The sequence below is a fragment of the Biomphalaria glabrata genome, chromosome 10 (genome assembly GCF_947242115.1).
Source record: "Biomphalaria glabrata chromosome 10, xgBioGlab47.1, whole genome shotgun sequence".
Classification (NCBI taxonomy): Eukaryota; Metazoa; Mollusca; class Gastropoda; family Planorbidae; genus Biomphalaria; species Biomphalaria glabrata.
Window position 1 is genome coordinate 2,833,525 of NC_074720.1, and position 144,179 is coordinate 2,977,703.

Below are 144,179 nucleotides of genomic sequence, written 5' to 3' on the forward strand. Positions count from 1 at the left end.
GGATTAGGCAGGGGCATTCAAAGAGGATAGGGTTTTCGGTTTCACAAGGGTGGGCGCAGTGTCTGCAAAGGGGGAGTTGTGTGGAGTTTATTTTGTTCAGATGGTAGTTTAATAGTGGTGTATGTCCTGCTCTTAGCTGGAAAATTGTAGATTGTTCTTTGTGAGGAAGGAAGTTAATACCTGACAGCGCTTAAATTGCTCATTATGGCGTCATCGTGACCACCCTATCAACACTTCTTAGTTGTCAGCGTAATGGGACGATTTCTTTTTTCTTTATCCGAAGGTAGGTTAGGCTCTACGGGGCTCGCAAAGACCTTCCTTCAGGGAACAGTGCCAGGAAAGAAGAAGGGGCAGACAGAAAAAGCGATGGGAGGACAACATTAAAGAATGGACGGGCCTGCCATTGAGAGAGGTTCTAAACAAGGCAAAAAAAAAAGGGAGGAATGGAGATAGACGGTCGACAAATCTTGCCTGGTGCCCCAACGGTCCAACAGAATAAGGGATAGGTAAAGGTAAAGGTAAAGGTAAGGTTAGGCGCAATAGCCTTGCTCTACAGTCAGTCAAAAAAGTAAAAAAAAAAGTTTCCCTTTTCAGACCTTGTGGTCTATAGGGCAGATGATGTAAAGGTCATCTGATTCTGTGGCCTACGGTTAACGAGGGTGTCATGTGGCCAGCACAACGACCAACCGCCTTTACGTTTACCCAACAAATGTCAGGTACAAATTAGAGCTGGGTGGACTCAGAGGCGCCCAAGGATCCCGAAATAAAAATCCCAGTCTTCACCAGGATTCGAACGCGGGACCCTCGGTTCAGAAGCCAAGTGCCTCCACAGTCAGTCAAGGAGATATATAAAACCCGCACCCACCATCAGTTCTGATTATAGAGACGCTGTGGTCAACTTTTAGTCTAAAGAGTTGTTTTGGACTGCAGAATTCAAATATCCACCTTAAAGATAAAACCCAGAGGCGTAGCTTGTGTGGGACGTAGTGGCTCATTGGGTCCGGGCCCAAGACAATCAGGGGGTATTGAAACGAGACCATTCTTAATAGAGAGCCTTAACACTGACCTGCAACGTCACAACCTGTGGACAGTGGAGACCAACAGCCCGTTGCCACGTCACAGGTCTGTGGCAGGTTTGCAGCAGGACTGCCTTTAAATATTCTTTTTTTTTTTTACGGATTATAATTTTATATAATCTTTTTTTTTTTAATCTATTTCCTTTTTCATAGATTTATTTTGTGTCAGTTACACGTTTTCACCCCCAACGACCAAGGTCATGGTCACGTCAGCTATTTCACTTTGTCACAAGCGTTTAATTGTATTGTTTGTTATTTTACCGCAAAGGTGGAACATGAGATAAAAAAGTACAACCTGTGAAGTACATTAATATACACAGGTCAGTGGCACAAGGGCTCTATAGTCCAGTGATTCCCTAAGTGTTTGTCACAAGCGTTTAACTGTATTGTTTGTTATTTTACCGCAAAGGTGGAACATGAGATAAAAAATGCAACAACCTGTAAAGTACATTAATATACACAGGTCAGTGGCACAAGGGCTCTATAGTCCAGTGATTACCTTAGTGTTCTATATAGACCCCCAGGGGTCTACGACGACTTCCGAGAGGTCTACGAGACAAAAAAAAGTTTGGGAACCGTTCCTTTTTACATGCTATGTGCTGACCTTCAAAACGACAGGATCACAAAAGCAACAAGTGTGAAGCGCGCGCAACGTAAACATGTCAGGTCACGCTGGTAACATTCCCGCCATACCACACCTGCGCGCGCACGCACGTCCGCCGCAATGACGTAACTGACCACAGTTGTGGTCGTGTAGAAAAAAATGGTGTTAACTCTTTCTCTCCTAACCGACGATACCAGCGTTGATTCCACAAGAATGTGGTAAATAATTACGGAGAGAAAGAGTTAATGTGCTGTTTCGCCCCTAATGACGATGCAGGTAAATATCCATCAGCCCGCTATGTAATAATATCAACACCTTTTTTTTTCCTCCTTGCTTCGTGCCGTGCTGCACATAATCCACCTACGAGCCACGCTCATGTGGTCGGGGGTGGGCAACGGAGAGGGGGGTATGAAGGGCTTTGTGATAACCAGACGACACATTGAAGTCCAAGAGTTAAGACCACACACACACACGCGCGCACACACACACACACAATATAGACCCGGTAAGAGTGTGACCTAGTTTTTTGTTTGCAGAAGCAATACCTGTGACACTTTCTCTTTCAAACACAATTTGGGGTGAGTTTCTTGTGTCTCATTTACACGTATACTAATTGTCATTTTTATTAGACTTAATGTTTAAAATTATCCCATTTTTTAGACTTAATATCGTCCTATTTACTAGACTCTATGATACAAATTATTATCCTAATTACTGGAATTATGTAAAAATTAGAATATTTTTTATTACTATAAAATACCACTTGTCCTATTTTTTATACTATAAAATATTTTTTTTTTTATGTATTACACTTAATGAAAAAAAAATGTCCTAATTATTATAATATATAGTACGGGTTGTCCTGTTTAGTATACCTAATGTAACAAATTGTTCCATTCGTTATACTTGATAATATTAAGTGTCCTATTTATTTTGTAATCGAAGACGTTGCCATTTATATGTCCCAAATAAATTCTCTGAAATTTGATCCGTCAGTCCTATTTCCCGGATAAAACCCAATACTTTCCCAGGATCTATACTGTCTTACAGTGTCTTAATGTTCGAATTAAAATGTTTGTTTTTCTAATGTCCTGGTATCTTAAGGCAGAATGTGTTCCTCAGTTATAAACATGACACAGTGGTGGGGTGGGGGGGGGCTCCTCTCTTCTCAGTATATAGGAGCGTGTGAGGTAGGTGCGGCTAATCCTTAGTCTGGACATGGTCACACTTCCATGCCGTATCAGACGCTCATAGGTGGACCGCCGCCTGACGTCTAACACAAATTGTTTTAGTTTTATTGTGAGCCTTAGCCTTTCCATCGATCCAGTCACACTTGGTAGGTGGCCGAGGTTATATACTCTCTCGGGTCCGAGCAGGGAGTTTAGGTTCCTGACACCACTTCATGGAGGTCTCTCTTTGCTCCTCTGTCTGCCATTTCCCTTCCCTCTATACTCACATGGGAAGGACCCAGATGAAGGTGACATCCTTCGAGTTCCCTCGGTTCGGTAACCACACGCTTTGCCACTCATCTGCCGTTGCTTCCAAATTTAAAATATAAAATGTTTATTACGCAAAACAAAATATATAAAAAATACTTCTTGTCTTCGAGTCCGAAGATTAATGAGGAATGCAGTATTTCCCGTGGCTTTGCAGGCAAGCGATCAAATGGTTGATACTGACATTTATTAGGCAAAACGAAATATATAAAAATAAAGGCTTGTATTCGTGTCCGAAGATTAATGAGGAATGCAGTATTTTCTATGGTTATGCAGCCCCAGATGTGACATACATAATTCGCTACATCTTTCACAGGCATATTCATTGTTCAATGCCTATTTACCGGAGAGGTTGTTTTTTTTTTATATAGCAAATTCCTGTTTCCTTGCTTAATTTTAATAAAATCGGAAAGCATATTAGCAGGCTTTAGTCGAGTTAATCAAGGCCAACTGGACACTGCCCGTCGGTGAAGGCCGGGACAGTGAAGTGACTAAGAGACACCTGTCCACTCACAATTGGTATGTCGTCTCAGCCAGAAAGAATGTGACAGTATCAGTGACATTACCATCATAGCACCATCACAGATAGTGTCTGACTCAATAATACCTTTATCTTCAATGTGGCGAGATTTATTGAGGTCAACACCACCAAAACTAGGTCACATTCATTAGCACTGGTTTGCAAAAAAAAAAGTTCCACAAATATGTAGCCTCTGACCCGACCCGTCACTATTTGCACGCTGTAAGATCATCCCTGGCCCTCCGCACTGAAAAACTGCAGTCAGACTAATGACCTAATTATCTATGTTGCATTACGTCTGTCGCTGACCGGCGGAAAAAAAAATCAAGGCAGGCGATCAAATGGTTGACACTGACCAACTGTGCGACAAGGCGGGCAGGACGCGGTCAGACTGCATCGCACGAGAACTTTGAACTTTTTTCCCCCCATCTCTTTAAGTGCGAAAGTGTTTCAAGTGAAGACGCAAGTAGGTTTATTATTATTTCGCCCTTTTATTTTCTAAGTGTTTTAGTAATTCTTCGAATGCGATGTTAACAGCACTACGCTACGTCCGTCACGTGCGTGGTTTTATGAGCGTAAATTTAAAGTCAGAAGGAGCTCGAGAAATTCGCATTATAAGTCTAAAATAATATAAATGTGGGGAAGGGGAGGGCAGCGTGAAGCGATGCTCGCGACGGAGGATGGTAGGGCGTCTCCAACTATATAACCCAGCAGCGCGCGCGCTTGAAGCAGACGAGAAATGGTAAGAATTATATTGATTATTAAAAACAAACAACGAATTAAAAAGTTTGAATTTACTGAGAAAGAAACGAAATAAATTTAGAAGTAAATTTTTTTTGTGTGTTTTTGTTTTTGGATTTTAAAAAAAAGTGAATTGATAGTATTTTAGAGTTGTCTTTGAATTTTTAGAAATATAATACGCTTCACGTAAGATTAATTTTAAAACAATTTAACTAGATCTAGAAAATATAATATGAAATTTTTGAAAAATTCGTTTGTCCTTGACCCGGAAATGGTTTAACGTAAAACTTCCTCGTTTGAAAAGGTAAGAATTGTTTTTTCCTTAATGATGTGTTTTTCATCCTTGATGTTTTCAATCATTAGCTAGATTTTCTTGAATGCGCAAAAAAATTTTTTTTTTCAAGTTTCTTTGTTGTGTTTTTTTTTTGTCCTTAGTTCTATTTCTTCTTTTGATGAAGTTTTTTTTTTTTTTCATTAAATGTGTTTCCCTCTCTCTCTCTTTCTCTCTCTCTCTCTGTTTGTGTCTCTGTCTCTTTCTCTCTGTTTCTCTCTCTCTCTCTGTCTCTCTCTCTCTCTCTTTCTTTCTCTCACTGTTTGTCTCTGTTTCTCTCTGTCTCTCACTGTCTCTAATTGCTTCTCTCTCTGTCTCTCTCTCACACTGTTTGTCTCTGTCTCTCTCTGTCTCTCTCTCACACTGTTTGTCTCTGTTTCTCTCTGTCTCTCACTGTCTCTAATTGCCTCTCTCTCTGTGTCTCTCTTTCACTCTGTTTCTCTCTGTCTCTCACTGTCTCTAATTGCCTCTCTCTCTCTGTCTCTCTCTCACACTGTTTGTCTCTGTCTCTCTCTGTCTCTCTCTCACACTGTTTCTCTCTGTCTCTCACTGTCTCACTTTGTCTCTCTCTCGCTCTCACTCTCGCTCTCTCTCTCTCGCTCTCTCTCTCTCTTTCTTTCTAATTTTCTCTCTCTTTCCTGTCTTCTGCCTATCCTCCCACTTTCTCTCTGTCTCTCTCACAAAAACAGACATAAACAGACTATCTAACATGGATTCAGTTTTTTCCCAGTTAGTTATTGTGTCACGCTTTATGTATGTGATATCAGACAGTAATATTAGATCCGAGACTCAGTGTTACCGTGACCTTCAGAACACGACTTCGAGGCTAGGTCAACTATTCTGTCACCATGATCCCAGGACCAATTCTTCCAGACGATTTATAAGGACATGCAGGTTCAGCTGAGCCGCATTTTATTTTTATTTTTTTTTTAGTTTTTTTTAGTCTTGTAAAGAAAGGTAGTAACATATTGTGCTCAGAATACTGTCACACATACTTCTGTGATATTCTAGTTTTCCATGTTACAACCTTATGGTTTTAAATAATCAGTAGCTACATAAAAGACTTCCATTTTCAGATATTATCTGGAACAGAAATATGACATTTGAATCCAAGTTTGATCTTTGCACTTTTTATACATCATTTTATTAGCAATGACAATCTTTTTAAAACATAATTAGATATAGAAGCATCCAATACAAAACCGAGCATAAATTTGAAGCTATAAAAATGTATACATATTTCTTTATTTAGGTTTATATATATATATATATATATATATATATATATATATATATATATATATATATATATATATAGCTCCTCCTTCGTAGACGAAGATGAGCACATTTATAATTTCCTATGGACTCGAAGATGACTGTAAAGTCCAATCCTCGCTTTAAAAAGCCGGCCGCATACTTGGCATGGGTGGGTTGGGTCAGTTGCAGATAGGCCTTCTTCTTCTCTCAGCTTTTTGTTGGTTAGCTATGGCTGCCAGTCAAATATAAATCAAATATAAATATGTCAAATATAAAATAATATGAAAACGGTTTTCGTCCTTTAAAGGAGATAAATGTAGGTACATATTTATTTTAGTTTTTTGGAACTGTCAGTTGATTGAGGGACATTCAACTTACACTACGGTGTAAGCCATGATCTAAGGAACATTTATGCAATGTTTTATCAACATTGGTCAAACGGGTTTGATTTCTAGGCGGGACATACATACATACATACATACATACATACATACATACATACTCCTTACATTCGACTTTATTATATTAGATTAGATTAAATTACTTCATAGGGGCGTGATGGCTGAGTTAGGGTTCCAAACCAAGGGGTTTCAGGCTCCTATGTCGGTGACGACTTGAATTTTGGTATTTTTAGGACGCCCCTGATTCCACCCAACTCTGATGAGTATATTTTTCAGTTTTTTAGCTCTAATGTGTACCTGACATTAGTTGGGGAAAGTAAAAGTGGTTATGCCAGCCACCTGACACTGACAGCCCCAAAGACTGATAACCTTGTCATCATCTGTCATAGAAATCTCAATGTCTGAAAAATGTAGTTTATATCACTTCATAGTTTATGGTGCTACATTACCCTACATCAGCGGTTCTCAACCTTTTAGGCTCGGCGACCCCTTTTTACACCCCCCCCCACTCAGCCGCGACCCCCCCCTTCCGCATACACACACACACACAGCAATAGAAGAATGGACAAAAGCGATTCATTTTTTTCTATGGTCTTAGGCGACCCCTGGCTAATCGTCAATCGACCCCCAAAGTGGTCGCGATCCACAGGTTGAGAATTCCTGCACTACATACTTGTCGTTGGTAATCATTTCAGTTGAAAATAGAGTCATTTTAACTTTATACTCATTTTATGATTGTCGTATTTATCAAATTGCGCTGTAGTAAATACCCTTCATTATGTTTTTTTTAATTATTTGTTTAAATAAGATCTTCACACACTGGTCTGTGATACAATGGAAATGAAGTTATGTTAAATGTATTCTGTCTCAATTGACTGCTTCGTAATTGCTGTTTGAAAAAAAGTTAAAGTGACATTAGATATAAACTAAGTTTGAAAACGAGGCTGGGAACTACGTTTTTCTTATTGTCCTGGACTGGAATGAAATTATCCCTCGCCAGTGTTTTATATTACTACTGTCTAGATCTATATATAGATCTATATCGAACTCAGATCGTCTACATCTGATTTGATCAAAATGAAGGTTTGACTCCTGTCTGTCTGGCAGAAAGGACGAAGAGATCGATGAACTCTTCTGTTCCAAGATTGATTAATATTATAGTTCGACAATTGTTTGTCTTCTAGCGGGGGGGGGGGGGGGGGGCAGAGCGACTGAGAGGGTAACGCGCTTGGCTTCCGAACCTGCTGTCCTGGGTTCGAATCCTGGTGAAGAATGGGATTATGAATTCAGGGATTTATAGGACGCCTCTAACTCTGACTTTAGTTGGAGAAAGTAAAGGCAGCTGGTCATTGGGCTGGCTACATGACACCCTGCTCGTTAACCGAGAGACACAGAGACAGATGACCATCTAGGGAAATTTTAATTTATTTTACTTTTTAGCAGTATGCCATCATAGTTCGTCAATCGTGGTTCGATGATGACCACTTTTGTTATCCAGGGGGCTGAGGGCTTTGTATTAGGGTTTTATGCCTCCTCATTTGGTTGGTTAGACCTATGTGAGCCTGGAAAGTTCTACTGCATACTTGGCAGGTTATTCCGGCTTGAGCTAGTGCCATCGGCCTTGCTTTTCTTCTCTGGCGCTTTTCTTTTGCCAAAGCCGTTCTCTTTAAGGACACCCTCAAAGCTTCTCTGAAAGCGTTCAGCATAAACCCAGCCACTGAGAGACAGAGCATCATGGCGTTGCGCTGTGAAAACTGGCGCACAAATCGATCAGGAAAAGAGAGATAATATGTAGAACTTCCAAAACTGCAATATTTGTATACGCCACTGATTTTAACTGTTTAATATTATAGTGTCTGCCTTAGTAACTAGCCCTTGTTTATCAATGTTTCGAAAGAATCTGGTCAGTACGTACTGATACCATCTCATTCGTGTACATTAGGGCGAAGGGGGAAATGGGGTGTATATCTCTGGCTGCTCAACAAGAGTACATTGCCCCTAATATTACAGTTCTACATCAGGTTTTGGAGGTGCGATGGTAAAGAGCTTGGTCTACGAACCGGAGGTCACGGGTTCGAATCCTCCTGAAGACTATGATTTTTTTTTTTCTCTTTCGGTTTCCTTAGGGTGCCTCTGAATTCACCCAGCTCTGATGGGTTTCTCACATTAGTAAGAGAATAGTAAAGGCGGTCGGTCGTTGTGCTGGAGTCCGTCATTGTGGATTGTCTCTACCATGTGGCCGCAAGGATACACAAATTATTACATTCTTATCATTGCATTTCCACGGGCTTGCCGTGTGTTTTTGAGAGTATACCAGACAGTCCATAACAGCGGTTCTCAACCTTTTAGTCTCGGCGACCCCTTTTTACAATCCCCCACTCTGCCGCGACCCCCCACCCACCCCGCACACACACACAGCAATAGAAGAGTAGATTATAACTATCCAATTTTTTGGAGGGTCTTAGGCGACCCCTGGCAAATCGCCAATCGACCCCCAAAGGGGTCGCGATCCACAGGTTGAGAACCCCTGGTCTATAACGATCATGCAGTGTAAATCAAATCCAACCATTTATTATAATAAATCGGAACTTTAAACTCTTGTACCTTTAAACTCAACTGTATCTGCATCTTAATGCCATCTCTTTTATTATTTTCGTCAACTAAAAAAATTTTTATATAAAAACATGTGTATAATTTGTTTTTATTTTTGTCCTAACACATTGAATTATTTGTAAATAATTCAAGGAAATGATAAGCGATTACGAAATTGTGATAAAATCAATTAATCCCCCTTGCGCTTATTTTCGTTTTTTCATAGGTCCATCCCCCACATGTTGCCCTTCATTAAAAATGCCAGGGAGTTATATACATTCTTTCCGTATGGGAACATATTCCATTCATTTGCAGACATTGCTGTAAATTGTATTAGACAATTAGATGATCTGCTTACGGAGAGTCTATAATGAAATATTTATAACGAAATATAAACAAATTATTATATAAGCCTAATTTGTTTTTCTCCCGGCATGCATTTAAATTGCATTATGGATCCAGGAACATTAATAAAGATCTCTTATTATATGACGTCTTTAGGAGGAGCAGAAAAAAGAAAAGAGAGATCGTCTGAAGAGTCACGTCTTATAATCAACTTTCTAAGAATGTTTTTTTGTTGCTGTTGTTTTTTATGTTGATGTTACGGCAGATAAAAAAATGAATTTATGAAAACACCGAAACAAAGAAAATGAAAGAAGTATGAGAATGTAATCATCTCATATAGACTGACTTAATCCTGTGCACTCACAGGGGAGCATAGGGCCGCAACCACACCTCTCTCCACCGAACTCGGTTCTGAGCAGCTTTCTTCATCTGCTCCCATGTCATTCCAGTACCCTCAGCTTCACTGATGACTGACCTCTTCCAGACTTGCTTGGGTCTGCCTACTTTTCTCTTTCCTTGCAGATTCCACTAAAGTGCCTGCCTTGCAACATTGGTAGCTGGTTTTCGCAAGGTGTGTCCTACACAGCTTTACTTTCGCTTTGTGATGTCTTGAGCACTGGGCTTTTCTCTAGTTCTCTCCCACAAATTGACAGTAGTTATTTTTTCTGGCCACCCAATTTCTATTATCCGGCATAGGTTAACAAAGGTCTGGAGCTTTTCCATATTTGTTTTAGGTTTCTCCTACATATCTTATGCTTTTAGCTTCGGGTCTGTCTTTGTGTTCCCTTCCCAGCTTCCCGTAGCTGGTGAGTCTCTATTATACCCGAAACGTAGAACTCCTTATTGGATAATGTTTTTGTAGCTGTAACCTGTGTGCCGCGGCTTTCTGTTTTGGCGTTTTTTCTTCGGTCAAGGTTTCAGCGATTTTAGCGCCAGTTCCTACAGAGCAACGCCGAGATGTTTTTCAATTTCTTTAGTTTTGGAATAGGCGGAGTCAACAATCCTCAAGGATGTATTTGGAATGTGTCCTTAAATTGTTTCGCCTCTCCACCTTGAGTTCCCCTTCCCCTTTGCTAGTTGGTCCTAAACAAGGTCATAGATCAACAGGTCAACCTTTTGTGACCCATAGGCATACCAGTGTTGAGGGAAGCCAAAACAATAATCAACCGGTTTTTTTTTGTTTTTTTTTTTTGCTTTCTCCAAAAGATCACAGCTAGACTGACAGAGTGTTTAAAATGACTATTAAATATTCAATTTAAGTCCGACCAAAACGTCACGAGAAATACAAAATGAAATCAATGAACTTAGATGGCTGATTTCTTGACATTGGCTGCGCCACATATTTTTTTAATTGCAGTCCGTTGAACTGCTTATAGTGTAAATACTTTAAGAGTTCAGTTGGTGGAGCTAAGTTGAGCTTGGAAGAGCTTAACAGAGCTTGGTGGAGCTGATGGAGCTCTTCGAAGATTTTTGGAGCAATATTGCCCCAGAATAAACTGCTAATCTCTGTCACAAGGTCCTCAAGGCACGCAAAGACCTTCCTTCAGGGAACAGTACCAGGAGTTAAGAAGAAGAGGCAGAAAAAGCGATGGGAAGACAACATAAAAGAATGGATGAGTCTGCCATTGAAAGATATTCTATCCAAGGCAAATGACAGAGAGGAATGGAGAAAAGACGGTCGATAGATAATGTGTGGTGCCCCAACGGTTCAACAGACTAAGGGATAGTGAAAGATATATACATATATATATCAAGGACGAAAAATATCATTAACTTCTTTATCTGGGTTCTATGTTTTTTCCTTGGTTTTCTTGTTTTGTTTTGCTTGGTATTTCTTCCTCTTTTTTTTGAACATAACGTATCTTCTTAAGGCCACGTGATCTGTCTTGGTTTGAATCAGCCTCACGCGCTCGTAGCTCGTGCTGTGATCTGCTAGTAATCTTGCGTCCCACAAATGAACTGAGCGTGTTCCCTGCAGGTCACTCGGCCGCTGGACACTGGGGCCAGTTAATGGCGATGTTTCTTGGCATGAATGGCAGTAGATTGAAGGAAAATAAGATACCAGGGCAGCCATTGATTAAATTTTCATCTGGATTTCAAAAACGCTGGACCACTTTGAGAGAAACTAGGGAAAACTTTTAATGATGATCGCTACTTGATTTCTTGGGTCTTATTGTTGCACTCCCGGAGAGCGGCTATTGATATGTATGTTTCAATATAAACAACAGGGAAGCGTTGTGATTATACTGGACTTACAAGTCCTTGAGAACTACCAAGCGAACAGACGGGAGATAGATATATATATATATATATAGCTGTGGCTGAGCTGTGATCTATCTAAGCCCATATAGTTAATCCATTTAGAGTCATTGAGTTAAGCTTTCACAACTAAGCCCATGCAGTTAATCTCATCCAGTTAAGCCCATACCTTTAAGCACTTATTAATGATAATATGTATTTACTCTATAAACATGCTATACTTTTGAAGATAGTATTAAAGTGCCTGTAAATTGAATACCATTATTCTACTTTTAATATATTTAATATGCATATTTAGAAAATGAATATTTTTAAGGTTTTGACCCCCCCCCCCTCTCTCTCTCCTTTTTGCTCTTAAGGCAGAGGCCTTGGACATAAGCACACTCTACACTGCCTTAAATCCAGTTCCAATACGCTTTATTCAATACAGAGCTAATCATAATGTGCATGCATAAAATGCTTTTCCACTAAAGCTTGTCATTATATGAACTTTAATTCTATTGAAGGGTGCGTGCTGGCTGAGGGGTACAGCGCTTGGATTCCGAACCGAGAGGTCCCGAGTTCAAATCTCGGTGAAGACTGGGGCGTTTTCATGTCATGATTTTTAAGGACGCCCCTGAGTCCATTCAACTCTAAAGGGTGCCTGGCACCAGTTGGGGGAAAGTAAAGGCGGTTGGTCGTTGTGCAAGCCACATGACACCCTGCCCGTTAACCATTGGCCTTAGAAGCTGATGACCTTTACATCATCTGCCCCATTGATCGCAAGGTCTGAAAGGGGAACTTTTACTTTTTTACTTTAAATCTATTGAAGGTTGAACATGAATATTGTTACTTGACATAGTAAGTAAAAATGTAATATTCCCCTTTCAGGCGTTATTATCCATAGGGCAAATGATGTAAAGGTCATCTGTTTCTGTGGCCACTACTTGACATAGGGCTTTCCAATTTAATTTTTTTTTTTATAGATTTAAACTTTGAATCTAATAAATTAATTGCGAAATAGAGCTAGACGCTTTCATCTGCGGTTAACCAAATCTCAATCTGCTGCGGAAATCCGACTAAGTGACTGTCAGAATTCGTTAACAAAAGGTGTCGAACTTTTAGCAGCTGTCGTCTGCAAGCTGTCCACACAAGGCCCAAACAAGAGGAACCCTTCATCGAGCATTCACAACAAATTGGTAAACCTTTTCCCCCCCATCTCCGATGCAGTTACGTGGGCAGCTCCGCATTATGTCATCGCCCTCTTCACAGGGAGACAGGGGTTACATTTTATATCACCCTTCGGTATGAGCAGACAACTCCAATTAGAGTTAACGTCTGCGGACTGAAATTAAATATCTGTCCAGGATTATTCCCCTTGAATACGAATGACAAATTTAAACTTTTGGAGCTCGGAGGCTATTGGTTGAATCCTGCACGTGACATCTTTTGATAGATTTTATTGATACATTATGTAAGGCAGGATCGAGTTTGCTGAATAGTAAAAGCATTCATTTTTGGTGACAGTTTTAAGTTTGAAATTACCATTACACGAATAAATATGTCCAGACTAGAGTAGTAGCTATTTAAAGTGATCAACGGCTAACAAGGATGTAGTGTTGCCAGATCATTGACGAGCTGTAGTTTCCGCATAAAGTATTACGTGCCAAGGAGACCTTTGTGAAAATTATGCCATAGAAGTCTCATCTTAAACCAGGATTCGAACCTACAGCCTGGGCCGGTCCTAACAATTGCGGGGCCCTATGCGAAACTGATTGCGCGGGGCCTGGATTGGGTGGGAATAAGGATAATACGTCAAGATTTAGATTTTGTATTAGAGAACAAAAATTGTCTTTTCTAAGTAAAAAATTGCAATCAAATTAACTTTACGAACCTTGCAACCTATAGCATGTTTATATGCCAGTAACTATAAAAGTAAATTAAGTATTGTAGCTTCCGATTAAGGTGAAAATTCGCCCGATTATTACATTTTATGACATGAAACCTGACAATGCCTTTTTTCTTTTATCGCGCGTTATGATTAACGTTTTCCGCAATGAATGATGCCCACAAATGACAATTTTGTCTATTTTTCAGGAGATTTCAATAAATTCATGAGATTTCCAGGAATTTTTCGTATATATTTTGCAATTTAATAATTACACCTAGAATAAGCGCGGGGCCCACTGCGACAGCATAGGTTGCAGTGGCCTAAGATCGGCCCTGCTTATAGCACTCAGGTCTGCACAATATAAAGAGTTTTAAAGATACTAAAATTTGGTGGGGGGGGGGGGCAATGCCCCTACCACCCCCTTCCTGGATCCGCCAGTGCATGGACCATTGTACAGTCCAGAACTGTCATAAATCAGGCCCTAGATTACGTCATTACAGTTCTCAAAATAAAATGATACCAATAATTTGAATTAAAATGTTTTTTTCTCTGTTTACGTAATTGAGCAGACGACACAAGAAACGAATGGATCTATCAATCTTGTTAGTGCGGGAAGTCTAGTTGTTTATTCCCCTTCTCCCCGCCAGATTTCCTCGCTACAAATACAAAAAAAAAACAAAAGTACGTCATGCAATTAATAATCGGCTGCTTCCGCACGTTCGCTCATGCGCATTACTTGACATGCGCATCACTTTGTGTGATTCTTCTTGTGAGCGCGTGATGATAGGCTCGTAGTTTTAAAACGTAAATGTCAGGGTGGGAAATAAGACTTGGTCTCTTTCTCACCGGAAATTACTGTACTTAAACAAATAATTCAATGCACATATACATATATATTTATGAGGTGTGGTGGCTGAGTGGTAAAGCGCTTGGCTTCCGAACTGGAGGTCCCGGGCTCTAATCCTGGTGAAGACTAGGATCTTTAACTTCGGGATCTTTATGCGCCTCGGAGTCCACCCAGGTCAAGTAGGTACCTGACATGAGTTGGGGAAAAGTAAAGGCGGTTGGTCGTCATGCTGGCCACATGGCCCCTCATAACTCTTTCTCTCCGTAATTATTTTACACATTCTGGTGGAATCAACGTTGGTATCGTCAGTTAGGAGAGAAAGAGTTAACCGTGGGCTACAGAAACATATTACCTTTAAATCATATGCCCTTTAAATCGCAAGGTCTGGAAGGGGATTTTTCTTTACTTTGTCAAATTTGTGACGAACTGTAGTTTCCACAGTAAAGAGATATGTATGTACAGAGAAGGAGAGGCTTGTCTTGTAATGGACTAGGGATGCTTGCATTATTTCACGTGTCTACGCAGTCCTAGGTGTGTTTTCTTATTCCATAAGCTAAGACAAATTCATAAAAGTGTTCCTTCCCCTAGCGCTGTTGTGGCATGGTACGGGTTGCCTGAATCAGCCAGGAAAACCGAAGACTTAGCAGAGTTTAAGACTCTGATTACCGACTAGATAACACATTGATACGTGTAGGAATCAATTATCGTTTCTTTAAAGGGAGCCTCTATAATAAATAACAAAGTATCTACCTAACTTGATACGTACAGAGATTGGCGGAGCTGTGGTCGATTCCCATGTTCTCTTTGCGTATTAGAAGTATGTCTTTGGCAATAAATATATAGTTCGGTGAGCAGGGTAATATTCAATACAGAGCTTGAATAGATCTTGATGTTACTGGCGTCATTGTTAGATTGATCTGGTCACCGATACAAATCAATTAATTAGGAATGAATTATTCAATTAACGACCCAGACGTATCCATTATATGTGACACTCACTTTATGTAAGCATATTTAATGGTCGCTATTGCTTCCATCCTTACTCATACTATGTATGATTTTTAAAACCCCAGCAATTCAGTATTTACGATGGTTTTTGTTGAAGTATAACAGGTATAAAAGAACAGCTTTTGAACTTTAATATAAGTGTTTCAGAAATACATAGAAGGGAGAGGTTAGTTCTAGGAAAATGTGATAACAACATGCCATTTTTTATATATAAATATTTGAGATTTTCATACATAAAGATAATTCTAAGAATAGATTAGCGTATCTGATAAATGAAAAATAGGGAAGTATAGATAAGAGGTGCCTTTAAGAAACAAAATATATTTGTGCGCACTTTTCAGTAGTCAAATACAATTTTTAGCCTTTTTTTGTTTGTTTTTGTTTTTGTAGTAGAAAATTTTGTTTTTTAGTTGGCAGCAGTGATCTTTGACTGCAGCGTCCTTGACATTGTTTATGTCCGCAATTTGTTTTAAATATGTCCCTACCTTTCTCTTGACATTGTCACATATTTTTTTCTGTATATTTCATTTATTACACACCGCATTTCTTCATATTTTGTTCTCTTCTTTTCCTTTCTTACTGTAGTTTAATGCTTTAGAGAGCGTGAACGGGATTTTAAGTTCAATTTGTAAACAAAGGGCAGACTACTCTGACTTTGAGTGGGATAATCTCCTAGCTGCCTGGTCGTGAGGTTATCGCGCTGCACTATCGTTCTGTCTTCTCAATAGTCTCTGCCTGCTGCCATCCCCTGTCGCAGTGGCGTAGCAAGGGTGGCAGGAAAGAGGGCGGAGAATTTGAAACTCCGCCTGGCTGCCACTTGAGGGGGGCCCCCAAATGAGTGTTTTTTTACATAATAATTAAATGTTACGCTAAATGCAGAGGCCCCCAAAGAGGTTAAGCACCCCCACCCCCTGTGCTCTCAAACGGCGGAAAATTCCTAGATACGCCCCTGCCCTTTTCGCCCTGCGGGAGGTTTGGATTAGGAAATGGATTATCTACAACTCTGAAGGAACATCCGAAACATGTAGAAGAAAACATGTTACAAACATTAAACTGCCAAAATTTAATGACCATAATACAACCGTTTGTGTAAAATGGGCCGAGAATGGTACCATAAGCAAATTGGGTAACGTGATTTTAGTCATATGACGGCCTTTCGTATACATTATTATGGTTTATTTATTTGTTTATTAGACCGCCCACAGAGTTCGTTGACGCCTACACCAAATAGCTACGCAGTTCTTAGTATTTCTAAGGAGTGGCTTCACTTTCAAGCCTCGGACGTTCGTTCAGGCATGAAGAGTTAACTTTCGAGTTCAAAACTTCTTCCGAACGGGAGGGGTTCAAATCCGGGACCACTGGAGAAGACAGTACCGAGTGATAATAGCACGAAGTGACTGAATAAATTACGTCTATTTAATATTATTTCACTTGGGGGGGGGGGGCAAAGTCATCAATATTTCTAGTTCTCAAAGCAGAGGTTCTCAGGGTCAACAGGAGGGGGGGGCAGCGACGTCGAATAATTTCTCCTTATTCGTATAGTCTTTTTCATATTATTTTACTTGGGGGGGGGAGCAAAGTTATCAATATTTCTAGTTCGCAACGCAGAGGTTCTCAGGGTCAACTAGAGGGGGGGGGGCAGCGACTTTGAACCACTAGATGTGTCTCCTGGACAGATGCGGTTAAAGTGGGTGTGACATACTTGTACCGTACCGAGAACACGTTGACCTTAAACGTCGCACGAAAGAAGGGGAGCGAGAGTACTAATGCAAGTGTGTCTAATTGCGTCATCAAAAGCTGTGGTTTAGTACCAAAGTAGGCCAAATAATGTTGTAGACTCTCCTTAGTTTGTGACTAGAGTAAATAAGTTGTTTGTGGCTATTTATAAACCATAACAAGGATAGCACAAGAGAGAGAAAGAGAGACAGAGAGACTATACGAATAAGGAGAAGGGAGATTTAGTGAGAGAGAGAGAGACTATACGAAAAAGGAGAAGAGTGATTTAGAGAGAGACAGAAGGTACAAATAATGATTGAGATTGTGAAATAAACATGAAATAAACATGAAATAATAACTATAGAAATGGGAAGTGAAGAGCAGTGAGGGGGGAGACAGGGTCAAGGACAAAGCAAAATAAATGTGAACTCACGTCATTCTGTTTGTTTATCTGTTTCTTTGGCCAACGGTTAGCGAGCAGGGTGTTATGTGGCCAGCACAATGACCAACCGCCTTTACTTTCCCCAACTAAAGTCAAGTACCCATTAGGTTGGGTGGACTGAGGGGCGCGCTAAAAATCCCGAAATTCAAAATCACAGTCTTCACACCGAGATTCGAACCCAGGACCCCACATTCGGAAGCCAAGCGCTTCTCAGCCACCGCGCCTCCCACCCCCAATGCTCGGCAACAAAGAGAAAGTAACAATAGAGAGAAAGTAACAATAGAGAGAGAAAAAAAAAGATAGAAAAATACGTAGAAAGAAAAACAGATTGTGTGTTAGAAGAGATTGAAAAGGAGAAATAACAAGATAAATAAGAGTGAAAAAGATAAGAGAGAGAGAGAGAGGGAGGGAGGGGTGAGAACACGAACAAATAAGAGAAAAATACTGATAGATAAGAGATACAGATAGATAAGAGAAAGATACTGATAGATAAGAGAAATATACAGATAGATAAGAGAAAGATACAGATAGATAAGAGAAAGATACAGATAGATAAGAGAAAGATACAGATAGATAAGAGAAAGATACAGATAGATAAGAGAAAGATACAGATAGATAAGAGAAAGATACAGATACACTAACGAATGAGATGAAAAAAAAACGGAATGAATATAGAAAGAGGCTAGAATGAAGTGAGACTACAAGAGAATACGAGCATTAGAAAGAGAGAAACATTTGGAAACAAAAGGAAAACATAAAGAGAACAGAGAGAGACAAAACACACACACACATACACACACACACTTATATACTTAAAATATGAAAGGGAGATAAATGAAGGTCTAGATATTCAGTAACCATAACTCCAGTTATTACGTAATAGAGGCCGCGCCTTGTCCAACATGAGTTATGGACAGCCGAGCAAATTAAATCACATAGACTGTGGCAGAGTGTACAGTTTTCAGAGGTTCCCATGTCGTAAAAGATTGGACCCCTTTTGATAAGGCTGGTTCACAGTAGTTGTTCTTATTATTTCTTACTAATCTACTATTCTATTGTTATCAGGTTCTTATTTCGAGTCTTTAATCACTCATCTCATCTGTACCTTGACTTTCATCGTAGGGGTGCTGTGACAGTTCACGTCACCGAATCCCTCTACTTTTCGCGGTCAACAGCTGTTCTTAGCAGGAGAGAGGCCGGTCCACTCTTTTACGTTGTCCAGCCAGCTTTTCTTTGGACGGCCCTTTCTTCGTGTTCCATCCACTGTACCTTAAAAAATAACTTTAGATAGTGAGTCATGTCTTACAATATGACCGAGCCAGCTCAGATTTCATCTCTTCACAGTTCTTCCTTCTTGACTTGTAAAAATACAAACTCATCTTCTTTTTCCTGGTATCTGATTCTCAGCATTTTTTTGAAGCATTTATTCTGAAAGGCCTGGAGTCTTCTTTCAGCCTCAGGGTTCTGTGTCCAACTTTCACAGCCGAATAGAAGTACAGTGACCACTAGCGAAGAATGCAGCTTTAATTTTACTTGGGAAATAAATAATCAGCTTTATCAAATTTGATAGGAAATGGAGGCTTTCCATTTAAACAGCGGTTTGTAGTTCTTCGAAAGTTATCAATTAATTTTGATGTTTCGATACAAATTTGATTTGATTTGATACAAATAAGATCAAGGGTTCAGAACTGTCCCTACGATTCAGACTCACACACACAGACACCGGTACATTCAAGACGGAAATTTGAGACCAAGGAATACATTCTATCTTGATTTATACTTTTTTTGTTTATATTTTAAAAGATTTTTCTTTGTTCAAATTCTGCTCGATTCTTCGTTAAGATTATCACATTATGACTTATTATATTTCCCGAGTTGACGCATAAAAAGATCTACGATTGGCATACTAAGACTTGGGTTTCAGTTCTTGCAATCAGGTTACACTAAACATACAAGCAAAAAGAAATATATAATAGATAAGTATATGAAACAAGACACTGTGATACTGTTCTTTAATATTTCGCACTATCATAAACACCCGGCGTTGGCCGAGTTTGATTTAAAATATACAACAACGCTAGTAAAAATTGTGGCAGGAGATGGGTGATCTAGCATATCCTATAGCCTCTGCAACGATTCCAATAACATTATTGCCGAGTTTCAATCAATTTTGTTCAGTTTTATTCAAACGACGTTATATAATGTAAATAGCAGACAGACAGACAGACAGACTGATAGATCACTTACAATGCATGTAAATGAAATGTAAAGCTTCAAACAGAGGCGGCTTTAAACAAGTGACAAAGTAGGGCAGGCCTAAATCTCTGTAAATATCTGGATTGACATGGGATATATTTCAAGGATAATGTAGTTGTTTCTAGAATGTGTGTAGCGTTGTTAATTAGATGCTTGATAGAACTACAGTGATTGGAACTAGTGACAGGAACTACAGTATGACTTGAACTACAGTGATTGGAACTACAGTGCGACTGGAACTACAGTGTGATTGGAACTAATGTGACTGAACTACAATGACTGGAACTACAATGAATGGAATTATAGTGACTGAGCTGCAGAGACTGGAATTACAATGTGATTGAACTAACGTGTGTCTGGAACTATAGTGACTGAAAAAAATAGTTACTGGAACTACAGTGTGACGAGAAATATAGTGACTGGAACAGTGCCTTAAATGCTTAACAACATGTAGACCTGGGTGTATAGTCTGTCAAACCTGGAGAAATCTTTAAAAAATTAAAGCCAATTTTAAAAGCCTTGTTGAAAACAATTGTGCGCTTTATTTTAGCGAAGACAACGTCATGCAAGAACTAAAAGTGTAAAAAAATCTCTATGGCTGGAACCGACTGGAACTAGAGTGTGACAGGAACTAGTGTGACAGGAACTAGTGTGACAGTAAATACAGTGTGACAGGACCTATAGCGGACAGGAACTAGAGTGTGCCAGGAACTAGTGTGACAGGAACTAGAGTGTGCCAGGAACTAGTGTGACAGGAACTAGAGTGTGAAAGTAACTGTGGCATCAGTTTTGACTACGTTGTCACCTAGGGATGAAAACCTTACTGAACATTGCCAAGAAATATAAATAAATTCTGTACAAATGTAATGAACGCATAGTGGTTTGTTTTTAAACACATGACCGAGTGTTTCTTAACCTTGGTTTGTTTTTAAACACATGACCGAGTGTTTCTTAACCTTGGTTTGTTTTTAAAGACATGACCGGGTGTTTCTTAACCTTGGTTTGTTTTTAAACACATGACCGAGTGTTTCTTAACCTTGGTTTGTTTTTAAAGACATGACCGGGTGTTTCTTAACCTTGGTTTGTTTTTAAACACATGACCGAGTGTTTCTTAACCTTGGTTTGTTTTTAAAGATATGACCGGGTGTTTCTTAACCTTGGTTTGTTTTTAAACACATGACCGAGTGTTTCTTAACCTTGGTTTGTTTTTAAACACATGACCGAGTGTTTCTTAACCTTTGAGGGTAAATACGTTGAAAAAAAAAACAAAAAAAAAAAACCCACTCTTTGCTTGATTTTGCACAGCTGATATTCATGAGCAATTAATTTTTATTTGTCTATTTTTTTTTTTTTTAATTTTTCAATTTCAAAGATCATTTAGTGAACTCCTCACCTCTCTCTCTCTCTCTCTCTCTCTTTCTCTCTCTCTCTCTCTCTCTCTCTCTCTTTCTAACATACGTACACTTAAACACACACACACTGACGCACGCACATAATCAACCCCAAACAATTTCGTATTTGTGTTTACCTCTTTAGACATGCTGGTAAATGAAGTTGATAATTAAACACAATTTGTTGCATGCTGGGAAAAAAATAAAATAAAATAAACACACAAAAAAATAAACACACAAAAAATCAACAAAGCGATGACATTGTTAATTGCTCTTGAAAGCATTTGTTTACACTGGTCAACACTGTGATTATTTATTTTTTTATCAATTAGACATGTCACACATTGACCTCTTAACAACTCTAGCCTGACCGGATACAAGAAAAAAAACACAATGCTGTGGCCGAGTGGTAGAGCTTGGGTTTGTAACGAGGGCTCTCGAAGTCGAATTCCATTAAGTGAAAACTAGGATTTTTTTTAATATGGTGATTTTATCGACGCCCCTGACTCCATGCATCTCTAATGGATACCTGACATTCATTGGGGAGCTTACTGGCCACATGACACTCTCGTAATTGTTGACCCTATAAACAGGTGGGGCTTAAATCGTCGGACCCCATAGAGTACTACAACGATTCGACAAAAACTCGTGCGGTTTTTACAAAGCTTATATCAACTCACTCCGTCTGTCCGTCTGTCCGTCTGTCTGTGATTTTTTAAACGTTTTTTCTCCACCTACCCATTCTAGGATCAAGTTGAAACTCTGCGCAATCATTCAGTGTCTACAGCAACAAATGAATCCATGTCCGTCTGTCCGTCTGTCTGTTTGGCACGATTTTTAAACGTTTTTTTATCCACCTACCCATTCTAGGATCAAGTTGAAACTTTGCACAATCATTCAGTGTCTACAGCAACAAATGAATGCATGTCCGTCTGTCCGTCTGTCCCTTTGGCACGATTTTTAAACGTTTTTTCTCCACCTACCCATTCTAGGATCAAGCTGAAACTCTGCGCTATAACTCAGTGTCTACAGCAACAAATGAATCCATCAAAAATTAACCAATTAATTAGTTAATTAATTAGTTTAATTAATTAGCAGCACTTAGAGAGTTGCTATAAATGTACAGTCTTTCCCCTTACATAAGCTTTGTTCTTTAAAAAAGTTTTTTTTTTTATTTTGCTTTTTATGATATCTGGCGAAAACCGTGTAGTGTGTAAGCAACATAAATTTCATAAAGTTTGTTGAAAGGAAGTCATGTTATATTTGAAGAATGCTATCTTCATATTCAAATGAAATCCCGATTGTCTCATGAAGTCGATGAGACAGTGTCTTTATAATTTCTTTTCTAAATGAGCTCGTGGCCAAGAAACACAAAGGCAACGATGATGTCTAAATAATGTAGGACTTAAAACCAAGAACATCCTAAGTCAACTTGTATGGCTGCCTGGTCGTGCGGTTTGCACGCTGGACTGTCGTTCAGATTCATCGATGGTCCCGGGTTCAAACCCAGCCCGCTCTCATCCCCCGTCGTCCTGCTGGAGGTTTGGACTAGGAAGTAATTATCTTCAACTCTGAAGGAACATTCGAAACATGTAAAACATTTTACATTTTATTGTTGACTGTTTCTATTACAATGAGTGCTCGCAGATACGCCCTTGATACTCACGCACGGTTGATCCTTTCTTAAAATCAATGTCTCTGGTTTCAATAATTGACACTCCAGCAAAGCCCTATCGTTCATTTGTGTCACTCCAGAACTGTCCAGTGTTGACACGGATGTGTGTGTGTGTGTGTATGCGTACTAGCAGCAGTGGTCCAACCAGTACTTTTCAGGTAGCTTCAGACCCGCCTGTCTAATTAAACGCAGTGAGCTACAAATCTTTGACTGCTTTCCTATCTTGTATCTTCCCCCTTGTTCTGTAACCCAGCAACTAAAATGTACAGCTCTGTCATTTTTTAATATTTGCTGTGATTTTGAATATTTTTTTTGTGTGCTAACTTAGTCTACAGTGAAGCAACAATATTTTGAGTACATATATTATGGATACTGATATAAATACCGATATATTTTATTTGAGAACTAATCAATTTATCAACAAAAAAAAAGTTAATTTGCAGGACTGGTCTCTGAAGGGCAGAGTCTTTGAAAATGTCCGAATATGCAGTATGTCAAAAAATCATGTCCAGTATATTTGGATAACGACCGTGGCTATTTTTTTAAATAGTATTTTTTGTATTAAAGATTAACCATCTTTCCAAGACTTTATCTGTCAGATAATAGAGATTAAATGAAAGTTAGGCAAAACTAAGACTATCAACTTAACCATTGATACTTCAACAGCATGGCCATTGATACTATTGATACACTAGCCACAGACTATTGATACTCTAGCAACAGACCATTGATACACTAGCAACAGGCTAATGATACTCTAGCAACAGACTATTGATACTCTAGCTACAGACTATTGATACTCTAGCTACAGACTATTGATACTCTAGCTACAGACTATTGATACTCTAGCTACAGACTATTGATACTCTAGCTACAGACTATTGATACTCTAGCTACAGACTATTGATACTCTAGCTACAGACTATTGATACTCTAGCTACAGACTATTGATACTCTAGCTACAGACTATTGATACTCTAGCTACAGACTATTGATACTCTAGCTACAGACTATTGATACTCTAGCTACAGACTATTGATACTCTAGCTACAGACTATTGATACTCTAGCTACAGACTATTGATACACTAGCAACAGACTATTGATACTCTAGCAACAGACTATTGATACTCTGGCAACAGACTATTGATACTCTGGCCACAGACTATTGATATTCTAGCAATAGACTATTGATTTTCCAGTACTTACTACACTTATAAAAACAAAAAATGCAGGAGCTTAAACACTGACCACGTGACCGACCCCTAGCATAGTCCCAGGCACTACGTTATTTGTCCTATGCCTATTTTTTTCATTGACCCAAAGATACCAGATCTAATAGACTTTTATTTCTTTGCTTGACGACATTTCCCGACTTCCCACCCACCAACTTTTTACACAATGCTTCTTCAATCGTCTCAGCTGTCGCCGAGGGCTAGCACATTGCACCAACAAGTGTTGTACAGAGACAATGTATTAAAGTTAATATTGTTTCAAGGTATCGGCCACATTACCGTCCGTAACACAATTATTTCCCTTGCCTGGGGGTGAGGATATTAGCAAGCATTAATCACTCCAGGGAGATAATTGAGTAGAGAAACAATGGAGTGGGACACTGACATATATAAATGAATTGGACGAGAACAAGTTTAAAAGTGTTACAATTAAAAAACAGTGGGGCGTAAGTAGGGTGGAGGGGGGGGGGCTTACTCGTGATTAGGGAAGGGCAATAGCGCCTTTGGCCCTTAAACTGTAATCCATTGAACTAATCTAGTTTTTAATGTCGGTATTTATGGGGTGTTTTAAATACATTAGTTAAGGATAGCCGAAAAACTTACGCAATTTACTAGTTGTCGTGATTGAGACTTGACTTTGGGATTTATACCAGCGGTTCTCAACCTTTTATGCTCGGCGACCCCTCTTTACAATCCCCCACTTAGCCGCGACCCCCCGCCCCGCACACACACACAGCAATAGAAGAACAGACAATAACAATCCATTTTTTCAATGGTCTTTGGCGACCTCTGGCAAATCGCCAATCGACCCTCAAGGGGGTCGCGACCAACAGGTTGAGAACCCCTGATTTATACCCTTTTGGGGACCTTCTTTTGGCCCATGTGTTCTATGTCAGTGCTAAGTATTTCTTGGGGGCTCTAAACTATAGTTGGTGTTGCCTAGAGGTAATTCCGGCCCTGACTCTCCAATGTCTCTCAAGACAGGATTTTGAGATTTATATATTAGATCTTTATATGTTTTTTTTTCCCCTTGAAGTCATCTTTTCTCAAAATTGCTTTATCTTCGTTCTCTATGTTGCTGTATTTTTATTGCTTTAACACTGTAAAGGGGAACTTAAGACCTTGAAACCATAACCAAGAGCAGATTACTCTGTTTAAAATGTATCGTGAGTTATCGTCCATTAAGAATTGGCAGCCATGATGGACTTTAACTTTCACAATTATATCCAGCAGCAAAACATGAAACCTCTTAAAATTGAAACCTCTTAAAAATGAAGCTTCTTCAAAATGAAACCTCTTCAAAATGAAACCTCTTCAAAATGAAACCTCTTCAAAATAAAACCTCTTCGAAATTAAACATCTTCAAAATAAAACCTTTTCAAAATGAAACCTCTTGAAATTGAAATCTGTTCAAAATGAAACCTTTTGAAAATGAAACCTTTCAAAATGAAACCTCTTGAAATTGAAACCTCTTCAAATAAAACCTCTTCAAAATAAAACCTCTTCAAAATGAAACCTCTTCAAAATGAAACCTTTCAAAATGAAACCTTTCAAAATGAAACCTCTTGAAATTGAAACCTCTTCAAAATAAAACCTCTTTAAAATAAAACCTCTTCAAAATGAAACCTCTTACGTTTATTATGTGTAATCTGGGGCATGTTGACCCACACACTTTTGGCATTAACTGAGTCATTTAGACACCACAGCAAGTGAACATCGTTTGAAAATTGCAATTTTTTTGAAATCTAAAACCAAGAATTAAACAAACTCCTTTGAGGCTTTCTCTCAAAGACTTTACGCCCCTGCAACACCTCGTGCTCACCTAAATGTCGTTTCGACCTTGTGAATAGATCATAATTAAGTTTATTTTGTGCGAATCGTTAAATGGAAGAAGTCCTGCTTTGACTAATTAAATGATTACAAGACGTGTTTTCAATTAAGAAAGCTTTGAACTTTCATGCAGCAGCTTTCATCGCTTTTGAAATTGAAACTTTACAAATCAAATAGCAAACATCCATTTTTAATAGATTTTCAAGTGTTTTTAAAGTGATGGTTGGGCTGAGGGAGCCTGAGGGGTGTGGTATTGACTCTTCTTTGGGCTGAAGGAGTTGTGGTATTGACTCTTCATTGGGCTGAAGCGGTTGTGGTATTGACTCTTCATTGGGCTGAAGGGGATGTGGTATTGACTCTTGATTTGGGCTGAAGCGGTTGTGGTATTGACTCTTCTTTGGGCTGAAGGAGTTGTGGTATTGACTCTTCTTTGGGCTGAAGGAGTTGTGGTATTGACTCTTCTTTGGGCTGAAGGAGTTGTGGTATTGACTCTTCATTGGGCTGAAGGAGTTGTGGTATTGACTCTTCTTTGGGCTGAAGCGGTTGTGGTATTGACCCTTCTTTGGGCTGAAGGAGTTGTGGTATTGACTCTTCTTTGGGCTGAAGCGGTTGTGGTATTGACTCTTCTTTGGGCTGAAGGAGTTGTGGTATTGACTCTTCTTTGGGCTGAAGCGGTTGTGGTATTGACCCTTCTTTGGGCTGAAGGAGTTGTGGTATTGACTCTTCTTTGGGCTGAAGCGGTTGTGGTATTGACTCTTCTTTGGGCTGAAGCGATTGTGGTATTGACCCTTCTTTGGGCTGAAGCGGTTGTGGTATGACTCTTCTTTGGGCTGAAGCGGTTGTGGTATTGACCCTTCTTTGGGCTGAAGGAGTTGTGGTATTGACTCTTCTTTGGGCTGAAGCGGTTGTGGTATTGACCCTTCTTTGGGCTGAAGGAGTTGTGGTATTGACTCTTCTTTGGGCTGAAGCGGTTGTGGTATTGACCCTTCTTTGGGCTGAAGGAGTTGTGGTATTGACTCTTCTTTGGGCTGAAGCGGTTGTGGTATTGACCCTTCATTCGGCTGAAGGGGTTGTGGTATTGACTCTTCATTGGGCTGAAGCGGTTGTGGTATTGACCCTTCATTCGGCTGAAGGGGTTGTGGTATTGACTCTTCTTTGTGCTGAATGGGAATTCGGTATTGATTTTGATTGAGCTGGGGGACGGGAAAGGTGGCTGAGTGGTCAAGTGTTTGGCTTCCAAACTGGGAGTCCTGGGTTTGAAACTCAGTGAAGACTGGGACTTTGACTTTTCGGAATTTGAGGGCACCCATGAATCCACCCAGCTCTAATGGGTACCTGACTTAAGTTGGGGAAAGTAAAGGCGGTTTGTCGTTAAACTGGCCATATGACACCATGCTCGTTAACCGTTGGACAAAGAAGATGACCTTACCATCATCTGGCCTATAGATCGCAAGGTTTGAAAAGGGAACTTTACTTTTTTTTTTTTCTTTGATTGGGCTGAGGAGGGATGGTATTTGCCTTGATTGCGTTGTGGGGTGTATGGCACTGACTCATGTTAGTGAGCTTATGTTTAACCTCAAAACACTTCTTTGTGGTTTTCTCTAAGTTTTGACTGCCACTGGCTGTTTCTGTCCAATCGTGCAGAGTATTGTCCAACTCATCTCGGATTAAGTGCCACATAAATTTCCATCATGCGTGCCACGAACATCCTGGAATCCAAAGACAGCGAATTTATTATGTGTTGTGGGCATGAGTCTTGAGAGGCCAAACAGCACCAAGTCACGTGCCGGATATGGCTAGCGGGTCAAGGTATGGGCATCCCTACTGTAGTGAACATAAGATTTAATATGCCTTGATTTCTATTCAAGTTTATATACCGTTGCGTACAATGCATCAACTGCTATTGAGTCAATAGCTATAACAAGAAAGATTCGAAGCTATTTTTGCACTATAACTTACAAATATGCTTACATGTCGCTGTTGTTTCTTCACAATTGAAGATTATTACACCCAAGGACCGAACGGGGAGGGAGATGACAGTCAGGAGCGCATACCGCCAAAGCCATTCTTAACAGGAGGCATCAACACTTGATCTACGACGTCGCACCCTACTGGCAGTGGAGACCATGCGGCCGTACAGAACTGAGACGTGGCAACGAGCTACTGATCTAGGCTGCCCACAGTTAGCGACGTTGCAGTACTGTGTTCAGGCCTTCTATAACAATTTATTTACTGACCGATGTGAATAAGTTTGTTGCCAAGTACGGCTTTGAAAACAAAATATTTTTAGTTTTATTTTCGGTGACGGGAATATTGACTATTAATCAGCTGGTGAAACTCTCCCCTCTTGTCTTTCGTTGAGCTTCCGCTTGCGATACGATTTGCGAACATCCTTCCGCCTAGGAAGGGCAAAGAACTAATCACTTAACGATAAGTAGCGCGGCGCAATAAGCTGAGAAACCAGAGCAACTATGCGTCGTTACATCCTTAATCCTACCAATTAGTAAACAAGGACAAAGGTCATGGCATGCGTGCTAGACCAGTACTTTTTACAAAGCTTATATTAGCTCGCTCTGTCTGTCTGTCCGTCTGTCTGTCAAAAAGTGTGCACACGTAATTTCTCTCTCGACCAAGTTGAAACTTCACACAATTTTTTCATTGGCATAGACAAGACTTGAATCAATAAAAGAAAGTAATCAATTAGTCAATAAGTACTCCTTATTAGCGTGGTGACAATACCAACAAGGGGAACTAATACTTCAGTATTCAGATATACGGCTAAATTTGTTGGGTTTAGTCCCCTTAAATAATTATTAACACTATTTCTCCTTCACGCAGTCTCCAATCAAGTTGATACTTTAAACAATATTTTTTTTTTGTATCTAATAAAACATGATTCAATTAAAAAAACAATTAATTAATTAATTATTGGTAATTAATTATTCTGTTTGATATAAAAAAAAGGGGAAATAACTTGTAAAAGTAAAAAAAAAAGTAAAGACTAGGTGATCTATAGGGCAGATAATGTAAACAGAAATAACTTGTACATTAATGAAACAGTTTTAAGAGCGGAGATCTTCTCCTTCAGATAAGCTTTGTTGTTTTCTTGTTTGTTTTTTTTAAAGGATTTTTTATATTTTGCTTTTAACGTTGGTATGGGTAGGACTGTTGCTACTTGAATTGATGCCAAGTCGTACTCGTGTGGACGTCTTTATTCATGTTCTATAATTGTAAGGATCGATGTCTCTACCTCTCCGTTTCACCCCTCCCGTTCAGGCCTCTTTCAGCTTTGAAGGGTATGGTCAGCATTCTCTGGTGAAGCTCCACAAGTGCAGGTTTCACTCGTCCCGACTTAAAGATTCGAACCGAGAAGTCTCGGGTTCAAATCGTTAATAAGGCTGTGATTTTGAATTTTAGGACACCCCCCTGAGTCCACAACACCTCTAATGATTACCTGACATAAGTCTGGAAAAATAAAGGCGATTGGTCAATGTGCTAGCCACATGATACCCTTGTTAACCGTTGGCCATAAACATCATCTGCTCTATAGATCGCTAGTTTTCAAAAGGGAGATTTACTTACTTGATCTTAAATAGTCAAATATCTACATCCCCATTAAGTTCTAACCGTTATTTCGCCCATTAGAGATTTGAGCGTTTTTATCTGGTATTTGCATTAGAACAGTGGTTCCCAAACTTTTTCCTTAACGGAACACGTCGCACATTCTGAATATTTAGCGGAACACTTTGCTTATCTTTTAAAGAGAGATCAATTCACATGGTGCCCTACTAGTTAATTTTTCCAGTAGTTAAGGGAACACCTATTCAGGCCTCACGGAACACTAAGGTTCCGCGGAACACAGTTCGGGAAACACTGCATTTGAACATAAGGTTAATCAGTCAAACAGAAAAAAAATAGTTTATTTTGGAAAAATCATTTTCCAAAGCAAAATGACGTCTGGACTATAGCGCCATTTTTTGATTATCCATTCATATATTGTTTGCCTCGAATTGCCTGGCGCTCCCACACATTGAACTGGTTTTTTAAAAAAATAACAACTTTAGGCTTAAGGCGATACAAATTCTGTTTAAATAGGACTCGACAGAAACTTGCCAATTATTAAAATTTGAATTACCGACGACCTCGATGATGTTTCTCAAAATATGTGCTCCGCGCACTACTGAATTTGCGCGTCATTTTGGATAAAATTCGTCAAGAAGAATTGTTTCAATCATGACGCATGAATAAAAAGCGTTTGCTAATATATATATATTTCGTCACTGGAGCCAGTGTTTGTATGTTTCCATGTGGCCTTGACTCTTCAAAGACTTGAGAACCATTGTTCCATGACATTCATTGAAATACCCTATCGTCTGCTTAAGACGTCTGCTATTGTTACACATTAAGGGCGTATAACGTCTGCTTAGAATGAAAATATATTTGTTGCTAATGTATATAGTTTTAGTTACTTTAACTCTTTCTCTCCTAACTGACGATACCATCAGAATGTGGTAAATAATTACGGAGAGAAAGAGTTACATTTATAAAGAACATTTCAGTAATGACAAATAGTAAATAATAACAAGATTAGAAAGAGAGTTTGTGTGGAAACACAAACTGAAAATCGCCCCCCGAAGTGGTCCACCCAGACAGGTAAAAAGGCTTCAATATTATCAGAATGAAATTCTATCAAAGACAAATGAAAGAAAATAATGAAGAAAAAAGGTTAACATAATCTTGTGTGGTGCCCCCAGCGGTCCAGCAGACCAAAGGATAGGTGAAAGTGAATGTGAAGTTAGATGTGAACCTGGCCTAACTGATGTCTTATAATGAGTATCTAATTGATCTAATTGTTTTGTAAAGGGGTACTTTTTTATTCCTCAAGAATAAAACATTTCCTTATAAAAAAAATATTTTTCTTTGTTTAGGAATAAGGGGAAAGCACTCCCGTTCTCTGATCAAGTCTAAGATTTGTCGTACTTACTAAAACACGAGCCAGTAAAAAAGATTGAATTTCTTAATTAATCATTGGTAACAGGGCCGGTCCTAGCCATTGCGGGGCCCTATGCGAAATGGATTGCGCGGGGCCTAGTCTGGGTAGGGACAACCATAATGTCAACATTAAGATTTTGTATCAGAATGTATCATTCGTCTAAAATTTCATTCAGTGAAAGCTGACAATGCCGGGTTTTTTTATTTCAGAATATCTCCAGAACTTTTTGGTATATTTTGCAATTACATTAGATTTCCACTAGCCCCTAGAAAATCAGGAAGATGCGGGAAAAAAACTGTTACTATATATAAGTTATAATGTTTTAATTCGATAATTTACACCTAGAATTAGCGCGGGGCCTATGAAAGTGCGGGGCGCATAGGTTGCAGTGGCCTAAGTCCGGCCCTGATTGGTAATCAATAAATTGTTTGGTATCGAAAACGGGAAAAAAGTGCTACTGATATTTTTGCAGTGGTCAGAAAATCGTCATGGGGTCCCATCCCCCACTACGATCCTGTTTCATATTTCCACGTTTTTAATCCGGTTTGTGAATAAACGAAATGAATCCCACGAATCGTGGAAAACATGCGTATGGAAATACTCAATACTAAATAGTCTATAGATCTCGCTCTTTGAGAAAGGAAATTATTTTTAAAAAAAATAGAACACCTGTTGGTTATCACGTGCTGCTCAGCCAATCAAAACACTGAATTTATTGAATGAATTAGATCAAAGTCTATATTTACACTCTGACGTCTTCTCAGTGTGTGCTGACAAAGTCAAGACATTGGGAACGAGGCAACAGGTACGGACGCAAAGCGCGCGCAGATAGGAAGGCACATTTGGCGTTGATCACGTAGTTTGCACCGGAAATAAATAAAAAAAAACATCTAAAGGTGAGGGAGAGAGACGCGAGACCTGTTCTACACACACAGACACCCTCACCCGTTCCCCCCCCCCTTTCCCCGCAAGCTTACCTGGATGATGCAACTTTATAAATTTCCACGCTTCGTAGCCTCGACCAGTTCTAATAAATGAAAGCGTAGATATAAGATAATTTGGCAAGAGCTTCCAACGAGATTATCAATTATATATTTCTGTGATATTATCAAGTCTCGATTTCGTGTAACTTCATTAATAAGGTAAAAGACAATACATTCTATGTGTAATTAATATTTTCTTTATATCGTGTTTTTTTTTATAATACAAATATCAAACTAGGTGATTATTATAAATGAACGCAAATGAAGATGTAGCTTCAAAGTTGGAATTTTTTTTTAATAAAGTGAAAATTATTGTAAATTTTATTTTTTGCTTGCAACATGAGACTTACAAGTAAATAATGAAAAATGACATTTAACAATTATATATATATATATATAATATATATATATATATATATATATATATATGGATTTAGTATATAGTATTTGCAATACATGTGCCATAAGTAAAAATAGTGACAATTTTTATTAAGCTAATGGTTTGGGATCTTGTTATAGTTTGCGGAATCATGCATACATTTGAGATTTTTTGTAAGTTAATGGATTTACGCTTAGTTTAAGGAATTAATGATACTTTGGATAAAATGGATATTTCCCTATCAAAGGGATTCGTATTTGAGGTGGGGGCTTGGGCTTCGACTGGTTATCTAATAATAGTTTGTTGATTCAGGTTTAAACTATGGGAACATGCTTTCTTTCTGACCTAATTTGAATTACCTGACCTAGTTGAAGTCTTTGACCTAGACTATAGTAGTTATCGACACAAAGCTTTTTGACTGACAGATTGTTTAAAACTCAAGATCAATTCTTATCTGAACAAATGTTGGTAGGAAATTGTTAGGACATTGGAATGTTTAATATCTCGTTGGCCGTCTTTCTCCATTCCTCTCTGTCTTTTGCCTTGGATAGAATCTCGATGTCAGGTCCGTCCATTCTTAAATGTTGTCTTCCCATCGCTTTCTCTGTCTCTTCTTTTTCTGGTACTGTTCCCTAAAGGAAGGTCTTTGCAAGCCCTGAGGACCTTGTAAATTGGCCATAGTTTGCGGTTTTTTTTGGCGGTAGTTAGCAGGTCATCGTGGGGTCCAATCCCTGTACTAATCCTGTCTCTTGTTCCTTTGTCATGCGGTCTTTGTATGTGATACGTAGGACCTCGAATGCTACTAACCAGTGACCAACGCTCTACGATAGAATGGAATCTTAGAGAATTATTTTAGAGACAATGGCTGCATAGTTTCAAACTGCATTAGTCGGAATAACCGCTTAAAACACATTCTATTTAAACGTACCGACTCTATCTCCTAAATAATAGTGCTAATACTCATAGCTGGTCACACACATGTATAGTGTAAATCTGCGAGTGTGTGTGTGTGTGTGTGACGTCATTGATCAGGTGATGTATGGATTAGGCCCTACTGACTTCCTGACATTTGATATAATCGTTTGTTTAATTGGTTTAATTGTTTCGCTCGACCCAGGCTAGTAAGAGTAGCCTCACACAATGAAATTTGTCACGAGGAACTTGTATTGTTTGCTGACTTCTGCACATCCATTATAGTGTATAAAGCAGTGATTCTTAAAATGTGAGCCACCGCGCCTTTAGATGGGTGTATATCTTTGTTTCCGATTTGCCGAAACGCAATGTGTACCTTCAGTTTCTTAAATAATGTATTGGTTCTTTGATGATGATTATTTTTTAACTTTTATTTCTCAAAGGGCAATGAGAGTAGATTTACGCTTTGATCTTGGTGTTATAGAGACATAATAATTTGTATATTTCTGTATAGCACTTGGAGGCCGTTTGCACACGTGCATTTAAATGTGAATCTGACTCTTGCGGGCTGCCATAGGTTTCCGAGATCTTTGGAAATGTTTGAGAATAGGAGAAAGAGTGATCAAACCAATCGCTCCGTTGACACGGGCACTAAAATATATACAAAATGACTTGAACAGTTCACCATTAGAGTTAGTAGTTTGATACACAAGCAAAAATCTTTTACCTAGACCATAGGACTGGATTTTAACTTACTAAGGTCCTAAGCTATGTGAGATACGGGGCCCCTTTTAAAGCAAGTTGGGGGCCCTGAGCTATGTGAGATAGGGGGCCCCTTTTAAAGCAAGTTGGGGGCCCTAAGCTATGTGAGATACGGGGTCCCTTTTAAAGCAAGTTGGGTGCCCTAAGCTATGTGAGATACGGGGTCCCTTTTAAAGCAAGTTGGGGGACCTAAGGTATGTGAGATATGGGGTCCCTTTTAAAGCAAGTTGGGGGCCCTAAGCTATGTGAGATACGGGGCCCCTTTTAAAGCAAGTTGGGGGCCCTAAGCTATGTGAGATACGAGGCCCCTTTTAAAGCAAGTTGGGGGCCCTAAGTTATGTAAGATACGGGACCCCTTTAAAGCAATTTGTGGGCCTTAAGGTATAACTTACGTTGCATATAGGTAAATCCAGCACTGCTAGCCCATCTTAAATGCAGTAAGTTAATATTTCAGAGAATCCATTTGTCTTCAACTGCGCACTGTACCTTGTCGTGCAACGTAAGGATATTCCTTTATGATGAAATCTGTATAAGATAAGATAAGATAAAATGAAATAAAATAAAATGAAATAAACTATAGGTTGTGGACGGTCGCTGACTAGTGGAATGGAACAGCTGGTAGACAACTAAACCGCTGTAGGCGTATCTTATCTTAACTTGCGAAACTTGAAACAGCTTGAATAACATCTTTTGTGAACAAAAACTAACTTTTATTACACTATAAACAAATTCAACTTGAGATAAAAACACAATGAATGTAGTAGACTTAGGTAATAATGTAAAATTGTTTTTCTGACCAAAGTGAAACTCCATAATAAAGTCTTTTTTTTTTTTTTTTTTTTTTCACTCCAGCCAACTAGAGTCGTCTGTCCTACCTTAGACCGCTGACGACAATTCAGTGCATCTTGCATCATTCACACCACATAGCTAACCTCTTGCCACCGTCACACACACACACACACACATCATAACAGTTACAAATTTAAAAAAAAAAATTCATTAGTATTCCTTTTTTTTTAATGTCTACAATAATTTAGGCATAAGGATAATCGTTCGAATCACAGAGATGGGCCAGTGTTTTTCGTTTAGAAGCAAGTAGATCTAGATCTAGGTTACACAGACGAATAGACTTGAATTTGGTAGCCTGTCTTCTAATAGAATTGAAATGAACAGATTCTCTCGCTGCATTAAGCCACGAGACAAGTATCGATCTCTAGATTCAAACGTCTTTCTTGGAATACCTTTAAAAAAAAGTTCCATGATCTAGATTTAGTTACCGGGGCGTGTCCAGAAGGTAACAGCTAATTGAAGAATGCAAATATTCGGGTGCTATCTGCATTCTATTTGTTGTATTCTGATGTTCTTTTCTTTGTTTCGTTCGAAGTCAACTTACAGTTATATTTTTTTACAAAGCTTAGAGCATCTCACTCTGTCTGGTTCAAATCTTGTACACGTCATTTCTACTACTTCCCATTTTAGGATCAAGTGGAAACTTTGCACAATTATTCATTGTCGAAGACAGTACACGAATCAATAAAAAAAATTATCAATTAGATAATTTATTTGTCGTCATTAATTCATTTTGTTTTACATAAAAGAGGGAGATAAATTGTTCAGTTTTAATTTTTTTATATATAGCAGTAATTGTGCGGTTCTTACTTATATATAACTTTTTTTTTCTTTTATTTAATGAAAACAAAATTAATTTATTAAATTGCAACACTGTTTTATGAGATAAAATAGAGAGATTTTCTGATTTTTAAAAACTTCGCTCCTGAAATTTAAAAAAAAAAAAAATTAGTATACAGCTATTTAAATTAACGAAACAAATTAAATCTGACTGAAGCTGTATTCCCTGCTGACCCGTAGATCCGTTGCACTGTCTAAATTATCTTTGTCATCTTTCAAATAAAAACAAAAATATAATTATCTCGGAGATCAAATGTGGCTTCGGATATGGCCAGCTTCCTGACATGCGATGTTTGTCGATTTCAAAAATAAAAGCGATTTGAGTACTTCCGCTTTGGTGTACTTTCGTTTTGGTTTACAAAATTAGAACAGCGATTCACACGAAATTGTGCGCTTTAAATTGTATGACCGAAGAGCTGTCTTATTCGTAGAACTTTAACTTTTAATTCACAGATTAACGTATAAACCCAGAATTGATTTTGAAATCGTTCAAGATCTATGAAATACGAAAACAAATGAACGCCAGCAGTTACTGAAAGTTTGTATGACTGAAATCTCTTTAAAAATAAAATTGAACGACATCTGCGCTCGGAATTTTTTTTTTAATGACGTCAAATCTTTCGATCTGTCATTCATTATCTCCCTTGAACTACTAAAAACATTCGTAAAGGGTTGAAAATATTAGAGGGAGAAATTTATATAGATCTACATCTTGTTATGTAATAGGCTGTAGGCCTACATCACAATACACATTAGCGACGGGCAACATTTTCCGGCCTGCTGACTATGTACATTTTTTAACGACTATAGGACTCGTGGTCAAACAGAGCCGATACCTTACGGATTCAATATGCTCTGTGGGCAAAGGTTTTGAGGGCCGGATGTGACCCACGGGCTGTAGTTTGGACATCACCGACTTAAACCAACCAGGTTACATTTGTAGCAGGTTTGCGCTTCGGCCACTCGTTCGACTCTACCACGTGTTATTAATTTGTAGATGTAATTATAGTTGTCATTTGAATATAAGGTTGTTTTTTTTTTTGGAGTTGGCAATCATGTCAGAATTCTGTTTTAATTGTTTGTAATGTGTATAACTCATTAGGCTTACTATTTGAGATGAGGAGTTTCTTGGTCTTATAAAAGTTTGTTTCGCTTGCGCATTACGAACTACCAATAATTACATTTTTTATATATATTTATATTCTCCCGTTCATTCGGTGCGTTTTAAAATTGATTTGAGCGGGCAGGGTTTGAACCCTCGACCATCGATAAATGTGAACGACAGTTCAGCGCGCAAACCGCACGACCAGGCAGCCATCCTGAAATATAGCACATGCTTTTATATAAAGTAACTATTTTGGTGACAATTTTGCTTCCAAATCCTTTGATTGTTCATTTGTGAAAAAGAAAAAGCGTTGAACTTTCTTGAAATTAGGCAACGTGAACTGGAATGTGTATTCGACTTATACACCAGCCCGTCTAACTTAACCGTCTATTGAGTACTAATGAGGTCAAATGTGTACCCGAGTCGGTTGGTCGTAGGATGGCTGCCTGGTCGTGCGGTTTGCACGCTGGACTGTCGTTCAGATTTATCGATGGTCCCGGGTTCAAACCCTGCCCGCTCCCATCCCCCGTCGTCCTGCGGGAGGTTTGGACTAGGAAGTAATTGTCTTCAACTCTGAAGGAACATCCGAAACATGTCAAACATTTTACAAAACATTTTTGTGCAGACCACACGTCATCTGCTCCATAGATCACAAGGTCTAATCTTTTATAGATTAAATGCAACAGCATTAGCGTCCATAGCAACATTTGAAAACTTGTTGGGTATAAAATAATAATACCTGATTTTAACGCGTTGATGTTTGATACCTTTACTTGTAATTGTTGGCCAGAATCGTAAGTGCAAGCGTACACATGGAAGGGCGGGTCGTCCCAGGGCGGCAGGTAATGCGGTCAGAGATTCATTCAGACACCCTTCGTCCATACAGGTCGACGTGTGAATGTACCTTGAGGTCACGCCGAATCGGAACAAACGCAGGCGAGCGAGCCACATCGCTGAACAGGTGCTCTGAGGTCAAGTAAACCTAGTGGTAATTAATGTTCGCAATGTAAAAACTGCAACGGCGTGATTTCTTTCTGACATCAGATCTTACTGCCTTGAGTGGTAAGCTGTCTAAGCAGGATTATCGGTGATCTCAGCAGGCCGGCCATAGGTAATCATTTAAAAAGCGATCACCCGGATACCCCATTCTTTCTCCCCCCCACCACTTTCCAGCTGATCCAGACAAGTGATAGGATCATAGCGTATTGAGAAAGATAAAACACGAATATGTGCTAAACAAAAACAACTGTTAAAAAAATATTTATAATCGCACAGATTTATTATTGTTAGTCTAGATCTATTACAAATTTAATTATATGACTGATCCAGACTAAATGCTTAAAACTTCGCCACGGTCGTATTGATGAACATTTTATTACAAACTGGACTTTAAAAAAAAATAAAAAATCTTTTTAAAAACTTCAACAAAAATAATTCGTACAAATCTTAGTATAAAACATGTCTTACAAATATTTTAACAAACGTACTAAAATAAATTTAATAGCAAACTTATAAACTTAATTAAAAACTCTTGCAGTCATAAGTTTCGATATAGGGCGTTAAACAGTCAATAATTATTCAAATTTTTGAAAGCTAATTTAATAACACAATTAACATTGAGTTTCCTTTTAATTGCTGCTTGCTTCAATGTTTGAACAAAATATACCAGTCATTGTTTCTGTTACTTTGTCGATAATTAGATCAACCTATCAACTGGTCAACGCTTCATGTTCTGAGCATGTCACTGCATTTTGATGGCAAATAAAAAAACAAACTCTCTCTCCTTTCTACGAGGGACTAATGAAAGTTAATTAAATTGTATTGATCATCCATCTTGTTTCTCCTATTGCTGATACTAACTGTTGTTACTGATAAAAGTGTTTAACGTCACGGACATTGTAAACCCTTCCCCCCCCCCCAACCGCAAATTTTAATGAAACGTCGTGTTAGTGAAACATTATAATTATCTAGGCTAGTGTGAGAGCATGTTCTCTTCATAGTAGTGAGAGAAATTTGAACCTATTTCACTTTATTCAGGTTAATGGTGTGGTTGATAAAAGCTTTATGATGGTAAACAGTTTAATTGAAGTTTGGAATTCTATTTGATTTAAGGAATATGCACACAAAATAACATGTACTCACACAATCAACGCTCGTACAAAATAACACCACATACCTCACCGAACCTGCACAAAATCACCACATGCCACACCACACGCATACGAAAGGTCCACTTACCACACGCATACGAAAGATCCACTTACTACAAGCATACGAAAGGTCCACTTACCACACGCATACGAAAGATCCACTTACTACAAGCATACGAAAGGTCCACTTACCACACGCATACGAAAGGTCCACTTACTACAAGCATACGAAAGGTCCACTTACCACACGCATACGAAAGGTCCACTTACCACACGCATACGAAAGGTCCACTTACCACACGCATACGAAAGGTCCACTTACCACACGCATACGAAAGGTCCACTTACCACACGCATACGAAAGGTCCACTTACCACACGCTTACGAAAGATCCACTTACCACACGCATACGAAAGGTCCACTTACCACACGCATACGAAAGGTCCACTTACCACACGCATACGAAAGGTCCACTTACCACACGCATACGAAAGGTCCACTTACCACACGCATACGAAAGGTCCACTTACCACACGCATACGAAAGGTCCACTTACCACACGCATACGAAAGGTCCACTTACCACACGCTTACGAAAGGTCCACTTACCACACGCATACGAAAGGTCCACTTACCACACGCATACGAAAGGTCCACTTACCACACGCATACGAAAGGTCCACTTACCACACGCATACGAAAGATCCACTTACCACACGCATAAGAAAGGTCCACTTACCACACGCATACGAAAGGTCCACTTACCACACCATACGTGCTCATATAACCCACGTAGGACACTACAAGCTTACAAAATGTTCTAATACTCAGGCACGCACATCAATACGTTACACGTCAAATGTCATACAACACATCAATACGATACACATCAAATGTCATATAACACATCAATGTGATACACATCAAATGTTACACAAAACATCAATACGCCACACATCAGATGTCACACAACGTAAGTTTATCGAGTATCACGTAAAATTGAAATACTTCAGAAAGTTAGCGACTGGGTCTAAACGTTGATTGTGTCTCTCTAGAACCGTTTGAGAATGATCGCAAACTCAGGTGATACGATCAGGACATAAGAAGATCTTCCTGCAAGGGACAGAATCAGGAAAAGAGGCAGAGGAATTGAAGGAGAAAAGGCATACTATTAATTAATGAACTAGGCTTACACTGAGTGAGGCAACAAGGATGAGACAGGATGACACACTTAGGATGACTCAATAAGGATGAGACACTAAGGATGACACACAAATGATGACGCTGTAATGACACACTTAGGATGAGACACTAAAGATGCGACACTAAGGATAACGGACTAAGACGTGACACTAAGGATGACACACTAAGGTTGACACACTAAGGTTGACATACTAAGGTTGACATACTAAGGATGACACACTAAGGTTGACATACTAAGGATGACACACTAAGGATTATTATTATTATTATTATAGCTTTTATATGGCGCTACTTTCATGCTTATAGCATGCTCAGAGCGCTTTGGCCCTATCTCATTTGTGGACCAGTGGGGGGGAGGGGGTATCTAGGAGTTGGTTTTCCGTGCCGCCTTCAGGCGCTCAGTAAACACAGCTCTGCCCGAGTCGGGTGTCGAACCTCGAGCCCCCTTCTAGGTAGCCAAGACAAGCCTCTCGACCACAAAGGATGACACATTATATGCTAAGGTTAGCATTGTATAAGTTATGTCCTAGACCAGACTTCCTGTAGGGTGGCATGAAATGGTAGCAGGAAGGGATCGAACCCTGGACCACCAGGACTACAACTTGTAGCATATAACACATGACCAGACAGGACAAAAAGCTATGAGCTACAGAAAACGAAGATTAAACATTTGGTGGTCCCGGAGGGATGTCGGCAATGTCAAGGTTAAAACTTCAAAGATAACAAAATTCTCCAATGCAGTTTGAAGATGTCTAGATGTATTATTGAAACCAATTTTCTTCTGATATTGAGAAGAATAAAAAAAAAAACTTAAAACAAAGTAATGATCGTAAGGAGAGATAACCGTCTAGATATTTCTTCCCCTTTTATGATTATCACGAGACACATCTAGACAATCGAAACAATTCTAAATTATAGAACAAGCGAGGTAACTCGAAAGCAAGGGAAGGTAACTCGAAAGCAGGGGAAGGTAACTCGAGGACGAGATAAAAGTTCAAGATAGAGAACTGAAAGTCAGCAAAAGGACATTTTTTTTTGTGTTGATGTCCTGAATGAGTCACTTTTTTTTTATTTGACGTAATCTGTCAAGTTGTGACACTATGACTTGTTATACTTTGTGACTTCTGATTGGTCATTCAGGCGTAGCGTGTGCTTCTCAGACAGGAGAAGAGAGAGAGAGAGAAAGGAGCAGGGAATGTGAGAAAGGTAAGAAAGAGGTGAGATCGAGAGTGTTGAAGAGAGGGTTGGAGTGAGAGGGGGAATAGTTTTTGAAGGAAAAAAGACAAAGATATCAAAGAAATGTTTCGTGCGTGGGTGGAAGTCGGATGAGAAGAGAGAAAAAAAAATGGCTTAAAAAAAATCAACATGCAACAAAACAGTTGCTCAAGCAACCTTTTCTTTTGTTATTCTCTTTTAGGTTTTAAACATTGGACGATCAGACTTCTCCTATATAACGATTTGTCCAACGTGAACTGTGTGGGTGTGTATGTATGTGTGTATGTATGCGTGTGCGAGTGTGTGTACGTGTGTGAAACTTGCTATTTCACAACGTTCTTACTGTATTATTTGTGTTTACTTTTTTTTTTAAGCAAACCTTATATCCACTCACACTGTCTGTCGATCTGTCTGTCTGCGCCAAATTTGGTACATGCTATTTTTCCCAGATCCATTCTCGTATCAAGTTGAAACATTACACAATTATTAGTTGTATCCAACAAAACACGAATCGCTTTAAAAATTAATTAATCAGTCAATTAATTCTTGGTTATTAATTAGTTTAGTTGGACTAGAAGAAGTAAATCTTACTGTATCAATATATATTCTCTCTAAATGTACAGTTGTTTTCCTTTATATAAGATTTGTTGTCGTTTTAATAATTTGTAAATATTTTGCTTGTTGATTGGCAGCTTCAATAAGATTGATAATTGGAATTGGATAAACATAAGAAGAAAGAAAAAAAAAAAGGGGGGGGGGGGTATTAGAACGTAGAAATGTAACCATGATTTAGGTCAGTGATTATAATTAAATTCAGAAATAAGGCTGAGGGTCATACAAAATGGGGGAGGGTGGAGGGAAGAGAATGTCCCCCCCCCCCTAAAAAAATATTATCGATTCAAAAATAGTTACTTCTTAGAACTCTACTGATATCAGACACTGAAGGGCATGTCATTAGAATCCCTGCATTGTTTCGCGCCTCTATCCGCTGACACCATTTTGCAGCGTGCTGTGGTAGTCACGTGACGCGTGACAGGCTGTTTCCCACGGGGCCAATGTCATGACACTTGACCTGAATGATATTTAAATTATTTTCAGGCGTACGTGTATTAATCTGCACTTTTTTTTTCTCGTAACAACACGAACGGAATGTATTCCCATATTCAGATTGGCTGCTGGCAGTGTAGTAAAGTAGTCCTTAGAATCACATGATGTAAAGGTCAACTGTTGCTCTGGCCCACCGCTAACTAGGTTGTCATGTGGCCATTTCAACGACCCTTCTGATTGCAGGTACCTATTAAAGTTAGTCGGACACAAGGACGTCCTAAAATTTCCGAAATTCAAAATTCCAGTCTTCACCGAGATTCGAACTCTCTACCCTTGGTTCGTAAGACAAACGCTTCAACCACTCATCCACCATTGACATTAAGAATCATCTTCTTTTTTGAAGTAACGTCTGTATTATATAAGATAAGAATTCTTAAACGGATTCGTGTCCAATAACTTTGTGAAGCATTCTGTTAATCACATTGATATATCGTACCTTGTAACATACAGTCGTTACTTCAAAAAAAAAAAAAAGATTATTACACCTTTGATATACGTTGTATATACAAAATATATGTTTTATCGGGGCTCTGTTTGGGAACCAATCTTGACAAAAATCAAACGATTCTTTCGGCGAAACAAAATATGCAAATTAGCTTGTGAATTAGCTGATGTTACTTAAAGTCTCGATAATAGGTTCAAGAAAATGTTCGCTGTACCAAACAGACATGTTTCAATCTGCATCTATTCTAGTTCAACTCTCTGAACAAGTATTTTGCCCTTAGAATCCTCTTCGTATTAGTCCAAGGATGGCTGCCTGGTCGTGCGGTTTGTGCGCTGGACTGTCGTTCGGATTCATCGACGGTCGAGGGTTCAAACCCTGCCCGCTCCCATCCCCCGTCGTCCTGCGGGAGGTTTGGACTAGGAAGTAAACTATCTTCAACTCTGAAGGAACATCCGAAACATGTAAAACATTTTACAAACATTTTAATGCAAAATTAGCATAATCTCATTTCTGGTGAACTCGAGGAGCGCTGTGAAGCCCGAATGCTTTCAAGGCACGGGTTTTGACTATTTTTATTTTGCTAATCTTTACTCTCAACCAACCTGAACACTCCAACATAACAATGAGAACGAAGAAGAAGAAGAAGAAGCCAACCTCTTGACTAGAACACGGACACCTACGATTCCTTGTCAAGAGGAAGGGCTATCTCTACCCAGTCATGGGTGTCGGTTTCGCTATACCTTGAGGGAATCCTTGATAGTATCTTTTATATCTTTTGAGTTGACCCCCATCACGAACGCCTTCCATTGGACGTCATGGCTCCAGTGATAGGATGAAAAGAATAATATTTCCATAAGTTGTGGAGAATAAAAGAAAGCTGAACAGGATTTGAACCCGGAACAACGGTTTCACTAAATCTTACGAACAGTCTATTTATTGCTTTTTGGCTGAATCTATATCCCGACATATAAAGATTAAAATGGCAATGAAAGAGACATGGCTTCCATGTGTTGAGTTTTAGTGTAATATGACCTTTAGATTCTAGCTATATTTTGTATAATGTATTATTGATTATATCTATCAGTTAAATTAATTCAAAATGTAATATAGATTTTAAGGCATTGGCCTTGTCTTCGAATCAAAAGATTATGAATGAGCAGTGCCCGAGCTAAGGGAGGGCATGCCTCTTGGTCTCCTTAAGAAAGGGATCTCCACAATAGAGAAAATATATCGGAATTTCGACGGGTCAGAAACTTTTAAGGATTTTTTTTCTCATTTTTTAACGCTATCACGTCGGGTGACAACAATGTCGTGATTAAGAAGTGTCCGCTTTTAGTTGTAGCATGCAGAGTTCCAGTCACTGATTAACAAGTATGATTAGATTGACCTAGGGACATGCGCAGGACGTAATCATCTTGGTTTTTTCAAGTAACGTCTGTTTTTCATAAGATAATATTTTCTCTTTCTAAATTCTCTCTCTCTGTGGTGTTTAACGTCTAGAGAGACTATCTTGTCCTTTGCAACTTCTTTTGTAATTAAAGAGGCCACAGCTGCGGTCACAGGTTGGGCATCTGTAATCACCAGGGCCCGTTGCATTTTCACCCTTCTTTCTGTTGCTGTTGTGTATGACATTTGCAATCCGAGACCCTTCCTTTAAGCTCTCTAAATTATTGCATGGAATAAGCAACGTATAAAAAAAAGTAATTTATTATTATAGCTTTTATATAGCGCTACTTTCATGCTTATAGCATGCTCAGAGCGCTTTTGGCCCAATCTCTTTTGTGGACCAGTGGGGGGGGGGGGGTATCTAGGAGTTGGTTTTCCGTGCTGCCTTTAGGCGCTCAGTAAACACAACTCTGCCCGAGTCGGATGTTGAACCTCGAGCCCCCTTCTAGGTAGCCAAGCCAAGCCAAGTTCAAGCGTACTTGGCCTCTCGACCACGCGAACTGCTGTGACTGTATTCCAACTGAGTGTGAAAGTTTGATAAATTTCAATGTCAGTTATCGTGAACTGTAACCATGGCTAATAAAAGAAGGCTAGCACTTAAATTTATAGTGTCCATTAAAGCAAGAGTCCAAGGCTAGGAAAAAAAAAAGCACTATTGTCCCTTACTCTGTCAGACTATATCAACGCCACTCGTTGACCTGGGAACGTGAATAAGATCACGTGTAGTCACTCTGTGAACTTCCCATGAATCCTTGTTGTCACAGAAAATTCCCACTAAGAGTCAACAAAGCAGTCTTAGACTTATACGTATATTTTATTATTCTAATTAGCTTGACTATAATTCTTACATTAATAATATTGATCTATTTATATTTTTTTTTTCTACTTTTGTAGGGAAACATTGTACAGTTATAAAAACAATTTGTCAAGAACAAGAACTTAAAAAGGGAAACAAGGAACAAGGAAACGGAAGTGACTATTTTTAGAAACAACTGCCAACAAGATGTCTACTGTCAAGAAACTGCCTCGCTACGAATTGTGACACGCGCCATACACTGTGATACAAGGACAAACACATATTTATTTATTTATTTTGTTATTTATTCCATCATATAAAACTTTTTCTACACCTGTTTTTTTATATTTTTGAATTGCCCGGGAATCTCAAATTGTGAGGGAGTAGCAAAGAGAAGTTTTTCTTCTCGGCTCTCGTCTGCAATACTCAGGACTTGTTGACTTCCGTAACTAAGAAAGTCTTAAGAAACTTCTTTCGTCAAAGAGCGTCCTCAAGGAAACACTAGATCTAAAAACTATATCTTAAAGAAAAAAAAAACGAAACGAAATTTTAATATTTATTTATTATTCAAAGTCCATTCTTCTTGAAATCAAAGGTGAAAAACAATATTTAATTCTAATTCCTACGATAAGCAGCCACCGCTCCACTCAAAAACTTTCTCACAATGAGGACATCAACGTTGATAACTTGCCTGCTGGTTGCAGTTGTGGTCCTTGTGTCTCAAACACAAGCCAATAAACAAAGCGAGCGCAAGAGACTAGCACAGATGTACAATGCACTAAAGTCATCCTTAAAGAAGTAAGTATCTTTCTGTTGTTTTTTTTTTTTTCTTAGTGCGCTATAATTTGAGCCAGCGGTTCTCAACCTTTTAAGCTCGGCGACCCCATTTCACAATCCCCACTCTGCGGCGACCCCATCCACACAGCAAGAGAAGAATAGACAAAAAACAATCCATATTTTCGATGGCCTTAGGCGACCCCTGGCAAATCGTCAATGGACCCCTAAAAGGGTCGCGACACACAGGTTGGGAACCCCTGGTTTAAACGCTTTAGTGAACATGTAAGGGGAGAGAATTATTTGAAGAGAGACTGGCCTATGTGCCACCACCAGGGTAGTGTTTCGTGGAGCTCTTCTACAATATTTATTGTATATAGAAATGGTGTAGCTCTGTTAATCAATGTGTCAAATATCTTTTTTTTTTCTTTTCTTTTAAACTATATATATGTAACTCTTGAATCAACAAAATATAATCCTAAAGCTATTCACCCATCTGTAGATGAGTAACATTCCATTAAAAAGTCTGTATTGTACATTCTGCAATATTAAAGCCAAAAGATTCTCGGCACACAGATTGGGAATCACGGGTTACTAGACATGCATCGCACGTATACAGAAACTTACAAACACACACACACAGTTGTAGACAAACTCTTCTCAGAGAAAAAAAACCCTCAGAAATCGTAGAAGAAGCAGCCGCATCCGTGTGAGACATTTTCAAAGCAATCTTCAGACTCCCATTGTTGGGGAGTCTTGTAATTTCTTCTCCAAAAAAAAAAAATAAAATATCAATGGAGAGCAATTTAATTGTTTGTTTTTTTTTTAAGTTTTTCCAGAACTGATTACGTCTGAAAACAACTTCTAGAATATTGGAAAGTTAACAGCGACCGTCATTTTTTTTTTTACAATTTTGTCTTTTTTTTTGTAAGAAAAAAAAATTGGTACCTTGAATTTTCTTATTGCATTCTTGTTTTGTTTTTTTCTGTCTCCCTGGTCATGTGGTATGCGCTTTGGACTGTCATAACAATGGTCTCGTGCTCCAACCCATATTACACCCTTTGTAGGAGAACGTTTGGAATAATACATTATAATATATGTTTAACATGATAAGATTAACACATAGATACGATTACTTATCTTCGCCGAAACGTCTGTAACTTATAAGATAAGATAATTTATAAGATAAGATGATTTTTGAAGGAACTTCTAAAGCTTATAAAAACACCAAAAAAAAAAAAAAAAACTGTTGAAAAACTGGATTAGTGTATTGTCTTCGAAGTTAATCGTTTTTTTCCCACAATATCTCTATTCAGCTTATACCTTCATGGAGCCTGTGTGGAACTCAGACACGGATCTCAAAAACGGCTCTAACGATTTTTCTAAAAAAATGAAAATTGATGTATATCGCTGAGAAAAGAATGGCAAGCTCGTTGACCACACCCGGGGAAACTCTAGTTTGGACGTTATAATTTTTCAAAGTAAAAAAAAAGAAATAGATTTAAATTTGGCCCAGAGATCTAGATCCAACATTCTTATATTCTCTCTCAGAGGAAAGTGGAAGGGGGTTGTTTAAAAAAAAAAGTAGCTCCATTGTATTTTGATCTAACATTCATTAGTTATGAAGAGAAAAGCACTCGCTCTATAAGTTGTATAAAGATGGTATTGTCTTTTTTTAGAAAAGTATTTTTTTTTAAATGTTTTTCTTTATTTTTTAACCCCTTCGTCTATTTCAATGATAATTATGTAAAAGAAAAAGATGATGGTCATCATCATCATCATCATCATCAAACTCCATTTGAGTGAGGGCATGAGAGGCTCAAATCCTCTCTTGCAAAAGCCCTGGACAGAAACCCTGCTGCTTTGCGTAGCGCATAAATGTCGCCATACAGGTCTAGAATTTTGGGTTTCCCAGACCTGTCGCAATGTTAGCCTTTTTCAGAGCACCCTGAGAGCAAAGGGTGGACTTACTCCAGTTACCAGGGGACACCACGAAGAGGTCGGCGGGCACTGTCCCCCCAAAAAAGATGATGACCAGCTGTATGAAACTTATCTCTTTATAGTGACCAATACAATCATCTGATGCTATGATTTCTTATTAGACCAAGTTGACCCAAACTATGTTTTAATTTGGCTTGATCGTCCTTCAGTGACACTTTCAATAACACGCATCCTTCTGATGGCAGTTTTTATGGATCATTAAAAGACAGCAGGATAGAGCAGATAGTGTAGATCTAATTAAGCTGCTATTGCGAAATCCAGAATTTAACCTCAAAAAAATAAAAAAATAATTGTAAAAATAAAAGTAAAAACTCAGAACCGTTTGGTAATAGCACGGCAGAAGTCAACGTTCGAAAGGTTACAGAATAAATAAAAAGTCGAACTTGAAATTAGCAAGGAAACGAAAGATGTATGAAAGTGCAAGTCAACGGCCTAGTTCAAGGATTAAAAAAAAAATTTTTTTTTGCTTTTGATTTAAATTTATTTTTTTAGTTTTTATTTGGGGCGTTGTATTTCTTTGGGGAAAAAAAGGCAGACATACAGATTTCTTAAAGATATAATTTTTGTGTCAGTGAAAGTTGCCTTCTGCAAGCCTGGCCTCGTTCTCGTGTAGCTATGATTCCTATCAGTATCATAACTTAACTTTCGAATGATTTCAGACGTAATTGTGACCTCGTTTATTAACTCTTTCTCTCCGTTATTATTTAACACGTTCTGATGGAATCAACGTTGGTATCGTCAGTTAGGAGAGAAAGAGTTAATTAAAACACGAACGTATTGACGAGTCTCTCTAAACGAAAGCACTTGCCAAAAGCACCAGGTGTCCCGGATGGTGTCGCGATCATCAAGCCGAGCAGCGTTAGTCGCTGAAGTTAGTCACTAATTAGTCTGATGAGTCCTCGCTTCGTTCATTTCCCCTAAGTAATAGTCCGTTGCTGAAGTGTAAATGTTACACTTACCAGACAGATGTATCGGCCAAATTAAAAAAAACAAACCCAGCATTCAGTGGTTCTCAAATGTGTGTGTAAATAGAATTTAATTTGCCTAGCTCAATGGTTACCAACCTTTTTTTTTCCCTGGTGGACTACCAAATTTTGGATGCGCGTATCGAGGCTCGCAAGACCCCCCCCCCCACCCCTCCCAAAAAAAAAATCAATTAAGCCGACGGGACCAAGCTCGGCGCATGGTCAGTCATAGCGGAATGCGAGAGGAACAAACGCCCCAGGCCCCGAGTATAAGGCCCCACGATAAAGAGAGAATCTTTCGTTACGTCAGTTTACAACACGAATATTCGTGGCTCTGATATGACACTTGCCATGGGCCCCGCGCACTGCTAAGGCCGAATACTCTGAGACGACTTTATTATGCATGAAAGACGTTTTCCCAAGACGTATAGCACTGCGCCACTGGGAGGATATGACGTGTCCAGAAACTTGTTACCTATTTCGCCTACAAAAGGAGTCCTCTTGACCCGGATGCGCAGTTGATCACGACACCCACTTGGTCAAGATTCTACATATTGTCCTTTTTCACAGAGGCACAGTATCTACTAATCTAAAAATTAACAAAAAATAAAATATTAGCGGTATAAATACCTGACACCAGAAAGATCTTTAACATTTCCTATCAATACAAATTTCAAAGGCGGATCTTTATTCGAGATTTTTTTTACACATGGATGCAAATATATAAATATCAATGGTGTATCTGGTGTACAAAATACAGGAAGTGTTGTCAATCTAGGCTTTTTTTTTCCTTCTATTGGATCTGGTTCATGCACTTTTTAGCTCAACAGAATCAAATTTTCTAGACTCTTTGATTGTAGCATCTAATTAGTTGGCAACATCGAACTTCAATTAATCGTCCTTGACATTGTTTAATTTATCTTACCAATGAATCTACCGAAACGTCTTCAGAAAACAAATCTGAATTTCAAATGTTTTCTCTGAAATTCACTGGGCTAATAGTTTTTTTTTTTTTTTGAAAAAGTGTGTGTAGAAAGTTGGCAGGGCTGTGGGAGTCCGTTGAAGGAAGCGCTAGGTTTTGATTAATCGTGTTATTGTCTCTTGTTTCCTACCGAGGCTAAACTAGTTAGTGTTCCCGTAGTTGTCTGGGTTTAGATTTTGAAATAGAATACCATGTCTAGCTCCAGCGTCGGCAGGCGTTAATCATTTGCAACAGATGTTTAAAGTCATAAGCATGAAAATGAAACATTAAAGCGTTCATCAATCTTGAAAGAGTTGTGGTGTTTAAACTCCGGTAACAAGGGGCAGACAGGAAATGAAGTGGCGTTCTTAAAATATAAATACCATCTATAAATTGTTGGTTATTCTGACCAGCTTTGAAATGGCAAATATTATTTAGTGACAAATATTTATTTCAGCAGAACACTTCACGTTATCATAGAGAATCCAATTGCTTTAGGCTCCGAACCGAGGAGTCTTGGGTTCAAATCCCATCAAAGACTGGGATACGACTCTGGATTTTAATGACGCCCCTGATTCCACCCAACTCTAATGGGTACATGACTTTGGGGGAAAGTAAACTTAGTTGGTCGTTGTGCTGGCCACATGACACCCTCATTAATCATAGGCCATAGAAACAGATGAGTCTTTACATCATATGATCTGAAAAGGTCTGAAAGGCACGCCTTTTCTTTTAGCTAATTACTGTATTTTGGAATATTTACAATAAATACTCCAATAGCTGTTAATTATTGTGAAGGCTCTAATTATACTCTGACACTTCTAATTTGCCTTTATGTTGATTATTTCAATTCTCCAATTATTCTTGTCTGACTTGGATGGTCCAATATCTGTAGCTTTATTTAAATACTGTAATAGTTATAGTCTTTGTGTAACTTGCAAGATACACTTCAATAGTTGTAGCTTTGAGTGCTTACTTCTGTTTTTTTTTTTTTTTGCTTACTTCTAAAATTGCAGTTTACCAAGGGTATGTACCTCTTAGTACAAATGTACTTTTGCTCTTTCGGTATCGAGTCTTACTGATGAAGCCACGCATTTGTATTCAAGCTTTAAACTTGATCTTTAGTTGCTGTTGTTTTCTTTCTGCTACAGAACGCTCTATTGACCATCTTTTTTTAAAACAGGAACCTGGAACTTAGAGAGAGAGAAAAAAAAGTTAATTAATTGACAATTGAATTTCTTAATAGTTTTTTAAAAGTATTTCTCATCTTGTTCTATTGAAGCCACGCATTTTAATTCATGTTTTAAAGTAGATCTTTAGTTGTTGTTTTTTTTTTCTGCAAAAGAACGCTCTATAGACCACATTATTTTAACAGGAACCTGGAGAGAGAGAGAAAAAAAAGTTCATTAATTGACAATTGTATTTCTTATTAGTTCAATTTTTTTTCTTATCTTGTTCTATTGATTATTTGTTAATGATCTGTTTGTACAAATAGTTCCAATCAATATAAAGAGGGGAATGAACTTTAAAAGTCTACGAGTACTCTCGAGAGCCTTGCAATGAGTCGATAGAAGTTTGGTCTGTTATTCCCTCTGAGATTATTTTTCATCTATCTCCCAGAAAACACGCCCACTAGACCCGGTATCTTGGCGTGCATCGTTAGTGTTGATCAGTCAGAAATCAACTAGAACATTCCACCGCTGACTTTTACAAGTCAAACACTTAAAAAGAAAGATCGGAAATAAAGAGTTGTTTTAACATTATTTGTTTCTTTTCAAATGAGCGAAAAATACTTTTTATTTATAAGTTGATAGTAGAAATAGACGCTAGACTATTGAACACATTGTGTGTACTAGATTTGATTGATTATATTTAATGTGTAAGTGATAAATAATGAGATAATACAAAGCGAGAGAGAGAGAGAGAGCGAGAGAGAGAGAGAGAGAGAGCGAGAGAGCAAGAGAGAGCGAGAGAGAGAGCGAGAGAGACAGAGAGAGCGAGAGAGACAGAGAGAGAGAGACAGAGAGAGAGAGCGAGAGAGAGACAGGTAGAGAGAGAGCGAGAGAGAGAGACAGATAGAGAGAGAGCGAGAGACAGATAGAGAGAGAGCGAGAGAGACAGAGATGGTAGAGAAAGGGGGGTGAAATAACACAAATTAAAGAAAATAAGAGAAATAATGGAACGAAACGGGGAAAAGAAAAGCATAGAGAAAGAGAGAGAAAGATGGAGAAGATAAGCAAGAATAAGAGACATGCTAAGGAGAGAGAGAGAGAGAGAGGCTGGGGTAAGTTATGATCCTATGTTTGTGAGAAGCTTGAGATGACATGGGTGATTACCCCTTCACATTAGCATGCTGTGACAATATACCCGCTTTAACACACTGTTATTGGGACATGTATTTATCGGCAGGCAGCTATTTTTTTCTAATGAAGCTGTTTCGACTTTGCATATCGGTCCATGTAGCCGGTATTAAAGGGGCAGTGGCTGTGTAAGAATGTTAGCTGCAGGGGCGGAGTTACCTATCTCAACACAAGATATAGTTTAGAGTCGCCAAGAAAAATTGCATGACGTATTTTATAAAAAAAGATTAGATAATTTAGCACTGACGTATAATATTTTGACTTATGGAAGGTCCCTATATGTCAACTAGCTTAAGGCTTTTCTAAATACGGCACTTGTTAACTGAGAGGTTGAAATGATCAAGGGTTTAGTGGAGAATCAGACAATATGATATTTTGAGACTTAAACATCTGGATCAGAAACAGACAAAAAGTTAGTGATTTGGACAAGAGAGAAATTAATGTACCAACAGGTCAATGTTTGACAATCAATCGTTCTTCCTTTTCACATCACTCCATTCTGTTCTTCACTTACTCTGTCTTTCTCTCTCTCTCACACACTCTCTCTTTCTCACACACACACTCTCTCTTTCTCTCTCTCTCTCTCTCTTTCTATGTCACACACACTCTCTTTCTCTCTCTCTTTCTCTGTCACACACTCTTTTTCTCTCTTTTTCATTCTATTCATTCACACACTCTCTCTTTCTCTTTCTCTCTCTCTTTCTGTCACACACTCTCTTTCTCTCTCTCACACACACACTCTTTCTCTCTTTTTCATTCTCTCCGTCGTTCTCCTCTTTCTTTTTCTCTTTTACTCTTTCGATGTTTTCCATCTCTCTTTTTTTCTTTTCTTTCTTTTTCTTCTTCTTTTCTCTCTCTCTTTCTTTCCTTTTCTTTTTCCTTTATTAATCGCTTTTTTTGCTCTCTTGTAAAAACAAGACAGACAATACTTATCAGGAAAGTTTAAAACTATATATCCTTTATTTTTTTCACTTGATTTCATCGATGCTAGTATTTTTGCTACTTAAAACTAGATGAAAGGCATCGATCTAGCACGAGCCTCAATCACTTCATTGTTGTATTGACCATTCATCCTGTGGGTCTCTTTGTTGCATTAACACCCAGGCTTAACCGGCAATCCCAATCATTCTTTTTTGAAATTGTGTTTCCTAAGTAATCTGGCATACATTTTCATTTCAACTTCTAGACCAGATTTTTTTTTCTGATTAGAAAAAAAAAAGGCCAAATACTTTTTCTTTTTTTTTTAAAACTGGAAAATTATTTCTGGATGAAAAGATGGCGATGTTGATTGATAATTAGATTAGAGTTTTGAAAGAAGTTGGAAGGTATCATTGTACAGAAACAACATTTGCATCATTTGCGCCGGGGCAGTAAAAATATAAGCAGGACTCTAAATGAATAAAATGAATAAAAGGTAAAGAAAAAAAGAATATGTTTATTTTAGAGATAAGAGAAATCAACTGTAAATAATGTAAGAGAGAGAGAGAGAGAGAGAGGCGGAGAAAGAGAAAAAAAGATGGGCAAAAGAGAGGGAGAGACAGAAGGAGAGAGTGTGGGTTTTAGAAATTATACACCTAGTTTGAGACTGAGACAGATAGAGAGAATGAAAGAGAAAGAGATAAAGTGACAGAGATGGAGATATAGAGATTAAGAGAGGAAAAGAGGCTGAGAGAGAGAGAGAAGGAGAGAGAGAGTGAGAGAGAGCTAGTTAAATCGATATAGTTTATATATTTCCCTTCGAAATGCCATTTACTTTCAAATAATAAAAAGCATAGACTATTTTATATGTCAGTCAGTGTTAGTTATTTGTTAAGTCGTGAGCATAATTACTTTTTTTATAATCTTAGAGAGGAAGAGTGCTATTCATGAAAATTTAAAGCTGTTTTGAATACTACTTTCAATGCTTCCCACCCCGGGGCCCAATGGCTAGTAGGATTTGGAAAAATGAAGTAACTAAGGAGTCTTGATGCATTTGAGTGTAGAGGTACGAGGGGTTGCACGCAGGCTCTCTTTCTTTCGCTGCCTCTCTCATTGCGGCTCTTGGGGCGTGGCTGCATGGTTGCGAGTCATGCGCATCGGACTACCTTGTTCTCTGATATCCATTTGTCTTTGTTTCCTCCTTAGTTTGTACTATTACCTAAAATTGTAGAAACATCTACCAACGTGCACAACAATAAACTTAAAACAGGTGCCACGATTTAATTCACAACGCTTGCATCCCTTTCCAGATCATTACAATTCGAATACTCTGGGACGCCAATTCTTTCTTGAGAATTCAGAACATTTCGCAATCACCGTTAAAAAAAGCCTGTCTCCTTCTGTAAATATAAAAAAAAAGGCTTTTGAGCTTCTTTATTAATTATTAAGAAAGTTAATTTAAATCTATGTAATTATTTGGCACTGCCAAACTCTAGATAAGTCAAAGTATTAGAACAATTTTTGTAATCTCCTAATTCGTTTCTACCAATCCAATTGTTTATATATGTTGGCATTTGTACCGTTCTCTAATAGTTATTCCATATATAGAATGGGATGTGTGGCCGAGAGGCTAAGTACGCTGGAACTTGGCTCGGCTACCTATCAAGGGAGCTCGAGGTTCGACACCCGACTCGAGCAGAGTTGTGTTTACTGAGCGCGTAAAACCTTCTGGATACCACCTTACCCCACAAATGAGATTGGACCATGGCGCTCTAAGCATGCTAAAAGTTGCGCTAAGCAAAAGTATTTAAAAGAATTTATATGCAAGACACATCCCCAGTCACGGTAGCTCTATAGATTATAGGTGTCCGTGTTCGCTTGAAATCAAGATATGGCTTTTGAACACTGCATTAAAATTTCGTAAACACATAATCTTCAAGCGAAGTCATTTTTTTCCTTTGTGGTTTTTCATGTTCAGATACTTCTGCGCATAGTTTAAATCATTATTATTATTGTAATTATTATTATTATTATTATCACAACAAGGGCTATTACTCATTCTTTAACACTGCCAGAAACAAAACTCGTTCTTCTCCCCTTATAATATCAGCTCCAGCTCTCAAAATTGATTCAAATGTTAGCTGGTTGAGGGTTAAAAACCTTTTTTTGTCTCGCTGTGATAAAATTCTGGATCTTGTTCGAAACACGGAAAAAAAATGAGAATTTTATTTCTGGACCTCAGAACTGAAGTCAACAGAGTTCTGGAAGGTATGTTTCAAATTGTGGGACGCGCTTATTGTAACAGAATCATGGACCAGAACTCCAGAATTCACACATTTGATGACCACTACATGTTTGCATATCTCCATTGATCAATGCATCAGGAAGCTGGATGAAACTGCGTTTTTCTTTTGTTGCATGTCCCTGAATGTTTTGGGAAATATTTTCTCAAGCATTGATCAACCCCCCCCCCCACACACACACACTCAAACAAATATGTACATTGAAAGACACACAATCACTGTCACTCACACACACACACACACACACACACACTAGGCAGCGCGGGGCCTCGCATTCCGTGGACAATTACCCATGACATCCAGGAACAAGCTGACAGGAGCAAGGACATGACATTTGGCAGCTGTGTCCGAGACGGGGGTCAAGAGCAAGTGTTAAAAGGACCTTATGACGTCAGAAATCAGCCATTAGCGTAATGAAAGAAGCCATTCTACAACAGCTCCCCCGCGCTCTGCTCGTACAAGAAACGCCTTTGACGTTGTCCCTTTTTTTTCTACTCTTCACATTTCAAGGGGCGTAATCAATTTTTTTTTCATTCACATTTGTATGTTTCTATGGCTTTCTAGTGTTTTCAAGCCAGAACTAGGTTTGGAATATTTTTGTGCTGAATATTTATAAAATACTAGTCAAAAGAACCCGTCCTCAGGCTGGTTGGAGAGCATTTTATTGGCGCATACATTTATTGACAATCTAAATTATGCAATAGCTAGAAATGAACTTTCGCGCCCCGGGCAGACGAGCAAGGCTTAAATTTAAATAGTACCTTCAATTGAGAGTTTATATTGCGATGGTAAAAACACTAAGAAGAGAATTAGTAGTGCGGAAGATGCTTTAATACTGTATTAGTCCAAGTTATCTACTTTAAAGAGTTAATAGCAAGCAAAGCAGTAAAATACTCTTTAAAAAAACAAAGCTTATATTAGGGCAAGAACTACATATTTACAGCCATACAGATAAATGATGTAAGATTTATTTCCCTTAATTTTTATACCAACCAAAATTAATGAATTAACACAAATCAATTAATTCATTCTTTTTCATTGATCCACGTGTTTATACAAATTACTTTATCCTACTATTGATAGGCCTTATAGATTTCTATATTAATGAAAAAATACACAATTATTATATGATTAATTAAAATACTTCTCTTATCAATATTTCCGAATTATGCAAATTGGATATGAAAATTTTTTTTTACTATTTATAGATTTCACGCGGTGAACATATGCCATTCATTTAAGACTGACTTACTGACTTAATCCTGTGCACTCCCAGGGGAGCATAGGGCCACAACCACACCTCTCCACCGAACTCGGTTCTGAGCAGCTTTCTTCATCTGCTCCCATGTCATTCCAGTACCCTCAGCTTCACTGATGGCTGACCTCTTCCAGGTTTGCTTGGGTCTGCCCACTTTCCTCTTTCCTTGTAGGTTCCAGTCAAGTGCCTGCCTGGCAACATTGGTAGCTGGTTTTCGCAGGGTGTGTCCTATCCAGCTCCATTTTTGTTTTGTGATGTCTTGGGCTATGGGCTTTTGTCTAGTTCTCTCCCACAAATCGATAGAATTTATCTTTTCTGGCCACCTAATTCCTAATATCCTAATATCATTTAAGAAGTAATGGCTTTTTTTTTCTTTCTTTCATAAAAACAAATTATACTTTCGCAAATTTTAACATTCTGTCCCTTTCTCATCTAATAGCTGTAACACTGTCGTCTGCTTGCCTAACATCTGGACGTCAGGTTGGACGCCCACATAGTTATGCTGTGACCTGTCAGGATACAACAACGTTTGCTATAACATTACAGGACATGGGCCTTTCTATTCTCGTCTGCTGGAGACGATGCCCTAAAATAAAGCAGACGTATCATATTGTACTGGTACCTGTCACCTCATGATGTAATGACATTTAGCGCGAGTAGGTTAAAAATAGTTTTTTCGGATATTTCCGTCACCTGCGAATGTTTGTGAAACGATTGCATTAACTCTTTCTCTACGTAATTATTTACCACATTCTAGTGCAGGGGTTCTCAACCTGTGGGTCGCGATCCCCTTGGGGGGTCGATTGACGATTTGCCAGGGGTCGCCTAAGACCATCGAAGATATGGATTGTTTTTTGTCTATTCTTCTATTGCTGTGTGGGCGGGGGGTCGCAGCAGAGTGGGGGATTGTAAAAAGGTGTCTTCGAGCTTAAAAGGTTGAGAACTGCTGTTCAAGTGGAATTAACGTCGGTATCGTCTGTTAGGAGAGAAAGAGTTAATTTCAAAAACGTTAAGAAATTGAAATGCATTATGTTTTAACATGAGAGACATTTATCTGTGCGTTGTGAAAACCACATAAGAGACTCTGCCAGAAAACAAAACGCAATAAAGTACGATGCAAGGGAAGCCATTTTTAATACCTAGAAGTGCCCAAAGATGTCATTAAGTGACAGACTTGACATGTTTTTAAAAATGGCTAAAGATAAGCTTCTTTTTTCTCGTAGCTTTAATGATTGTATAATTTGGTGATGTTTTTTTTTTTATGACGGTTCAAACCCACGACGATCGAGTGACAGTCCTGAGCGATTACCACACGACTAGGCATCCATTCTTGAGGAGGCTGAGTGGTCAAGCGCGTGGCATCCGAACCGGGGGTCCCGGGTTCAATTCCTGGTGAGATTGGGATTTTGAATTTCGGGATCCTTAGGGCGCCTCAGTCCAGCCAGCTCTTTCAGGTACCTGATATTATTTGAAAACAAAACAACGTAAAGGTGGTTCGTCTTTGAGCTGGCCACCTGACACCCTCGTGGGCCACAGAAACAGATGAACCTTACATTAAAATGTTTGTTTGTAAAATGTTTTACATGTTTCGGATGTTCCTTCAGAGTTGAAGATAGTTTACTTCCTAGTCCAAACCTCCCGCAGGACGACGGGGGATGGGAGCGGGCAGGGTTTGAACCCTCGACCGTCGATAAATCCGAACGACAGTCCAGCGCGCAAACCGCACGACCAGGCAGCCATCCATCTTCCCTATAGATCGCAAGGTCTGAATGGGGAACTTTACTTTTATATTATTTGACCTGTTTGTCTGAGGTCAGTGGTTCCCAACTGTTGGCCATATAGTAATATACATTTCTACACCTAGGTCACGTGCAACCTTACAGCCAATAAAAATCCTAAGGCCCAATAAAAACCCCAACAGAAAATAAAACATATACTCTGTCTAGGCAAGTCAATACGGGTTTGACTTTCATTTACTTAGCTGGTGCACCAAAATTTCTGACAAAATATTATGTGAGAACTGTCTATCTAGGTCAATGACGTCAAATCACGTGACACGTGTGAGGTCATTGGCATGATGCCGGCTCGTTAATCAAGAAATTGTGAACAACAAAAAAAAGTTAAATGAGCTCGCCATTTTTCCCATGGCAGTGCGTAGACCACAAATCTGGTTTATTTAAAAGATATCATTCTCTCTGGCTTTTGTCCTGACGAAACAAATATTGATTTTTATTGACACTAATGACAATGACCGTATAGATTTCTGTTTGTGATTTTTTTTTCTTAATATAATCAGATAATTATTACTATATTGTGCTACTTTTTTTTATTTCTTCTAGTTTTTTACAATTCCTCTATTCAGCTCGCAATCTCTTTATGGAACCTGGAACCTGAATGGATACGGATCTCGAAAACGTCTTTAGCAACGATTTTCTTAAAAATTTGACAGTTCATGTATAGGCCTTTCCTTGGAAAAATGAATTACTAGCTTATTAGCCACATAGGGAAACCTGGTTTGACCGATATAATAAAAAAAAAACAAAAAACTATCAAAAGTTAATTTTTCTTGGTCTTTTGTATTTTGAACACACGTGCGACAACGGGTATTCCCGCATGTATTCTAAAAAAAAGTAAAAAAATAAAAAAAATATAGTGACATTTTCTGGGCTTCGTCTTAGGTACTAATTAAGTTTGTTAAGTCTGGATCTGTATCACCAAGCTAAAATATTTAATGCTTTCTATATTGTTGGCAATTTTTTTACACCAAAAAAAAATAAATTATATTACTCATTATAAAACTATTGCTGAGTTTTGTCAATATATATGTGTTTAATATTAGCGTTAAGCTCTTTTGAAGATATCAAGGACCAGCATCAGTTATAAAGCTGCCTATAACTTAGGAATCAGCTTGAAAAAAAACGACGGACTTAGGCTGAGTTTAAGTCTGTTAATTAACGAGCAAGAATCGATTACCAAATGGTTACCAGTGGGAGGTAATTAGTTTCCGTTTTGAAGGAACATCTGTATCTTATAAGATAAGTAACTTATTCTTGTTAACGAACGATCCCAGCGGAATTAATTTGGGGGTAGATTTCGTCACAATGGTCAACCTTGTGCTCGCAGTTTACAGTACATTATTTTGTGGATGGGCAATGGTATCGTCCAATGCAGTTAACATTTTAAGTGTATTATTTTACGTTTAAATTTTGGTGTTTATGTTTGGTCATATTTATATCTTTATATAAACAAAAAAGAGTTGTGAAAATGTTGCCATTGAAGTATAACATCCAGAACTCGAGCAGTTTCTTTTCAGTCCGATACCGGTGTTATCTTTTCCAAGTTCGTTTGCCTAAAATATCCCACTTGATGAACTGGTCTGAGAGGACAAAACTGATGTCTATTTATTCGGTAGATTTTTTCTGTGGGTTATTTCGACCCGAGTGACTAGTTTGTTACGAGGTCAACGTGCGTGGGTTTTTTTAGTTCGATCTTGAGCCATTGATTCTATCTTTAATCATCGATAAATTTTATTCACGAGAAACATTAGAATGATTTAGTAATTTGATGTCTTTAACAAAATATGTTAATTTGAAAGATAAAGATAAGCTAAAATGTGACTTGCAATCAAATATGTTTTAATTTCTGTCGACCTCTGAAGTATTATTGATTATCATGGCTGGACCGCTTTCTTTTTAAATATTTAAACATTTCACAGTAAAACAATAAAAAAAGGATGAAAATGCTCCTTCTGCACTAGTGCCATTAGAGAATGAACGGGTTGCCTGAGTCAGCCACGAAAACCAACGACTTATCAGATGTTAAGTCATTGCATGGCTAGATTATTTTCTTTTTTTGAAGTAACGTCTGTAATATAATAGATAAAATTGAAGAAATTTAATTTATATCGGTTCATGTGTGTATTAGACACAGCATGAAAAAAAATGTTTATATCATAGATCAGATTTAACAAATGCTTTCCATGTTCAGTAAGCTTCACTAGTGCCATTAGAGAATGGAATGGGTTGCCTGAGTCAGACACGAAAACCAACTACTTAGCAGATGTTAAGACTAGATTGACACATGTGTACGAAGTAATTATCCTCTTTTTTTGAAGTCACGTCTGTACTATAATAGATAAGATTAGAGTAATTTAGGTTACACATTTAGGTTATAGAGTTCGCTCGTGTACTAGACATAATGTTTATATTATAAATCAGATTTAACAAATGCGTTCCATGTTCAGTAAGGTGCCAAAACGTTTTTGTTACATGATCTTCCTCTGGTTTTGACATATTGTCTTGTTAGATCCTGAAATAAATGTATCAATGTACAGGATTTTATTCAAATTAATTATCTTAGGAAATACAAAAAAAAAGTATGATTTATACTCAAAATCAATCTTTCACGTTCACCTGTTATTTACCATGCTATAATTGTCTCCCCTGATATTTCAAATCTAAAAAAAGACTGACAGACTTGAGTCCAGATTTAGTTTCATATTATGGCAATCAGGCGTGATTAGAATTTGCTATTGTAAGAGTTTGGCCATGTTTTGTTTGTGTCAGAGTGAGTGACATGACAGGATGGGATGTCATCACATGACACTGTCTCATTAGTGGCCCGAAAATTCATAATCCCTAACCCCCCTCGTAAATGTGTTGACCTGTGGCATTACCATCACACCTTGATGTGACTGTCCAGGGGCTTTCATCACTCCTACCTCGTATTCCAGATGAACTGTACATTCTAGCTTGGTCTCTACAAATAAAAAAAAACGCTAATAACAGTAGGGATGTTTGGCTGAGTACTCTGTACCACTTACTCGATTTCGAGCCCCGACTCTTGTTGGATTTAATAGTGAAACAACATTGTAGACTACTCGAGTATAAAAATGTAATAACTATTAGTGTAACCTGGTAATATTAAGGCGTCTGGTTTTGCTATTATTATGATTGACCTTATTCTGACATTTTAACGATTCTATCTTCTGCTGTCAATAAAATATGTATATGTAATAAAATATCTTATGTATATTATCCGATCTGATTTTCTGTTATTGTTGTCCTATCTCCTTTTTTCAATATGTCTCTAAAAAAGACTGTATGTTTCTTTCATATTTTAAAAATGTAATTGTCGCCCTTTACCATCGCCTAGTCTTCAGTATCGCAAGAGAAAATAGTTATTTAAATTTTTTATTTGTTTTTTTGGGTAGCGAAGTGCATGGGCATGGGAGTAAATGTGTGCATGTGCGTGCGTGTGTGGGTGTGTGTTTCCCTGTTTGAATTCATTAAGCAATCTTTTCATGTTATTGTCTCTGTTGTTTAAAGAAGTCTGACTGTGTCATTTAACAGTGACAATGGGAAAGTCTGCGTCCATTGAAGTAAGCGATGACTGGTCCCAGGTGAAGGGGCTGGCTTTTATAGTCTCTGTTCTCTTCTGCGGGTTTCAAGCTCATTAAATGTTAGTTGACTTTGTTTCAGTCATTTGACTTTGTTTCAGTCATTTGACTTTGTTACAGTTTTTCAGTACGCAAAGTTTAAACATCAATCTAAGACAGTGTTTCCCAAGCTTTTTTCTGTCACGGAACTTTTCGTACATTCTGAATATTTAGCGGAACACTTTGCTTAGTTTTTTTAGAGAGATTAATTCACGTGGTGGCCTACTAGTTAATTATTCCAGTATTTTGCGGAACACCTATTCAAGTTTGGGAGACACTGATCTAAGATGTTAGAGGATGGACTTTTAAAAAAATATGAACGTTAATGAAAAAAAGGTTAGAGTTCAATGTCATAGGTCATAGGTCAAACATTTTCCTCTAATTCATCTCTGCCTGTGGTCTCGTCTTGTGCTAGGCCACCAGCTAGCTTTCCCCAGGTGTCTCGGTTCTGTCCCCACGTTTTGGCCATCTGCCTGGCATCTGAAGACAAATCCTCGTATTTCTGGGTCATTCCCCTTTTCCTCTTTCCTTGGTGGCTTCCAGGTGAAGCATGTCTTGTGATGTTGGATGCTTGCTTGCGAAAAGTGTGGCGTATATATGTAGTGCACCTTTAAGCAGGACCGTATATATGTAGTGCACCTTTAAGCAGGACCGTATATATGTAGTGCACCTTTAAGCAGGACCGTATATATGTAGTGCACCTTTAAGCAGGACCGTATATATGTAGTGAACCTTTAAGCAGGACCGTATATATGTAGTGCACCTATAAGCAGGACCGTATATATGTAAACTAGATAAGGCTCTAAGCTATTTAAGATATGGGGCTCCTTTTAATCAGTGCGATTTACCCCTTTGAAATTAATTGAAAGTATTCCTGGAACAACTTTAGTTGGCATCTGGTCAGTGGGGGCCGTAAGATATACCTTGTGTTGCCTGTCGATAAATCCAGCACTACCCCTTATATTATTATACACTTAAAGCAAATCTCTTGTTTCTCTTATCTTATCTATTACACCAGAGGAGAACATAATTGTTTCATGTGTCAATAAAGTCTTGCATGTTAATTAGTGACACTCTCCTAAGTCTTTAGTTTTCCTGGCTGATTCATGCAATTCATTCCATTCTTAAATGGCGCTAGTGAAGAAGGAGCACTTGTTCGAATTTGTTCTTGCCTATGGAATAAGAAATGTGCCTCCATCTTTGAGTCTTTCTGAGTATTTAATTACGATTTATTTTTCTATTTGTAAATTATGGGTTCTGTGTTCAGTGTGTTATAGCTACGTTGCTTTTTATTTTTCTGTCCTGGGGTGTCTCTATATTTAGTGTTTTTATTCATGGTTTTACGATATAATCAAATGTGAATAATCGTTTGTTATAAATCTCGCAGCTCTACTTTGTGTTTTTTTTCTAGTTCCTTTATGTATTTTTGAGTTTGCGGGTTTTTATAACTCAGCATACTCTTTGTACTTCTAACTCAAGAATTTCTTTTTTTTTTTTTTTTACAAAGAGAAACCAAAAAAAAAAGTTTTGTAATGTGTCTGTGTGTGTCTTCGCAGTGTATCAGTGTTTGTGTGTGTTAATATTTGACACTTCATCACTTGTGAATAAATAAACCGACACTTGATTATAGATTTTATCGTGTCAACAAATTTAAATTGTGACCTGTCCATCTCCTGATTCAACAGACCGTGGCAAAACTCATTTTTAAGGCGACAGTGAAACGGGTGAATAGGTCACTCGTTAGACTCGAAGACAAAAAAAAAAAGGAAGGTCCTCTCTGCAATCAGCGGCAACAATCACGCATGCTAATGTGCCAGGGAGGCCGAGTATTCTCCCCCTTTCTCGTCGTTTCTCGCTGAAACATTTTTTTTTTTTCAAGTTCTACAACTTCCGGAACTTTGCCACCATTAGGCGGAAGTACTACATAAAATATTTTTTGACAGGCTAGTTCAACCAAAATTAATTTATTGATACGATTAAAATGATGTGAACGTCTTTGGTATTTTGGCTCGTAAAATTAGTCTTGATTTATAGTTTATGAGATTGAGGTCGCTTTAAAAAGTTATGTTATTGCTGCTGTTGTTTTCAATTGATAGGACTTTAACCTTGCTAAAGTAAATCTCTTAGACATTGGACCACTTCAAAGTTTATACTTTCTAAAGATGTCGAAATGAAATTGGCTTCACATTCAAATTTGTCTTTCTTTCTCCAGACATCTCGGTGCTGTCCCCAAGTATCTGCTTGGCATCTGAAATTCTAAATTCAAATCCTCGTATTTCTGGGTCATCCCCACTTTCCTCTTTCCTTGGTGGGTTCCAGTTGAAGCATGTCTTGTGATGTTGGATTGCGAAACGTGTGGCTTATATATGTTGTGCTCCCTTAAGCAGGACCGTATGTAAGCTTGATAAGGCTTTAAGCTATTTGCGAGAAGATAATTATTTCCTACGTATTTCATGCGTCTATCTAGTCATACATGATAATCAGTAGCTTAAGCTTCCAATGAGGAAGTGCTACAAAGAGCAGGGTACCAGGACATGCGCTCTGTTATCAGCAGCAGACGCCTTGGCTGGCTAGGCCACGTTCATAGAATGCAAGTAGGTCGACTTCCACAAGACATTCTGTATGGCGATCTAATAGAAGGCAGGAGAGCCACTGGTCGCCCACTTTTACGTTATACGGATGTATGCAAACGCGACATGAAGCTCTTCAAACTCGACACTAGCAGCTGGGAAAAAGTGGCACTGGATAGATCCAGATGGAGAGCGAGCATAAAGGAAGGGTCCCGGATTGCAGATGACATACACAACAGAAGCAGAAAGAAGGGTGAAAATGCAACGGCGCCTGGTGATTATATATGCCCAACCTGCGATCGCAGCTGTGTATCAAGGATTGGCCTCTTTAGTCACACAAGAAGTTGCAAAGGGAAAAGATCTTCTCTCGAGTCGTAAATGCCACAGAAACTCGTTTATTTTCAAATTCATATTCAAATGGTTCACTTCATTTGTGTTTTTATTTTGGCTATTCTTAAATTTTTGGACCTAAATTTTCCTGAACTTTTCTCTTGGCATCAAATTTTCTCTACGCTCAAAAATTTTTTATGCACTTTTCTTGTCATTGAATTCTCTTTCTTATTGCCTTTTTCTTTCTTTTTTCTTTTTCTTTCTTTTTTCTTTTTCTTTCTTTTTTTCTTTTTCTTTCTTTTTTCTTTTTCTTTTTCTTTAAAATTTATTCCTTCATTTTTTTTTCCTTTTTTAAATTCTTTTTCTTTCTGTTTTTGTTTTTTGTTTCGTTTCTTTGTCTCGTTGTCTTTGTCTTAATCTCGTCTAAATTTTATTCGCTTAATACAAAGACAGATAATTTTCTTGGCAGACTATCCCAAGGATGGACTATCCTAAGGGCAAAAAAAAATAAAATCCTAAAGGCAGACAATGATTCCCGAACAAATACAAAATATCAGTAGCCTAATAGATCTAATACGCCTTCCTCTCTCTCCCCCCCCCCCACCACCTTTGTGTGTCATTCCCCCCCCCCTGGCTTAGCTACCTACTACCATAAAAGGAGAGACCACGTCAGACTACCAACTCACGTATTTAGTAGGAAAAGGGGGTGAAGGGCGGTGGTGCTTGACCAGGGAACAGACCACTGATGACGAAATAACAACAGATCTTATTGATTGATTGATCCTGCTCTGATCCAGTGAGCGTGTCTTCCCGACACGTAAAGTATTATAACATTTCTTGCACCTCCCACGAGAAATTCAAGTTGAAGCATCTAGATGTGACGTGGGCCGGGTCGGTAATCCGTAGATAAACATCTTTTGGTCACTCTGGCGAAGAATATTCCTCTCCTCTTTCGGCATTCATATTTTTTTTCTGATTATTGTTATTAAAATAATTCATATTGATAACAATGCGACGTTGGTCTAAACTTTTGAATAATGGTCAGATATCGATCCTTATTTTGTTATATTGTCATTATGAATGTTGTGGTCGAGAGGTAGAGCTTGCGAACATTTAATACATTTTGTACATGTATTATTCCAATTCTTTTTGGAGAAAGAGAAATAGAATAGGCTTACATATAGAAAAGAATGCCGGACCAAAATACGATACACCTACTTATCAGAAACCAATTTTGACAAAAGTGCAATAGATCTACATATAGAAAAACCTACTGGACTAGAATATAATAGATCTACATATAGAAAAACCTACTGGACTACAGCATAATAGACCTACATATAGAAAAACCTACTGGACTAGAGTATAATAGACCTACATATAGAAAAACCTACTGGACTACAGTATAATAGACCTACATATAGAAAAACCTACTGGACTAGAGTATAATAGACCTACATATAGAAAAACCTACTGGACTAGAGTACAATAGACCTACAAATAGAAAAACCTACTGGACTACAGTATAATAGACCTACAAATAGAAAAACCTACTGGACTACAGTATAATAGACCTACAAATAGAAAAACCTACTGGACTACAGTATAATAGACCTACATATAGAAAAACCTACTGGACTACAGTATAATAGACCTACATATAGAAAAACCTACTGGACTACAGTATAATAGACCTACATATAGAAAAACCTACTGGACTACAGTATAATAGACCTACATATAGAACAACCTACTGGACTACAGTATAATAGATCTACATATAGAAAAACCTACTGGACTACAGTATAATAGACCTACATATAGAACAACCTACTGGACTACAGTATAATAGACCTACATATAGAAAAACCTACTGGACTACAGTATAATAGACCTACATATAGAAAAACCTACTGGACTAGAGTATAATAGACCTACATATAGAAAAACCTACTGGACTACACGATGTTTTTGAACCCCGAGACCATCATTTAACAAAAGAAAAGTATGCACTATTTGTCAAGATTCATCGTAGTCCGACCTTATCACCAACTTCCTGACTCCTCACACCAGCGTAGGAGCATTTCAGCCTGGTTAGTCGACAATACCCAAGATATAAGTTGACCGAAATCCTTTTTTCTGTATACTGTCACTTAGTTTGTTGTTAGCCGATTAGCGTCTTTGGCTTTAACGTCTTCTTATCTTATCTTATAAAATACAGACGTTACTTCAAGGCCCTGTGTTTTTGTTTTTTTTTTGTTTCTGCAGAATTTCCATTTTGTATGTCTGTTTTTTTCTCTTCTACAATTGTTCACCCTTTCAGAAATGAATCTGTTTTTTTGTTGATTTTTTTCAAGTTTTTTTTTAATGTACAAAAAAGTATTTTTAAAATTCCCAAGAAAACCCAAGATATTTCTTCCTCTGCTGTTTCATCTTCAGAGTGTCCTCAGATGACGTCACATAAAACACCTTACGTCTGCCCGTGTCATACTTCCGGGAAACCTTTCTGTGTGGGAGAGGGGCGGGTGAAGGGGGGTGGGGTAGGGAGGGGACTGGAGAGAAAGGGTAAAAGGGGGGGGGGACTAAAAGCCCTTAAAGCCACGCATAGCCTTTAACGTGTAGGGAAACTATCGGCACGTTTCTCGTCCAGGGAATGTCAGACACCAAACGAACGTTCCAGGACTGAGGAGCGAGCTCGGCGCGCGGGAACAACAGAGCTACGGAAACCCTGGCTAATTCTGCTAATTTGTAGTTCCAACTAATGCTACAACAATGCTAATTTTTCTGAAGCAAAAAAAAAAAAAAAATTGTAATACAAATTGCTAAGGGCGGTAATTGCCTTGGAGCAATATTGAACGTTTCAAACGCGTTACCTTCCCTTTTCTTTTATAGTACACGTAGGCCTGTCACAATAATTGTACATCGATGCATTTATGTATAACGCAGGACACCTACTTTCGTTTGTGTATTAGATACATATAAGTTCAATACAATAATTGTGATCATAGATATAACAACACCATAAAAAAACCTATTGCGTATCATACCGTTTGAAATATTATAAGGATTATGGCTAATATTTAATACTCACATTTGATTCTAATTTGGCATTTAGTAAAACTATCTTACAATATCCACGCTGATATGTGATGGTTGTCACCTAATAGTTAAAGCACATATTGAAAGAGTTTTTCAAAACTTAGCCAGTAGGTTCAAATCCCTGCATTAATTTCGCTTGTAACTATTGGGTTGTTTATTTCTACCCTATCTATGTGTTATTCAATGGTTTTGTGTGTGTGTGTTGTTGTTGTTGTTTTTTTTTTTTGAGTTTTTCATATAAGACGTTCTTAACCTCTAAAAAAAATGTTCATTTTTGAGTCTCAAAGAAAATCGGAACACTTACGATATCTGGTTATGGCTTCTTGTCTACAAAACATGCGTCATCTGTGTGTCTCAAAGAAAATCGGAACACTTACGGATATATTGTTGGGGTTAGGTTATGTTAAACCCTACATAACATGGAAAGTACAGTGGAGCCAAAAAATAAAACTAACATTTTCAAGCTATGGTTTAAAAAAAAAAAACAATCATTGTACAAATTTGTTAATCTCAATGAGTTTCTCAACTTTTCCGACCTGAAATTCATCTAAATTCCGACAAGTTACTTGTTAAATTATCAAAAACGTATGGCCGAGTCTTGTGAATCTAAGCAATGTTGACCTTAATATGCATTTTTGTTAGAAACTTTAAGTGACTGATATTTTTGACTTATGGGCCGGATGTGGCCCCAATGCCGTAATTTGTGCATCACTGACGTTGCTTAATGGGCCGGATGTTGCCCACAGGCCGTAGTTTGTGCATCACTACCGTTTCTAAATATTTTTGTCTTGTTCTACTATACCTATGCATTCTGTGTGTAAGTATTTACTGTAATCATTGTTGTATTTGTTTCAGAAAAGAGCCGAAAAGACAATGTTCCGGGTTCGCTTGTGTCTACACACATTTATCACACACCGGTAAATCAAAGCAAGCGAAGCTAAGAGAGTATCTCAGAGCATGTACAATGGATCCCGATTGTTCCTTAGGTGAGTAGTTTCTATAGACAAAACATTTTGTTGTTTTTTTCACTTTTAATGTGACCGGAATGGTTCGTTATGTGAGCTCTTAGAGCTAAATGATATATAGTTTTGAGCATCTTGTCTGTGGCTGTCTGGTCTTGGGAGGATGTTTAGTCTGGGATGTAATTATCTTCACAATTGAAGAAACATCAGAAACATATACATCAAAACAAGACTCGTTCATTATGTGAGTAAAAGTAAAGTAAAGCCCCCCTTTCAGGCCGTGCAATCTATAGAGCAGATAATGTTGAGGTCATCTGTTTCTTAGGCCAACGGTTAACGAGCAGGGTGTCGTGTGGCCATCACAATGACAAACCGCCTTTACTTTATCCAAACTTAATTAAGGTACCCATTAGAGTCTGGTGGAAGCGCCCGAAAAATTCCAGAATTTCAAAATCCCAGCCTCATCGAGATTCGAACCCAGGACCCCCCAGGTTCGGAAGCCAAGCGCTTAACCACTAAGCCACCCCCTCTCCCCCCAATTATGTGTGTACTTATGTCTAAAATACAACTGGATTGATTGACTCCCTGTCGTGTCGGATGAGGTCACATCCAGTTCTGCTCAATCAGACATTTAAAGTCTGAACAATATTTAATTATTTTGTCCATGACGAATGTCTTGCAATCTCTTATTTAATTCTACGCTCTTGTTACAAGATAATGAGACTAGAGGCGCAGCCTCAACTTTCGCTTTACGAGGTCAGAATGGCAGTAAATTGAAAAAAAATGTCTTCCATTGTTTCGAAATAATGTTTGTTTTAAGAGGAAAAAAAATAGAAGGAAGTGTAAATAAAAAACAAAAATAATAAGAGAATGAAAGAAGAGGAGGCTGTAATATGTTTATAAGATAAGAGACTAAAAAAAAAAGAGAAAGACCTAGAAGGAGAGAACAAGTTAACGGAAAAGCTGACTGAACTAATTGGGTTCGAGTCTTGGTTAAGACTCGGAATATACATTTCAGAATTTGTAGCACACACAGGAGTTATCTTATCTTATCTTATCTTTTAAAATACAGACGTTACTTCTATGAAGTGATTACGTCACGCGTGTCCCTAGATCAATCTAGTCATGCTTGTTAATCAATGACTTAAATTCTGCCAAGACATATTTTCCTGTCTGACTCCTGCAACCCATTCCATGCTCTGATAGAACTAGGGAAGAGCTGTAATGATGAAATAAAATGTGTTGAAGAAAGTAAAGGCAGTTAGTCGTTGTGCTGGCCACGTGACGCCCTCGTTAACCGTCAGCCACAGAAACAGATGACATTTACATCTTCTGTCCTATAGGTCGCAAGGTCTGAAAGGAATACTTAACTTTTACTATAATAACAAGGCTTGTCTTCGAGTCCGAAGATCAGTGAGGAATGCAGTATTTCCCGTGGCTGCGCAGCCCCCAACTGCGACCTACATATTTTGCCACTCCCAGTGCAAGCATAACCATTGTCCACAGGTGGTCGATTTAGATTTTCCTTTCGGCGTCTGTGTCTGTCCTCGGCAGCGGATTTTCTTTTGGTCTCAAATGTGGATAAGTGTTGCATGAAAATGGCATGCATTCCCATTTTAATTCTATTTGAAATGGAACATTTTTTGATAAAAAAAAAAGAAGAATGTTATTGAAGTAATCTTATCTTATCTTATCATGACGTGGTTGCACGAAATGATGAAAAAATCTCCTCTGATGATGCACGAAATGTTACAAAATAGAGTGGACACAAAAACTACCTAAAGTAATTAAGAGAGCATCGTTTAACTCTTTCTTCTCCTAACTGACGATACCGGCGTTGATTCCACCAGAATGTGGTAAATAATTACGGAGAGAAAGAGTTAAGAACAAGTGCTTTCCCCCCCCCCCCCCCCCAATTAGTCGCTAAATAAGCGCTGTATGTGTTTAGAGAATTTCGCTAGCGATGAATATAAAGTCTTCCACACAACTTTTTTTTTTTTTTTTTGTAATTCCGAAGAACACGACCTTTACAATACACATTGTTCAAGGCGGCCTGATAAAAAATGTAAATCCAATATTAAAGTGGGATTTCCGGAAAGAAGTGAACGCTCTTAATTATACTGAATCATTAATAATGCGTGCCGTCGTCTTCTAAATACATGTTTCAGTAATGTCAGAGGGGAAGGAATGTTGTTGTTGTTGTTGTTGTTGGTGGTGGTGGTGGTGTATCTGATCATTATACGAAACATTCCGGTTGCTGACACGGATGTACCAGCAGAGACATTTACCACTTCTTGGTGATTAGGCAACAGAATTTGCTCTAGAGTAATCTAGATGTTTCTTCAGATTTGAAGAGTCTTACATCGTAACCCAAGCCTCTTGCAGGACGATAGGGGATGGCGGTGGGAAGGGGGGAGGGTTCGAACCCAGGACTATCGTAACTGTTGAACAACCGTCCGGAGCACATACCACACGAACAGGCAGCCATTGAGTTTTGAAAATTTTTAGATTGTGTCTGCTTGTTATTATTTGTAGTGGTTCTCTATATCGTCTATACAAATTACGCAATCCATAAAGGCTGTCACGTGATACGTAATTTTCATTGTTCTATCAATATTATCACGTGGCTAAATGTTGTTTGTTTACGATTGGTGAACGAGGTCCATTATTTTCACGTAACAAGGAAGACCGAGCCGCAACCTACATATGTTGCCGTAACTGATGTAGACACAACTTTTTTTATCCGCCTGTATTCTCTTTTCGACGTCTGCCGCCTTTCTTCGGCATGGGCTTTTCTCCGGGCGCCACTACCAACGGTTAAACGATTTACCGCCCCGTGTTGTTAGCCCCCGCTGCGTGTAGTAGTATTTCATTTTTCAATTTACAGAATCAATTAAAAGAGGAAAGCGGCGCCCTGGCGATGATCTACGCATAAACCCAGTCACGTGACACATCTTTTTTTTTTTTGCTTTTATTTTTTTCCCGCGTATACCAGATCATAGTAGGAAAAGGGGGGCGGGGGGATGTCAGAAAGAAGGGAATCATGAATAAAGAAGAGGGAAGGGCGTATAAAAAGAAAAAAAAAGGAGGGGGGGGGGGAGTCTGGTGATATGAAATTAGTTGCTCCTCAGTCCATAGATAAGAAAATGTAAATTTAATCTTCGAAAGGGGCTGGGGGGGGGACCTTCTGTTCATCTATTCATGTCACATCTGTCGTCTTTTTTTAAACGTATACATTGGTTGGCTTCAAACTACTCAGCTTTTATTGTGTGCGTGCGTGGGAGTGTGTGTGGTGATGTCATTGAGATATAAATAGACGATGTTCAAATTAAACTCAGCCATCCAATTGGCTCAGTGACATAATCACGTGGTCTTCGCACTGTTGTTGACATGGATTGTTACCCACAAGATGGCGGAATTAAAATTTGCTAAAAAAAAAATAATTTAGTAGCGCATATTGATTTGAAGGTTTGAAAAATGCAAAATGTATTTTACTAGGAAGGCTGCCTGGTCGTGTGGGACGCGCTCTGGACTGTCGTTCGATGGTCTCCATGATCCCGGGTTCGAGCCTTATCAGGGCCGAGACTAGGCTTCTGAAGGAACACCCGAAACATGTAAAAGAAAAATAATTAAGCCATGTGTCTTAGAGACCTTAGAGCCATGTGTCTTTGAGTGTTTTCAGTTGTGGTCTACCCTAGACCCAACCCACAAATTCCGTTTAGTTTTATTTTAATACAAGTTAGTATTTACTATAAACAAAAAAAAAAGACAAAGAGTTTTAAAAAATTAAGATGGATCAGAATATTTGGGGTGGGGAGGTAGCTGATCTCTCTCTATATATATATGTAACACTTAAAATAAGACTTTAGTAGAGAAAAGAAATATGGGGTTTTATTCATAATCATGAACATTTCTTTTTGTATGATATCGCCAAATTGACAATGCCCAGATAGTTTATAACTATACAAACTGTAAATGCTTTTCTCTAAGCCCAAGTTTATGTTACAGAGTTAAGCTTTATTCGTGTGTGGTAGTTGTTATCTTTTGAAATGAAATAATATGTACTATATCGTTGTGCATAGTATCAATGTACATAAATATTAATCTTTTTAAACTTAAAATTGGTTTCATTCCATGTGAATGTCTTGATTACTCAAGTTTTACTTTTACTTTTTATTCTCCAGGTAGAAGACGGCGAAGTATAGAGTCCAGGTCAGGGTCAAGTCTTTTATCCAAGTTGCTATTGCGGCGCGGACCGTCTTAACGCCGGCCCCGCTCACGGCGCCATCTCAAAAGGTTCTGGGGTCACGTCAATACCAATGACGTCTATGTCGCGGTGCTGTTGCTTTACCACCAAATAAACAACACCAAGTTATTCTCTAGTGTCATGAGTTTGTTGTTGCTGTTGCTGTTGTTGTTGTTGCTGTTGTTGTTTTAATTTATATTTTGCGTTGTAAATGTCTTGGTTGATGCTTGTAACGCATCCTAAGTAGTTTGTATACAAATTATTTGTTGAAAAATAAAAGTATTAGTTAAAACTTGATTTCGTTAAGTGGGTGAACTCGGCGGCCTTACACGAGACCATGGCTGAGTGTTATATAACGGTAATATAACCTAAAATATATTAAGAACTTTCAAAGTAATTGGTCTAGATGCCGGAAGACTTTAGAAATATTGAGAATTAATTACTTATTTTAGGGAAAATATATACTTTTGCAATTCACCTTACTGTATTTCAGCCCATGGTGTGTCAGTACGGTACATTATTAAAAAGGGTGAAAGAGACTTCGCATATTTTTTGGATGGTCTGATGATGACAAAACAATCTCAACATAGCGGGAGCACCAGGCTAGAGGCTGTTTAGTTTTATTTTAATACAACTTAGTATTCAGTATAAACAACAACAAAAAAAAAGACAGTGTCTCGGATATAAACATCAAACTTATAAAGATAAATCCTAATCTAGAATCTTGCAAAGACCACAGGAAGTGGGAAGAACATGATCCTAGGCTCAATCTCCCTGATCTAACAAGATGATGTTTGCTGGGCTCTAACAAGATGATGTTTGCTGGGCTCTAACAAGATGATGTTTGATGGGCTCTAACAAGATGATGTTTGCTGGGCTCTAACAAGATGATTTTTGCTGGGTCCTAACAAGATGATGTTTGCTGGACTCTAACAAGATGATGTTTGCTAGGCTCTAACAAGATGATGTTTGCTGGGCTCTAACAAGATGATGTTTGCTGGGCTCTAACAAGATGATGTTTGCTGGACTCTGACAAGATGATGTTTGCTGGGCTCTAACAAGATGATGTTTGCTGGGCTCTAACAAGATGAAGTTTGCTGGGCTCTAACAAGATGATGTTTGCTGGGCTCTGACAAGATGATGTTTGATGGGCTCTAAAAAGATGATGTTTGCTGGGCTCTAACAAGATTATGTTTGCTGGGCTCTAACAAGATGATGTTTGATGGGCTCTAACAAGATGATTTTTGCTGGGTCCTAACAAGATGATGTTTGCTGGACTCTAACAAGATGATGTTTGCTAGGCTCTAACAAGATGATGTTTGCTGGGCTCTAACAAGATGATGTTTGCTGGGCTCTAACAAGATGATGTTTGCTGGACTCTGACAAGATGATGTTTGCTGGGCTCTAACAAGATGATGTTTGCTGGGCTCTAACAAGATGAAGTTTGCTGGGCTCTAACAAGATGATGTTTGCTGGGCTCTGACAAGATGATGTTTGATGGGCTCTAAAAAGATGATGTTTGCTGGGCTCTAACAAGATGATGTTTGCTGGGCTCTAACAAGATGATGTTTGATGGGCTCTAACAAGATGATGTTTGCTGGGCTCTAACAAGATGATTTTTGCTGGGTCCTAACAAGATGATGTTTGCTGGACTCTAACAAGATGATGTTTGCTAGGCTCTAACAAGATGATGTTTGCTGGGCTCTAACAAGATGATGTTTGCTGGGCTCTAACAAGATGATGTTTGCTGGACTCTGACAAGATGATGTTTGCTGGGCTCTAACAAGATGATGTTTGCTGGGCTCTAACAAGATGAAGTTTGCTGGGCTCTAACAAGATGATGTTTGCTGGGCTCTGACAAGATGATGTTTGATGGGCTCTAAAAAGATGATGTTTGCTGGGCTCTAACAAGATGATGTTTGCTGGGCTCTAACAAGATGATGTTTGCTGGGCTCTAACAAGATGATGTTTGCTGGGCTCTAACAAGAAGATGTTTGCTGGGCTCTAACAAGATGATGTTTGCTGGGCTCTAACAAGGTGATGTTTGCTGGGCTCTAACAAGATGATGTCCGCTGGGCTCTAACAAGATGATGTTTGCTGGGCTCTAACAAGATGATGTCCGCTGCGCTGAAGCTTTGGTCTCCTGCTCAAATGTAACGTTGCATGATCTCTTGGTGAACATAGGTTAACATTAGTGAACATTAGTGCTAACAGCTTCAAATTCAGTCACAAGTGAAACATTTAATTGCGTTAGTTGAGCTTGGTAGTTCGTTGTCCTTTGCTAAAGTATTGAAACCACCGACCTATATATACTGCCTAGAATGGAAAACGGAAACCAATCATTTTAAGATTTTTAAGTATGTAACTCTTTTTTCAAGATGTTTGGGAAGTCGCCTTGAATGCTGGCAAAACATCGCTCTTTTCTGTCTTAGAAAAGTAATGATCTTTAGTTTTCACATGGTAGAAATAATGCAGATTTTAATTAGAGGGGGGCTATTAATTTAAAAAATATATTCACACAAATCTATGATATAAGGCCATATCTTATATTAAGATAATGTTTCGAAAATCCTAGATCGAAATAATTCAAGCCTGTTGATTTGAATCATCTTATGATTTAAGAGTGTACATTTAGATAGACTTATTACCTAGAACTTTCTATATCTAGATTATGTATCTAAAAATTGCAAAATAATAATTATGAGACAAAAGTGCTCTTATTTTCGATGTACAGTTACTCGGACTACTGCTACTGGATCTAAATATTAAATTATATGTTACATAGGTTAGGGTTGAAAAAAACCTTTGCTTCTTTTAGTGTAGTGTTAGAGATCTCCATGTCCAGTCTAGGTATAATATATATGGGTCTGTGATTGACAGGTATTTCAGTTGAGATACACGTACTCTATCACAGTACTTTCTGAGTACTCTGTCACAGTTTATTCTGCCCTTGGTACAGTCACAAACAAGGTATAAACAGCCTTGCATTAATCAACTTCACATCCAACGTGAAGAGGGTCACTCGATACCCGTAGATCACTTTCTCTGTGATGTCACAACAAACTTAAATACATATCATACTACCTCCCCGCACGTACGTATGTTACGCCCTGTCACAACATTCGTATGGGAAGAATATATGTCATGAGTATGAGCAGAATATATGTAAGTTGCTTGTTGTTTTGTTTTTGGTTTTGTTTTATCGTAATAAAAAAATGAAGAAATGAAAGATACTAGGTGCAATACTTTTAGGAGTACATAAGAACCACATCACAAACAGGGAACAACGGAAAACAGACCACAGTTTCTTTTGGGGGACACATGACTATCCCGGTGGCCATCCTGGTTGTGTAATATGCGCTCTGGACTGTCGTATTAAGGGTCCCAGCTACCATTCACCACCGCCTTGATGGAGGTCTGGTCTGAAATGGAATAATCTTTATTTCTGAAACATGTAAAAAAACAAGTCGAATGAAATTGTCAGGACTTTGTTGAATTAATGACTAAGTATTAATTTGTATAAGTATTAACAGTAATAATTTACAATGTGTGTATGTCTTATAATTACTTTATAACATATATTACTTTTAACCCCAAATTCAGCCCGACAGCAAAACCATACACACTCAGTTGTGCATAAATTAATAAACAGTAGATTTAGTCTAATGATATTTATACAATGAAAATGATTAAACAAATTCATTGGCCTCCTTCAGTCGTAGAACGACTATGTTTCATCTCAGAGCACACTTCCTCATGTGGCTGTGGAGCCTTATTTGGAGAGACACTCCCGTCCACAAATATCGCAGGTCAAGGTGGCTTTTGCTTTGGTGGTAGAGGAGCTGGCCTTTTTTCGGATTGTACGTTTTTCTTCCTGAGCTGAGACCCATGTACTTTCACTGTCCATAGCTTTCTTGGTCACTGTCTCTCTCTCCATCTGTTGCGGCATAGAGCTATGTCTTTCCAATTGTCAGTATTGATGTTCACTGATGTGAGGTTACGTTTTATTACGTTTTATTACATCTATGTAACGGAAGTGGGGGCGACCAGTTTTTCTTGTGCCAGTCGCGAGTTGACCATAGAGGATGACTTTCGGGATGCGCTTGTCCTCCATCCGGCGAACATGTCCAAGCCAGCGCAAACGGCGTTGTCTGAAGGCTGTAAAGATGCTGGGAATACCTGATCGCGCAAGGATCTCAGTATTACACACTTTTTCTTTCCATTTGAAATTCAAGATCCTACGGAGACATCTCAAATGGAATGAGTTCAGTTTTCTCTCTTGCTTTGCGTAGGTGGTCCATGACTCACTGCCATACAGCAGTGTACTCATAACGCATGCCTTGTGGACTTCCATTTTGGTCACCGTAGTTAGCTTGTGGTTTTCCCAAACTCTTGGTCTGAGTCTAGCGAAGGTCGAGGCAGCCTTCCCTATGCGTTTTTTCATCTCCTCTTCTAAAGACAGGTCATCTGAAATTGTGGATCCCAGATAGCAGAATTCGTTTACGGCGTCCAGCTAGTTATCGTCTATGAGGATGGAGGGTGGTGCTGTAGCAGGTACGAAAACAAATACAAGTACATATAATTTGATGTGAAAATTCAATACTTGTAATAGGAATACAATAAATACTTAATTAGCATTTCAAAACAAAAATACTCACCTTAACTTATAATGTTCAGTAATATTTGTCCACAACAATATTTCAAGACAACGTCTCCGTGAAAAGTTCATCATATTTCATGTTCAAATGTTCATCATATTTCATGTTCAAATGTTCATCCTATTTCATGTTCAAATGTTCATCATATTTCATGTTCAAATGTTCATCCTATTTCATGTTCAAATGTTCATCATATTTCATGTTCAAATGTTCATCATATTTCATGTTCAAATGTTCATTCTATTTCATGTTCAAATGTTCATCATATTTCATGTTCAAATGTTCATCATAATTCATGTTCAAATGTTCATCCTATTTCATGTTCAAATGTTCATCCTATTTCATGTTCAAATGTTCATTCTATTTCATGTTCAAATGTTCATCATAATCCAAATATCTTCTAGTCAAGAATCAGTTCACCGACAATGAATAAGCCGAATCCAAAGTAGCATCAAAGCTCACAACTTTACAAAGTATCATCAGGTATGGATATAGTAACCCAGCAATCTGGAATCTGGAACCTCAGATCCGCAAATCAAACTTGAAGACCACCTGAGATGAAAACCTCAGTTCCGAAACCTAAAACTGAGACTCTATAGAAAGATAAAGAATCGATTCTTCTAATCTTCTTATCTAATTACAAAATACGAATACGATCGAATCCACATTAAAAATAACTATACAATAGGAAATAAAAACTCACCCTAAACAGGGGTCAAGATAATCTTTTAAGAATATCTTCCAAGGCCAATATCGGACCACTAGGAGAATACAAGAGCTGAACCAAACAGAGCTGGCTTCAGTCAAGCAACATGGCGTGAAATGCACCAGACGAGCTAAGACAATTTACGTCATAAAAAAAATTATGACGAGGCGACTAGGGGAGATCACCTACTGCACACAAATAAAACCAATGTAAATGACGTCATCAATATAGACGAAAGCGGTGCCATTAAATAGAGAACATTTTTACTCTACTACTAATTCAATAGTTGCGACAGAATCATCCTTCATACCGCTGTCACAAAGAACACGATAATGTTCGATCACGAAATCCTCAAGGCTCGCGGAGGATTTCCTTCAGGGAACAGCACCAGGAAAAAGAGGAAGAGGCAGACAAAAGAAGCCACGAGAAGACAGCATCAAATAAGGCCTGTAAATGGATAGACTCTATTCCTGGCGAACCAGAGGATTGGAGAGAGGTGGTCAATAGAACATTAGTGGTACCCCAACTGTCCAACATACTAACAGAACAGTTTTTAAAAAAATGTTTATTAATTATTTGTTTTGTTTGATTATAAATATTTTCTTTTTAATACTTCAGATACTGCTTCAGAGTTTTAGATAAGCTGACTCCTTGTCCAAACCTCCCGCGGGACGACGGGGGATGGTGTCGGTCAGGGTTTGAACCCGAGACCATTGAGACAAACGAATGACAGTCCAGTTCAAAGCCTGTCCGTTTGCTAGAAGCTTGGGCTAAAGGAGTATCCGAATGTTGTAACCAACTAAATTGTATTTTAGCAACTAGAAAAGTAGTGAGGGGAGATAGAAAAAAAACTAAAGTTCCCATTTTAGACCTTTGCGATCTATAAGGCAAATGATGTAAAGGCCCATCTGTTTCTGGGACCCGCGGTTAACGAGGGTGTCATGTGGCCAGCACAACCGCCTTTACCTTTCAAGTCCACATTAGCGCTGAGTGGACTCAGAGGCGCCAAAAAGATCCCGAAATAAAAAAATCCCAGTCTTCACCAGGATTCAAACCCGGATCCTCTTTTTGAAAGTCAAGAAATATCCGCTCAGCCATCGCACCTCCTGATAGGACCTAAACTTTATTTAAAAAGTGAAACAAAAACTAAGCTTTAACTAAAATAAAAGTAGGTCAACTAAAAGTTTATCACTAATTTCAGAGCATAGTCAAACTAAACTAAATAAAATTAATTAAACTTTAACAAATTTTCATCCCCCCCTCCTTTTTATTTTTTTTTTTGGGGGGGGGGGGTTGACCTAGACCTAGCTACTTTAATCCTCCGCCATTGTTGAAATCTTTCTCCATAACAAAGTCAGGTAAGGAAGTTGTTTCTTCATAAACGCACAGCACAATTTGAAAAAATAAAAGATGTCTATATGAATATGTGTCATGTGTTTGTAGTTTTGTCTTGAATTAAAGCATTTAGAAAAGAATGGTACTTTTATTTTTTTTTTTAAATTATATTGATTAACTCTTTCTCTCCGTAATTATTTACCACATTCTGGTGGAATCAACGTTGGTATCGTCAGTTAGGAGAGAAAGAGTTAAATAAATGAAAATCTTACAGTACGATAAAGTTTAAAATCTCATTAAAGAAATATAATCAAGATATTCTTTCATTAAATAAAATAAAAAACGAAATTTCTTGAGTTTTAAGAAACATTTGACCAATGAAACTAATTTAGAGTAAAAGTTGATCTACGTACATATGTGTGACAACCATTTCAATGTGTTATTATTTTCTTTTCTGACCACTTAACAGACACTATTGCATAACGCGCCAGGAACACACATTGTGGTCTTGTCATCATGGATTATACATTATAGTACACAAGGCGGCGACTAAGCCTACATGTAGACTTCAATCTGACAATATAATCTGCATCAGTCGGACACTCGGTCTATTTACTTATGGGCAGCGAGAGTGTGTAACTGTTTTAGCGTTATGGTAGATCTACGTACATTCTTGACTAACTATAGATCAATGTGTTATTTTCTTGTCTGACCATCCAACATACAGCAAACACTATTGCATAACACGCAAGGTAAAAACTACAGTACACTAAACCTGCATGCATGACTAGATGCATGACTCGTGGAACTTAATCATCTTTTTTTTTTTTTGAAGTAACGTCTCTATTATATAAGATAAGATGTGTACGTCTATCTGACCAGGCTGGTCAAAAATCAGTCGGACAAACAGTCTATTTACTTTTTGGGCAGGGAAGTTGTGGATTAATTTTTTTTTTATTAGAGTTGGTTATCCTAATCCTATCATTATCTGCATAAGCCTAACTTTAGCTTTAGACTTATACCTCAATAATGGTTCTACTAAAGACTATTAACTATTATAAGCTTCGGTGTAAGAAAGGTGTACTTAATGTTCCTGCAGTGATATTAAATTATTAAATTATTGTTTACCGCAAACAAATCACTAAATATTGAGCTAACAGGCTTTTCAGAATCCCATTAGAAATGGAACCTTACATATTCATGACTTACTTACTTAGACTTATGTCTTCCCCCACGACTTTAGGCGGCAAGCTGTCTCCACAAAGACCTGAAATCTCCTTCACTTGGCGTCCACTGTTTTCAAATCCTACAGGAAAGTGTGGCGCCAAGTTTTGCTAGGACGTCCCTGTTTCCTCGCAAGTCTTGGTAGGCGTACATGACTTTGTCGGAGAGCATGTCCCACAAACCTCATGCGACGCTCTGTCACAAACTCAGTAAGTGTTCGAATTCCAGTTCGGCAATAGGATTTCCTTGTTTGAGACCCGATCTTTGTAACTGACTCCCAAAGTCCGTCTCAGCCGTTTTTGTTGAGTTACATATAGTCTTTTCTCAATTTTGGCAGATGACTTCCGTGCCTCACATGCGTATGTTTCTGTTGGAATGACGATTGTGTTGAGAAGGTGTATTTTTGTGTCGAGTCCAATGGCTTGGCTTGTCCAAATACTTGCAGACTTTGGAAAATGCTCCTCTATTCGGTACGCTACATTATGGTAGGCATCCCCATAGTTTGTTATGATGCTTCCAAGGTATGAGAACTTGTAAAAATCTTCAAGCTTTGACTCGCCACGTCTGAAGAGGCTCCATTTGCCTTATATCCCACTCGGCAAAATTTTAGTCTTGTCCAAGTAAATGCGTAGGTCAATTTTGGGTGCCTCTATAGCTAGACTCTTGTCATTTCTTGTATGCATTTATTTGTAGCCCCGAGTAGTGCAACGTCATCGGCAAAGTCCAAGTCCGTCATTTGGTTTTGTTCACGCCATGGAATACCAAAGGCAGTCTGGTTCATTGCTCTTTGCTCATTATGTAGTCGATGGCTAGGAGGAAAAGGAAGGGAGATAAGATGCACCCCTGTCTCAAATCTGTCTCACACACCTGTCTCGATGCTAAAAAACTCGGTTGTTCCTTCTTCTGTTTTAATGCAGCAACTAGACTGACTGTATAGGTGTCGTAGGATCTGGACGAATTTTTCTGGGATGCCGTAGTCTCTAACTATATTTCATAGTGATTCTCGGTGGACACTATCAAATGCTTTCTTAAACTCTAAGAAACTGATCGCTAGCCGTTGTTGGTACTCAAGACTTTGTTCTATGATATTTCGTAGAACGAATTTCTGCTCTGTACATGATCTGCCGCTTCGAAAGCCCACCTGCTCTTCTCTGAGCCTTTAATCTACAGACTGTTGAAGCTGTCTTAACAGAACAGAACAGAGAGGAGAGTAATGCCCCTCCAGTTGTTGCAGTCGGCCAAGTTGCCCTTTTTTTTTGGAAGCTTTACAATCACTCCTTTTTGCCAGTCTTCGGGGACTTTAGCAGTTCGCCAACAGAGATTTAAGAGATCAGTCATTCTGTTAACAATGCACTGCCCCCCTCCATGCCTTAACATTTCTGCTGACACCATTTCTTAGCCCTGGTGCTTTGTTCTTCTTTAGCACTGCAATGGCCATGGTAACCTCCTCTGTAGTTATTGGGTCTTTCTTGATCTTGAGACCATGAGAGGGGTCTGGAGAGGGATCCTTGAATGTGTAATTTAAGTCTGGAGATGGTTGGTTAAGGGTCTCTTTGTTTCTATTGGGGCACCACACATAACTTGCCAACTATCTCACTCCATTTATATCTTTAGAACCCTTCTTTATGTTCTCCTCCATCTCTTCCTTTGTCTGCCTCTTCTTCTTTTCCCGTAAAGCAGTGGTTCCCAAACTTTTTTTCTTAAGGGAACACTTCGCACATTCTGATTATTTAGAGGAAATTTCTGGCCTCGCGGAAGACTATGGTTCCGCAGAGAACATTTTGGGAAACACTGCCTTAAAGCTTATACCTCCCTTATTAAGCCATTAGATGTGGGCTTACGCCTAGACCCCTCTCCTGTTTACCCTCAAAGCCCTACTACCAGAAAAATGAGAAAACGAGCCGTGTTCGATTTGATAGGAAATGAGAAATGTGCTCATCTTCGACCGAGTAGGAGGAGCTATACAGTATATCTACTATCTATTTAAGGTTAATCTGTCCCTCACTAAACAGATATAAACTCTTTACCAGGCTGCTGTCGACGTGCAATCTTTCAGGCGACTAGAAATTGGCGAGAGGTTGAAGAGTTTCAAGGTTTGGGTAAGTTAAAAGAATATCTAAAACAATTCAATACATTTGAGCTCATTTTTAGATTTAGAAGTGAAAAAAACCTTAAGCGTTTTATAAGCCTCTGTTGTACCGCGTCTTCAATACGCTGCTAGCTAGGGCAACGAATAAATTCATTCTTCTCTTTTTTTTCTGTCAAATTTTATATTTAATATTTCGTATGCATATAAATATACACCATTTTGAAAACAACTTAAATAAGAAGTTAAGTACGATCATATCCATTAGATAAAATACGAATCCATCGGTATGCAAAGCATTTTTTAAAATATATTTTCAAATTTATTTTTTTCGCTGAGTAGAAAAAAAAAATAAAGTTATGATTATTCAAACGCGTGATATTTTATTTAATCTTATCTTATAAACTAGAAGTGCGGTGGATGAGCGGTAAAACGCTTGGCTTCTGAACCGTGGTCGCCGGGTTCGAATCCTGGTGAAGACTGGGATTTTAATTTCGGGATCCTTGGGCGCCTCTGAGTCTACCCAGCTCTAATGGGTACCTGACATTAGTTAGGAAAAAGTAAAAGGCAGTCGGTCGTTGTGCTGGCCACATGACACCCTCGTTAACCGTAGGCCACAGAATCAGATGACCTTGACATCATCTTGAAATGTAATACAAAACTAAGGGAATTTTTTTAACGGATATCTGAAGTTCTGAGGCTTTGAATAAGAGATTGACCCTTTACAAAACAAATCAATTAGATACTCATTATAAGATATCAGGTAGGCCAGCTTCACATCTAACTTCACATTCACGCTCATCTATCCCTTGGTCTGCTGTACCGTTGGGGCACCACATAGGATCAGCTAACCTTCTTTCTCCATTCTTCTGTCATTTGCATTTGATAGAATTTCACTCTGATATTCTCTCTGAAAATATTGAAACCTGCCTTTTTACCTGCCTGGGTGGACCACTTCGGGGGCCGATTTTCAGTTTGTGTTTCCACACAAAACTTTCTTGTAACTTTTTTTTTACCTTTACCCATCCCTCTCAGTCTGTTGGACCGTTGGGGCACCACGCAAGATTCGTCGACCGTCTTTCTCCATTCCTCTCTGTCTTTTGTCTTAGTTTGAACCTATTTCAATGGCAGGCCCGTCCATTCTTTTGTGCTGTCATCCCATCGCTTTCTCTGTATGCCTCTTCTTCTTTTTCCTGGTACTGTTCCCTGAAGGAAGGTTTTTGCGAGCCAGGAGATCTTGTAATATGGCCATAGATTTTAAGCTTGCGTTTTTTTTTAAACAATAGTTAGCAGGTCATCATGGGTGTCCAGTCGCTGCAGTAACCCTGTCTCTAATCTCTTGGTTTGTGATGCGGCCTTTGAATGTGATACCTAGGATCCTTCTGTAGCATCTCAATTCCATTACTAGGATCCTTCTGTAGCATCTCAATTCCATTACTAGGATCCTTCTGTAGCATCTCAATTCCATTGCTAGGATCCTTCTGTAACATCTCAATTCCATTGCTAGGATCCTCCTGTAACATCTCAATTCCATTGCTAGGATCCTCCTGTAACATCTCAATTCCATGGTTAGGATCCTTTAGTAACATCTCAATTCCATTGCTAGGATCCTCCTGTAACAACTCAATTCCATTGCTAGGATCCTCCTGTAACATTTCAATTTCATTGCTAGGATCCTTCTCTCTAGCTCTGCAGTCAGCTTTCAAGACTCACAAGCATATAAAATTGTGGCCATGACCAAGGAAAGCATCTATTTGATTTCGGTGCCGATGGTTAAGCCTTTGTCTTTGCATATTATTTTAAGCTTTAAAAGGGCTGCTGTGGACTGTGGAATTCGGGCCAGTAGTTTAAGTGTCGTTCCCTGATCTAAGACAATAGCTCCGAGGCAATATGATACCGTTGTAACCGTCGGCTATAAAAAAAAAATAACATTACATTTATTTTCATCATCGGTAAGATCAAACAAGAATATTTTTTTAAAAAATATTTTTTTAGTTAAGCTCTAGAGTTTCTTAAATCCAACTTAAACTGTATCAATTAATGCGATCCTTCTTGAAGATTAATTGAAATACAATAGTACACAGCCGGAAAAGAGTGATGACACTTGTTTTATCAAGGGACGACAATTACAGAGATAATGTGTTAATAGTTAACTACCCATATATTACCCGCAGTCCGCGGGTCTTAATTTGCGTATCACTGTCGATATAGTCACTGAGAATGTTTTGAAAACAACCGAAATAATGTTATAAGTAAAGCGAAAGCGTGAATGTAAAAATTGTATGCATGGAGCTATCAAAATAGCTAATCGTTAAAAAAACAACAACATTTGTTTGTAGGCCTACATAAATTTAGATCTGGATCTAGAGTCTAGATACCATTATAATAGATATATACCTACTATTATGACAGCGAATTCAAGGGGTAAAAAATCTCATTAAGTATTTTATTTTAGTATATTTAATAACCCCCTTATAGAGCCTCATGTAGCCTGTCTAATCATAGTGTGCGTTTGTGGTGTCCCTCATGTTTGAGCGACGTAGAGAATTATATATATATAGATAACCGAGACAAATTATGCAATTAAAGAGTTAATGCACTGCACAAGATACACAATTAAGAGTTAATGAACTGCATAACAAATACAATCAAAGATTTAATGCACTGCACAAGACACACAATTAGAGAGTATATAGGCTGCAAAAGGCATGCGATTAAAGAGTTAATAAATATACTGCACAAGACACATAGTTAAGGAGTTAATACACTGCACAAGACACACAATTGGAGAGTTTATAGGCTGCAAAAGGCATGCGATTAAAGAGTTAATAAATATACTGCACAAGACACATAGTTAAGGAGTTAAGGAGTTAATACACTGCACAAGACACACAATTAGAGAGTATATAGGCTGCAAAAGGCATGCGATTAAAGAGTTAATAAATATACTGCACAAGACACGTAGTTAAAGAGTTAATACACTGCACAAGACACACAATTGGAGAGTTTATAGGCTGCAAAAGGCATGCGATTAAAGAGTTAATAAATATACTGCACAAGACACGTAGTTAAAGAGTTAATACACTGCACAAGACACACAATTGGAGAGTTTATAGGCTGCAAAAGGCATGCGATTAAAGAGTTAATAAATATACTGCACAAGACACGTAGTTAAAGAGTTAATACACTGCACAAGACACACAATTGGAAAGTTTATAGGCTGCAAAAGGCATGCAATTAAAGAGTTAATAAATATACTGCACAAGACACGTAGTTAAAGAGTTAATACACTGCACAAGACACACAATTGGAGAGTTTATAGGCTGCAAAAGGCATGCGATTAAAGAGTTAATAAATATACTGCACAAGACACGTAGTTAAAGAGTTAATACACTGCACAAGACACACAATTGGAGAGTATATAGGCTGCAAAAGGCATGCGATTAAAGAGTTAATAAATATACTGCACAAGACACGTAGTTAAAGAGTTAATACACTGCACAAGACACACAATTGGAGAGTTTATAGGCTGCAAAAGGCATGCAATTAAAGAGTTAATAAATATACTGCACAAGACACGTAGTTAAAGAGTTAATACACTGCACAAGACACACAATTGGAGAGTTTATAGGCTGCAAAAGGCATGCGATTAAAGAGTTAATAAATATACTGCACAAGACACGTAGTTAAAGAGTTAATACACTGCACAAGACACACAATTGGAAAGTTTATAGGCTGCAAAAGGCATGCGATTAAAGAGTTAATAAATATACTGCACAAGACACGTAGTTAAAGAGTTAATACACTGCACAAGACACACAATTGGAGAGTTTATAGGCTGCAAAAGGCATGCGATTAAAGAGTTAATAAATATACTGCACAAGACACGTAGTTAAAGAGTTAATACACTGCACAAGACACACAATTGGAGAGTTTATAGGCTGCAAAAGGCATGCGATTAAAGAGTTAATAAATATACTGCACAAGACACGTAGTTAAAGAGTTAATACACTGCAAAAGACACACAATTGGAAAGTTTATAGGCTGCAAAAGGCATGCGATTAAAGAGTTAATAAATATACTGCACAAGACACGTAGTTAAAGAGTTAATACACTGCACAAGACACACAATTGGAGAGTTTATAGGCTGCAAAAGGCATGCGATTAAAGAGTTAATAAATATACTGCACAAGACACATAGTTAAAGAGTTAATACACTGCACAAGACACGCAATTAGAGAGTTTATAGGCTGCAAAAAGGCATGCAATAAAAGAGTTACTGTGCTGAATAGAGAATAAATCGCTCCACCTGCCTTAAAAAAAAGCAGTGTTTACTAAGCAGTGGTTCTTAAATTTTCTATATTGATCAGAGACACGGGTACTAAATATGTTTAATTATCGAATATGTGTTAACAAAGGACAGGAAAATCTGTAGGAAAGCGCGCCTGTGTAGGCCTATGTGTTTGGGAGAAATTAATACAGTTTGTAATATCAAACACTGTAAGTACACAGTAACAAAAGGTCCTCTGTTTCTATGACCAACGGTTAACGAGGGTGTTGTGTGTCCAGCACAATGACCAACCACTTCACTTTCCCCAACATATGTCAAGGGGGTCCCCATTAGAGTTGACTGGATTCAGGGGCGTCTTAAAAATTCCGAAATTCAAAATCCCATGCTACACCGGGTTACGAACCCAAGACCCCAGGTTCGAAAGCCAAGCGTTTAGCCACTCAGACCCCGCCCCCCCCCCCCCGTAAAAACTGTAGCATAGTTTCAGAATGACTAGATCGTGCTCTAAAAGCCTTTCCATTAGAAGATACAAGGACCAAAAATGTTTTTGTGGCGTAGCTATGGTGGGGGGAGGAGGGGGGAGAATTAGAAAATCACCCCCGGGCCCCAATTGAATGGGTGGTGCAAACAAGTGTTTTTTTTACATAAGAAATAAATAATTACGCAAAAAGCAGGGGACCCCAAAAGGTCAAGCTCCCCCCCCCCGGGCCCTCAAACGTTTGAAAATACCTAGTTACGCCCTAGCTACGCCCCTGTTGGGGGAGAAGCGTTTCGTGTGAAAATATTGTGAGGGAGGGAATATTATGATTGGGGCTGGCGAGACTGGCTTAAGGAGTGTTTGTGCATACTCTGGATTAGGGAGTTACGAGCCTTTCAATTGAAAGAAGAAAAAGATAAAATGTTTGTCTGTAAAATGTTTGACATGTTTCGGATGTTCTTTCAGAGTTGAAGATAGTTTACTTCCTTGTCCGAACCTCCCGCAGGACGACGTGGGGTGGGAGCGTGCAGGGTTTGAACCCGGGACCATCGATAAATCTAAACGACAGTCCAGCATACAAACCGCGCGACCAGGCAACCTTAACTGAAACGGACGTAAAGATTGTGAGGATGGGGTGGGGTGGCGTTTTAATTCAGGCTGTTTTGTTAAAGTGCTCCTGGTAAAATAAACACATGCCAACTATTTCGACTCTAGTGCAGCACGGGCATTAGCTAGTATATATCCAACATTTGGAATAATTTTGAGTAGTTTCAACTCTTTCTCTCCTGACAGACGAGACCAACGTTGATTCCACCTGAATGTGGTAAATAATTACGGAGAGAAAGAGTTTAGACCAGAATAAGAACGTTTAGACAAGATCAGGAAAAGTCAATAACTATTTTTAGAAACACTCACACACACGCACACACACGCACACACGCATCACGTGCATTTGTCTGTTTATTCATTTTTACAACTCACTCTGTCTGATTGTATGGTCAAAACTTTGTACATGTTATTTCTCTGACACCCAAACTCGCATCAAACTGAAATTGTGCGCAATTTTTTTGTTATTCCCCTGAAACATTTTTCTTATGCATTAAAAAAACGATCATGTAAACATTCACCCTATAGACACTCCCGTTCCGCGCTCCCTCTTTCACAACTGGTCTAGACAAATGATAGGATCTGGGCGTTTAGTGAGAGCTAAATGCTAAACAAAAACTATTGGTGAAATTATTTCTAATCGCACAGATTTCTTGTGTCTAGGTCAGCTATACATATAACGCTACACGACTGACCCTCAACTGATACATTTAGACTTTTTTTTCTCTTTTTTTTTTTTTAATAATATTTTCTATGTTTTTCTTGTTTTAAATTGTGAAAGTGTTCTAGAGTTTTTCTTCTCTCAATGAGGACATCAACGTTGGTAATACTTCTGCTGGTTGTGGTGGTGGTCAGTTTAATCCCACACATACAAGCACAGTATTGGGATAATGTTCTGTAAGTACCTGTGTTTTGAGAAAGATCTCTGTCTATGTAAAGTCGTCAAATGACGTCTCTGTCTGTGTAATGTCGTCAAATGACGTCTTTGCCTATGTAATGGCGTCTAATGGCGTCTCTGCCTATGTAATGTTGTTAAATGACGTCTCTGTCTATGTAATGTCGTCAAATGACGTCTCTGTCTATGTAATGTCGTCAAATGACGCCTGTGTCTATGTAATGTCGCCAAATGGCATCTCTGTCTATGTAATGTCGTCAAATGACGTCATTGACTATGTGATGACGTGAAATGGCGTTTCTGTCTATGTAATGTCGCCAAGTGACGTCTCTGTCTATGTTATGTCGTCAAATGACATCTCTGTCTATGTAATATCGTCAAATGACGTCATTGTCTATGTAATGTCGTGAAACGACGTTTCTTATGTAATGTCGCCAAGTGACGTCTTTTTAATGTCGCCAAATGACGTCTTTGTCTATGTAATGTTGCCAAATGACATCTATGTTGTGATGTCAAATGACGTCTCTGTCTATACAATATCTTTGCATGTAGTAGACCCGTTTATTAAGTAATTGATTGCGAAAGTAACAAAAATTAGAACGAGTTTTGCAAATTTCCATAAAACCTAAATTTGGTTTATCTAGACCATTAAGTGCTAGATCATTCTCACAGTAATCAACCGATTTTCCAATTACGCCCCCTGTATCGGATGTTAATGTGAGTTGTAATTAATGTTGTGGTAGCTTGATTAATAATACTAGATGCTTGGGAATACCGCATGGCTGTGATAATCAACTATCTTCGAACGGCGGGCCATTTTAATTTCCGACACTCATGTCGCGGGCCACATCAACAAAAAGGTTGTTTGTTTTTTTTTTTTTAAAGGAAATAGACAATACATTATTTTTATTAGGAACCCGTGAATCTAGTACTTTTAAATATCTAGCTACTACATGCATGATGTACCAAGAGGGAGTTCGGTTTTAAAAAGCTGTAGAACAGTGGTTCTCAACCTTTTAAGCTCGGCGACCCCTCTTTACAATCCCATACTCTGACGCGACCCCCCCCCCCCCTCCCGCTCAGACACACAGCAATAGGAGAACAGACAAAACTATTCATTTTTTCGATGGCCTCTGGCGACCCCTAACAAATCGTCAATCGACACTCAAGGGAGTCGCGACCCACAGGTTGAGAACCCCTTTAAAAAGAGACACTCTTTCTTTAGGAAAACAAATATGTTGACTTATAATTGGTACCAAGCCACTTCCCTCTAACGTAGGGTAAGATTTATTTTCTACATTTTACGGCGGGCCGGATAGAATCACCTAGCGGGTCGTGTGTGGCCCGCGGGCCGTATTTGTGGCATCACGGCTGTATGGTATATTGCTTATGCTAGTACAAACAAGATCTTTACAAAAGGATCAATGCACAGTACCTGAGATCACTGGTGATAGAGTAGAATCATCTATATATATATATAATCCTCTTCTTCCCTAATCAGGTCAAACAAGAAGTAAATGGGAAGATCACTCTCTTATTTCTGCGGAAAGTCACCCCACGAAAAAAAAACAAGAGGGGGGGAGGGAGAACACGTTTTCACAGCTCGCTACGGATGGCTGCGCGCTGGACTGTCAAACCCTACCCGCTCCCATCCCATGAGAGAGGTTTGGACTAGGAAGTAAACTATCGTCTTTTCTGAAGGAACATCCGAAACATGTAAAACATTTTACAAACACTAAATAGCAGGGCCGGACTTAAGTATTGTGGGGCCCTATTCGAAACGGATTTCGCGGGGCCAAGTTTGGGTAGGGAAGCGGACCATAAGTCAAATTTAAGAGTTTGTATTAGAAAATAAATTCGTCTATGCATTTTATTCATTCTTTACTACGTACAGAATTACGTTACGAGCCTTGCGTGTAGCGAAGTCTTACAGTGTTTCATGAAAATTTTATTTCCTACATAGATCACGCTCAATAGGAAGAATTATTAAATGCTTCAATCTATCTACGAGAATTATTGAACTAAAGTAATTCTTCAATAGTTTGAGGCGCGAGAAGCTTCCTTCACCAGATTACACAATTACGGCTAATGCCGTTTTTATTTATCGCCCGTAGGATTGGCGTTTTCCATATTTTATGACACCCCAAAATGACAATTTTTGTCTATATATTTCATGAGATTTGTATGAGTTTTCAAAAGATTTTAATAATTTCCGGAGATTCCCATGGCTTTTAAAAAAATATATTTTGCCATTTCAGGAGATTTCCAGAAGCTCCTGGTAAATCAGGTGGCCGCGAGAAATCTGTTATAAATTATAAAATGGTTTAATTTAATAATTTACACATAGAATTAGCGCGGGTCCTATGAAAGTGTGATGCCCATTGCGGTCAGATAGGTTGCTGTGGCCTATGGCAGGCCCAGCAAAATAGCGGCGTATCTTACGCCGTAGGTTGACTATATATATATAAATATAACAAGTAATGTACTCTGTTTCACCCGTCACTAAATAGAAGGGCCGGACTTAAACATTGTGGGGCCCTATGCGAAACGGAATTCGCGAGGTTAAGTTTGGGTAGGAATACGGCTTATAAGTGAAAATTAGGAGTTTATATTAGAAAATAAATTCGTCTTTGCATTGTATTTATCCTTTACTACGTACAAAATTACTTAACGAGCCTTGCGTGTAGCGAAGTCATACTGTATATCATAAAAAATATATTTCCTACATAGATCACGCTCAATAGAATTGACAAATGTTTCAATCTATCTAAGAGAATTGTTGAACTAAAGTAATTCTTCATTAGTTTGAGGCGCAAGAAGCTTCTTTCACCAGATTCCAAAATTACGGGATAATGCCGTTTTTTTGTTGTTTTTTGTCGCGCGTAGGATTGGCATTTTCCTTATTGAATGACACCCCAAAATGACTATTTTTGTCTATTATTCGTATGAATTTTCTAAAGATTTTAATAATTTCCGGATATTTCCAGGACTTTTTCCTATATTTTGCCATTTCAGGAGATTTCCAGAAGCTCCTGGTAAATCGACAAGAGGCCGCGGGAAATCTGTTATAAATTATACAATGGTTTAATTTAATAATTTATACACCTAGAATTAGCGCGGGTCCTATGAAAGTGCGGGGTCCACTGCGGTCACCTAAGGCCGGTCCTGCAAAATAGCGGCGTATGCTACGCCGCCGGTCGACTAGTGAACTTTAATTTATATAGTATGGGTCACATTCGAGTCAGTCACTAAATAGGATGTTATCCTTTTGAGAGTCTAGCCGCGCTAGCGGTAACTGTCCTAAAAATCTACATTAATAATCTAACAATTGCAAGGCCCTATGCGAAACGGATAGCGCGGGGTCGTATGCGAAAGGGATTGCTCGGGGCTCAGTCTGTGTATGGAAAAGGATAATACGTGAAAATTAATTTGATTCCTTACTAAGTACAAAATCAAGATCAAATTTAAAACATATCGCGTTTGATTTTTTTTTAAGAGATAGATTCAGATCTTTATTTATATTCCAGTGACTCTTATAGTAATAAAAAGTAATGAAACTTTCAGCTTTGGTTACGATTCGCCTTATTATTACATTTTTTTATTAAAAGAAAGCTGGCAATACCTTTTTTATATCGCGGTTAAATTTGCGTTTTCTTTATTGAATGACAGGCCTAAACGACATGTTAGTCTATCTGTTCCTGGAGACTTTCAAAACTTTTCAGGAGATATAGAATTAGCGCGGGGCCTGTGAAAGTGCGGGTCCCACTGCGACCGCATAGGTTGCAGTGACCAATGGTAGGTTCTGCTCTAGCCAATACCTATGTCGTCACTAGAAATGTCGCATTCAAAGTCTGTTCACTACGGTACGTTTCTAGACTAGTACGTTTCATGACAGGCCTAAACGACATTTTGGTCTATTTGTTCCTGGAGACTTTCAAAACTTTTCAGGAGATATAGAATTAGCGCGGGGCCTGTGAAAGTGCGGGTCCCACTGCGACCGCATAGGTTGCAGTGACGAACGGCAGGTTCTGCTCTAGCCAATACCTATGTCGTCACTAGAAATGTCGCATTCAAAGTCTGTTCACTACGGTACGTTTCTAGACTAGTACGTTTCATGACAGGCCTAAACGACATTTTGGTCTATTTGTTCCTGGAGACTTTCAAAACTTTTCAGGAGATATAGAATTAGCGCGGGGCCTGTGAAAGTGCGGGTCCCACTGCGACCGCATAGGTTGCAGTGACCAATGGCAGGTTCTGCTCTAGCCAATACCTATGTCGTCACTAGAAATGTCGCATTCAAAGTATGTTCACTACGGTACGTTTCTAGACTAAACTAAGCGCCCCCCCCCCCAGGCTTAGGGGGAATAGCGGGATGGGTGGGCGGTGATGTCAAAATTTTATTTTAAAAATGAACTTTTACGTCGACGTAGTGCCGCCACAAAATAGTTTCATCCTCCATTCTCTTAACTCTTTTTTACAGGGAAACTTCCATGATAGAAATATGGAAAGAACGACAACAACAGGAGAGACTGGAAAAACTGGTCAGAGAAGCGAAAATGAGAGAAATAGAACGAATTAAGTAACGAAGATACAAATATATTTGGCCATTTTTTTTTTAATCTCTCTCTTCCCCCCCCCCCCTTCCTCCCTTTCATCGTCTCCTACTCTCTGTTTCTCCCCCCCCCCCCTTGTGTCTCTGTCTGCCTCCTTCTCTCCTCATCCCTCCCTCCCCCCCCTCTCTCCACCCATACTATGCTTTTCTCTTCTCTACTTCTCTCTATGTTGTGTGTGTGTCTCTCTCTCTCTCTATATATATATATATATATATATGTATGTGTATATTAACTGTGTATTATTAAGAGCTATTTCAGGGGTATGAATGGACGGTAGACCCCTGACCCCTAGCCAATGTACTGGTCCACAAATGACATTGCACCAAAGCGCTCTGAGCATGCTATAAGCATGAAGGTAGCGCTATATAAAAGCTATAATAGCAAGGTTACAAAGACAGTTTGTGTGGAAATACAAACTTAAAATCGGCCCCCGAAGTGGTCCACCCAGGCAGGCTTCAATATTTTCAGAAAGAACATCCAAATGAAATTATATCAAAGACAAATGAGAGATAAGAATGGAGAAAGAAGGTTAACAGATCTTGTGTAGTGCCCCAACGGTCTCAAAGATCAAAGAATAGGTGAAAGTGAATGCAAAGTTAGATGTGAACCTGGCCTAATTAGTTCCCCCTTCAGACCTTGTAGTCACATGACACATGAAACCCTCGTTAACCATAGGCCACAAAAACAGATGAACTTTACATCATCTGCCCTATAGACCACAAGGTCTGAAAGGGAAACTAGTTAGGCCAGGTTCACATCTAACTTTACATTCACTTTCACCTATTCTTTGATCTTTGAGACCGTTGGGGCACTACACAAGATCTGTTAACCTTCTTTCTCCATTCTTATCTCTCATTTGTCTTTGATATAATTTCATTCGGATGTTCTTTCTGAAAATATTTAAGCTTACCTGGGTGGACCACTGGTCGTGCGGCTTGCGCGCTGGACTGTCGTTCGGATTTATCGACGGTCGAAGGTTCAAACCCTGCCTGCTCCCATCCCCCGTCGTCCTGCGGGAGGCTTGGACTAGGAAATAAACTATCTTCAACTCTGAAGGAGTATCCGAATTATGTAAAACATTTTACTTCGGGGGCCGATTTCCACACAAACTGTCTTTTGTAACCTTGTTATTTGTCAGTTTGGATGTAATATTTCATGACTAAGCTGGTCAGTTTTGGCATTTAAGCTTTTTTATAGTAGGACTTGACCAACAAGCTTAAAATCGCAAAACTTCACTTGACACCAAAATGTCCATTTATAAAAAAAAAAAAAAAAAAAAAAAAATTAAACATGATGAAAATTTATCATCATCATCATCAAACTCCATTAGAGTGAGGGCATGAGAGGCTCAAATCCTCCCTTGCAAAAGCCCTGGACAGAAACCCTGCTGTCTTGCGTAGTGCATAAATGTCGCCATACAGGTCGAGAATTTTGGGTTTCCCAGACCTGTCGAGACGGAGATCAGCAAGTCTGGGGCAGTCAAACAGAATATGAGGCACGGTTTCCTCTTCTTCCCCGCAGCGGGGGCACCGTGAATCAAAATTTGGCCATAGCCGCGAGAAATATGAGCCAACAGGACAGTGGCCTGTCCTGCACTGTGCTATAATAGCTTGCTCAGGCCTGGACAGCCTCCACCACGGGGAAGTGCGGTCAGGGCGCCTCATGCGCTCCCAGACTCCACGGGCTTTTGGGACTTGTCCCAGCACTCAAACCACTTTTCCATTTCTGTTTTTTGTATTATAGCCAGGGCTTGATGAAAGCTTACAGCCTGTTCAGTAGGTGGAATTTGCCCTCCCTGGTGGGCCAAAGAGTCTGCAGTTGTGTTGCCAGTCACACCTATGTGACTCGGTACCCACTGCATAATTACAGGGGTGCTATAGCGTTGTTTAATGTTATGTGAAGCCATGATGACAGTGTTGATATTTAGGGGCCATGGTCCGGGGCTTTGCAAAGCCTGTAGTACAGATTTTGAGTCAGTGACCACAACAATCTGTGTTGCCCTCAAATGTCCCTCGCCGAGTTGAGAATCAATGACTTTTAAGATGAAAATGTATAGAGTGACTTTGCATTGGTGTGGGATATGAGTGCACTTTTAGAAAAAGCTTGATCAATAAATCAACCATATCTTGATTTAAAAAAAAAAAAAGTAATATGTATCGGTTGTACATGTAAGTTGTGATAAATGTAGTTCTACGGTAGCATGATAATAATCGTAGATGCTTGGGTATACCTTGGGTATACCTCACGGCAGTGATACTCAGCTTTATTTGACCAGAGGGCCATTTTAATTTCTGACACTAATGTTGCGGGCCACATCAACAAAAGGTTAAAAAAAAAAAGGATATAGACAATAAATTAGTTTTATTTGAAACCCGTGAATCTAGTACTTTTAAATATATAGCTACTAAGTAGAGGAGGTACCTAGCCTGGTTTCAAAAAGCTGTTGAATATTATGCCCTTTAGAAAGAGGCCCCCTTTCTTAACTCTTTCTCTCCTTAATTGGTGGAATCAACGCTAGTATCGTCAGTTAGGAGAGAAAGAGTTAAGAAAACAAATATTTTGACTTATTATTGGTGACAGGCAATTTACTCCAACTTTGGAGAAGACACAGTTTCTAAATTTTATGCCGACGTGTTGGCGGGCCGGATGGAATCACGTCGCGGGTCGTGTGTGATTAAACAAGTACAGGCCGGAAGAGGCCCTAATATCCTTCAATCAACATTCACACCGTTCAAGACGTCACAGCATGGTGCCCCAAAAGTCTAACAGTATTAGGGATAGGTGAAGGGGAACTGTGATTTCTTACCTTTAACCTTTGCCTATCCCTTAGTTCAGCGGTTCTCAACCTTTTATTCTCAGCGACCCCTTTTTACAACCCCCCCCCACTCTGCCGCGACCCCCTCCCTCCGACACTCACATACAGCAATAGAAGAGTAAACAAATACAATCCATATTTTCAATGGTCTTAGGCGACCCCTGGCATATCGTCAATAGACCCCCAAGGGGGTCGCGACACACAGGTTGAGAACCCCTGCCTTAGTTGGATCGTTGGGGCACCAAGCAAGATTCGTCTACCGTCCTTCTCCATTACTCTCTGTCCTTAGCCTTAGCTAGCACCTCATTCAATGGCAGGCCCGTCCATTCTTTTATGTTGTCCTCCCATCGCTTTCTCTGCCTGCCTCTTCTTCTTTTTCCTGGTAATGTTCCCTGAAGGAAGGTCTTTGTGAGCCCCGAAGATCTTGTGATATGGTCATAGATGTTTAGCTTGCCTTTTTGTTTTTACGATAGTTAGCATCATGGGGTCCAATCGCAGCCCCAACCCTGTCTGTATTCTCTTGGTTTGTGATGCGGTCTTTAAATGTGATACCTAGGATCCTTCTGTAGCATCTCAATTCCATTGCTAGGATCCTCCTCTCTATAGTGATGTCTAGATTTAGTTAAAAATTAACTTACGTTTACTGTTTCCACCCCCCAAATGTTTCCATATTTTAAGTTTCAATATCACTGCCTGGTATGGCAATCTGAGCATTAAAAATAAAAATAAACTATATAGAATCCTAAATGCTGCTGGTAAAATCATTGGCAAAAAAACAAACCCCATTCGGGCAGTTGTTTGAGACAAACATCTATAAAAAAGCTAACAAGATCCTCGAAATAAAGAATCACCCTTTGTGTCAGGATTTTGTGATTTTACCACATGACACCAATAGCAAAGACAAACAGACACAAACTTTGTCACACGTAAACTTTGAGTGAATGTACACTTTGGTTTCTTATAGTTATAATGTTTTTTGTTTGGTGTAATGCACAAATTATAAGACAAATTTCCATACGGACAATAAAGATTATTATTATTATGTTAGAAATGAACGAGTAGTCATTCTCTGGCGCTGCCAGGGTCGAGTTTCGCCAAAGAGAAACAAAATTCATCGTAGTCCCTTTAACAGTTTCCACTGAGGAATTTTCTGGTAATGTGGCAGGTCTGCAGCAGTACCGCCCTCTGACAGGCAACGAAGATGTTCCTAGGAATGTTAAGGGCCTTGAAGGTGTCTGTGAGGTCAGTTGTTATTACCCCCTCGGTTGATCTAACAATGGGGTATACTGTTATTTTGGATAATTTCCATAGACGCTTAATCTCCAAGCCTAGGTTCCCATATTTTCTTTGTTTTTCTATCTCAGTTTTTCTTAAATTATGAGACAGTGGTACGGCGATATCGATAATGGTAGCGGTTTTTACTTTTTTATCGATGAACAAGATCCGGGCGATTGAAATCTACCGTTTTATCGGTCAGAATAGGCCTATCCCAGTACAGCAGATGTTCAGTAGACTCGAGAACCTCTTGAGGAGTGTATTTATAATAAGGGGGAGTGTCCTTACCGATCAATTTGTACGTCAAAGCCAGGTGTTGGTGTATTAACTTTGCAACTTGGTTATGGCGACCTAGGTAGGCTGATTCAGATAGGGCTGGACATCCTGCCATAATGTGTTCAATCGACTCGCCCACATTTCCACATTTTCGGCATTTGTCGACAACATTGAGTTTCAGGATATGTTTCTCGTAATTTTTTGTCCTGATTACTCTGTTCTGTATTGCTGTAACAAAGCCTTCTGTTTCAGAGTAGAGATGACCTGCTTTGAGCCATGTTAAGGAAGCAGCCTTGTCGATGTTGTCCCCATGTAATGAAGCCGGAAATTTTCCGTGGAGTGTTATATCTTCCCATTGGCGAATCTCATGCCCTACGTCGTCCAAACCGATATTGACATCAGCATTGTGTAGGTTCAGAGGGGTTGCATCGGAGTCGTATTTCCGTAGGAAGGAAACTAATTTGTTGCTGGAGGCGAGCAGTTTTGATCGTATTTTTAAAACTTGCATCTTACACAATTTGAAGATGTTCTGCAATCCACGACCCCCATCCTTCCTGGGCAGGTATAACCTTATTGTGGAGGACTTGGGGTGTAGGCATCGAAACTTGGTTAGTAATTTTCTAATGAGTCTGTCAATGTCATGTAGGTCGGTGTCAGTCCATTTGATCACACCGAACGTGTAAAGGAGCACTGGGACGGCCCAGCTGTTTATTGCAGTGATGAGATTACTGCCAGACAGTTTGGTGTTGAGGATTTTATTAACTCTTTGCCTATATTTGCCAAGAAAGTCCTCTTTTAATTTCTTATGGTTTATCTTGGCATTCTGGTTTATTCCGAGATATTTATAAAGAGAAGCAGAGTTCAATTCCTCGATGCCTTCAAATTCAATGCTGGTGTTCGTTGCCCTTTTCAATGCTTATGATGCCACACTTATCCAGGCCAAAAGACATACAGATATCGTCACTAAAGCATTTTACCGTTTTGATTAAGGTGTGTAATTTTTGCTCGGTTTCTGCATATAGCTTTAGATCATCCATGTATAATAAGTGGGATACACATTTAGTGTCATTATTATTATTATTATTATGCATTCTCTTTCTTTACTCTTTTACAGACTTAACCCGATTGAACTAAGAAGAAAGAAACGGGAGTTCTGGAAAGGATTTAAGAAATTCTTGAAACAGTAACGAAATAGAAATATTAAGGCCAATTTTTTCTCTTTCCCCCCTCCCTTTCGCTGTCTCCTACTCTCTGTTTTTGCCCCTGTGTCTCTGTCTGCCTCCTTCTCTCTCTCTCTCACCCAGTCTGTGTTTTTCTCTGTCTCTCTCTATGTGTATATAAATATTTATTTTTTTATTTATATATTGTTATGACTCTGCCATGCGCACCGCCATCAAGTCTAGTGCAGAGATGCGCACTTCTAGTAACCAGACTAGAACAGGATGTTGACATTAAGAGAAGAAGGATTTCCGCCCAAGTAGAGAGCCAACATGGAGTTGCTGTACTCAAGGCAGATGTCCTTTTGTGTTTGTCATGTCTCCGTGTAAATGAACGTCTATGTCTCGTTGAGTTTGCCTCTCTTCAGTTATTACAATATATATATATATATATATATATATATATATATATGTATCTTTAGAGTCATATCAGGGGTATGAATGGACGGTAGACCCATGGCAATGTACGTTAGGTAAAGGCTGGTCTGTTTTAAACATTACTAGGCATTTCCACCTTAGGACGCCTTGGCGATTTCTTTTCGACGTTTCCATTTCAGGAAATTTATTGTCAAGGTAGGTAAATCTGTAAAGTGCAGTTATGTCCTTTCCCTTGATCCAATGCTTTTGTTTGAGTAAGGTCTTTTTGGAACAGGCAATTACAAGACGCCAGTCTTCATGCTCTTGAAAAGTCTCCGACAATACTCTGTAGGTTTTTTATGGAGCGAGCAGCAGACTTTTAAAGTTTTGTCAGCAAATACAAGGATCCTCTTTCTCAGCATTTTCTTGGCATTTTTTCCCTGAAGCTGTCTTGAAGTAAAGATCATTTTTACTGTGCTAAAATTTCGTCTCTTTATAACCTTCGGTAAAAAATTAAAACACATTGAATGAAGGACATTCCGGATGGTTAGCAAAGGGAAACTATCCCAGATAAAAAAAATTATGCAATTAAAAACATGAACCGGAGAAATAGAAACAAAAAATAATAATTTTAAATCACCGATGATTTCAGCGTTGGTTCGACCTTTTTTGTCGAGTAAAACCAACGTCCAGTGCGTTGTTCCGGACGGAGTCAAAGAGTGAAGAGGCTTTTCCTAGTAATAGAGAGAAAAGATATTCCTCACAGATTTACAGATTTAGCGTTTTCTTTGCGCTTCAGATGAGAGATGGCTCCATCTCTTTTTCCCATATAAGTTTAAAAATCTGGTGTAGTCTTTCAATCAGGGTCTTACGTTTTGTTAAATGGATCTCAAGAACTCAAGAGCTGTCAGCTGTTGAATTACAGTATAGATATGATTCTCTACGACGGCTGCCTGAAAAATTCCGAGAAACAGGTGCTCTTTATCGTATTTGTGAATCTGTCAAAAGCTCTTGATGTGGCCAGTGGCCCTTTTTTCTTAAACTCTCCTAAATAGGATGCCCTTGAAAAAAAAATCCCTTTTCATGTTTTCACGTGTCAAAGAAATAAATCTACTTGATTGAGTCTGCTTTACAGTCGGCAGAGATATACTTGCACCTATTCTGTTTCTTTATCATTGTTTCTTGCATTATACTCACATTGACTTCAAGGATAGTGTATTTCTTTATATAAGATCCTTAGGAAAAAGTCTTCAACGTATCCAGATTGAAGCTCAATATCTGCCAAAATGTTTTTCATCGGAAGAAATTACACATGAAATGTTAGGCATGTTAAATCTTTTCAAACAAAGCTTTCCCATTTCTCAAGGCAAGCAAGTGAAAAAAAGTTTTGCCATTTTCCTTTGCTAGAGGTGAAACTATTTCTAGCGAAATGGTTGAAAAGTACAAGACTTATTTGAATTCTTTGACTGTGGAATTTGAAAGCTAATTTCCAGACGTCAAGAACTTGGAATCAGTTTTTTCAATACCCTGCTCACCATTTAGTGCCGAAGCTAATTCAGCTCTAGAGGAAATACCTCCAAGTAAATTATGGCATGAAAGAAATGTTCCATTCAGTTATTCCGCGGGAGTCGCAAGAAGCTGTATTTCCACACTTTAAAAAAAACTGTGCTGTTTAGCATGAACATTATTTGGGTGCGCACACATCTGTGAACAAGAAATTTTTTTTCTGTTTCAAACTAAACAAGTGAAAGAACAGTTCGATGCTGACTGACTGTAATTTGACAGCAGTCACGAGGATAACAACTAGTAAGCTAGTTCCACAGTTCCGGAACATTGTGCACGAGTATTTGAACACGTTAAATCAAGTACAAGTTTACCTTTATGGTGAAATGTTGTGATGTGAACAGACGATTTTTTGTTTTTTAATTCGTAAACTTAGTTTCACATATTTTAAAATCTTATTGTAATGCCTCAACTGGGAGTGTAAAATAGGAAAGGTAAATGCATAATACAGTATGAATGTGAATTAAAAGACATTAAACACAGTTAGCTAGTGTAAGTACATGATAAATATATATATATATGTATATATATATATATATATATATATATATATATATATATATATATATATATATATATATATATATATATATATATATATATATATATATATATATATATACAGAGTGTGTCAACAATGTATACACACTTTGAACTGTCATAGACAATTTAATTTCCGTTCCACAATGCTACATTTCTGGACATGGAAAGCTTAATGTACGAATGGAAAAATAAATGTGATTAGTGTGAGCAATGTTCAAACTGGTGGCCTTTGGCATCAATATATTGATGCAGCACGAGTCAACACTGATTCCGTACATCGGACCAAAGTGCCCACTGAGATTTCTGCCCCCACCGCCTGAATCTCATTCCACAGTGAGTCCAGGTGTCCACGTGACTTGGCATACGTTTGTACGCCTCATCTTGAACTGTGCCCCATAAGAGGAAATCCAGCGGCGTGAGGTCTGGAGAGCGTGCAGGAAACTCGATTGGTCCCCTTGCGTCCTATCCACTGGCCTGGCACATTGTAATCCAGGTATGCTGGTACGTCCCTATGATAGTGCGGCGGGGCGCCATCTTGTTGGAAATAAAACTCACCATTACAGTATAATGCACAAATGGGAATATTGGGTCAGCAAGCTCACGTCTCCACTGTCTTCCAACCGCAGCTGCATTCTCAAACTTCCACTACTACTTAATTATCTGCTTCCGCTCTTCAAAACTCAAACGCATGTCCGCCATGTTGCAGTTACTTCCTTGCCACTGCTGCAACTTGTGGAAGAAACATGACATTACTTTCTGGCAGAAATTTAACCTTGTAGAACGGGAAATCAAATGTCTAAAACAGTTAAAAGTGTGTATACATTTTTTGACGCGCCATATATATTGTTGCAACTCGAGGTTAGGCACTCAACGAAAAGGCATGCAACTCAACACAGTTTAACAGGAAATAAATAGTTGTGTTTATTCACTAGGGTAAACACATAACATCCTTCAGCTTCCTCAGAGACTTATTACTAAGTATACCAGTCCTTTGCTACTTAACCCGAATGTGGACCAACGACAGCCTTCCCCGCTTCGCTCCATGTCCCTTCTACAACCTTCAGGCAGCACAAAAGTTGGCCTCTTAGTTTACCAAACATTCAGACTCTTCACAGTTCCTGATGCACTGTTATTCTCTCTCTTCTAGTGTCTTCCTGTTTACGTTCAACAGTGCGCACCTCAAGCATTCGTGCAAGGCAGGGTTACAACAATATATATATATATGCGACACCCATTCCGAGAACATTTTTGTAATGCGTCCCTCGATAGGATAAGTGTGCCTTCCACTAAACCAAGCAATGGTGACCTCATTATACATTTTTGTAAAAAAAAATATTAAGGGAGAGATATTTCTTACTTATGGGTCCGATGTGGCCCGCTGGCCGTAGTTTGGAAATCACTTAAATAGCTAAAACTGTCTTTGTTCTACTGTAAGTATTTACAACAATTATGTTGATATTGTTTCAGGGGAGAAGTACCTTATGGTTGTTCTGGGTTTGCATGTGTGTATACACACTTGGCAGGTAATTACCGTTGGACGCATAAAGGAACCGAAGAGTCTGAGGAGTATTATTCATATGTTCAGAGGTGTAAACGGGATCCCGACTGTGTCTTTGGTGAGTGGTTTCTCCATTTGGTCATTCTCGCGTATAATGTGACCTGAGATGAAGTCCGTTTGAAAAACAGGGCTGGAAGGATTAGTCCACTCGTAGAGCCCTAGCAGAGTTTATAATATGACCAAAATGGTTCATTGTGTGAGCTCTTAGAGCTAAAGATCTTAGAGCTAAATGATATATAGTTTGAGTATCTTGTCTGTGGCTGTCTGGTCTTGAGGGATGTTTAGTCTGGGATGTCATTATCTTCAAATCTCAAGGAACATCAGAAACGTCTATAACAAAACAAGACTAGCTTATTATGTGAGAAGTAGTGGTCATGTGACATCTTATCTTATAAAATACAGACGTTACTTCAAAAAAGAAGATGATTAAGTTCTAAGCGTCTTGCATGTTAATCAATGACCTCAGAACTGCCAAGCCGTTGGTTTTTCTGGCTGACTCAGGCAACCCATTCCATGCTCTAATAGGAAAGAAGGAGCTTTTGTACACATTTGTTCTAGCATATGGAACAAGGAATGTGCCTTTATCTTTGGCGATGTCATTTTCAAAGGGACAAAAGTCCCTGATTTGAAATTCGTGTCTCAAAAGTTCTTATTTAATAGTTTTTTATTTACGTTAGTTTCGAAAAGCTACTTTTACATGAGATGCATTTGGGAAGAAGCTTCTTTTACAGGAGTTGCATTTGGAAAGAAGCTACTTTTACATGAGATGCATTTGGGAAGAAGCTTCTTTTACATGAGATGCATTTGGGAAGAAGCTACTTTTACATGAGATGCATTTGGGAAGAAGCTTCTTTTACATGAGATGCATTTGGGAAGAAGCTACTTTTACATGAGATGCATTTGGGAAGAAGCTTCTTTTACAGGAGTTGAATCTGGAAGAAGCTTATCAAAAAGTTGGTAAAGGTTCCCATCGGTATGCCATTTGAATGATAATGCGAATACACACCCTACTTCTAGTTTCTTCAAGATTAACCTTTGCTGCTTGTAAATGTATTCTAGTATTGGTGTTTCTGTTAAAATATCTTGCCGTATGGCTCAGCATTGGCACTCCAGCATTCAGCTTTCTCTCCTAATATTTTGACATTCTTTAAACCCTTAAAGTGCTGAGCTGTTTTACAATGAGTGCATACGAAATGGAATTACAATTCTGATGTTTAGAGGCTGAACTGCCACACGCGTTTTATGGGTTCAGAAAACTAATTGTAGTACTCTAATTTAGCCACTGGGAAGTCAATATTTATCCCTTTTGATATGAAGTTACTCCTGAAGTGGTGACTTATTTTTCAAAACCAAAATGTTAAGTTCAGTAGCAATGCATGTGTTCACCTAAAGCTGCCAATTTTCTTTTGAGCTGCGCCTCTAGTGTCTGTATTTTCAGAGCTGCGCCTCTAGTGTCTGTATTTTCAGAGCTGCGCCTCTAGTGTCTGTATTTTATTTTCAGAGCTGCGCCTCTAGTGTCTGTATTTTCAGAGCTGCGCCTCTAGTGTCTGTATTTTCAGAGCTGCGCCTCTAGTCTAGTGTCTGTATTTTCAGAGCTGCGCCTCTAGTGTCTGTATTTTCAGAGCTGCGCCTCTAGTGTCTGTATTTTATTTTCAGAGCTGCGCCTCTAGTGTCTGTATTTTCAGAGCTGCGCCTCTAGTGTCTGTATTTTATTTTCAGAGCTGCGCCTCTAGTGTCTGTATTTTCAGAGCTGCGCATCTAGTGTCTGTATTTTCAGAGCTGCGCCTCTAGTGTCTGTATTTTCAGAACTGCGCCTCTAGTGTCTGTATTTTATTTTCAGAGCTGCGCCTCTAGTGTCTGTATTTTATTTTCAGAGCTGCGCCTCTAGTGTCTGTATTTTCAGAGCTGCGCCTCTAGTGTCTGTATTTTATTTTCAGAGCTGCGCCTCTAGTGTCTGTATTTTCATAGCTGCGTCTCTAGTGTCTGTATTTTCAGAGCTGCGCCTCTAGTGTCTGTATTTTCAGAGCTGCGCCTCTAGTGTCTGTATTTTCAGAACTGCGCCTCTAGTGTCTGTATTTTATTTTCAGAGCTGCGCCTCTAGTGTCTGTATTTTATTTTCAGAGCTGCGCCTCTAGTGTCTGTATTTTCAGAGCTGCGCCTCTAGTGTCTGTATTTTATTTTCAGAGCTGCGCCTCTAGTGTCTGTATTTTCATAGCTGCGTCTCTAGTGTCTGTATTTTCAGAGCTGCGCCTCTAGTGTCTGTATTTTCAGAGCTGCGCCTCTAGTGTCTGTATTTTCAGAGCTGCGCCTCTAGTGTCTGTATTTTATTTTCAGAGCTGCGCCTCTAGTGTCTGTATTTTCAGAGCTGCGCCTCTAGTGTCTGTATTTTATTTTCAGAGCTGCGCCTCTAGTGTCTGTATTTTCAGAGCTGCGCCTCTAGTGTCTGTATTTTCAGAGCTGCGCCTCTAGTGTCTGTATTTTATTTTCAGAGCTGCGCCTCTAGTGTCTGTATTTTCAGAGCTGCGCCTCTAGTGTCTGTATTTTCAGAGCTGCGCCTCTAGTCTAGTGTCTGTATTTTCAGAGCTGCGCCTCTAGTGTCTGTATTTTCAGAGCTGCGCCTCTAGTGTCTGTATTTTATTTTCAGAGCTGCGCCTCTAGTGTCTGTATTTTCAGAGCTGCGCCTCTAGTGTCTGTATTTTATTTTCAGAGCTGCGCCTCTAGTGTCTGTATTTTCAGAGCTGCGCCTCTAGTGTCTGTATTTTCAGAGCTGCGCCTCTAGTGTCTGTATTTTCAGAGCTGCGCCTCTAGTGTCTGTATTTTATTTTCAGAGCTGCGCCTCTAGTCTAGTGTCTGTATTTTCAGAGCTGCGCCTCTAGTGTCTGTATTTTCAGAGCTGCGCCTCTAGTGTCTGTATTTTATTTTCAGAGCTGCGCCTCTAGTCTAGTGTCTGTATTTTCAGAGCTGCGCCTCTAGTGTCTGTATTTTCAGAGCTGCGCCTCTAGTGTCTGTATTTTATTTTCAGAGCTGCGCCTCTAGTCTAGTGTCTGTATTTTCAGAGCTGCGCCTCTAGTGTCTGTATTTTCAGAGCTGCGCCTCTAGTGTCTGTATTTTATTTTCAGAGCTGCGCCTCTAGTGTCTGTATTTTCAGAGCTGCGCCTCTAGTGTCTGTATTTTCAGAGCTGCGCCTCTAGTGTCTGTATTTTCAGAGCTGCGCCTCTAGTGTCTGTATTTTCAGAGCTGCGCCTCTAGTGTCTGTATTTTATTTTCAGAGCTGCGCCTCAAGTGTCTGTATTTTCAGAGCTGCGCCTCTAGTCTAGTGTCTGTATTTTCAGAGCTGCGCCTCTAGTGTCTGTATTTTCAGAGCTGCGCCTCTAGTCTAGTGTCTGTATTTTCAGAGCTGCGCCTCTAGTGTCTGTATTTTATTTTCAGAGCTGCGCCTCTAGTGTCTGTATTTTCAGAGCTGCGCCTCTAGTGTCTGTATTTTCAGAGCTGCGCCTCTAGTGTCTGTATTTTCAGAGCTGCGCCTCTAGTGTCTGTATTTTATTTTCAGAGCTGCGCCTCTAGTGTCTGTATTTTATTTTCAGAGCTGCGCCTCTAGTGTCTGTATTTTCAGAGCTGCGCCTCTAGTGTCTGTATTTTATTTTCAGAGCTGCGCCTCTAGTGTCTGTATTTTCAGAGCTGCGCCTCTAGTGTCTGTATTTTCAGAGCTGCGCCTCTAGTGTCTGTATTTTCAGAGCTGCGCCTCTAGTGTCTGTATTTTCAGAGCTGCGCCTCTAGTGTCTGTATTTTATTTTCAGAGCTGCGCCTCTAGTGTCTGTATTTTCAGAGCTGCGCCTCTAGTGTCTGTATTTTCAGAGCTGCGCCTCTAGTGTCTGTATTTTCAGAGCTTTGCCTCTAGTGTCTGTATTTTAAGAGCTGCGCCTCTAGTGTCTGTATTTTATTTTCAGAGCTGCGCCTCTAGTGTCTGTATTTTCAGAGCTGCGCCTCAAGTGTCTGTATTTTCAGAGCTGCGCCTCTAGTGTCTGTATTTTATTTTCAGAGCTGCGCCTCTAGTGTCTGTATTTTCAGAGCTGCGCCTCTAGTGTCTGTATTTTATTTTCAGAGCTGCGCCTCTAGTGTCTGTATTTTCAGAGCTGCGTCTCTAGTGTCTGTATTTTCAGAGCTGCGCCTCTAGTGTCTGTATTTTCAGAGCTGCGCCTCTAGTGTCTGTATTTTATTTTCAGAGCTGCGCCTCTAGTCTAGTGTCTGTATTTTCAGAGCTGCGCCTCTAGTCTAGTGTCTGTATTTTCAGAGTTGCGCCTCTAGTGTCTGTATTTTCAGAGCTGTGCCTCTAGTGTCTGTATTTTATTTTCAGAGCTGCGCCTCTAGTGTCTGTATTTTCAGAGCTGCGCCTCTAGTGTCTGTATTTTCAGAGCTGCGCCTCTAGTGTCTGTATTTTATTTTCAGAGCTGCGCCTCTAGTGTCTGTATTTTCAGAGCTGCGCCTCTAGTGTCTGTATTTTCAGAGCTGCGCCTCTAGTGTCTGTATTTTCAGAGCTGCGCCTCTAGTGTCTGTATTTTATTTTCAGAGCTGCGCCTCTAGTCTAGTGTCTGTATTTTCAGAGCTGCGCCTCTAGTGTCTGTATTTTCAGAGCTGCGCCTCTAGTGTCTGTATTTTATTTTCAGAGCTGCGCCTCTAGTCTAGTGTCTGTATTTTCAGAGCTGCGCCTCTAGTGTCTGTATTTTCAGAGCTGCGCCTCTAGTGTCTGTATTTTCAGAGCTGCGCCTCTAGTGTCTGTATTTTCAGAGCTGCGCCTCTAGTGTCTGTATTTTTAGAGCTGCGCCTCTAGTCTAGTGTCTGTATTTTCAGAGCTGCGCCTCTAGTCTAGTGTCTGTATTTTCATAGCTGCGCCTCTAGTGTCTGTATTTTCAGAGCTGCGCCTCTAGTGTCTGTATTTTCAGAGCTGCGCCTCTAGTGTCTGTATTTTCAGAGCTGCGCCTCTAGTGTCTGTATTTTCAGAGCTGCGCCTCTAGTGTCTGTATTTTCAGAGCTGCGCCTCTAGTCTAGTGTCTGTATTTTCAGAGCTGCGCCTCTAGTGTCTGTATTTTCAGAGCTGCGCCTCTAGTGTCTGTATTTTCAGAGCTGCGCCTCTAGTGTCTGTATTTTAAGAGCTGCGCCTCTAGTCTAGTGTCTGTATTTTCAGAGCTGCGCCTCTAGTGTCTGTATTTTCAGAGCTGCGCCTCTAGTGTCTGTATTTTCAGAGCTGCGCCTCTAGTGTCTGTATTTTCAGAGCTGCGCCTCTAGTGTCTGTATCTTCAGAGCTGCGCCTCTAGTGTCTGTATTTTAAGAGCTGCGCCTCTAGTGTCTGTATTTTCAGAGCTGCGCCAAAGAGCTTCATCCGCCGTCAAACATTCATTAAATCATGGGTCTAATAGCAGCACGGGAGGCACGGTGGCTGAGTGGTAAAGCGCTTGGCTATTAAACCGGGGGTCCAGGGTTCGAATCCTTGTGAAAACCGGACTTTTTAATTTCAGGATCTTCGGGCGCCTCTGAGTCCACCCAGCTTTGATGGGTATGTGACGTTAGTTGGGGAAAAGTAAAGGCGGCTGGTCATTGTGCTGGCCACATGACACCCTTGTTAACCGTAGGCCACAGAATCAGATGAACTTTGCTTCATCTGCTTTATAGACCACAAGGTCTGAAAGGGGATCTTTACTTTTTACTTACTTTTAATAGCAACACGAGGGGGAATTCAGTGAGTTGTTTATAGAAATTTTAATGACACTCCAGTGTGTTGAGTTCAAACTTCCCATCGAATGGACCTCATTCACCAATCTTAAACACACAAAATTTAGCCATGAGATTCTGTATATCTTCTATACAAATTATGAAATGGATAAAGGCTGTCATGTGATACGTATTTTTCATTGTTTTATCAATATCATGACGTGGCTAGGTGTGTTTATTTACGATTGGTGAATGAGGTCCATTGTAATAGCGTCAAAGAAAGAAAAAAATTTTTTAGAGTACCAAAAATGTTATGGAAGAATTTTCTGAAAACGAATTTCGACCACATAGCTTAAATAAACGGCGTACAGAGCGATTAAAAGTGCTTTTCTGTTGTTGTTCTCATAGTGCCTGCACTCTTTCGTGTATTTTAGACATATCCCTGAGCACAAAATCTAAAAAACTCAGGCCCATCCCTTTCTAGGCATTTTAAGATATCAGTACCATTAGCTTTGGTCCTCCTTGAAGAGAAAATTCCTAAATCATTTGTCAAAATTGTTTACATGTTTCGTATGTTCCTTGAGAGTTGAAGCTTATTTCCTAGTCCAAACCTCCCGCAGGACGATGGGGGATGGGAGCGGGCAGGGTTTGAACCCGAGACCATCGATAAATCTAAACGGCTGTCCTCCAGAGCGCAAACCGCACGGCCAGGCCGCAATTTCAACGTCAACAAAGAGAAAGTCAAAATGCAACAGTTTTCGAAATTTTCAAGCCTGGTGAATTTTTTTTTTTTAGTCTTTTCGTGGTTTTTGTAATTTTTGCCATATTTTTTGTCAAAACAACAAAGTCAATGCAACTTTTTTTCTCATTATTTCTGAAACATAATTTTTTAACAAAAATTATTTTGATTCTTTTTACTGTCATATTTTTTAAGATCTCTAGTTTTTGAAAACGTGCATTTTTCAAATTGGTGTCACCCCTTAATGGGTGTCATCAGGTGCGGCCCTCACCCCTCCCCTAGCGACACCACTGATTACGTCTAGATTCTAAATTCTAGAAGTAGATCTAGATCTAGACAAGATCATGAGAGTTCTAAATCTGAATTCTAGACATAGTTCTTGATGGCTATATAATGAAAGTACCACAATATTTGTTCAATTAATAAAATGTCCGCTGACCTGATGGACAGTGTCAGTGTTAAAATCACACACCCGGTAAAAAGCTGAATTTTTTAATTTATTTTATTTTTTTACTTTAAGTTGTATAATGGAGATATTAACTTTTTTTTAGAATGTGTTTTTTTTTTTTTTTTATTTTTTTTCTTATTAAAATTGTAATTTGTTTTATTCAACATGGATGTTAGATTGGAAGTATGTGTGGAAAATCTTGGAACCGCTGTTTGACCGGTGGCTCTACTCAGGTCAATTTATATAATTAAAGGTTTCGAATTCACGGTAATGACGTCTGTGTCACGGTGCTGTTGCTTAACCACCAAATAAACAACACCAAGTCACTCTCTTGTGTCATGAGTTTCTTTTTGTCGTTGTTGGTGTTGTTGGTGTTGTTGTTGTTGGTTGTTTTATTTATACCTGTATTGTAAAAGCTGCGGTTGATGCATGTGATGTAGCTTAGGTCATTCGTATAGGAAATTGATAAAGGAAAGATGAAACATCGATTTCAGTAAGTGGACTAACTCGAGACCAAAAGTGAAATTAGGCCTGAACTCTGACCTGGCAACCTGAGGGTAAATTTGAGACCAATATAAACTTTTAAAAAGAAGACTGTGTCTTGTTTAAAAATTGATAGCTTTTATATAGCGCTACTCTCATGCTTCTAGCATACTCTGAGCGCTATGGTCCAATCTCATTTGTGGACGAGTGGGGGATCTGGGAGAAGGTTTTCCGTGCTGCTTTTAGGCGCTCAGTAAACACAACTCTGCTGGAGTCGGGTGTCGAGACTCGAGCCCCCTTCAAACGAAGCCAAGACAAGCCAAGCTCAAGCGACCATGAATCCATATCATTAGACATAAAATTCTTATAACAGTAACTCCCGGAACCAGATTATCGAAAGGAAAACAGGACTTAGAGAGAACAACTTTATGTATAAGGAATCGCCCGATTTAGCATTGAATCAACATTCAATTTTTTTAAAAAAGCTCTCTAAGGGAAAGAACTGTGCACTTAAAGCTATATCAATGTTGTAGAAGTTATTTCACTTATTCGATATCAAAAACAAATATAATTACTAATCATTTATTGACTAGTTGGTTAATTTATTAATCGATCCAAGTTTCTTTAGGTACTATCAATAATTGTTTAAAATTTCAACATGATACGAGAATGGGTGTAGGAAAAATTTGAGCAATTTTATAAGGAGATGTAAATGTTACATATTTAGCCTTATTTGTGAATACTAAAAGGTAAGATTGATATTTTCCTTGTCGGTATTAAAGAAAAGAATCGGTTACCAGTAATTAATTGACTAAATTGTTAAATTTTTACAATTGGTTCATATTGTTATGACTTTGCCATGCGCACCGCCATCCAAGATAGTGCAGAAAGAAGGTGCGCACGATCTGTGACTAAACAAGTCGGATGTTGACATGAGGAGACAAACGATTTCCGCCCAAGTAGAGAGCCAATATGGAGATGCTGTACTCAAGGCAGATGCCCTTTGTGTTTGTCATGTCTCTATGTAAATAAACGTCTATGTCTCGTTGAGTTGCCTCACTTAAGTTATTACACTTGGTTGTCAGAAGTGGGATCATAGGCAGGTAGGAGGTAGGATTTACAATGACAGCTTTGAAACAATTAGACCAACTCTCAGTTAAAGAGCTTAGGAAGGAACTTCGTTACCGATATGAGATAATTGGTGGTACCAAGGAGGTGCTTACAGCTCGTCTCCGGCAAGCCTTGATAGATGAAGACGAAGATCCAGATACCTATTTATTTGAAATTAAACCGGAGATTCGTGAGCTCATTGGCAAGATACAGGAAGAAATTGATGCAATGCGTGAAGAAATTAACAGGATGGGGAGTAAGGTAGAGGAAATTGTATTGCAAGTGGAAGGACAAACAGATCAATTTGATAAAATGGTGTCTCAAACGAAAGGAGGAATAGACTCGTTAGTGAAGGAGCAGTTGCCTGTAGACTCGTTGGTAAAGAAGTTGCGTGGTCAAGACTGTGGCTGCACAAACAGTGGTGACGGAGACGCTGGTGATTGGAGCGCCGTCTGTGTCTGTGTTGTGGGCAAGTCTTGTGGTTGTGACTTTCAAAACGAGAAACGTGACAACGATTGCTGCGACGATCTCAACGGAATGTACCGAATTGAAGGGAAAGAGACAATTGAAGAGACTGAAGACTGTTACGTGCCTGAAGCGTTTGTTCCTGTTGTACCTGTTACCAGTAGGCCTACCTTAATGAGCTGGACAGATCAAGACAACGTTGGGTCTGCGTTCAAGCCTGTTGCTATGGACCTTAAAGACCTCTGCCTATCTGCCGGTGCTCACGAGGGAAATTCGAAGCTTGACAACCGCATCCAGAAGTTTACCATGAACTGTACGTGCGGCGCATCCCACATAGAATTTAGATGCCAAGAAAACCAACAGGGCATATGTACTTCTACCATTATCATCGACACTGGCATAGATGAATGTCAATCAAACCACTCTAAATCTGAGCTGTCAAGAGGAAGACATTTTCCACTTGAACCTGAAGAGACCTATCTTCTGGACGTGAGACTGTTGTCTGAGGATGACTGCGGTGCATTGGACTTTGTTTGCAACGTGGCTGCATGTGAACCTGCAGCTCCCTTGAGAGGCGTCTGTCGGGAAGGTCTGCTGAGACAGCGTGTCCGATCAACGGCTGTTCTGAAGAAAACAGTGCTCGAACCTATCTCTTTGTGTGTCAAACGGCCAAGTCATCGTCGCAACAACAGCCTGGTCAACTGGAGAAAGAGAAAGCGGCACTGGAGGAAAACAATGCGGATGGCTTCGTGGGGAACACGCTCCCTGCCGCCTGTGGCTCCCACTGATCCACCTTCACCTGAACTGTCAAACCTCAGCCGCAGTGTTTCTTTTCGGGACGAAAAGTGTTAAGACGGGGGCAATGTTATGACTTTGCCATGCGCACCGCCATCCAAGATAGTGCAGAAAGAAGGTGCGCACGATCTGTGACTAAACAAGTCGGATGTTGACATAGGAGACAAATGATTTCCGCCCATGTAGAGAGCCAATAAGGAGATGCTGTACTCAAGGCAGATGCCCTTTGTGTTTGTCATGTCTCCGTGTAAATAAACCTCTATGTCTCGTTGAGTTGCCTCACTTAAGTTATTACAATATTTTGTCTATGCCAATGGACTCTTCTTCTTCTAGCTAGTTGTTTTGTTGCTGAGCTGTGAGCATTTTTGCAGACTGTGCCAAGGAAAAAAAAGTGTGCTGTTTTCCTCAATGTTCCTCACTGCCGTACAGGGCGTTGGTTATATTGGTCTGTAATGGTAGTAGGGTCTGACTAATCTGGATTAGGAAGGGGCATTCAAAGAGGATGTGGTACCAATGAATAATTGTGCAGAGTTTCGACTTAATCCGAGATGTATATGGGAGAAATGACGTGTACAATCTCGATTTTAATATTTTTTTAAAATTTAAAAACTGTATTTTAACAGTTTATAATCCTTCCCTCTGACATTCCCAACCAACATTCCTTAAATAAAAATGTTTCCATTGGTTTTTTTCTGTCACAGCAAATCAGTACGTGGGTAATAGTGTATATAAATGACTTTTTCTTTGCTTTGCAATAAATTAAACAAACAAATTGAAGAAATATAAGATTCTAGGTGTCACAAGCCACAACACCAATAAGGAAACCAGGAACACATTGTCGATTGGGACACACGGCCAGCTATCCCGGCGGCCTACATGGTCGTGTAATACGCGCTTTGGAGTATTGTCTCAATGACCCCGAGTTCAATTTAACAATTAACAATTATTAAATTTAAAAAAAAAAGAGAGAAAATTGTTTGTTTTTTTTGTCACAAAGCATAACAAAGGCAGTCAAAGCTACAGATAACACACAATTAACATACTCAAGATAATGTAAATAAGAACAAATGGAAAGTAATATGATAATTAATAATAACAATGTAAGTGGGTCTTATTAATTACAAGGTTATTATGACAACTCTCACATCCCACAATTCACAAACATTGAAATGGTTATCGAAGCTATACTCCAAGCTATCAACGCCGCAACACAACATATGTGGATAATAATCTCTTGGACTTGCATTGACAATATGTACACAGCTTTCTTGAACCACTGATCTAGATCAGTGATTCCCAAAGTGGTCTATATAGACCCCGCAGGGGGTCTACGAAACAAAAAAGTTTGGGAACCACTGATCTAGATGTATGTAGGTAGAGACACAAGTACGTTTCAAAGTCAAGCAGGGGGTCTACCGAAAACCAGAAAACATCGCAAGGGGTCTACGAAACAAACAAGTTTGGGAACCACTGATCTAGATGTATGTAGGTAGAGACACAAATACGTTTTGTGGAACATAACGTCATATAAAAAAAAAAAACATCCACAGTTCTGGGCTAGGTTGTCTTGAACTTTTAAAAAAGTCTAGTGTCTTAAAGTATAGCTTTTAAACGACAAAAACAAAAGGAAGATGTATTAAAGTCTAGTGTCTTAAAGTGTAGTGTCTTAGCGACAAAGTCTAGTGCCTTAAAGTGTAGTGTCTTAGCGGCAAAGTCTAGTGCCTTAAAGTGTAGTGTCTTAGCGGCAAAGTCTAGTGCCTTAAAGTGTAGTGTCTTAGCGGCAAAGTCTAGTGCCTTAAAGTGTAGTGTCTTAGCGGCAAAGTCTAGTGCCTTAAAGTGCAGTGTCTTAGCGACAAAGTCTAGTGTCTTAAAGTGCAGTGTCTTAGCGACAAAGTCTAGTACCTTAAAGTATAGTGTCTTAGTGACAAAATCTAGTGCCTTAAAGTGCAGTGTCTTAGCGACAAAGTCTAGTGCCTTAAAGTGTAGTGTCTTAGCGACAAAGTCTAGTGCCTTAAAGTGTATTGTCTTAGCGACAAAGTCTAGTTCCTTAAAGTGTAGTGTCTTAGCGACAAAGTCTAGTGCCTTAAAGTGCAGTGTCTTAGCGACAAAGTCTAGTGCCTTAAAGTGCAGTGTCTTAGCGACAAAGTCTAGTGCCTTAAAGTGTAGTGTCTTAGCGGCAAAGTCTAGTGCCTTAAAGTGCAGTGTCTTAGCGACAAAGTCTAGTGCCTTAAAGTGTAGTGTCTTAGCGGCAAAGTCTAGTGCCTTAAAGTGTAGTGTCTTAGCGGCAAAGTCTAGTGCCTTAAAGTGTAGTGTCTTAGCGGCAAAGTCTAGTGCCTTAAAGTGTAGTGTCTTAGCGGCAAAGTCTAGTGCCTTAAGGTGTAGTGTCTTAGCGTCAAGTGCCTTAAAGTGTTGTGACTTAACGACAAAGTCTAGTGCCTTAAGGTCTAGTTTTTTAACGACATAGTCTGGTGTCTGAAATACTAGTGTCTTAAAGTCTAGTGTCATACCGTGACCTGTTCATGCACACTTGTTCTTTATGAGATTTATTAGTCATAAATAAAGTGGGCCAAGGAAACAGATGTCCATTAACATAATCTGCCCTATAGGTGGCAAGGTCTGAAAAAAGGATTGTGGGGGGGGGGGGGGTATTATACTTCCAGGCCAAAGGTTAAGAAATAAAAATAAAAAGGCTTGTCATCGAGTCCGAAGATTAGTGAGGGATGCAGTCTTTCAACGTGGCTGCGCAGCCCCAGCTGTGACCTACATATTCTGCCACATTCTAGGCAAACATAACCATTGTCCGCAGGTGGTCGATTTAGAATCGGCAGCGGATTAAGGAAAGGAGTGTCGAATTTCACATGGCTAACCCAGCCCTGAATGTGATCTACACAGGGCCGGTCCTAACAATTGCGCGGCGCCTAGTCTGGGTGGGAACAAGGATAACAAGTGAAAATTAAGATTTTGTATTAGAAAAAAATTCGACTTTGCATTTTATCCATTCTTTACTAAGTACAAAATTGCGATCAAATTAACGTTACTTTACGAACCTTGCAACCTATGGCATATTTATATGCCAGTGACTATAAAAGTAAATAAGGTTTTGGAACTTTCATTTTAGGTGAAAACTCGTCCGATTATTACATTTTATTAGATGAAAACTGACGATTCCCTTTTTTTTATCGCACGTAGGATTGGCGTTTTCCGTAAAAAATGACACACACAAATGACAATTTTGTCAATTTTCAGGAGATTTTTATGAGGTTTCATGAGATTTTAATAAATGCAGGACATCTCAAGGAATTTTTCGTACATATTTTGAAATTTAATAATTACACATAGAATAAGCGCGGGGCCTATGAATGCGCGGGGCCCACTGCGAACGCATAGGTTGCAGTGGCCTAACTAAGACCGGCCCTGGATCTACATATCCATAACATCCACATCCATATCAGTCAAAACTGTTGTCTGCCGGTGGACAGTTTAAGATTACATTTTGCCGTCTTCAACTTCACCTATCTCTTAGTCTGTTAGACCGTTGGGGCACCACTTAAGATCTGTTGACCGTCTTTCTCCATTCCTCTATCTTTTGCCTTGGTTAAAATCTTTCTATGACTAGCCCGCCCCTTCTTTTATATTATCTTCCAATGTCTCAGTCTGCCTCTTCTTCTCTCTCCTGGTACTGTTACCTGAAGGAAGGTCCTAACGAATGGCCATCATATGTAAGAGATCAGTGGTGTGCCGTTTTCTATTTGCTGCCAGATAATTTGTGTGCCGGTCATCGCACTCAGTTGACTCTGCTATGCCGTATTCCAATACGTTCGCCAAAAATGGTCGCCTTTTCTCTGTTTCCCCACAAGAATAGGTATCCAATACACATTAAGCATTACTGTGAGAACCGTTGCATCACATTGATATAGTTCTATCCTTTTTCTTCGACTCATGAAAAATTTCTAAGACCTATTTACACTAATGTGTCTTCAAAGACCCGCTGATTTGTTAAGCTGATCAACGGGAGATCACTCTCACCAGTAAGTTAACTCTCGGGTATATTTGCCCCCGGATAATCAATCTATGCTAGCTGAATGTTTATAATACATGAGTGGTATGGCTGGGCGCCGCCAGCCACGGACAAATGATTTACCGCCCCGTGTTGTTAGCTCCCTGCGTGTAGTAGTAGTTCATTTTTCAATTTACAGAATCAATGAGTTGAGAAATCGGCGCCCTGGCGATGATGTATGCCCTTAGACACAGTCACGTGACTCACATCTTTATGTTTTCAATATTTTCTTCCGCATAAAAGGCTGTTATATAACAGGTCGTAATAGGAAGGGGCAAACCAGAATGTAAGAAACTGAAGAGGTAGGACTGGTGGTATTGGATTAACTGCACCTTTATTCAAAGATAAGAAAATAGAACTATAATCTGTGAAGGGTGTTAGCACTAGGTCATTGGTTTGTAGCTACAAGCAACTAGTACACCTAAACTGATGTGAGCGTGTTAAATTACGCAGAGCTTGGAGTAAACCTAAGCAAGCTATTTTCAGCTTTGATTTTTAAAAAAAAGTAAGGTTCACATTTCAGACCTTACGAGCTATAGGGGAGATGATGTAAAGGTCATCTGATTCATTGGCCCACGGTTAACGAGGGTGTCATGTGGCCAGCACAATGACCAACCGCATTTACATATCCTCAACTAATGCCAGGTACCCATTAGAGCTGGATGGACTCTGATGCGCTCTAAAGATCTCGAAATTAAGAATGCTAGGATTCGAACTCTGGATAACTCGGTTCGGAAGCCAAGTGTCTACCACTCAGCCACCGCGTTTTCGCATTGATCTATAATTCAAATTAATTATTAAAATATAGAATTGTGGCATTATGCTATAGTATTGATATAAATCGCCTTAAAAAATTGAAGTATGATATACAAATGATTACTTTATATTGATTACTTTAAAAGCATTTTTTAATGAAACGATTTGATTCAAGAGAAGGGGAACATCCCTTGAACTGGTCAATAGTGGTATTTTAAAATGTTGGGCGTTAAACTAAACGCCTATTGTATTGCATCCTCTCTTGTTTAAAGTCTACTAGTGAATACTGAGATCAGTTTCTGTTGTTACTTCTCAACACTAGCATTGCTCAGGTAACTTCAGAGGTTCCGTTATAGTTCTTTGATCTGTTCAATACTTTGACGGGACACGATTCAGTGAGCTGAAAGGATCTTTTAGATTTGGTGGATAAGAATATTATCTGGTTTTTTTTAAAAATGATTTCTCGTTGGCTTTGTTAAAGTCTAATTGGTTGTGTTGAACTGCGGGATGGTTTTTTTTTTAAAAGGTGAAGCTCTATTATTGTTAGCGTTTTAGCTGTTGCAATATCCCTGTTATGATCTGTAGCAATATCCTTGCTGTGATCTGTAGCAATATCCTTGTTGTGATCTGTAGCAATATCCTTGTTGTGATCTGTAGCAATATCCCTGTTGTGATCTGTAGCAATATCCTTGTTGTGACCTGTAGCAATATCCTTGTTGTGATCTGTAGCAATATCCTTGTTGTGATCTGTAGCAATATCCCTGTTGTGATCTGTAGCAATATCCCTGTTGTGATCTGTAGCAATATTCCTGTTGTGATCTGTAGCAATATCCCTGTTGTGATCTGTAGCAATATCCTTGTTGTGATCTGTAGCAATATCCCTGTTGTGATCTGTAGCAATATCCTTGCTGTGATCTGTAGCAATATCCTTGCTGTGATCTGTAGCAATATCCTTGCTGTGATCTGTAGCAATATCCTTGCTGTGATCTGTAGCAATATCCTTGTTGTGATCTGTAGCAATATCCCTGTTGTGACCTGTAGCAATATCCTTGCTGAGATCTGTAGCAATATCCTTGTTGTGATCTGTAGCAATATCCTTGTTGTGATCTGTAGCAATATCCCTGTTGTGACCTGTAGCAATATCCTTGCTGTGATCTGTAGCAATATCCTTGTTGTGATCTGTAGCAATATCCCTGTTGTGACCTGTAGCAATATCCTTGCTGAGATCTGTAGCAATATCCTTGTTGTGATCTGTAGCAATATCCTTGTTGTGATCTGTAGCAATATCCCTGTTGTGACCTGTAGCAATATCCTTGCTGTGATCTGTAGTAATATCCTTGCTGTGATCTGTAGCAATATCCTTGCTGTGATCTGTAGCAATATCTTTGTTGTGACCTGTAGCAATATCCCTGTTGTGATCTGTAGCAATATCCTTGCTGTGATCTGTAGCAATATCCTTGCTGTGATCTGTAGCAATATCTTTGTTGTGACCTGTAGCAATATCCTTGCTGTGACCTGTAGCAATATCTTTGTTGTGATCTGTAGCAATATCCTTGCTGTGATCTGTAGCAATATCCTTGTTGTGATATGTAGCAATATCTTTGTTGTGACCTGTAGCAATATCTTTGTTGTGACCTGTAGCAATATCCTTGTTGTGATATGTAGCAATATCCTTGTTGTGATATGTAGCAATATCTTTGTTGTGATATGTAGCAATATCCCTGCTGTGAGCTGTAGCAATATCCCTGTTGTGACCGGTAGCAATATCCTTGTTGTGATCTGTAGTAATATCTTTGTTGTGACCTGTAGCAATATCCCTGTTGTGAGCTGTAGCAATATCCCTGTTGTGACCTGTAGCAATATCCTTGTTGTGATCTGTAGTAATATCTTTGTTGTGACCTGTAGCAATATCCCTGTTGTGACCTGTAGCAATATCCCTGCTGTGACCTGTAGCAATATCCCTGTTGTGACCTGTAGCAATATCCCTGCTGTGACCTGTAGCAATATCCCTGTTGTGACCTGTAGCAATATCCCTGCTGTGACCTGTAGCAATATCCTTGTTGTGATCTGTAGCAATATCCTTGTTGTGATCTGTAGCAATATCCTTGCTGTGACCTGTAGCAATATCCCTGCTGTGACTTGTAGCGATGTCCTTGTTGTGACCTGTAGCAATATCCTTGTTGTGACCTGTAGCAATATCCTTGTTGTGACTTGTAGCGATATCCTTGTTGTGATCTGTAGTAATATCCTTCCTGTGACTTGTAGCGATATCCTTGCTGTGACTTGTAGCGATGTCCTTGTTGTGACCTGTAGCAATATCCTTGTTGTGATCTGTAGCAATATCCTTGTTGTGACCTGTAGCAATATCCTTGTTGTGACCTGTAGCAATATCCCTGCTGTGACCTGTAGCAATATCTTTGTTGTGACCTGTAGCAATATCCTTGTTGTGACCTGTAGCAATATCCCTGCTGTGACCTGTAGCAATATCTTTGTTGTGACCTGTAGCAATATCCTTGTTGTGACCTGTAGCAATATCCCTGCTGTGACCTGTAGCAATATCTTTGCTGTGACCTTTAGCAATATCCCTGTTGTGACCTGTAGTAATATCTTTCTTGTGAGTTTTGTTTTCCTTTACTTTACCAAATAAAGAGTTTGGATTTTTTTTTAAAGCTAAAATTTCTGTTAAACTATTTCGGAAAGAAAAAGAGGGAGGGTGGAAGTGAGGGATTTCGAGGGAGGAGGGAATGTGGAAAAAAAGGTCGCGATGTGAAAGAATGATTTTCAATAAGCCGCCCGATTGTTTTTTCGGTTATTGACCACATCCGGGCAGATCTTCAGTGGTTCTCACTACAAGCAGGGTGTCACACTCAGCCGTGTAACGTAAGGGCTAAAATTGGCTGTGGGGGCACTTTGAGGCAACGGAACGGCGAGAAGGTACCTCTCCCTCTACTTCCTCCTTTTCAAAGATTCGATACTAGACGAAGCCTCCCTCCCCTCCCATGGCTCTTTTTGGCTAGATCAACACTTTTAACATTATTTGCCGGACGCAGCAAAGTGGCTCAAATATTGACCTAGCTTTAGACGTGAACGTCTTAAGTTATTGTTTCGAGAACCTTTGATCACAAGATCAGTCGTCTCCCCTCTCATAAACTGTATTTTTTGGGGTTGTTTCCAACCATCAGCTGGTCAGAGTACTCCCCCCCCCCCGCCCCTGGTATATTTCTTACGCTGTAGATAGTTCTAGATACCCCTGATGTTTGCAATGTGTTCGAGATATATATAAGAAACAAAACTTTATTTTAAATTTGAATATTTTTTATTTATCGTTCATAAAACACATCATCAACTTTATTTAAAACTTGATCTAATCGGAATTCTATGCCTCGTAAAGAAGTTTTAAAACAGTAATTTTCTCTTTATATCTTCAATTTTCAGCAGCCTTTCACCCTTACACAAATGTAGGAAAATTAAACGACGAGTCCTTTCCTTATCTTTAATTCTTTCATACTCTTTCTCTCTTAATCATTCCAACTCTGCCCTCACTCTTGTAAAAATGTTTGACATGTTTCGGATGTTCCTTCAGAGTTGAAGATAGTTTACTTCCTAGTCCAAACCTCCGGGGGATGGGAGCGGGCTGGATTTGAACCCGGGACCATCGATAAACCTAAACGACAGTTCAGCGCGCAAACCGCACGACCAGGCAGCCATCCTTATCTTGCTTTCATTTTCTGACTCTTTCCCTCGGCCCTCTCTCTGTGTTAATATTACATGATATTACGTCATTGTTTGTTGTGTATGTTTTGTGCGAAAGAAAAGCGTAGGACGTAATCATCTTCTTTTTTGAAGTAACGTCTGTATTATATAAGAGAAAAAGACTGAACGGAAATAAAAAGAGAGTCTTCTATGTCTACTCTGATAATCACAGTCTCCGTTATTATTGTCATTATTATTAGTTAATGTCTACAGTGGAGGCGCGGGGACCGGGGTTCGAATCCTGGTGAAGACTGGGATTTTTTATTTCGGTATCTTCGGGCGCCTCTGAGTCCACCCAGCTCTAATGGGTACCTGACATGAGTTAGGGAAAAGTGTAAAGGCGGTTGGTAGAGTGCTGGCCACATGACACCCTCGTTAACCGTAGGCCACAGAAACAGATGACCCTTACATCATCTGCCCCATTGACCAAAAGGTCTGAAAGAGGAACTTTACTACTACTTATGTCTACAGTATGTTAATGTGAATATCAATCTGTGCCACAGAGTACTCTCTCGATTTTATTTTCTTGAGATTTTAGTCTTTATTTAACACACTCATGCAAACTCCATTCTTCATTGTCTTACAGACATCCCCCTCTTGTCTATGACACTCACACATATTCTCTTTTGGTTTTGGTCTCTCACACATTCTCTCTTTTTTGTCTTTGTCAATCCCACATTATCTTTTTTGGTCTTTGTCAATCCCACATTCTCTTTTTTGGTCTTTGTCAATCCCACATTCTCTTTTTTGGCTTTGTCAATCCCACATTCTCTTTTTGGTCTTTGTCAATCCCACATTCTCTTTTTGGTCTTTGTCAATCCCACATTCTCTTTTATGGATTTGTCAATCCCACATTCTCTTTTAGGTCTTTGTCAATCCCACATTCTCTTTTTGGCTTTGTCAATCCCACATTCTCTTTTTTGTCTTTGTCAATCCCACATTCTCTTTTTGTATTTGTCAATCCCACATTCTCTTTTATGGATTTGTCAATCCCACATTCTTTTTTAGGTCTTTGTCAATCCCACATTCTCTTTTTGGCTTTGTCAATCCCACATTCTCTTTTTTGGCTTTGTCAATCCCACATTCTCTTTTTGTCTTTGTCAATCCCACATTCTCTTTTTGTATTTGTCAATCCCACATTCTCTTTTTGTCTTTGTCAATCCCACATTCTCTTTTTTGGCTTTGTCAATCCCACATTCTCTTTTTGTCTTTGGCACTCCCACATACTCTTATTTTCTTTGTTATACTTAAAACAATTCAAGAATGTAAAATCAGCTTAAAATGCCCACACTTGACACTACAGTATTCGCTTCCAAAGAGATTTTGTATTCTGAAAGTCAGCGTTTAACTGAAAAGAAAAAAATACAGTCCCCCCTAGAACGTTTGCCCCCCCCCCCTTTTTTTTTTTTTCATTTTGGATCACCAAATTACAATATTTCTGTGTAATGTGTCTGGGACACTCATACTTGAAGTAACGGGAAGTGGCTCCTGATTGGTTGCTCAGGAGCAGGGTAGGGAGATCTTTTGCGCTCGACAGCTGAATGGGAGACTGGCAAAACACCGGATGTGACGTCAGTACTTGTCCTAGCAGACGGCGTCGCCATCTTTATATTTTTTGAATTTTTAACATTTTTTTTTTCCTTTCTCTAATTTCTTTATGTTTTAGGTTTGAATCGAAATTGTTTAATATTTATAAGACGATCTCATTTTCATGCTTAATGCTTATTTTATTGAACTATGACCCTTCCCTTTAATAGGGTATTTGTCTGGCAGTCTGGCGAAGTTGTATGTAACGATCTGATGTTAGATGTTTTATATTACAAAGCTTATATCAAGTCTGTCTGTCTGTCTGTCTCATAAAAAAGTTTGTACACATTTTTTTTCTCCCACACCCAATGTCGGATCAGGCTTTGGATAATTATTTATTTTACCTGACGACACAAGAATAAATAATAAAACAAATAAAAAAATAAGTTAATTGAACTGGACTGAAGTGGTGGTATATGCTGAACTAGTCCCCCTTTACAGGTCTCTGCTCTAAATTGAAATAAACAATACATAACTAAATCTTCTCTAGGTCAAAGTATTTTGCTAGCAGAATGGTTAGCACGTCTGCCCAAGCAGGTTTGAGTCATGAGTTCGAATTCAGGTGGTTCCCCCCTTTTTTTTGTGTAAATGCTTTTAATAACAAATTACAATTTTAAAAATCCACCCAGATCTCAACTTTTTTTTTCCCTCCCCTCCCCGTTTTCCCAATTGGTCCAGGCAAGTGATAGGATCATAGCGTATAGAGAGAGGTAAAAGCATGAAATAGAACAACACAAAAACAATGGACCTCATTCACCAATCGTAAACAAACAACATTTAGTCACGTGATCATATTGATAAAACAACGAAAAAAAAAACTGTCACGTGACAGCCACTATGTATTAAAATTAGATCGCAGTTTGTATAGAAGAGATAGAGAACCACGTGGCAAAATGTTGTTTGTTTACGCTTGGTGAATGAGGTCCATTGGAAAAAATAGTATCTTATCTTATGAAATACATTACTTCCAAAAAGAGTATTATTACGTCCTACGCATGTTCCTATATCCATCTAGCCATGCATGTTCATCGATTACTGAAAATTCTGCCTAGTCATTGGTTTTCCTGGCTGACTCAGGCAACCCATGCTCTAAGAGCACTTGTTTTACTGGGAAATAGTAGCACAAAATTATTGTTGTCGGTCTAGATCTATTACAAATTCAATTACATGACTAATGGTTAGTCTAGATCTATTACGAATTTAATTACATGACAGATCCAGACTAATTGAACCATAATCTTCAAATACAAAACCAAAATCTAATAAAATACTCAGAAAGACACAAAGATAAAGGCACATTCCTCGTCCCATATGCTAGGACAAATTTGAGCAAATGCTCCATCTTCCCTAGTGCTATTAGAGCATGGAAGGGGGTTGCCTGAGCCAGCCAGGAAAACCAGTGACTTGGCAGAATTTACGTCATTGGTTAACATGCATGACTGGATAAGTAGGACGTAATCATCTTCTTTTTTGAAGTAACGTCTATTACCTGTATTATATAATAAGAATTGATACTATTATTATTATTATAGCTTTTATAATGCGCTACATTAATGCTTTAAGCATGTTCAGAGCGCTTTTGGTCCAATCTCATTTGTGGACCAGTGGGGGGGAGGGGGCATCTAGGAGTTGGTTTTCAGTATACACAACTCTGCCCGAGTCGCACTTGGCCCCTCGACCACGCTTCCCACAATTACAATACGCATAAGCTTTGGTTTGTTTTGTTTTTTAAGTATTTTTATGTTTACTCTTGTTAAATTAATTTATCTATCCATTTTCGTTTCCGATATTACAACTGCAGCGTATTCTACTTATTACCCCCCCCCCTTGGTGCCATTCATCATCATCAAACTCCATTTGAGTGAGGGCTTGAGAGGCTCAAATCCTCTCTTGCAAAAGCCCTGGACAGAAACCCTGCTGTCTTGCGTAGTGCATACATGTCACCATACAGGTCGAGAATTTTGGGTTTCCCAGACCTGTCGAGACGGAGATCAGCAAATCTGGGGCAGTCAAACAGAATATGAGGCACGGTTTCCTCTTCTTCCCCGCAGCGGGGGGCACCGTGAATCAAAATTTGGCCATAGCCGCGAGAAATATGAGCCAACAGGACAGTGCCTGTGCTACAATAGCTTGCTATGGCCTGGACAGCCTCCACCACGGGGAAGTGCGGTCAGGGCGCCTCATGCGCTCCCAGACTCCACGGGCTTTTTGGGACTTGTCCTGGTGCCATTAAAGTATGAAATCAGAAAATGCAATCACTTAGCAGAGTCATGGATACTCTAATGACGTAATTATCTTCTGTTCTGAAGACATGTCTGACATCTATAAGATAAGACACAAATTATAATAAAAATAACATTCTTACAAAGCACTATAAATTGGAAATGATTCTTCTGCACTGCAGAGATGGCTGCCTGGTCGTGCGGTTTGCGCGCTGGACTGTCGTTCAGATTTATTGATGATTGAGGGTTCAAACCCTGCCCGCTCCCATCCCCCGTCGTCCTGCAGGAGGTTTTGACTAGGAAGTAATTATCTTTAACTCTGAAGGAACATCCGAAACATGTAAAACATTTTACAGAGACAACGCTAGAGTTTTTCTTTGGACGCTGCTTGTAAGGTGGTAAGGTTAGTTTGTAGGCGGCTTAACGAGGTGATGCCTGGTTACTTCATGATTGGCTGGTTCCAGACTCATCATTGACCACATTAAATCAAACTCAGGGGTATGCTGACCGGCATAGGATTGGGGAACTGGCCGAGAAAAAGGAGGCGTTTGAGCAGCTTGCTTTTTTTTTTCAGGACATTAGAACTGTGGGAAGGGGAGGTGGATGGTAAGATGTATCGTACGTAGCCTCTAGTGGTCATCGTAAGTAGCCTCTAGTGGACAACTTAAGTAGCCTCTAGTGGTCAGCGGTTATCTAATTTTGAACTTATAAAGACCAGTGATGACTGCGGCACTACCTTAAAAAAATGTGCTCGTAATAGGGCGTTTGTGTTACGTTTTCGGGTCATTTTTTGGTGTCGTGGTCAATCAAACCTAACACAATGGTCATATTTTTATGATGTCTTTTTTTTTGTGATCAATACAAAGGAGCGTCGTTTAAAGTTACACAATAATGACCTACTTTTTTTTTTTGGTCAGAGCTGTTCATTACACAATATTAGTTTAATACAGGGGTTCTCAACCTGTGGGGGTCGAATGACGATTTGCCAGGGGTGCCTAAAACCATCGAAAATTGTCTACTCTTCTATTGCTGTATGTGTGTGGTGGGGGGGGGGAGGGTCGCGGCAGAGTGGTGGATTGTAAAAAGGGGTGGCCGAGCATAAAAGGGTGAGAACCGCTGGTTTAATATCTCCCTTATTAATTTCTCTTTCGAAGATTAGCTTCAAGATTCCCAGTGTTACTTTACCAAATGGCTATTTGCTTCGCCCTTTTTTGTTAGCCGTGTGTAACGTACTTGCTGTGGTGTCATCTATAGATGGTATCATGCTACTTCGGGCTCGTGATATCTGTGTGCTTCTGTGTATTGTAGACTATGGATCGGGAATTGTACGTAATATCACAACAAAGATTAAATGCACTGAGTAATTGATATATCAGCAGATTACACAATTATGCATAGAACCCTAAACCATAATCTTCAAATACCAAAAAATAAATCTAATACAATACTCAGAAACACACAATGATTAATAGATACACCTCGTTCCATAATCTAGTACAAATTTGTACAAATGCTCCTTCTTCCCTAGTGCTATTAGAGCATGGAATGGGTTGCCTGAGTCAGGAAAACAGTGACTTGGTAGAATTTAAGTCATTGGTTAATATGCATGACTAGATGCATGATGCGTAGGAAGTAATCATCTTCTTTCCTGAAGTAACGTCTGTATTAAATAAGATAAGAAGATTTTACTTGAAAATTAACATATCTAGTCAAACCATAAGCTAGTAAAAATACAATCTAAACAATTAAAATAAGCACTAAAAGTACTGATCTACCAATCGCAAACAATGTAGTAGTAAACAACCAATACTAGCTTCTCAGGACTAAATTACAGCTGCCCATGTATTGTTGTTACCTCTCAGGCTGCGTGCCTTGATAGTGTGTTTCATTTTCATTTTACAATGACTGACTTGCAAGTTATTATGTCACAATAAGTTTCAGATAAGGTCGTGTCTCCGTACATAACATCAAATTAATATTATTAAAATACTAGCAATATGTATTATATACGTGTATGTTCCATTCAAAAAACGACTATTTTTTTTTAATTCAGCATAATGAAGACACCTTGTAGACTGATTTCGCAATATGGACAATGCATTGACCAATTATTTTATGTAAACGCTACTGCCATTGGCACCTTTACTCAGGTTTCTCTATGTTAACTCTGTATCTACTAAAGGGGTGCCTTTTTTTTGGGCATGAAGTTATCTTCTCCAGAGATGTGGAAATACCCGTCCCGTGTCCAGTGTCCAATTATCAGTTTCCAGATGGGCATGTGTCAATGGCTTGATGATAAATGGATGTCTGTTGATACGATACGGATGGGTGACTGTCAGACGCGAGTGTGAGACGCGTGGCAATACAATTGTTTAGGTGGTTTGTTTGAACAGGTACATGTGAAAAGGTAAGGATGGAGAAAAAATGTATTTGAGGCCTGGTTTTTGTTAGGGCTAGTGAGTTAGATATTGGAGCTTGTAGAGTGAGTTAGATATTGGAGCTTGTAGAGTGAGTTAGATATTGGAGCTTGTAGAGTGAGTTAGATATTGGAGCTTGTAGAGAGAGTTAGATATTGGAGCTTATAGAGAGAGTTAGATATTGGAGCTTGTAGAGAGAGTTAGATATTGGAGCTTGTAGAGAGAGTTAGATATTGGAGCTTGTAGAGAGAGTTAGTTAGATATTGGAGCTTGTAGAGAGAGTTAGTTAGATATTGGAGATTGTACAGAGAGTTAGGTAGATATTGGAGCTTGTAGAGAGAGTTAGTTAGATATTGGAGCTTGTAGAGAGAGTTAGTTAGATATTGGAGCTTGTAGAGAGAGTTAGATATTGGAGCTTGTAGAGAGAGTTAGTTAGATATTGGAGCTTGTAGAGAGAGTTAGTTAGATATTGGAGATTGTACAGAGAGTTAGGTAGATATTGGAGCTTGTAGAGAGAGTTAGTTAGATATTGGAGCTTGTAGAGAGAGTTAGTTAGATATTGGAGCTTGTAGAGAGAGAGTGTTAGATATTGGAGGTTGTACAGAGAGAGTTAGATATTGGAGCTTGTAGAGAGAGTTAGATATTGGAGCTTGTAGAGAGAGTTAGATATTGGAGCTTGTAGAGAGAGTTAGATATTGGAGCTTGTAGAGAGAGTTAGATATTGGAGCTTGTAGAGAGAGTTCGATATTGGAGCTTGTAGAGAGAGTGAGTTAGATATTGGAGCTTGTACAGAGAGTTAGATATTGAAGCTTGTAGAGAGAGTTAGATAGATATTGGAGCTTGTAGAGAGAGTTAGTTAGATATTAGAGCTTGTAGAGGGAGTTAGTTAGATATTGGAGCTTGTAGAGAGAGTTAATTAGATATTAGAGCTTGTAGAGTAGCGGTTCTCAACCTTTTAAGCACGGCGACCCCTTTTTACTATCCCCCACTCTGCCGCGACCCCCCCACACACACACACACACATACAGCAATAGAAGAGTGGACACTAACAATCCATATTTTTATAGACGACCCCTGGCAAATGGTCAATCTACCCCCAAAGGGGTCGCGACCCACAGGTTGAGAACCCCTGTTGTAGAGAGAGTTAGAACTTGAAGAGAGAGTTAGTTGTAGACTGCTTGTATGTTGTTATCGGTCATTGTCTTGTACCACCAAACTGCTGCTGGACAACTAAACCTTTGTAGGCATAATATATCTTAACTAATAAAAATTCAAATAACTTGGATAACTTCTTTTTATGAATAAACTAAACAGAACTTTAATATAAAAAAAAACGACTTGTGATACAATGAAATAAATGTAGTGGACTTTAGTAATGATATTTTTAGCCAAATCTAACTCGCTATAACAACACAATCTTAAGTCTCACGTTCAATGCCACCAATGTACCATCATGCACAACCAACTGCTTACATCTTCCAACCGTCACCATAGAAACATATACACACATGCCCAACAACAATGTAGCACCTAGACTCCTTCTACCATTATTGTTACTACATTTGTGTCTATTTTGATTTTTTTAATAATGGAAAAAAAAAAAAGAAAAACATTTTCGGAAAAAATTTGATTTGAAAGAATTAACACGTTTTGGGGGGGGGGGGTGGAGAGTTGGTGGGGCGGTCTCCTTTTGAAAGAGCAAACTGTATTAGTTAACCAGATTTTAAAAAATAGGATATCTAGGCAACATTTTCAAGTAAATTACAGTTGCATCTATTCAAACCTAGATATCTGAGGAAAAAAAAATCCCTCCAACATATTTTAGGTTTAATTTTGCGTAAGTTTAGTTTTTTCCACTCGCCTTTTTTTGGGCATGTTTACGGATACTTTCGTATTGATGCGGCAAGATGACGCGTGATATGTATTTTTTTTTTGGGTTAAGTTTTCGTTGTGACGTCATAGAGTAAGTAATCCCCGTGTATCCAGTGACCCTCTTCATATCAGACGGAGATGAAATTGATAAGTGCACAGCTGTTGTTTTTTTTTTTTGTTTTTGGTTTTTTTTTAGTTTGTGTCTACAAAAACGGCGTACTTTTCAATGTTACATGAATTTTGATCGAATTCTTTCTCATCTAGTAACTTTTTGCTGCTGAGATGTAAGGTTTTTTGTAATCTGTGCCTAGGAAAAATAGAATGGTGTTTTTTTTTCCCCACTGCTCCTCAGATTATTATTATTATTATTATTATTATTATAGCTTTTATATAGCGCTACTTTCATGCTTATAGCATGCTCAGAGCGCTTTTGGTCCAATCTCATTTGTGGACCAGTGGGGGGGGGGGGGGCGCTCAGTAAACACAACTCTGCCCGAGTCGGGTGTCGAACCTCGAGCCCCCTTCTAGGTAGCCAAGCCAAGCCAAGTTCAAGCGCACAGACCAGGTCGAGATTACCTGTATTGTTTCATTTAATAAAATAAGGTGAGTTGTAACCGAAAACAGGAATTTCAAATACTTAGCCTAATTTACTTCAATAGTCACTGGCATATAAATATAGATCTAAAACTATCTCGACTTCTTTGACAAAATACAACCGATATTTTGCTAGCTGCTAGTCGATAGTAGAATGTTAGACAACAGAGGGGCGAAAATCGTATACAGGCAAAAACCAAAAGGGAGGCGACCCAAAGGCAGACCCCGAATGCGATGGATAGATGACGTGGAAGCAGATCTGAAGCGGCTTGGGGTTAGGGCGTGGAGACGAAAGGCCCAGGAGAGATCTGAATGGAAGGATGTGTTAAAGCAGGCCAGAGCCCTCCATGGGCTGTAGCGCCACTGGGATGGATGGATGGATGCTAGTCGATAGTAAATCTAAAAGGTAGATCTGAATGTAATCGGTATTTTGCAGGAAAACTACTATCTGCTGTAGATGGCTTGCAAAGTTAATTTGATCCTGATTTTGTACCTAGTAAAGTATGAATAAAATGCACCGACAAATTTATTTTCTAATACAAATCTTTTTCACTTATAATCCTTATCCTACCCAGCCTGGGCCTCGCGCAATCCGTTTCTCATAGGGCCCCGCAATCTGTAGGACCGACCCTGCTTATTCCCTGATGCCATTTCAGATTGGTAGGGGGGTTGCCTGAATCAGCCAGTAAAGCCAACCACTTTTCAGAGTTGAAGTCTCAGATCAACATGCATGACTAGAGTATTAAAGGTTATTAAAAGGGCGGCTACTAGATAATAATTTCCTTTTAAGATGGGTACAGATAGTTATGCCCCTTTACGTTACATTCAAGGGTGATTATAATTTACAAGAGAAGATCAAACCGAGACTCGCAGACAGCTTGCGTCTCTAACAGGAGGGAATTTTTAAATGTCCAAGTTCTAGTCTCAATAAAATCAAAATTCATAATAATGTGTTAAGGCTTCCGCGCGGTGTTGATTCTTTGAAATATAACTAGTGTAGATTTACGTCTGACTGGAAGTAACACTGAAATAAAAAAAAAAACAACTACTTCAGTAACACCGGCGAAAGGCCGAAACCATCAAATATATAGTCGACGCTGATGTTCTAATATATTTAATAATCACGAAGGGAATCGTCCGATGTCAGCTATGTCCGTAAATCCGTATCTATTCTACTGCTCTACCCGAAGCGTCTTCTTTGAAGTGTCACTTAGAGCGTTCTTATTTTTTAAAGATCTGTCACGTCACTTGTCGCTAAGTAAAACTTTACCCTTATTCCCGAAACAAATAACTAAATCCTAATCATGTCATAACAAATGTCACCTACCAGGTACTGAAAGTGTATTTATATTAATATGTAGTCTTCATTTTGTGTTTAAACATGTATTTTTTATACTTCATTTAATCAGTGAATATATTAGTTTCCTCTTAGTAGTTCGACTAGCTTAATTATTTCTATATACAATGTTCAATTTAAAACATAGATATGGTTCTAATGTTATTGCATTTATTATTCATATCAAAATGGTCCTACTATTAAATGGTTGAGTATTTATTTTAATATGTAGTCTACATTTTGTGTTTAAACATATAGGAAGCGTGGTCGAGGCTAAGTGCGCTTGAACTTGGCTTATCTCGGCTACCTAGAAGGGGGCTCGAGGTTCGACACCCGACTCGGGCAGAGTTGCGTTTACTGAGCGCCTAAAGGCAGCACGGAAAACCAACTCCTAGATACCCCCTCCCCCCCCCCCCCACCGGTCCACAAATGAGATTGGACCAAAGCATGCTATAAGCATGAAAGTAGCGCTATATAAAAGCTATAATAATAATGTATTTTTTATACTTATATTCATTAGTTCGTACTAGCTAAATTATTTGTATATACAATGTTCAATTTAAAACATAGATATGGTTCTAATGTTATTGCATTTATTATTCATATCAAAATGGTCCTACTATTAAATGGTTTAGTGGGCGATTTATCAAAGTAGAATTCAGGAAAACTTATAACTGACGTAAAAACATGTTCATTCAACTTATCACTGACGTAAAAACATGTTCATTCAACAAGAACCTGCTCCCATTCATTAAACGTTCATTCAACAAGAACCTGCTCTCATTCATTAAACGTTCATTTAACAAGAATCTACTCCCATTCATTAAACGTTCATTCAACAAGAACCTGCTCCCATTCATTAAACGTTCACACAACAAGAACCTGCTCCCATTCATTAAACGTTCATTCAACAAGAACCTGCTCCCATTCATTAAACGTTCATTCAACAAGAACCTGCTCCCATTCATAACATCTTTATCAATTATAGAGTTCGTCCATCGTGGTTCGATGGTGACCACTTTTGTCCTCCAGGGGGCTGAGGGATATGCACTGGGGTTTTGTGCCTCCTCATTTGGCTGGTGAGACCTATGTGAGCGCGGAATGTTCGGCTGCACACCGGGCAGGTTATTCCAGCTGGAGCTAGTGTCATCGACCTTGCTTTTCTTCTCTGACGATTTTTTCTGCCAGCGTGGTTCTCTTTTCCTCAGCAGCCTGTGCGCCATTTTTTGCGCGACGCCATGATGCTCTGTCATGTGCCTCTGTCTCCCAGGTGCCTGGGTCTATGCTGAACTCCTTCAGGGAAGCTTTGAGGGTGTCCCTGAAGCGTTTTCCATGTCCACCTTGTGAGCGCTTTCTTCCCCTTAATTGGCCATACAGGAGTCGATTATGAGATTTAACCTAACAACGGCACCTTGAAAAAAAAATCAAAATGTATTCTTAGAAACACCTACCTGTGGAAATAAGTCGTATTTTCATTACCTTCTGTTTCTTCTAATTAAAACAAGTTCAATGTAAAACAAAACAAAAACGTTTAATTTTTTATTTTTATTTATATATTATTGAGTAAAACTGAGAGACTATTATCACGGGTCCACAGCACATTTTTATGAGAGGCGTTGTCGTAAGATATTAAAGTAGGGCCGGCTCTAAAACAAGCGCAAGTGGACACAAGGTCTAATACGGGACAATACATAGAATGACAAAGTAGAGCGTAGAAAGTCAAGGAAATCCAGGGTGAACATGAATAAATAAGATTCTTTAAAAATGTTGGAGAAGATGTCACAAATTGTACACGAATCTTTAAGCTAGTCTTCCTAGTCTCTTTACAAGTCCTTGTTCCAGTAACTTAGTCCAGACCGTGGGGTTAAACGATAACTTATCTTCTTCTTCTTATCTTATATAATACAGACGTTACTTCAAAAAAGAAGATGATAACGTCCTACGCGTCATGCATTTAGTCATGCATATTAACCAATGAATTTTGCACCAGCCCTCAAAAATAAAATACAGAAAAAGGATCCCCTGTGCATCCACTGCAGATCCTTGTAGAGCTACACAATTGAAAAATAACTTCTTATTTAGGGATTAAAATAGGTGTACTTAGTATAAATAAATAAATAAATAGTTAGATAGATGGATGGATCCAGGTGGGCTGGGGGCTTATCTTTGGGCTTTTGTGCCTCCTCATGTAACTGGTGAGACCTATGTCTATGTGAGACCGGAATGTTTGACTGCAAACTAGGCAGATAATTCCAGCTGGAGCTACTGTCATTGGCCTTGGTTATTAGTATAAATAAAGCTTCTCTTTGAGTCAAGGGATTAATGAGGAATGAGGTATTTCCCGTGGCTAAGCATCCTCAGCTAGGACCTACATATTTTGCCACATCCAGTGCAGACATAACCATTGTCCACGGTGGTTGTTGTTTATTTTCTTTTCGCCGTCTGCGTCTGTCTTCGGCAGCGGATTTTCTTATGACTCAAATGTATATCCAGCGGCATACCCATAAGCCAATCAAACTAACTAAACAAAGGGAGTATATCTATTAATTTTCAACCTAAGGTGAATACATTTGGATTGCTTCCCCTGAGATGGTCGGAATGATGTATTGTAGCCCATACTCTATTAATTGCTAATTGTGTAGGTTTGCGTTTTTACTAAATGGGATTTAATGCCCTTAATGATATAAACAAGTAACATAAAACAGGTGTGGGAGCTATGTTTTAAAGACAATTCCCCTAGGTGACAGTGCAAGTTGAGACTTTCAAAAATCTTCCGAGGTCGCAATGAAATTCTCTTTTCGAGGAATAAAGCTGGTTCAAGCTGTGTATGCGTCAGATCAATCGAAGAGTCGGTAGTCCTTGAAGACTTTTTCATAACAAATAGGCAGGTCACAGAAAATGGGCAAGTTGTCTGGAATATTTAGTAATAATGTAATCTACTGAAAAAATATTTTTATCATAAAGCTAATATCCACTCACTTTGTCTGTTTGTCTGTCTGTCAGTCTGTCTGTCTGTCTTTCAGTCAATATATATGTCTGTCAGTCTGTCTGTCTGTCTGTCGGTGCAAATTTTGAACAGGTTATTTCTCCCAGTTTCCAGTCTCATATAAAGGGAAAACAATTATTCATTGCTCCAAACAAAACAAGAATCAGTTTTAAACATAAACAATTAGCTAATTAAATAGAGGTAATAATATTTTTTATGATATCCATAAAAGGAAATGAATCTTACAGTATTGAGAAAGATAGATGATCGCCGAGAAGAAGGAAATAATCCACATAGATAAGCTTTTTGCTTGTTGGAAACTATAAAAGAAAAACAATACAGGATATCGGGGTCATGTGTCACACGTAGGTCATAGGTCGTGAGTCGTCAGTCATTTAACCATTAATTATTCATTGGTCACTTTGCTTTGTTTGATGGTGATAGCTTTTGTCCGCCTAGCTACTTACTCGAGTCAAACGGTTTAAACAATTTATTAGTGCTTTATGTAAGTATTGTTTGACGCTAAATTATTTAGTTCAGTGCTTTGAGTTTACATATATACCGGACTTTACTTTGGGGAAAGTAACGGCAGTTGGTAGTTGATCTGGCCACACGATACCCTGCTCATTAACTGTTGGCCAAAGAAACAGATATATAGCTACTGGCTCAACCAAAACATAGTCACCATCTAGCTATTGGCTATTCAAATAATTAAACGTAATCGAGTGGCTCTTCCAATAGTTAAACATCATCCCTCTAAATGTTTCTTTTTAAAGAATTTACATTTCATTGTATGGAGCCCCCCCCCGCCCCCCCCCCTTTTTTTTTTTTGGAAGAAAGGGTGAGAGGTTTTGTTCTTGACACATTTTGTTTTGATAATTAATAATTAAATAATAATTAGAGTAATGTAGGCTACTTAATGATTTAGATTGATTTATGGTTGCGTCTTGTTTACTTCATCCCCCCCCCTTCCGTCCATTCTCTCATCTCTGCCTGTGGTCCCTTGTGGGGCCTAGGTCAACAACCAGCTTCCTCCAGGCGTCTCGGTTCTGGGCGAGTCTCTCCAACTGTCCCCACGTCTTGCCCATCTGCTTGGCATCTGCTTCCAAATCGCGGCGCCATTTATTCCTGGGCCGTCCCCTCTTCCTCTTTCCTTGGGGTTCCAGGTTAGGGCTTGCCTTGTTCACTTGACCCCCCCCCCCTTTCCCGTCCATTCTCTAACATGAAAAAAAAAAGAGTATGTTAATAGTAACTGAGGCGGATCCAGTAAGTGAGATCCCCCCCCCGCCCCCCCCCCCCCCCAAAAAAAAAAAAACCTTGTTCTCCAGAAGGGTACGGTCTGATTGTTATGGTCTGTAGCATATAAGTAACCCCATTTCTCTGTCGTTAATTCCATATAGATTTATACTTTTTAAAAATTGTTTTAGAGCATAGGCTTATGAAAAAATACACTTTCAATGGTTAATAGTTGAATTACACAAATCAGTAATAACGCTTTAACAGAAGTTAAATATTATACATTATATATATATATATATATATATATATATATATATATATATATATATATATATATATATAGCCTACATATTTACATATATATATATATATATATTTATTTATTTGTGTCTATTCACAACATAGTCTGAAATATTATTTCTAGATAACAAAAGATGATATAATCCTCAGTAAATATTAGGAAAGAGTTGCGTTGACTTATCCAAATTAGATTTTTTTTTGTGGTTTATTCAGATTATACTTTCACTTACACTAACACACAAGACAAACAGGTTAACCCATTCACACCCAGACCGTATAATACTGTTGTGCACTCAAGGTAGATAGAAAATTGCATATAGTTTACGATCATTTACACTGTTCATTGTGATATACCCGCTGGCGTTGGCTGCCTGGTCGTGCGGTTTGCGCGCTTGACTGTCGTTCGGATTTATCGACGGCCGAGGGTTCATACCCTGCCCGCTCCCATCCCCCGTCGTCCTGCGGGAGGTTCGGACTAGGAAGTAAACAATCTTCAACTCTGAAGGAACATCCGAATAATGTAAAACATTTTACAAACATTTTACAATTGACCTCATTCACCAATCGTAAACCATAAACCAACAACATTTAGCCACGTGGCAATATTGACAAACAACAGACTTCTATCATGTGACAGCCTTTACGGATTACGTAATTTGTATAGAAGAGATAGAGAAACACGTGGCTAAATGTTGCTTGTTTACGATTTGTGAATGAGGTCCATTATAAATTCATAGTTTTTAATTAAGGTTAACATCAAACAGAAATTGTGCAAACTTGTCGATCAATGGGTTGACTATTGTTTTTTTTGTTGTTGTAGACACGATCGAAGTCCTTGATAGTGGGTTTCTTTCGAAAAGAATAACACACAAGACAAACGTTTTAACGAATCCACTTTGAGCAGTCAAGGGTATTGATAATGTGTTCATGATCAAATACACTGTTCACGGTTATATATCACTCACAGCCAACACAGAGAAAGCAGCCAAAGCATTTACTAGAAATTGTACATATACTTACGACTATAAGTTCTGATGCTGTCCGACTAGTTATGGGAGATTGCAATCATTTTTCGTTACCTCAACACTTGCCAACTTATAGTCTTAATTGTCCCACAAGGCACGATAAAACCTTGGACATGTGCTATAGCAACATAGAAGTGGCCTACACATCTCGATCGTCATTTCCTCTCGGAGAGTCGGACCACACAATGATCCATCTTACACCCACGTACAAGCCGGTTTTAAAAACAACAAAACCCGAAGTCCAGTCCATCCAGTCACGGTCTGATGACGCTGTTTTTCAGCAGAATGGGACATGTTTGTAAACAACTGCCCAGACAGATGAACTTAACACAACTGTTAATTCGTACATCCAGCTCTGTGAAAACATAATTATATCAAAGAAGAAAATTAAAAACATTCAGTAATAATAGACCCTGGATTACCAACATTAAAAATTAACATTCTGTCGTCATCGAGAAGTACATAGAAGTTTATTTATAAAGCGCTGGTTATGAGTGTGTATGTGTTTTTTTTTCGTGTGTGAGTGTTGTTCGTTATGTGCATGTATATCGTGCATCTATATTGTTAATGTACAGTAGTTACGCTGAGGTTGTCAATTGTAGTCAAACTGAATTTCCATTTGTTTGGATCAATAAAGTTATCTTATCTTATCTTATTATAATATACCCGCTGGAGTTCATCAATTATAAAGTCATAGTCGCAGATCTAGGAGCATTAGCGAGTGGTCAAAATAAGATCAGTTTTTAATGTTCATTACAAAGTATCCAAAATTATTCCTAATTAATGATTTTGTTGAATCGTTGACCAGCTGACAGATCAACTTGAAGTCCTAGTGATCTGATGTTTTTATGTCCAACACTTAAAGCTGGGCTAATCAACAATGTTCCTGGACATCTCGTTGCGGAATTCCACTATAGCGATATACTCCCATGACCAATAAACACTAGAGCAGCGGTTCTCAACCTTTTAAGCTCGGCGACCCCTTTTTCCAATCCCCAACTCTTCCGCGACCCCCATCAACACATAAACACACAAACAGCAATAGAACAATCCATATTTTCGATGGTCTTAGGCGACCCCTGGCAAACCGCCAATCGACCCCCAAGTGGGTTGCGACCCACAGGCTGAGAACCCCTGCACTAGAGCAATCAAAAAATCAAAACTCAGAGGCTAGAAGCAGAAAGCGACTAAAAGCATAGAAACAAGGCAGTAGATCTAAATTTAAAAGGAAACCTCAGAATTTGCGCTATTCAATTTTAGCTTTATCATCATAGGAATCCTTGGGCCTTAGGACTCTTTTCTTTGCCTCTTTTTTTGGGCTTTATGTGCCTCTTTTGTGGGCTTTCTTTTTTTTTTTATTATAGGTTTTTATTTGTAAGTTCTAATAATTCACAAGTATTAAATCATAAACAATTGAAAAGTGATTAACCTATAAATGTAACTATAGTAAAAATAAATACTTTTAATGCAATGCCACAAATAATAATAGTTTTAAATTGTGTATATGTATATACACTGTGCAATTTGACAAATTCATGGTAAAATCAAATATGAATAAAATTCGATGAAACAGTTAAATTCACACAAGTGAATTAAAAAAAATGTACATTATCTATATCAACGAAAAATGCTGCTGAGGACCTTCTCATACTAAAATCCAGTACTTTTTTCCATATATATGTTCGCGCTATTTTGTCGGCGATATTTGTCGAGTCACCGACATGGGGTTCTAACCCTTACGAAAATACTCGACTTTACAACTTTGAGAGTATCAGGCTCCAAATTACAGCCAAATATTATCTAAGTATGACATTTGATTGCTAAAATGATCACAATATGGAGATTCACCTGAAATATTGACGACGAATAAAATATATACAAAGTACATTTCTGATGTTTTAATCCATGTTTGATTTTAGTATTTTTATCTACTTTGGACTCTACATCGCATGAAAAGAGAAATAGGTTATGAATAAATATAGATCATGTGTTGTGGCTGTTGCAACGTTCAAAATGATATTTCTCTTAATCAGAAGAATACATAAATAAATTACTATTTAGTCAATATCAATATAAAATATACAAATAAAGGGGAATAATCTGGTACATTTGCAGGGGCACATTGTGAAGGAAAATTACTAGGATTATGTACCTTTGAAATCTCTTCCCCATAGCACTGAAAATCGCAAGTCTGTAGTTGGAAACAGGACTCATCTTCATTTTCTGAAGAATACAGCAATCTACAGAAACATAGTATGTGGCCAATGTCTGTAGATCCGCACAAATAAAACTGGCAGAATATAGTGTGTGTTTCACACCAAAAGAGATCCTTTAAAACTAATCGCTTCGAGTACCATTCAAACTCTTTAAACGACATTCCCATATCAGCTTTGGTTCTTAAAGAAACATTTACGTTTGAGAGGCTTGGCCCTGTTCCCTTTAACTGCTCAGCGTATGCCCTAAGTTGAGCGGCTAGAGCGGAGAGACCATCTCTGTACGTATAATAAAAGAAGTCCTCCAGCGCAGATGAATTGAAGTCAAACATAAATGTGGCCACTGTCATGTTTTGTTGAATCTCCTCATTATAAAAAGACATCAAAGGTCTGACAGTACCTAATATATTTACATTCAGGACAGTGGTCAAATAAAACGTGATGTAGTTCAAAATGTCTTCCTTTTGTCCGTCGCTAAACATTGAAGGATCGATGTGAAACGCGATGTAAAGCAGATGAAATTGACGACATATGTTGTCGCCCTGTAGGTAAAAGCCATTTCGAGTGTTGCATTTCACGATATGACACCCTACACCGCTGAAGGTGACATTATGTGACATGTCACACTGGGCTTCAACCCAAGGTTGGTTCGACGTTCGCAACAGCTTCATGTCTGGCAAAATCAAAACCGAGTTGTATTCGAAAGAGAAATCATAAAACGACAACAGTGATAAAGGGACGCTACACGCTTTGCACAGACTAAAATTAGAAATGATGTTTTTAAGTAAAGTGTAAGGTAGAAAAGACTGGCACTGACGCTGTAACGAAACAGAATTCTTACAAAGACTTATACTGCTTTGATTACACGAGGACATATAATTAATATAGATTGGGGCTGTAAAATACGGGCCGGACATTGTAAAATGTGAAAATTTTGATATATGTCTACTAGGCATCGAATTAGTTAATAACGCCATGAGGGTCCAGTTTCGGGCAAGACTTGACCTGCTCAGCATGTTACAGTTATAAATGTCAATGTTGGCAAACACTAGACCAGTTGTCACATCTGTTACTGGAGTGTTGTCCAAAACATCGGAAAATGAATCTTGATTTATCCATTTTTTGGTATAGTTTGTCTGATGTGGGCACCCGACAATGGCGAATGTGTTGGTCAGTTCTAAGCAATCCACTTGTAAGTCCAGCATGTGTCCGAACCTTTTCAGACTCTCTTTGTGGACGAGTGGACACTCTGTTGGGAAGTCTTCACAACAGCTCCTGTAAACTGGACATCGGACATCGCAAGAACAGTGTATATAATCTCGAATATATAATCGTGGAATAGTCTGGCGGCATCGATTACTGCATGATAGAACATCGTCATTACTCATAAGTAACACAGTCGCGTTTAATAAACGACCGGCTTCTTTTAGATACTCATTATTGTAGGTATCGTGCTCATCATTGTACGTATCGATACAATTAGAATAAAGTCTGCATTGAATACAGTAAATCATCAGGGAAAACAATGTCCGGTTTCTTGATACACTTTTCGGCATGGCTTTAAAAACAGTTGAACCCAAAGGGATCTCTGCAATAGCTCTGAAGACTTTGCGATGCTGCAGTGTTCTTACAGTTCAAGTTGAGGAAAAATGACACAAATGTCTGGGGATTATGGGGGTCACTTAAGGCTCTGAGTCAACGCGTAAAAAAGACCAGTAGAGTACAGTAGAATCACGTGGTCTGATCACATGGACACATTCTGACTTTCATGACACCGGATGTATGGTTGAATTAATCATAGATAGGTAATATTTTGTTCTTTAAGATTCCTATGAGGTAATCAAGCATTGCCAACAGTTGCTAGTTATCTTCTTATCTTATATAATACAGACGTTACTTCAAAAAAGAAGATGATTACGTCCTACGCGTCATGCATTTAGTCATGCATATTAACCAATGACTTAAATTCTGCCAAGTCACTGGTTTTCCTGGCTAGCTCAGGCAACCCATTCCATGCTCTAATAGCATTAGGGAAGAAGGAGTATTTGTACAAATTTGTCCTAGCATATGGAACGAGGAATGTGCCTTTATCTTTGTGTCTATATGAATATTTTATTAGATTTTGTTTTTGTATTTGAAGATTATGGTTCAGTGTTTTATGTATGATTGCTACTTTACTTCTGAGTCTTCTGTCCTGAAGGCTTTCTAAATTTAGTTAGAAGGTACTGGTCGCTAGATAAGTGAGTGCAAGACTCAAGCACATCTTGCACTGGAGGAACAAAGTAATGTCTTTATTTCTTCGTGTTGACTTACAAAACAAAAGTTCCACTCGAGACGTTCCTCCACTTTGAACATGTGTTCCGCGATGACTAGATTGCAATACCAGGATGAGTTCTTGAATGACTAGATTGCAATATCAGGATGAGTTCTTGAATGACTAGATTGCAATATCAGGATGAGTTCTTGAATGACTAGATTGCAATATCAGGATGAGTTCTTGAATGACTAGATTGCAATACCAGGATGAGTTCTTGAATGACTAGATTGCAATATCAGGATGAGTTCTTGAATGACTAGATTGCAATACCAGGATGAGTTCTTGAATGACTAGATTGCGATACCAGGATGAGTAATTGAATGACTAGATTGCAATATCAGGATGAGTTCTTGAATGACTAGATTGCAATACCAGGATGAGTTCTTGAATGACTAGATTGCAATATCAGGATGAGTTCTTGAATGACTAGATTGCAATACTAGGATGAGTTCTTGAATGACTAGATTGCGATATATTTAAATTGCGATAAATTTAAACTGTAAATGGACCTCATTCACCAATCGTAAACAAACAATATTTAGCCACGTGATTCTATATATCTTCTATACAAATTATGTCATCCATAGTGGTTGTCACGTGATACGTATGTATTTTTCATTGTTTTATCAATATTATGACGTGGCTAAATGTGTTTATTTACGATTGGTGAATGAGGTCCATTGATCATAATCATTTCAATTATAGGATTACATGGAAGTTGTCGACCGCAGTAAGTTTTTATTGTTTATCACAAAGTACGAGATCCTCAAAGTTTTGATACTCTGGAGGTCACGGGCACTGGTCAGCTGTCAGCACTTTTCGAGACTCAAACAAGTAGTTGTTTAAAAGTTTATGTAATAGCGCACTGGCCGAGTGATAGCGCTTGGATTCCGAACCTGAGTCCCATTCTCGAATCCTGGTGAAAACTGGGATTTTTTATATTTTTAATGTTGGGATCTTTGGCACCTATGTGGGGAAAAGTAAAGATGGCTGTTCGTTGTTCTGGCCACATGACACTATCTTAACCGTGGGCCAATGAAACAGATGACCTTTACATCATATGGGACCGCAAGGTGTACATACATGTGAGTTTCAAAGTTTGTTTTTTGCACGAGTTGTTTTTATCTTAGAGAGAAAGAGAGAGAAAGAAAGAGAGAGAGAAATAGAAAGAGAGACAGAGAAAGAACGAGAGACAGAGAGACAGAGAGAAAGAGCGAGAAAGAGAAAGAGAGAAAGAGAGAGAGAAATAGAATGAGAGAGAGAGAGAGAGAAATAGAAAGAGAGAGAGAAAGAGAGAAAGAGAAATAGAAAGAGAGACAGAGAAAGAGAGAGAAATAGAAAGAGAGACAGAGAAAGAGAGAAAGAGAGAGAAAGAGAAAGAGAAACAGAGAAAGAGAGAAAGAGAGAGAGAGAGAAATAGAAAGAGAGACAGAGAAATAGAAAGAGAGAGAGAAAGAGAGAAAGAGAGAGAGAGAAATAGAAAGAGAGACAGAGAAAGAGAGAAAGAGAGAGAAATAGAAAGAGAGAGAGAAAGAGAGAAAGAGAGAGAGAAATAGAAAGAGAGAGAAATAGAAAGAGAGACAGAGAAAGAGAGAGAAATAGAAAGAGAGACAGAGAAAGAGAGAAAGAGAGAGAAAGAGAAAGAGAAACAGAGAAAGAGAGAAAGAGAGAGAGAGAGAAATAGAAAGAGAGACAGAGAAATAGAAAGAGAGAGAGAAAGAGAGAAAGAGAGAGAGAGAAATAGAAAGAGAGACAGAGAAAGAGAGAAAGAGAGAGAAATAGAAAGAGAGAGAGAAAGAGAGAAAGAGAGAGAGAAATAGAAAGAGAGAGAGAAAGAGAGAAAGAGAGAGAGAGAAATAGAAAGAGAGACAGAGAAAGAGAGAAAGAGAGAGAGAGAGGAATAGAAAGAGAGAGAGAGAGAAATAGAAAGAGAGAGAGAGAGAGAAAGTGTGTGTTGAGACAAGACAAATGGTTCATAGAAGGCCTTAACACTGACCTGTGACG

General features: G+C 38.9%; 3 protein-coding genes across 6 annotated transcripts; 2 read left to right on the forward strand and 1 right to left on the reverse strand.

Moving 5' to 3' along the window:
- The first annotated feature begins 2,141 nt into the window (after positions 1 to 2,141).
- On the forward strand, positions 2,142 to 73,395 carry LOC106053682 (uncharacterized). 4 transcript variants are annotated; one of them, XM_056044411.1, is made up of 4 exons: positions 2,142 to 2,258; positions 45,174 to 45,873; positions 68,907 to 69,037; positions 73,198 to 73,395. In XM_056044411.1, exons 2-4 carry the CDS (start codon positions 45,740 to 45,742, stop codon positions 73,275 to 73,277), a joined length of 345 nt encoding a protein of 114 aa, XP_055900386.1. In that variant the 5' UTR covers positions 2,142 to 2,258; positions 45,174 to 45,739; the 3' UTR covers positions 73,278 to 73,395. The 4 variants fall into 4 exon arrangements, with proteins under 4 accessions (XP_055900386.1, XP_055900387.1, XP_055900384.1 ...); XM_056044412.1 differs by lacking the exon at positions 2,142 to 2,258 and adding an exon at positions 4,142 to 4,162; XM_056044409.1 differs by lacking the exon at positions 2,142 to 2,258 and adding an exon at positions 4,396 to 4,741.
- On the reverse strand, positions 26,017 to 27,957 carry LOC106053680 (uncharacterized). The gene is made up of 2 exons (XM_056044519.1): positions 27,946 to 27,957; positions 26,017 to 27,051 (listed from the first exon to the last, which is right to left on the reverse strand). The coding sequence occupies exons 1-2, from the start codon at positions 27,955 to 27,957 to the stop codon at positions 26,017 to 26,019; spliced, it is 1,047 nt and encodes a 348-aa protein (XP_055900494.1).
- Positions 73,396 to 83,151: 9,756 nt separating the features above from the next.
- Positions 83,152 to 110,975, forward strand: LOC106079558 (uncharacterized). Its single transcript, XM_056044943.1, has 6 exons — positions 83,152 to 83,281; positions 89,425 to 89,540; positions 94,019 to 94,117; positions 99,632 to 99,700; positions 103,665 to 103,813; positions 110,825 to 110,975. Exons 2-6 carry the CDS (start codon positions 89,449 to 89,451, stop codon positions 110,893 to 110,895), a joined length of 480 nt encoding a protein of 159 aa, XP_055900918.1. The 5' UTR covers positions 83,152 to 83,281; positions 89,425 to 89,448; the 3' UTR covers positions 110,896 to 110,975.
- The last annotated feature ends 33,204 nt before the right edge of the window (positions 110,976 to 144,179 follow it).

Excerpts from the sequence above, each read along its gene's own strand:
- LOC106053682 (XM_056044411.1), top strand. The coding sequence starts at position 45,740 with ATGAGGACATCAACGTTGATAACTTGCCTGCTGGTTGCAGTTGTGGTC. Across the intron at positions 45,874-68,906 it reads CTAAAGTCATCCTTAAAGAA|AAAAGAGCCGAAAAGACAAT; the intron begins GTAAGTATCTTT and ends TATTTGTTTCAG. Across the intron at positions 69,038-73,197 it reads GGATCCCGATTGTTCCTTAG|GTAGAAGACGGCGAAGTATA; the intron begins GTGAGTAGTTTC and ends TTTATTCTCCAG.
- LOC106079558 (XM_056044943.1), top strand. The coding sequence starts at position 89,449 with ATGAGGACATCAACGTTGGTAATACTTCTGCTGGTTGTGGTGGTGGTC. Across the intron at positions 94,118-99,631 it reads AGAGAAATAGAACGAATTAA|ACTTAACCCGATTGAACTAA; the intron begins GTAACGAAGATA and ends ACTCTTTTACAG. Across the intron at positions 103,814-110,824 it reads GGATCCCGACTGTGTCTTTG|ATTGGAAGTATGTGTGGAAA; the intron begins GTGAGTGGTTTC and ends CATGGATGTTAG.